We start from the raw sequence: 110,335 nt of genomic DNA, 5'->3' as shown, positions 1-110,335 counted from the left end.
GTGAAGGTCCAAGTGGATTCAGCACATCTGTAGACATCCAGGAAAGACATCAAAAAAGTTCCTCACCTGAGTTAAATGGTATCATTATCCAATAGGCAAGAACACAGTAAGGGATGAGATATCAATGCGACCAGAAAATTGCCTAGATGCATGTGTATGCAAATTGGTTGGAAAATGGTGTTCTGTGTCTATTATTTAGGGGGTGGAGGTAGAGAGTGTTTGGTGTTTTCTTTTTCAATTAATTAATTAACTTTACATATGTTTATAATCTATCTCTTCCACTGCCCCTCCCTTGAACAAAAACAAACACCCCCCCAAAGAAACTTTCATAAATATGCAAATGTACAAATTCTCACATTGACCATTCCCAAGAATGTCCTTTTCTTCATTTTAAATTAATCACCTCCCTAGCAGGAGGTGAGTTTCATCTTCAGTCTTTTGCACCCAGGGTTTATCATTGTATGTATCAGAGTTTGAAAGTCAAAGTTTTTTTCCTCTATAATGTTGGTGTCATTTTATAAATCATTCTTATTCTGCTCACTTCACTTTGTATCAGTTCACAGAGATCTTCTCTGCTTCCTCTGAAAGTGTCTATTTTGTCGTTTGTACCCCATCCATACATCCCGGTTTGTTTAACTATTTCCCAATAGGGGAACACTCCCTCAGTTTCTAATTTTTTGCCACCGTAAAAAGAACTACAGTAAATATTTTTGTAAATATTTTATTCTTTTCCTCTTTCTTTGATTTCTCTGGGGTTTAGGCCTACTAGTCATATGGCTAGGTCAAAGGGTTTGGTAATTATTTGGACATTATTCCTAAATGCATTCCAGAATGGCTAGACCGATTCACAGCTCCACTAAGCTTCTGTTCTAAACCTTAGCCTTCACTGTAACACATACAATTTTACTTCTATAAATATAAATTCCACATGCCGAGGGGTGCAGAATCTTCTGTACTTAAGCATATGTGTTGTTGTTTATTCATTTTTCAGTCATGTTTGACCCCTTTTGGGGTTTTCTTGGCCAAGATACTAGAGTGGTTTGCTATTATCTTCTCCAGCTCATTTCACAGATGAGGAAACTGAGGCTATTAAGCATACATGCCTGCATATAAAAAAATCATAGTGTGACATTTTTCCTTGTGCCCTCCAACATGGTAGAGCTATACTTGATGGCCTTAGTCATGACTTTGAACAAAACAGCCCCAAGACTGACAATGTTAGAAACCCACAACAGAGTGAGGAAGTCTCATCTTCCTGAGTTCAAATCTGGCCTCAGACGCTTACTAGCTGTGTGACCCTGGGCAAGTCACTTAATGATATTTACCTCAGTTTCCTCATCTGTAAAATGAGCTGGAGAAGGAAATGGCAAACCACTCTAGTATCTTGTCCCAGAAAACCCCAAAGGGGGTCAAGAAGAGTCAGAAAAGACTGAAATGACTCAACAGCAAGAACCACACAAGAGAGGGTTGCCTTCTTTATCCTGGCTGTCGTTTCACAGTATGGTTTACTTTGTTGTTCACGCTATGGGTGGCAACAGAACAAGGAAGGAAGGGAAAACTAAGAAAAAAGGAGAAGAAGGATTTCTCTGGTTCTGCTAATCCAAAATGGGAAGGAAGAACTGAAACAAGGACTGTTTCTTACCCTTCCTTCCGCTCACACCCTACCTGGGAGGAGAGAAACTGAGAAAGGGAAATAGTCAGTGGCCTCTTTATATTCCAGGTCCTAAAGTATATGTTTTACAGAGGGCCTCTGCAGCGCATGATTGTTAGGAATATTTTCTTTTTTTCTTCCTTCTTTCCTTCCTTTCTTTCTTTCTTTCTTCCTTCCTTCCTTCCTTCCTTCCTTTTTTTTTCCTTCTTTCTTTCTTTCTTTCTTTCTTTCTTTCTTCTTTCTTTCTTTCTTTCTTTCTTTCTTTCTTTCTTTCTTTCTTTCTTTCTTTCTTGGCAATTGGGGCTAAGTGACTTGCCCAGGGTCACACAGCTAGTAAATGTCAAGTGTTTGGCCTGAGGCCGCATTTGAAATCAGGTCCTCCTGACTTCAGGGCCCATGCTCTATCCACTGCACCACCTAGCTGCCCCCTGATATTTTCTTTTTTTTAAAAATTGGTTTAATTTTATTTTCATTTCTGAATGCTTTCTCTCCCCCACCCATTGAGAAGGTAAGAAAAATAGATCCCATTATAAATATGTATAGTCGTGCAAAACAAATTTCCACATTAGCCATGTCCCTCCCATACTAAAAAAAAAAAAGGCAAGAAAAAGAAAGAAATAGAAGACAATATGCTTCAGTCTCCACTCTGAGTCTGCCAGCTCTTTATCTGGAGGCGGATAGCATGTTTCTTCATAAATCCTTTGGCACTGTGGTTGGTTGTTGTGTTGATCAGAGTTGCTAAATCTTTGAAAGCTGATTATCTTTACAAAACTGTCATTACTATATACATTTTTCCCTTGTCCTACTTACTTCACTCAGTTTCCTTATCTATAAAATGGGATTATTAAAAAAGCACCTACCTCCCAGGATTCTGTGAAGCTTAAATGAGACAATAATTGTAAAGCTTAGCACAGTACCTGGATCATAGTAGAGCTTAATAAATGCTTGTTAGAATTAAAATTAAGTGCAATGGATGAGTAGCTCTGGCAGGCATATGTAGAACTTTAGAGAGGAGAAGGTCCAGGGAGAGCAGCTCTGGTGAGGGAAGCAACCTGAGGGCGCCATAAGAGGAAAAAAGAAATTGGTTTTTTAAAACCTGTTGATTTTTTAGCTGTATGGGTTTGGGTGTGTTTTGTTTTATTTTTTTCAGTTACGTGACAAATTCATTGATCTTTCTCTCTTTTGTTGATGAAAATGTTTAGAGATACGGATTTTCCCCTAAAGACTTTGGCAGCATCCCTCAAATATTGATATGTGGTATCATTACGACTAATGAAATTATCTATTATTTCAATGATGTATTTTTTTAACCTACCAGTTCTTTAGGATTAAGTTAGTTAGTCTAGATGGCAGATGAATGGCCAGTGGAAAGAACTGGCACCAGGAAAATCTAAATTCAAATTAAGCTTTGCATACTTAGTAGTTGTCACTTAACCTCTGTCTGCCTTTCTTTCCTAATCTATAGAATGGGGATAACAATAGCACCTATCTCCCAGGTAAAGATTGGTTGTAAAGACCAAATGAAATAATATTTATGTTATTGTTGTTTGTCCTTCCTTTTCCAAGACAACCAGTGACGTTGCAGGACGATGTCTTGATTTGCCTGTAAATTGGATTTAAGTGAGGTAGTTGCACAAAATCACCAGCCTCACTCTTTTTTCCAGTCATCGAAGTCCAGTGGCAAGACAAAAGTCAGGATGACTGGTCATGGTCTAGGACGCAGCTGATGACCTTGGCATCTTCAGGGTCTGACCAAGCTCTAGGTGCTCCACAGCGCCTGCTTCAGCCACTTTCATGGCTGGTGGAACAAATTGTTCTCATACCCTGATTCAGCCCTGAGAAATCTTCACATGCTTGAGGTAGACATCCCCATAATACTAATTAAGCATATAGCAAACTTTAAAGAGCTATACAAATGCTAGCTATTATTACTGTCTCCAATCTACAAAATGAGCTGGAGAAGGAAATGGCAAACCACTCCAATATCTTTGCCAAGAAAAGCCGAAATGGGGCCATGAAGAGTCAGACATGACTGAAAACAACTGAACACAATTTTTAATCCTTTCTTCAGTAGCTGTTCATTGAACATACTTTTATTGCATTGTGGTCATTAAGTGATGTGCCTAATATTTCTACTTTTCTGAATTTGTTTGTGACATTTTTACATCCTAATGCATGACTAAGACATAAGAAGTGACTTCATAAGCAAATTAGAGGAACCAAGGAAGAAATTACATAGTGATAAGAGTTTGTGACTAAACAAGGGATGAAGAGGATCACAAAAGAAAAAAGGGACAATTTTAATTACATGCATTAAAAAGGTTTTGCACAAACAAACCCGATGCATACAAGGGAAATAGTTAACTGGGGTGGAAACCTTTGCAGTAAGTTTCTCTAATAAAAGTGTCATTTCCAAAATATGTAAAGAATATGTACTATATAAAGAGCTGACTCAAATTTATAAAAATAAGAACCATTCCAATAGGTAAATGGTCAAAGGATATGAGCTACCTGTTATCAAAACAAGAAAAGCAAGCTCTCCAAAACTACATAAAAATGCTCCAAGCCACTAATAGTTAGAGAATTGTGCATCAAAACAACTCTGGGGTTCTACCTTACACCCATTGGATGGGCAAAGTTGGCTGAAAAATAAATGATCAATGTTGTAGGGGCTGCAGGAAAAGAGGAAGGTTAGTGTATCATTAGTGGAGCTGAGGGGTGTCCATCAGTTGGAGAATGGTGGAGCAACTTATGGTACATAAGTGTAATGGAATATTATTCTACCAGAAGAGATGATGAAAGAGATGGTTTCAGAGAAACTTGGGAAGACTTTTATAAACTGACGTAGGGTGAAGTGAATAAAACCAAGAGAACAATTTATTGAACACTGTAAAAACAAACAACTCAGAATGACTTAAGAACTCTAATCAATGTAATGACCAATCATGATTCCAGAGGACCAGGAATGAAGAATGCTATCCGTCCCTTTACAGAGAAGTAATGGATTCAAGGTGAAGAATGGGATATGTATATTCTTACATGGCCTATGTCAGAACTTGTTTTGCATGATTATGTTTATTTGTTAGAAGGGTTTAATTTTTCTTTTTTATAGTGGAGGGGATGGAAGTTGGGAGAGAGACAAAATAAATGTTTGTTAATTGTAAAAAAAATGTATTTAAAAAGAAAAGGGGAAAAAGTACATTGGGGCCCTAAATTGCCAGAGAAATGAGTTGCTTTGACCATGTGTGGCTCCCTACTAGTACAGTCTATGTGCCATATGAATCTATTCTTCCTGTGTCTGTATGTACTTGAGGGAGAGTGTAGCCCAGGCTAGGGGAATATATTATAGCTACTGTTCTCCTGTCACCTTGCTTTAAGTTAAATATGTCTAGTAGCTGACTATTAAAGTTAAGCTCCCCAGTGTGGTCTTGAAAATGATAGTTTTAAGAGTGTGTAGCCAGGGAGCAGCTAGGTGGCACAGTGGGTAAAGCACCAGCTATGAAGTCAGGAGGACCTCAGACCAAACACTTGACACTTAATAGCTGTGTGACCTTGGGCAAGTCACTTAACCCCAATTGCCTAAAACAAACAAACAAACAAACCGAAAAAGAGTGTGTAGCCGTAAAGTACTTTTCAACCTGGGTAGGAGTTGCCTGCCCACTCCTCTACCCAACCCTGATGGACCTGATCTTCAACCTTTGATGGCAAATTTGGGGGTGGAGTCAGACTATCGTCTACAGGGGACACTACATTAGTATAAAGAAAATGAATGTCAAATAGACGCAAGGAAGCCTTGAGGACGAAGATACTAGCAGCTGGGGACATGGAGCAGGAAAGGCTTCATGGAGAAGTTTATATGGGAACTGAGTCATAAATGAAAACAGAGATTTCAGGAGGCAAAATGTTTAAAACTAAAAGGAGCCTAAGAACATAGAATGGGAAGAATCTTAGAATATAGAATGTCAGAGCTGGGAGGGGCTTTAGAACATAGACCACTACAACACAGTACTAGAGGGAGAAGGTATCTTAGATACATGTCTAGCATGAGCATCTCATTTTCCATAAGATGATCCTGAGATTCAAAGAAAGTTCACGACTTCCTTAAGGTCCTACAGCTTATTGTCTGCACTAATGGCAGAATCGTGTCTAGAACCCAAGTCTCTTGGCTTCCAGTTTTTCTGCTGCACCATGACACCTCTCAGACAGGGATAGGGCCAGAACCTAGGATTACAACAGTATAAGGAACTCTCCAGGTAAGGAAAAATCCTCCACCAATGCAAGTCTCCACCATCTCTGCACTTTTTTTCCAATTACATATAAAAACAATTTTTAACACTCATTTAAAAGAATTTTTAGTTCCAAATTCTCTCTCTACCTCCCCTCCCCCTCCTTGAGAAGGCAAATATAACATGTATTAACAAGGTTATACATGTTCAGTCATGCAAAACATATTTCCATATTAGTGATGTTGCAAAAAAAAAAAAAAGTAGGCACAGACGTATCAGACATGGCAGAGAATCCTTGGGAGGAATGGAGTTGGAAACAGCAATAGCGATGGTCAGTAACTAGGACCCGGGCTCAGACACATAACACTCACTAGCTGTATGACCCCGGGCAAGTCACTTAACCCCCATTGCCTAGAGAAAGAAAGGAAAGAAAGGAAGGAAGGAAGGAAGGAAGGAAGGAAGGAAGGAAGGAAGGAAGGAAGGAAGGAAGGAAGGAAGGAAGGAATGGAGGGAGGGAGGGAGGGAGGGAGGGAGGGAGGGAGAGAGAGAGAGAGAGAGAGAGAGAGAGAGAGAGAGAAGGAAGGAAGGAAGGAAGGAAGGAAGGAAGGAAGGAAAGAAAGAAAAAGAAGAAGAAAGAAAGAAAGAAAGAAAGAAAGAAAGAAAGAAAGAAAGAAAGAAAGAAAGAAAGAAAGAAAGAAAGAGAGAAAGAAAGAGAGAAAGAAAGAGAGAAAGAAAGAAAGAAAGAAGAAAGAAAGAAAGAAAGAAAGAAAGAAAGAAAGAAAGAAAGAAAGAAAGAAAGAAAGAAAAGGGGAAAAAAAAGAATACAAATCATTCCCCAATTTACAAATAGTCAAAGGATATGAACAGGCAGTTTTCAGACGAAGAAATCAAAGCTATCTATGGGCATATGAAAAATGCTCTAAAACACTATTTTAGAAAAATGCAAATTAAAACAACTCTGAAATACCACCTCATACCTATCAGATTGATCACTATGACAGAAAAGAAAAATGACAAATTTTAGAGGGAATATGGGAAAATTGGGATAGTAAGGCATTGTTGCTGGAGTTGTGAACTGATCCAACCATTCTGGAGAGCAATTTGGAACTATGCCCAAAAGGCTATAACACTCTGCATATGCTTTGACCCAGCCATACCACTACAAGGTCTATATCCCAAAGAGATTAAAAAAGAGCAGTTAGCAGCTCTTTTTGTGATGGCAAATAATTAAAAATTGAGGGGATGCCCATCAGTTGGGGAATGGCTGAACAAGTTGTATACGATTGTGATGGAATACTGTTGTACTATAAGAAATGATGAGCAGGATGATTTCAGAAAAACTTGGACTTACATGAACTGATGCAAAGTGAAGTGAGCAGAACCAGAAGAACACTGTACACAGTAACAGCAATATTGTATGATGGTGAACTATCAACGACTTAGCTATTCTCAGCAATTCCAAAAGATTCATGATGAAGAATGTTATAGATCTCCAATGAAAGAACTGATGGAGTCGGATTGAAGCATACTGTTTTTTGCTTTATTTTGTTCATGGGTTGTTGTTGGGGTTTTTTTTGTTTGGTTGGTTGGTTGGTTAGTTTTTAGTCTGTGTTTTCTTTCACAACATGACTAATACGGAAATATGTTTTTCATGATTGAATATGTGTATAACCCATATCAAATTGCTTACCATGGAGAGGGAGAAAAAGAGGGAGAGAGAAAAATTGGAACTCAAAATTTTAAAAAGGAATGTTAAAAATTGTTTTTACATGTAATTGGGGGGAATTAAAATATTATTCTTTAAAAAGATGCCAATCTTCTGGAATCATGGTTGTTCATTTCATCGATCAGAGCTCATAAGTCTTTTACAGTTATTTTCCTTTTTGAAGTTGTAGTTATTGTATAAATTTCACTCTGCATCAATTTATATAAATCATTCCAGATTTCTCTGAATCCAACACAGTATCTTCCTTTTAAAATATTTTTTTTCTTTATACCTTTTCTTTTTCTATCACCTAAATTTCCCCCTGTATCCAGTCCCTTAAGTCTGGGATTATCTTGCCTTTGAGAATTGCTTTTTGCTTTGTTCAGTATCTTTTTTCTGAGTTTTGAATATTTACATTTTCTATTTGTTGTTTTATTAATCTGAGTATTTAATATTTTGTAAGTATTCTTTCATTTTAAGTTAATAATTTTGTTAGCATATAATTTAACAAAATAGTTTCCAGTTTTTTTCTTTCTTTTGCATTTGTTGTAGTCTCTTTTTAATTTTTTTAAATAATAGCAATTTGGTTTTAATTCCTGGTTTTTAACAGATTAGCTGACAGATTAATCTATTTTCTAAATTTAAATAAACTTGGATCTTAGTTTTATTTATCACTATAGTGGGGCAGGGGGAAAAGGGTTTCAATTTTATCTCCTTTTTTCAGAATACGTCTTTTTAAAAATTTCTATTTTTTGTGTTTACTTGGGATTTATTTGTTAGTTCTCTAGGTTTTTTTATATCATTCTCAATTGATTTATTCCCTCTCTCTTTATTGATAAAAAGGTTTAGAGATATAAATTTTGTCCTAAGTACTTCTTTGACTGCACCTCAAAAGTTTTGGTGTATTGTTTCATTGTTGTAATTGTTTTTTTTTTTATGAACTCATTTATTATTTCTATAATTTGTTTTTTGAACCACTAATTCTTTAGGATTAAACCATTTAGTATCCATTTAAATTTGAATGCTTTCTTCAAATGCCTTTTATTTATTATTTTTTTATTGCATTGTGATCAGTAAAGTATGTGTTTAGTATTTCTGATTTCCTGCCTTTGATTATGAGTTTTTTATGCCCCAACATATTATCAGCTTTTGGTAAACGTGCCATGCACAGCTGAGAAATAGGCATATTCTTTAAATTTTAATTATTAATTAGTTCTGTCTGATTCTTCGTGACCTCATTTGGGGTTTTCTTGGAAAAAATACTCTAGTAATTTATCATATCCTTCTTCAGCTCATTTTATACATGAGGAAACTGAGGCAAACAGGGGTAAGTAACTTGTTTAGGGTCACACCACTGGTAAGTGTCTGAGGCCAGATTTGAACTCAGGTTCTCAGAGTCAGCTCTCTACTCCCTGCACCACCTACCTGCCCTAGTCTTTAAATTACCATTCTATAATCACATGAGATTGATTATATCTAACTTTTCTAAAATTCTATTAAAGTCATTAATTTATATTTATTATATATAATATAATTACATAAAATATAGTTACATTATATATAATTATATTGGTTATATTATTTATGTAATATAAATATATTTATTTGTTATATGTTATATATAACTATGAACACAATAAAAATAATTACATTATTTATATTTCTATTAGATTTGTCTAATTCTGCAAGAGGCCTGTTTGGTCTCCAACTACTATAGTTTTGAAATCAATATTTTCCTGTAATTTAGTTAACTTTTCCTTAAGTACTTACATGCTATTTTGTTTGGTCTCTATATACTTAATATGATATATTTCATTATCTATGGTGCCTTAAGCATAATATATTTATTCTGCTTATTTCTTTGAACAGTGTCTACTTTTATGTTGCTTTGTTTGAGATCATAATTGCTATCCCTGCTTTTTAAAATTCACCTGAAGCATAGCAAATTTTGTGCCAGTCCCTAATTTTAACTCGATGTGAATCTTTGTATTTCTAGTATGTTCTTATAAACAAATATTAAAGATTCTGCGTTCTAATCCATTTTGCTACCCTGTTTCATTTTAAGGATGAATTCATTCCATTCCTGGTCATGACTTTAAATTGTGTGTTTTCCTCCATCATATTCTCTACTATTTCTTTTATTTTTCCCTCTCTCACTTTTTTGAAGGCAGAAGAAGGTATAAAAAAAGAAGGCATCTTATTCACGCTGTGTATTGTCTAGGATATTCTCATCTATGTGCCTTCTTTGATTTCTGCTTGGACAAATGGGTTTATTTGCAATTTGCTACATGTGTTCTATGTGTGGAATTGCCATTTGATGGGAAGATAGTTAAGTCTTGGATACATAGGGTTGGTACTCCTTCATTAAGGATTGGGAACTCAAATTGAACCTAAAAATTATTTCCCTTAAACTAACAATATTTAGGAATGAGTGTGAATAGATACAGTTCTAGCCCAGTATCCTTCCTGTCTGAGGAGAGCAGGATACTCAAACTCTGGCCCCAACTTCCTACTCCCCCTTCTCCTGACAAGAACCAAAATCTTCCTTGGAAAAGAGTGGGGGAGGAGACTCTAGAAATATTTGTTCATGACTCTCTGTGACCCGGGGGGAAACACATAACTAACTACATAGGCAATTCACACTGCACCCTGTTACAGTTTCAATGACCAGATTTAGTTCCAGAGAAAAGACACTTCTCAGAAGAGACATAGGATGCTCTATCTATGGAAATTAGATATGAACATAGATAAATATAGGTAAACACACACTGTCAGATGGAGACATTTAGTCAGCTGTATATTCCTCAAATTTTTCTTTGCTACAAGGGATTTAATTGAGGGAGGATATATTGGGGTATAGTTCTGTTGAAAAAAGTTATTAATTGAGGAAGGAGGAAAAGTCATCTCTTATAAGGAGTATATACTCTTCTTCATTTTCTGGTCCCTTCCTTTTTCATTGGATCTTAAATTTAGAGCTAAAAGGGACCCTAGAGGCCATTGGGACCAACCTTCTCAGTTTGTGGAAGAGGAAACTGAGTCACCGAGAGGTTAAATGATTTGCCCAGAGTCTTACAGTTAATAAGTTTCTGAGGTGGGATTTGAACCCTGGTTTTTCTGATTTCAAATCCAATTCTCTATCCACTACTCCACACCACCTGTAGGTCTAAGGTCATCAAAACTAAAGCAACTAGGCATATAAATGGATATTTCAGAAAAGAGAAGTAGAAACAGGCAACAGGAAGAAAAGCAACATCCTCTATTGTCTAAAAACAATAACAACAACAATTATGGAGAGAAATGTTAGTTTGATGTTTTCAGCATCGTAGAATCTGAATTGGAAGAGATCCTAAATGAGCACCTCACAGATTTATCGTCAGAAGGGATACCAGAGGTCATGCAGCCCAATCCCATCATTTTACAGATGAGGAAACTGAGGCCCAGAGAAGTGAAGTCACTTATCCAAAGTCACACAGGTCTTAAATGGCTGAGTTGTGTTAGATGATGCCATAGTGCAAAGAGCTCTGGGCCTGAAGTCAGGAAGATTCATCTCCCTGAACTCAAATCTAGCCTCAGACACTTACCACCTGTGTGACCCTGAGCAAGTCACTTCACCCTGTTTGCCTCAGTTTCCTCATCTGTAAAATGAGCTGGAGAAGAAAATAGCAAACCATTCCAGTATCTTTGCCAAGAAAACCCCAAATGGGGTCATGAAAAGTGGACAACAACCACCCTCACCCACAAATCCAGCTTTATTTCTCCTGCATTAGCTTCAGCAACACAGTTACAGGTGTTTTTCCTCTCTACGGAAGCACTTGCTTTTATGTGGACCCTGGAGATTAGAATGGGTGGGGATAGGCAGATTGTCCTCACTTCCACCAGCATGATTGGACCAGCTACTTAAAGTTTGCTCTTTGCTGGTGCCATGGGCATCCTTCTGCATTCATACTTCTAGCCCAGGCCTCTTGCCATCCCCAGACTCTTAGTTCCTGCTTGGGTTTCTTCTAGGCTTGACACAGGGTTTAAAGTATAGAGATCATTGGCATATTAATATTTTATGAACTGTCATATTAGCATATCAATATTTTATAGAGTTATCAAAATTGTCTCAGTTGCCCCCATCCTGTTATGGCTCACATTTCTTTATGTGACTCAAAGGAATGCAATTCTTATTAGGGATTAGAATATATTTAATGAATGGAACTGGAAAAGCAAAGCACTAATCTTCCAGTGATAATCCTGCTCATGCAAAGGTGTAGAATCTCATCCTCTGCTTAAGATTCCCTAGAGCAGTTTGAGTGACCTTTTATATATAAGGTAGGTGTGTGCCCATGTAGATTACACATTTCTACATGCCAGATGCAGCTTCAGGGAAAGCATTGATATTTCTGGAATCTTTTCTATTCCTCCTCAAGGGAGACATTGATTCCTGCCTGGAGGGAAGCATGAGAAGGGGCCACAAGGCCAGTCATTCTGTTTTTCTCAAAGTGAGAGAGGTACTAGACTAGAAATAGATATATTTTTTCCCCCTAAATATTAATGGTAAAAGTTCAAGCCACTTTCCAGGTCCCTGTCCTTAAAGAGACAGAGTAACCCCAAGCTTGATACCTTTCTACCAAATGCTAATTATACAAAGACCATCACTAATACTGAATAGCATGTAAACCCACTTATCTAAGCAGATGGCAAACAGAAATCAGAGAAGTGAAGCAGATTTGAATAATCCAGAAAACACATTGAGCGAATGAGCTCTCCCACTGGGAGAGAGATATCTCAGCTTCAGCCAAGGAGAGACCCCAATCTCAGCCAAAGGGAAATTTCCCACTGCCTCTAGGGAAGTAGGCTGAAAATGAGGGACATGCTGAGGGGTCAATTCCTCTACATATCTTCTGCTTCCCAAAGTCTTTTCTCTTTCTCCATAGGTATCTTCCTGAAAAGAGTCTGGAATCATGTATCTCTCTTAGAAAGCGGGCTTGAAGACTATCTCTCCTCTCCAAAGCTTTCACACCAACTCTGCCCCTAACAGCGACAAATCATCACTCTCTCTAAATCTGGAATCACATCTAAGCATCAGCACTTTATAAAGTATTAGGCTCAAAATGCTGGTTACATAAAGAAGCCCTTTCCAGCTTTCTTTTTGAAGTCATGTTCAAAGAAATCATCTCACCAGCATTCACTAGTGCCATGGTAATCAGGTCTTAATAGGATTCAAAATCAAGAAGCTCCATCTTAGACTTTTCCCAGGAGCAGCTGCAGCTCCTCATCTTCACCCCTGGAATCTCAGCTCAACACACCTCCAAGCAAAATTTCTACCTTCCTCTCTTTCTGGAATCCCCAGGCACGGCTCCAAAACAAGATTGAAGATCACCTGTTCTGACACATGGACAGCCAGAAGAGACAAGTAGATGGCTCAGTGGACAGAACACTGGACTTGGAGTCAAGAAAAACTGTGTTCAAATCCAACCTCAGACACTTATTAGCTGTGTGACCCTGGACTTAATTGCTGCCTGCCTGTTTCTTAATCTATAAAATTAGGATAATAATAATAACAGCACCTCCCTTCCAGGGTTGTGGTGAGGTCAAATGAGATATTTGTAAAGTGCTTTGCAAACTTTAAGGCACTATATAAATGTTAGCTATTATTGTTATTATTATTGTTGTTACTATTAGAGTAAGGGGAGGTAGGGAAAGCAGAAGACCCCCTTTTTCACAGGCAGAGCAGCAGATACCAGATGCCCCATGGCAGGCTTACCATTTACACCATGTCTCTCTTCAGGGCTCTGACGTAGTTGATAATATCATAAAGTCATAGATTTAGAGCTAGAATATACCTTAGTGGTGTCTGGGCCACATATTGACTTAGAAAACCACAAATTAACATTATCTATGTTGTATTGTATTTTTATTTATTTTGTTAAACATTTCCTAATTATATTTTAATCTGGTTCCCTGCTGAGGGGTTTGTGGGTGAGTTTGACACCTCTGATCTAGTCCAATCTCCTCCTTTTCTAGATGAGGAAACTGAAACACAGGGACATGAAATGATTTGTCTAAGGTCATAAGGCTTGTTAGTAGGACAACTCATTGATGTTCCAGTGAGTCTCTCTTTCCTATGGAATCCAACCCAGGATACTCAAGATTTGTAGTAACCAGTCACCTCTGGGAAGGTGCACATCCTATACTGAATAAGCAATCCCCTTCCCAGCAATTCACTGGTTTGGCTCTCCAAGTAGGAAATTGTAGGATAATTATGTAAGTTTTTCTTTTTTTCTCTGAAAAATGTTCTATAGCAGGAAATCCCTTTCTCTCACCAAAAGGTCTGATCCCAGAATGCTCATACTTGGAAACTTGAACTTGGACTGAGTGGGAATACCATGTCTACTTCTGCATGAAATCACTCATTCCCCTGAAACACAATCCCTTGAACTGAGAAAATTGATTCTCAGAACATCTAGTTTCTTGCCCAGGATCATTAGAAGATCTTGGAAATGGTGTTATTCCAGATGACACAGACATACTCAGTGAGACCAGGCAGGTAGGTAGCTGACATGAAGCTAAGACAGAGGTCACTGGAGTTGAAGAAGCCCAGAAACAATGAGGCCAGGGTATTAAAAAGTGTCATCAATGCAGTTAGAGAATTGAGGTCCTGAGGATGCTGACAGGCAGAGAACAGAATAGAAAAGGAAGAACGTCATCAAGGCAATAAAATCCTCAAGGAAGCTGAGGGGATGTTCTGGTTACAGGCACAGGGCAGAGATGAAGATCTGGTTACCACAAAGCAGGCAAATGAATATCTTTGCTTCAAAAGACCCACTCCGTGCAACTTTGGGTTTAAACAACTTCCTTTACATTGTCATTTCCAAGCAATTCAGTTCCCATCCCCCAGCATTTCCTCTCCTGATCTGGCACCAAAAAGATACAGAAAATAACAAGGGCTAGAACATAAGCTATTTTCAAAATACAGATTTTAAGAAAGGAAGGGAAAAGGCATGTATTAATGTGCCAAGAACTGTGTCAAGCACTTGACAAATATTATCTCATTTGATCTTAACAACAAACCTGAGAGGTAGGTGCTATTATTATCATGATTTTACAGTTGAGGAAACGGAAGTACACAAAGGTTTAGTAACTTACCCAAGGTCACATAACCAGTGTCTGAAACCAGATTTGAACTCCAATCTTTCTTACTCCATGCCCAGAACTCTATTCACTATACCACTTAGCAGCCTTTAAGGGAATGACTAGATAAAAGTTGCTAACTACAGAACAGTGAGACTCCAGGAGGAAAGGTGTGTGCTAAGGTTGGGGTGAACATAGAAGAGACTTCAGAAAGAGATGTGTATTGCAGAGGGGTGCAGGGGTTTGCAGAGAGGAGACTCCAGAAAAGAATGTGTGCAGCGGCCATAAAAGAGGCTACTGCCTCCATGGACCCCCTCCCCCACCTCCAAACTAAGGAATATGTGTTTCAGGTCAGTCAATCATTCAAGCAATATTCATTAAGTGACTACTATGTGCTAGATGAAGCAGTGGATAGCACCCCAGCCCTGGAATCAGGAAGACTTCTCTTCCTGAGCTCAAATCTGGCCTCAGACACTTACTAGCTGTACGACCCTGGGCAAGTCACCCAATCCTGTTTGCTCCAATTTCCTCATTCTGGAGAAGGAAATGGCAAACCACTCCAGTATCTTTGCCAAGAAAACCCTAAATGGGGTCACAGAGAGTCAGACACGACTGAAACAGCTCAACAAAAACGCATACTAAATACTGTTCTAAGCACTGGTACTCTCCTTTACTACTCCTGAGACTTACTGATCAACAGTTTTTTCACCTTCCACCCTAATCTCCACCTTTGCACCGAAGAGAATGGGAAGCAACTTAACAAGATAAGAGCAGATGCTTATGTAGCATTTTCAGGTTTTTCCCAAGCACTCTGCAATCCTCAGGGCGCCCCACACAAGCTTCATTGGCCCCATTTTACTGATGTAATGCCCTATGCCCATAGTCAGGGTCCTAGAAGCTAGTCTTAGTTCATTATCTTTTCAAAATGATCGCTTGTGGACCCCCTTTTTTCTCCCTGATTCTTTTTGACCTGGCAAAAATAAATGATGATGTGATATAATAAAATAAAAGGATATTGACCTTTAGTCGAAGGTCAAGTAAATAACAAGGAAATGAAACAAGCAGCTGATACTTCATTACCTAATTTCCCAAACTGCCTCCACCCAAGTTATAGTCCCAGGAAGGTCAGAGTCAATTTCTCTCTGCTCCCAGTCAGTTCTGTGTTGTCAACCCAACGCTGATAACACTCATAATGTGAAGGGGTGTCAATGATCTGCCAGCTAGACAGTAGAGGAAATTTTCGTACCTGGGATTCCAGGATGTCTTGGCAAAAGCAAAATGATGTGCTGGTGTGTCTTGCATGGGTCACTTTGCATATGGAAATGCTAACGCCTCTCTATCCAAAAGAGACTGAAGCATTAATGCCTAAAAGTCCTAACCCCAGAATGAATGAAGAAAAGCCAAGGGCTAGCCCCCTGAGGAGTGAGAGGAAGTCCAGAGGACTAATATCCTTTGATTCCAAACCCAATATTTCTTCTATGACATTGAGGCAACTTATCATAGAGGATAGGGCACTGAACTTGGAGACAGGGGAAGGGAACAAGGATTTATATAATGCCAACTGTATGCTGAATGCTTTTTTACAAAGATTATCTCATTTTGATCCTTACCCTAACCCTGTGAGGTAGAGATTGTTATTATCCTTTCTTTACAGTTGAGGAAACTGAGGCAAACAGAGGTTAAGTGATTTGCCCAGGATCACACAGCTAAAAAGTGTCTGAGGTCAAATTTGAACTCATGTCTTCTTGACTCCAGGTTCAACATGCTGTCCATTGTGCTACCAGCTATCTCTGGTATAGAAACAGGATACAAGGAGTTCAAATCCTGCCCTAGACAGTCACTAGTGATGGAATCCTGGGAAAGTTACCTAACCTGAGTTTCTTTATTTGTAAAATAAATAATACCACACTGGGTTGTGAAGAGCAAACTTCAAAGCTATATATAGATGTTGGCTGTTACTGTTATGATATACACCATACTGCTTCTCTGCAAACTCCATTTGGTTCATGGCAGCAACTTTTCTAGTTCCCTGGACTTAATGGAGCTGACAGGAAAAAACTCAAGACAGAGGGAACAAGTGGGAGCCGTGTGGCTGATCCCTTCTCTTCTGGGAGTTTTGCTATGAAATGAACCTTCTCGGGAGGGATAGCAATGTCCCTGTCAGGCTCACTGTCCTTAATTTTCTTTCCCATGTCTTCCCTGTTAGATAACATTTTGTTGTACAGGGAAAAGAGCACTGACATTGGAGTCTTGGGCTGAAATCATGACTTTCGTGCTTCCCAACAATATGACCTTGGGACACTCACTTAACCACTTGTGACCTCAGTTTCCTCATCTGTACAATGACAGAGTTGGAGTAGATGGTCTCTAAGATCCCTTGCAGCTCTGGATCTCTGAACGTCTTTGAGATGTGACCAAAGACTTTGTCCCTAGCCAGAAACTGAGGTTGGACTCACCTGAATCTGCCATACAGAGTTCTCATGGGCATTCAGAATAGGCTTTTCTTTTATTTGAGTCTGAACCTGAGATTCCATGGGTATGGGGAACTCCAGGTGGACAAACTCCCTCCTTTGATGCAGATTGGCAATTTATCTGTAACTTACAGTGTCTCACAGTACTGAGGCAGCAGCTAGGTGACGCCATGGTGCGCAGCCTTAGGAAGACTCATTTTCCTGAGTTCGAATCTGACCTCAGACACATACTAGATGTGTGACCCTGAGCAAGTCACTTCACCCTGTTTGCCTCAGTTTCATCACCTATAAAATGAGCTGGAGAAGGAAATGGCAAAGCGCTCCCGTATCTGTACCAGGAAAACCCCAAATGGGGTCATGAAGAGTCACATACGACTGAAACAACTGAACAACAGTAAGAGCACTGAGATGTTCAGTGGCTTGCCATGAAAACACTTAATATGTATCCTTGGCAAAACTTGAGCCAGGTCTAGGAAGACTCCAAGGCTGACCCTCTAGCCCCTCTGTCTCTTTGTGTTTCACTCCTTAACTTGTAGTTCTCTTTTCCCAGAACTCTAAGTCCTAGCCAAACTAGACCGCCCGTGTTCCTTAATACGTGCTTCCCCCACCCCCTGCATGCCAGTGGCTCCTGCTCCCATGATCCTGTTTAAAGGAGTTTGATCATGGGAATCCCCGAGGAGTCAGGTGAGGCCCCTGACCGACTTTATAATATTACGGAACGCCAACCCTTGTTTGAAGAGTTCCTCCCGAGAAGGCAGACACTTTGCCCTCACACAGCACTAAAAGGGCGCTAGGAATTCCTCTGATTGGTCCCTAATGAGTGGGGCCACCTACTCAGGTCACCAGTGATGGAATCCTGAGAGTCACTATATTTATGGCATACCTTATGGTCTATAAACATCTCATTCGCTTTTTTCCCCATCTTCTTCCATCTCCTCTCTTCCCCCCTCACATGTTCTCTCCCTTGGATTTCCAGACTGGAGTGCAGCATGTGTGAGTGGAGTATGGCCATCTTCCCTCTGCCTAGTAGCAAAAAAAAAAAAAAAAAGCTAATGAAAAGAGAAGCCTTTCAGGGTCAGCTATCTATGCTTGCCCAGGTATCCGAAGAGGAGAAGTCAGAGACCTTAAGTTCTTAAATGTCTTCTCCCTTTCTCTTTCCTTATTTTGAACAGAGATCCAGATGAGCATGAGTCACAGATTATTACTTCTGAGGCCAGATTCCAAAGCTTCTCTTCCAACCCACATTAGCACTGACAGGTTGGGTGCCCAGAGCAAGGCTAATGTTCCATCTCCCTCCTAGAGTCCTAGGGATACCCCTACAGGACTGTGGGATTCATGGGATTCTTCTAGTATCATCTTGAGCCCCCATCCAAGGTGTTCCCCTCAATTTCAATTGCCAGCAATATTTTTCTAACACCATTTGCCAGCGACAGTATCTCCCCGCTATCATTTTACTAGTTGATATCTCCTTGACACTGCTGAAAAACAATTAACCCCAATTAGCTTTTACAAAGGAATATTTACTGAAAATATGTAGTTATTGTTGTTCAGGTGTGTCCAACTCTTTGTGACCCCCATTTTAGAGTTTTCTTGCCCAAGATACTGGAGTGGTTTGCCATTTTCTTCTCTAGCCTGTTTTACAGATGAGGAAGCTGAGGCAAACAGAGTTAAGTGATACATAACCCTGATCGCACAGAGAGAGAGAGGGGAGAGAGAGAGAGAGAGAGAGAGAGAGAGAGAGAGAGAGAGAGAGAGAGAGAGAGAGAGACAGAGAGAGAGAGAGACAGAGAGACAGAGACAGAGACAGAGACAGAGACAGAGACAGAGACAGAGAATGTCTTTATGTAAGTTTGAGAGTTCTTGAGTTCAGGAGTTGAATACTGGGCCTTCTCAAGGGATATTTCTTCTTTGGAAAAGGAGGCCTGCCAGCGCAGGATCTCCCTATATTAAAGCAAGCCAAGCCACAGGGAGGCCAGAGATCTAGACTTTGTCAACCTCCTGTTACCTTCACTTGTTCAGTCAGGTCTGAAGTTATTGGGCAGTATTTGTTCAACAGTATCCCTGCCCGCCCAAAGCGTGTTTACTTTCCAGAGGGAGTCTACTGACCCATCGGAGTGCTTTATATTTTTGTATTTGTCATGGGTGATCATGAATGTTTTGATGGGAGAGCGTGGATAGGAATAAAGGCTATCCTACACCTAATACCCATAGTGTACACTGAGTGCCAGTAAAAATGCCCAGATCTTCAAAAACAGCAAGAAGACCAGTGACACCAGGTCATAGAATATAGGAGAAAACTGTGCCCCCAGAGGTTTTTCTACTGTGCCATAGTGACTTGCCAAGATCATCCAGATAGTAAATAGAAGTCAGAATTTGAACCCATGTCCAATCCAGTGTCCACCCACTCCAAATTCAGTGTACCACAATGCCTACCCAAGACTATGGGCCTGGAAACATTCCGTTAAACAGGATAATAAGAACAATATTCGTGGCCTTATAAACATGTTAGGTAGGTCTGCCACCCTCTGGCTCCCAAAGGTTATTCTCATCACTTTTTCCCCAGGGGAGAGAAATTAAAATTGTATCTGAAGACGCAAACCCTGGAAACAGGGTTTCCTTTTTTCAGTAACCGTGACTTGCAGAAAGCCTTAATGAGTCATTTCCTGCTCTTCCCATGCAGGCTTCCCATGATAGTGTAATGTAGTTGTGTGAGTGTGTGTGAAGGAATGAGATCATAAGATTAGGAGTCCTCCTTTACTAAAAGATGCTGGACCATTCTCAGCAATACAATGATCCAAGACAAAAAGCTATTTACCTCCAGAGAAAGAACTGCAGGAGAATGAATGCAGATCAAAGCCATACTTTTCTTTTACTTTCTTTCTTTTTCCTTTTTTTTGGGGGGTCTGTGTTTTCTTTTGCAGCATGACTAATATGGAAATATGTTTTACATGACTACCTATGTATAATCTATATCAAATTGCTTGCCTTCTCATAAAGGGAGAAAGGGGAAGAGGGAGGAGAGAATTCGGAACTTGAAATTTTTAAAAAATGAATGTTAAAAATTGTTATTAACATATAATTGGAAAAAATAAAATATAAAAATTGAAAGAAAAGGAAATGCTAGAGAAGACGCTGAGACCACTGTCCTAAAGGCTCAGTGAGGACCAAGGGTGGTTCCAAGGACACCTAGCCAGATCAAACCCAGATTAATGCCAGGATTTTCTCAAACCTAAGTGTAAGACAATGCTAAGTAAGTGTAAGTGGAAAAGCAGTCAACTTAGAGTCAAAGCACCTGGGTTCAAATCCCACCTCTGCTACTCATTTCCTGTATGACTTTGAGCAAGTCACTTTATCTCTATGTCCCAGGAACTCTCTGGATGCAACTCAGTTTCCCTATCTGTAAGATGAGGAGGTTGGCCCAAGTCATCCCTGAGGTCCCTTTCTGCACTGGCTCCTATGACCATTGGCTCTGCTTCTAACCAGACCCTTGCAGTCAGCAAGGTGAGCAACCCTTGTGGAGAAGGGGCTTGCCACGCCAGCAAACATTAACACCTGTTACCAAACAATTATCTGATCAGTAGTAGAAACAAGAGTTCTGGGAACCTCAGTGGCCCCCAGACCACTAGCCATACTTCCAGTTTGGTCCTGGAAGCGATCAGTCAGGGAACAACTGTCCCCACCACCTCCCCACTCATTCAATAAACACTTATTAAGCATCTACTATGTGCTGAGGGAGAGGCAAGAAGCAGCATCTGCCAAACCACTTTGACCGCCATCAAACCTTAGTGGAAATAGCCCAGGACCCTAAACCCAAGAACCCTGGTAAAAAGCAGTGCTCCCCAGACCACCAACCTTTTTTTTACAGAGAGACCCTTGAAACTATTGTTGAGAAGAGCAGCCTTTGGAGAGAAGGAGCCCACTCACCTAAAGAGATCAAAGAAGAGGAAAGGGAACCATATGTGAGAAAATACTTCGAGCAGTTCTTTTTAGAGCGACAAAGATCTGTAAACTAAGGAGGTATCTATCAATTAGAAAATGAAAGAACCAATCATGGTACAAGGATGTACTGGGACTACTAATGTGCTGTATGAGATGATGAAAAGGATAGTCTTAGAAAAGCTTTGGGAAACTTGTATGAACTAATGCAAAGTGAAGAATTCTAATAAATCAGGAGAACAATTCACAGAACAACATTATAAAGACAAACAAATTTGAAAGATTTAAGAACTTTGATCAGTGCAATGACCAACCAGAATTCCAGATTATGTACTATGCTACCCACCTCTGCACATAGAAACAGAATGACACATACATTTTTCAGATACAATCAATGAGGGAATTTGTTTTGACTGGCTTCTTATTTGTTACAAGGGGTTTTTTTTCCTTTTCAAATTGGAGGAGGGAAAGTGGAAGGGAGAGAAAACAAATACTTGTGAATTGAAAAAAAAAGTTAAAAAATAAAGGAGAATTGATCCATGATCACCACCATCAACACCAACTGCTACCAAGGGGCACATAAGCCTAAAAGCCCCTGGAACCTCAATGTCCCCCAGGCCACTAGCCCTGCTTTCCATTTGAGCTCAATGGCTGGCAACTTCCTCCCCTTGAAGGAAGCTAGGGAGGTCAGTATGCAGAGCAGAGGAAGGAGGAGTTCCAAGAATGGGAGTCAGCCAGAGAAAATTCTGGGAGCTGAGAGCTGAGTGATGAAGTGTCTTGTTCTTGGAACAGCGAGAAGGCCAGTGTTACCGGATCCAACAGTATGTGATGGGGAATAAGATGTTAGAAGACTAGAAAGAGGAAGAGGGAGGGGGGTCTAGGTTATGAAGGGCTTTGAATGACAAACAAATGGAAAAGCAGGACAGTCCCTACTCTCAAAGAGCTCACATTCTAATTGGGGGAGGCAACACATATAAGGCTTCAGTGGCAATCAGATGGTCCTTAGGGTGCAGCTGAAAAATAAACAGTAATTCATATTCTTTAATGTCATTTCCATTGACAAAATCACATCCATTTCTGACATTCAATCCTTTGACAGTGTCAAGCATGTGATAGTGAGGACTTTGGGTTTCTGTTTGTTTGTTAGTTTGTTTTTGTCTTCAGTAGCTGTGGCTACTGTGCAGAGAACATTGCCAGATTCTGTCTCTACAAGGACTGATTCCCTAGATTAGGGCTGTGGGGGTCAGCCTGGAAACAGGGCCAATGGCCTGAGGGGCACTGATATTCCCAGAGCTCTTGGGTGTAGGATTCTGGGCTGCAGCTGTCTCCTTTGGAGCATAAGAAGAGGAAGTGATTAAGGTGGTGGCAATTTGTCCCACCTGACACATGCCACCTCTTGTCCCTTCTTGGGTGCCTCAATGCTTTAGCAAGGGTGGTTTTTCTGTCCTGTGCATGGCAATTGGTATGGCTGATAGTGGGGTTGCTTGACCCCTTTTCCGCAGGGGTTGTTACTCTAAATGATGGCTTTGGCACCAGGTGGGTGGTGAGAGGGACACTGCTATTCCTAGGACTCATGGGCTTACCTGTCTGTGAGGACCAGTTGGCCAGCAATGATGAGGCCTCTTTAACAAAAAGGAGTTGATCCAAGACAGTTCCAAAAGATCCACCTCCAAAAAGAAAACTGATGAATTCTGAATATAGATTGAAGCATTTTTTTAAACTCTCTTCATTTTTCTTGGCTTTGTATGTTTGTGTATTTGTGTGTGTGTGTGTGTGTGTTTTCTTTTGCAACATGGCTAACAGAACTATGTTTTGTATGATTCCACATGTATAATTTATGTCATGTTGCTTGCCTTCTCAAAGGGTAGGAAAGGTGTGGGAGGGAGAGAATATGAAACTCAAAATTTTTTTAAATGAATGCTTAAAAATTTTTTACATGTAATTGAGAAATATTCAATAAAATAAAAATTTTTTTTTAAAAAAGAGGAGTTGAACATGTGTTGATTATCATCCCCTATAAAAGAGCAATAACACTTCCTCCTACCAGGAAGAAGCCACAGCAGCCAAAGCTCTGCACAGAAGTGAGTGAGCAGGGTGGCTAGAGAGAAAGAATGGGCCCAAGATAGAGTAGCAGTCAGGAAGGGAGCCTTGAGAAGTCTTCTAGCTGCAAAACAAGTCTTCCTCATGGTGGCACATGAGTCATCCAGGGAAGATTCCCTTCCCTACTGGCAGGTATGAAATTACACCCCTTTAGTTATTGGGGGAGGGGGAAGGTTAAGAAATGCTTGATTTTCTCCGTTGTTTACTTTTCTATTCTGTCTCTACTGAATGCTTTGCTATTCAATAGTAAAATAGGTGTTGTGAGTTGGCAAAGGATGATGGATAGAGAGCCAGCCTTGGAGCCAAGATGACTTGGCTTCGGGTACGTCTCTGACAAAACTGGCCGTATGACCTTGGACAAGTCACTTAATTGCTTAGTGCTCTAGGCTAGTGCTTATTAAACTGTGGGTGATGACCCCAACAGGGGTCTTGAGAAATTTGGCAATAGTAAAAGGTTTCTGAATGCGCAGCAACCAAAAATTAATTCAAAATCAAACGCTTAATGAATCCAAGGTGCTTCTGGTAGTGCTTGCCCGCGTTGCATCTCACAACTTCACTGCAGCCTTGGCTCTGAACACATGGCATGCACACTTTGCACTGCCCTCAGGCTACCCAACCAGCATTGCCGAAATGCGATGAGGGGCTCAGAGTGGAAAACCTTTAAGAAGCCCTGCTCTAGACAGGGCTAGATTCTCTACTAACCTAAGTCATAGAGCAGAAGCTGGTCTGAATTGGTAGAGGGAGTTTCTTTATCTGGGAGTTTCTGTAACAATGACATCACTGCCCCTATCCTTTTGCTCTTATTCAATTTAGGTTCTTTTCTGGTTGTTCCAAAGTCACGTGTGATTTTGCTTCTGGCAGAGAAGAGTCTTGGGGGCCACATTTTAGGAAGGACATTGATAAGCTGGAGTGCATCTAGAGGAATGGAACCACCAGGATGATGAGAGGATGGCTCATGCCATACAAGGGTGGGGTGAAAGAATTGGAGATAGTGTGAAGAAGGTAAGACATAGGAGGAAATTAAAGTAATTGAGGGGCTAACATGTTTTAAAGGGTCTACACCTTTTCTACTTTGAACAGCACTAGGACCAGTAGGTGGAAGTTGCAAGGAGGCAACTTTCAGTTTCAAAAAGCTGCCTAATAATTCCAAAAGCAGAGTTACCACCTCTGGACAAGTGAGTTCCCCTCAGCAGAATTCTTTAAGTAGATCCTTCATTTTATTAAATTTAATTTTATATTTTTAGGCAATTGGGGTTAAGTGACTTACTCAGGGTCACATAGTATCAAGTGTTTGGTCTGAGGCCAGATTTTAACTCAGGTCCTCCTGACTTCAGGGCTGGTGTTCTATGCACTGCACCATGTAGCTTCCCCCAAATCCTTCATTTTCAAAGACGACCAATGCTATCACAGGATGATGTCTTGACTTGCTCAAGAACTGGATTTCAGTGAGGCAGAGCTGCACAAAGTCATCAGCCTCACTCTCTCTCTTCCAGGGTCATTGAAGTCCAGTGGCAAGACAAAAGTCAAGATGACTGGCGATGGCCATGCAGTGGATGACCTTCGTGTCTTCAATGTCTGACCATAGCACCTGCTTCAGCTGCTCTTATGGCCATTGGAATAAGTTGTTCTCATCTTCCCATTCTGCTGCATGAAAGTCTTCACATGCTTTGGGTAGACACCCCCCTACTTCACCAATAGGGTTGAGGCCTGTCAGTTACCCTCAACCTAGTTTAGCCTGTCTGCCAAGACAGTTTTATCTGGGCATGGCTGCTTTCCATGCTACAACTTCTTGGAGCCACAGGTAAGAGTTGGGGGAATAAGATAGCCACCAAAGGTAGATGAGCAGCCCTGAAAAGAGCTAGGCAAGCCCTCACACCAGAAGCTCTAGTCTTCCCTGAACACCCATACACTCCTTAAACAGCTAGATAATCATTTGTCAGTGATATTGGAGAGGGCATTCCAGTTAAGATGCAGATTGTACTAGATGACTTTAGAAGTCCCTTCCAACCTTTAGATTCTGTGACCATTAGTGTGAACTGCAGGATGGATGATTAGAAGATAAGATATGAACGGAGAGTCAGTATCAGTGACTAGCAGGAAATAAAAGTGAACAGGTAAAGTGCGGATCAATTACAAAAAGTGCGTATTGTAAAACAAAGGAGTCTGGAATTGATGCTATAGCCCAAATTGCACCTCTGACCTTGACTGGCTGTTTAAACAGTAGCAAAGTACAGCGGAAGGTGCGCTGACTCTGTAGTCAAAGGACCTGGGTTCAAATCCCATCTCTGATACTACCTGTGTATTTAAAATCTATAATTTTATGATATACTGAGAAACAGAAAGTTCTTCATAAATGTTAGCTATTATAATCTCATTTGTCTCATCTTTTTTCAATGGATAGAAACGTTCAGATAGAAATGTTCTGAGGGTATTAATATTTTGTTATAGATAAAATATTTTATATATTAATGTTCAATGATAATTGAGCAGGTGGATAAAATAATACTTTTATAATCAAATAAGAGTATTGAAATATAAGCTCACCTTCTGTAGGCTCATTGAAAGTGTTTTCGTAAAAATTCCAGAAGTGGAACAAGGAACGTGACATATAGCTTGTATTGTTTCTACATGGTTTTAGCTCCTTCCACTAGGTCTCTGGATTTTGAAAGCGTCTCGTTCCATTTTGTTTGGAGATTATGAGTATTTGGCACGACAACATCTTTTTTAAATGTTCTTTCCTGTTTAGAAATTAACATTGTATCCAGGAAATTGTGGCAAATGGTTCTGTCTCTAATGACATTCAAGTTGCAATACGGTTTATTTAATTTTCACGGATATTTTGAGGTTTGTATTTATACTAGAGGACTTTGTTGGCTATAAATCTATCAAGGGTAGCAAACTTCTGGTGTATGATTCTAGTCATCTGATCATGTCTTTCTATGTATCTGATAAATGCGAAATTTTGGCAGTCTGCAATGATATAATTCACAGTTTCCACCCTCTCATTGCATAATCTGCTTTGATCAATAAGCCCGCTCTTCTTAAAAGATAATCCTTCTATAATTTCTAGTGGTAATAATCAGATTCTGAATTGTTATGAAAGACCCCTCCACGTCTAAAGACAAGCCCAGATGACCAACCCATCTGTTCTAGACTTCATTTTCTACATGTCATTGGCTCACTTCATGTGAATATCACCCATGGTGAGCTTCTTAATTCCACTCTTGTATCTCAGTGATTTCATAGGGTCCATCTGAAAAGAAACCACTTTCATCTACATTTGGCAAATCCAGTGGCATGTACATATTGCCAGGCTTCACTATTACTTTGTGAAGTGAGGTCTCTTTGTTCCAAAAATATTTCTATAAATTTTTAACCTGCTTATTGTGTCCTCTGAGAATAACCAATTAATTTCCTTTCCCGTTTTTGATGAGGAAGTATTAACCTTCCTATAACTACGTTGGAGTGGTAAGCCCTGAGATTTGTTATCATTGTATTGGTTTTTGTTTAGAATCCTTCTAGCTTTATTGCTGTTAATTTACTGGGGCATAACATAACACACATAAGGCTTATAGTGGATAATTATTAATTGTGCTAAGCGCGTTCTTCCCATTAAACTTTGATTTTATGTTGCCAGGCTGTCTCTCAATATACACAGTCTCAATTTCCTCTTTGACAGCCTTGTGCAAAGATATGTCTTGCCTAGAGAAGACAAAAGATATTTTAAACTATTGACTTCATCCACTGATTCAATTAAGCCTCCAGATGTACCTCAAAGCCTTTGGGTCCTATTTTTCGTTGGTACATATTAAAAAATTTTTTTGCTTATTGAGTCCAAATGACAAGTTGATATTAAAGTAAGTTTCTATGAGACGAAGAACTGCTTAATGTGCTTTTCAGTAAAAACTATGGTGTGACTTTTTTAGTAGAATCATATAACTCAAAGTCATCTATGTACATTAAGTGAGAACTATGATATTTTGATAAAATTTCTTCTTTGACTTAAAAGCCATACTTAGCTCTATTTAGGAGTGATGATAATGAGTTTAAGGCAAAGTAGAATTACAATGGGTTTAAACTGTCTCCCTAGAAATTGCCATATTTTATATCAATTGTTCTTAATAATACTGTTAGTGGTACATTTTAAATAGAGAACAGTTTTTCATATAGATATCAATACTGTAGAATTATACTTGGATCTGTTTTATGTATTTGCAATACATATGTAAGGCACTTTAATGCATTGCCTTTTCATATGAAGCAGTCTGGTGCTGAAAAGGACAGAAAAATTACATTTGCATGAAGAAAAATATTTAAATCAACTGGCAAAGGATGTGAGATATTTTTGCTTGCATCAATGAATACTTTGGTGCATGGAAGGAATAGGAAAAGAACTTTTGTTTAATAAAAACTGCTCAAATATATAAAGGAACACAGTTTTCATCTCCTTCATATGGATGTCATCTGTGGTACACTTTTTAAATAGAATATGAGCAATTTGGGGCAGAAAATGAGCTTTTGCATAACTAAAAAGGTTTAAATCATTTTGTAAAGGATGTAAGATGATGCCATTGTTATATGTGAACATTTTGGTAGTTGAAAGCAGCAGACAAATAACTTTCATTTATTAAAAACTTAAAATATAAGTGTGAGGAAAACACTGTTTTGAAAGACAGATTGTGGGAAAGGACTATTTGGGGATGCCAGAATGGCTGAATCTGTAGGGTATTGTGACCCCTCAGGTCACTGGCATGAAACTGTTTTAAAGTATAAAATGGAAAAACTCATAAAATTAAAAACCACATAACTTCTTGGAGGCTTTGGAATGATTAAATAATGTCTATTGATTTTATAGGGGAAATTTGGTGAGTCTTTATCTCATGAGCAAAACATCAACCACTGAATACCAGAAGGCTCTGATTTATTTCATTTAGAAAGGTGTGTGAAAGATGAAGAGGTAGAGAATAGAAAAAGTGACTATAGAATCATCAGAGTGCAAAAAATTCCATCTGAATCAGAGCTATACCAAGAAGAAACAAAGGAGCAGTCAGATGATAGAAAACTTAAGCTGTGAAATTTCTAATTGGCTAAAGAGAGATTAAATCTCACTGGATGAGAGCTTCAGGGTAAGCTATTGTCTTTCAGTGTTTGATAGAGGTGAAGCCTCTCAGAAGGACCTGTTGCTCGAAAGTTTGAGAGAAAAAAGCAGAAAGGGGAAAGACAAATTCTGCAACTGCTTTATTGTACAGAAAAAGATACTGAGATCTAATTGGAAGAGGCAGGATTCTGCTGAGTGAATACCTGGCTATGCATGTCTGTATTGGCCAGAGGTTCAACCTGAACTTCTTTTCTGTAAATTCTGTTTGCTATAAACTAATTGGATGACACAGATCCTTGTGGGCTTGTTTGTATTGCCCAGAGAGAGCCAGCTTGACGAATTTTGAGTTTTCTAGCTCAAACGGAACTGCTAGCTATATTAAGAACATAACACTTTCTCAGAATCATTTTAAGGGTGATTGAAGTTGAAAGAGATTGCAAAGGCTTTGTTGTTTTGAGAGCAGAAGCTTTGCTCAGCTAGAGAGCAATAAGAAATAGAAAGGGTACAGTTAACAGAGAAGTGATTTTGTGTGGTGTAGATGTTCCTGAATAAATGAATGACATCAAAGTCTATAGTCCAGAATTGTGTTACTCTAAGCATATACATTTTCCTCCATCATGTGCTTCCTTGACAGGTTTCTGTTTGTGCCCACCTTCCCCTGCAGATACTGACTGTATTGACGGGAGAGTGTGACCCAGATTTAAGGGTAGATTGTGACATATTTATTATTCCTTCATTTGCTTAAAAATATGGATATCTATGTCATTATTTATTTTGCCTAATAGCTGTGCAGTTATAATTAAGGTCTAAAAGTGTCATCATCGTGAGAGGCTGATTTGTGTAAATGGAAGCATGTTGGTAGGGGTTTGAGAACTAAAGTGGTAAGTAGGGGGAATCTATTCTCTCCACAAAAGAGTTATCCCCAAGACTGTGAGAGAATTTGAGTGTAATGGTGGTTCTTCTCTGGAAAATTAGACCTACCAATGTTAGGACAGGTTGGAATGAGCAAGCCAGCCCAGAAAGTAAATATATGTCCACAAGTCCTTAGGGAAGAACTGAATAGAAGATTTTGTGATGATCAATAGAGGCAGTTAGAATATTATGGTGCTTTCAGGTGGCTTGTTCAGTAACCAATAATGAGTTACTCTTTATACCCTCGAGACTTTTTGGCATACCCTTTTTCTTTCTCAACCAATATATTATTTTCCTGTAAATGTTTATAGATTTTTTTTTGAGAAATATGGGCTGGGAATATTTGTACAAAGTACATAAACATGCAATTGTCCTATATTTGGAAGAGTCACTGGTGTTCTTACTTTTTGGTGATAGATATATGATGCCTTTTATTAAGAAAAATGGTGGGGCAGCTAGGTGGTGCAGTGGATAGAGCACCAGTCAGCAGTACCTGAGTTCAAATCCAGCCTCAGACACTTAACATTCACTAGCTGTGTGACTCTGGGCAAGTCACTTAACCCCAATTGCCTCACCAAAAAAAAAAAAAAAGGAGTCAGCATGGTATTAGGGAGCAAGCTGCTCAAGTGTTTTGCTAGCATGAAGACCCTCAGCAAGGATGGGGGGGGGAGTTAGGGTGCTCTTTCACACAAGAGACCACTCTACCATCATCTATTTCAAGCTAATTCTTACAACCATTCCTGGCAGGGCTAGTCTGCAACATTAGGCAGCCTTCCCTATTTCTTAGATTCATATGAATAGTTTCATAACACTGGCTAGTCTGCTAACTCAGTCAGTGGAGTCATGAAAGCCCAGTTGGCCAACATTTTGGGATTTCTGCCAGGCCTTCATGGATATTATCATAGCAGTCTCAGGGCAGTCTGTAGCCTGTCTGGCATTCCCCCTACTTTGCTCTCCCATCCCCCAAACTCAGTGCATGAAAGAATAACATGTATTTATAATCATTAGCTTTATCAGCATATATATATATATATAATATATAAAACTATATCTAGAACAACAATTATAATAACAATGATAATGGTAATAATAGCTAACATTTACATTGCACTTTAAGATTTGCAAACACCTTGCATATGTTGTTTCATTTCACCCTCACAACAGCTCTGGGAGGTAGATGTTATTATTATCCCCATCTAACAGATGGGGAAACTGAGGCCAAGAAAAGTTAAGTGGCTTGCCCAGCGTCACACAGTGCCATACTTTTTGATTTCTAGATTGGAGATTTTGTCCAGAGCAGATGCTATGTGAAAATACAATAATTCATGGGGCCCAGGAGGACCCTGACAAGACCATCAATATCCTTTAGGAAACAGAAAGGTAAAAGAAAGAACCCTGACTGGGGGTGGGGGTGGAGGGGTGGCCCAGAAGGCTTGGCTTATGTCCAGTTTCTGCCACTAAATTGCTCTGTGATTGAGCAAGTCACTTGGCCTCTATTAAAAATAGTAAATATCCTATAACTCTTGAAAACTGTATCTTGAGAACTGAAAAGGGAAGGGGGGCTTGAAGGGAGGGAAGAAGTAGTAAAGGGGAAAGGGAAAGAAAAGGGAGGGGTCTGATAGAAGGGAGGGCAGATTGAGGGAGGCGGTGGTCAAAAGCAAAACTCTAGTGAGGAGGGAAAGGGAGAAAGGGAGAAAGAGCCTATATCAGATTGCATGCCATCTTAGAGAAGGAGGTGGGGAGAGAAGGGGAGAAAATTTAAAACTCAAAAGCTTATGGAAGTGAATGTTGAAAACTAAAAAATAAGTTAATAAAAAATGGTTAATATCCTTTGTGGGCAACATGATGTTGCAAAATGACTAAAGAACTTGGGATCTATAGATGCCGGTGCAAGTTTTAGCTTTCCCTGCCCCCATTTCTCCAGACAAACTTTTATAACAATTTCCAATTTCATGTCCCAAAGGAGCTCTTTTTCCCCACTCCAGCCTGTACCCCTCCCCCTAGCTCAATGTTTCTCCAAATTTTTTTATTATGAGGAATTCCTCTTAAATGTCAGTAAATTTAACAGATCTCTGTGTCCCACCCCTCCACCCCATGGTATAAATTGGATTAATGGTATCCACCCATTGAGAAGATTAATAACAAAAAGCCATTATGAATTAATTAAGCGGGTTTGTATTTGATCATTCTCAACAATAACTAAAGACATTTGAAAACAACATATCTGAGACTTAAGCTTTGTTCAGGCTACAAAAGATTTTTTTCTTTTTTTAGAACAAACCCCTGACTTCACTGGTGTTGGCAACTCCTTCAGAAAACATGGCTATCTCAATTCTAGCCAGCTTACCCTGTGAAATGTAGACTCTTAAGGAATTGCCTGGGGCTTTAAGAGTTTAAGTGACCTCCCCAGGGTCATGCAGCCCAGTATGTGGCAGAGGCAGAAGTGAAAAGGGATCTGTCTTCCTGATTCCACTCCAGTTGTCTATCCCCTCCACCAGGGGTGGGGAACCTGCAACCTCGAGGCCACATGTGGCCCTCTAGGTCCTCAAGTGCAGCCCTTTGACTGAATCCAAACTTCACAGAACAAATCCACATACTAAGTGTGTTGCCCGAAGAACCTATATTTGCTTCTTTATGGGTAATCAGGGTTGTGTACATGCTTCTACTTACTGCTGTTGTTTGTCCTTCCTCTTTGATCCTCTTCTAAGGATGACATATGCATTCAAGGGCCTCAGTCCCACCATTTGGAACCACTAATTGCTCAGTCTTGGACCCCATTCCCTCCAAAAAAAACAAACAGGAAACTGAGGAAGGAAGGAACAGATAGTTGCATGCTTACGGCTGTTAGTTTCTAAACTATGATAGAATTATTTGAGGGCTAATTCTAAGAAGACCAAGTTGTCACAGGACAGGAAATTCAGACTTCTTAGGAAGAAATGTCAAATTAATTATTCAAAAAGTTGAGCTGGGGGACAGTTAAGGTGCCCATGGGACCAAATCTCTATTTGACTGGCTGTACTATATACACCGACAAGAATTTCACTAGAAAAAGGGAGGATGGAGGGCAGCTAGGTGGCTCAGTGGATACAGCACTGGCCCTGAAGTCAGGAGGACCTGAGTTCAAATCTGGCCTCAGACCAAACACTTGACACTTACTAGCTGTGTGTGTGAGACCCTGGGCAAGTCACTTACCCCCAATTGCCCCAAAACAAAAAAAGAAAAAGAAAAAGAAAAAGGGAGGATGGATGAGGAGAGAGGAAGGGAGGTTGGAAGAATCACACCCTGAGACACACAGCGGTTTCTACCCTGCTAAAAGCAACACTGCTGGGGGAAAGACATTGTAACAGACATTTTCTCCAGGAAAGGAAGTACATCTGACGTGGTTTAGGGGTCCTGGGACCTACAATATGTCAAGGTACAGGGTGGCGTGGCCTAGAATGAATTCATACACTCAGTGGCAAAGGTTATTGTGATACCAATAGAAGTGGGTGAAGTTCCTCAAGGAAACTTGCAACACGATAGGAGTGATGCTAAAACTTATATGGAAAAGGGACAGAGAAAGGAATGTATGGGAAAATTCAGGGAGCCCACAGAGATAGCTTCATTGAAGGAACAAGATAGAAGGATTGCCAGAGCATGGTTCTTGGGCAGGCACCAGAGACAGGATCCTTGGACAGGCAACACCTATATATGTGCTGACAGCCTTTATCTGCAGAATTACAGGGTCAACTCTGTGTGTTCCTGTAACAAGAAAAGAATTTTCTCATGGGGGCCTTGCTGGGATTCTGGGTTGCTTCCAGAGACATGGCCTTTGCCTTTTGGGGTCTAGGTTCCACCACCCCATCATACCCAGTCAGATGTTTTCCCAGCCCTTGAAATTTTCTGGCCTGAGGCAAAGCCCCATTTTTTATTGTTTAGTCATGAATAAGTCTCTGTGACCCCATTTGGGATTTTCTTGGCAAAGATACTGGAATGGTTTGCTATTTCCTTCTCCAGCTCATTGTACAGATAAGGAAACTGAAACCAATAGGGTTATGTGACTTGCCCAGGGTCACCCAGTTAGTGTCTAAGGCCAACTTTGAGTTCATGAGGATGAGTCCTCCTGACACCAGGGCCAGCACTCCATTCGCTGAAGCACCTAGCTGCTCCTATGCTGCCACATGTACAACTCTGTCCACTTCAGTTATTTTCCAGCAGTCACATTGCCCCATCTAGTAAGAAATTTATTTTCTATCTGAACAAGAAACAAGGTTGTGAGAAAGGTCCCCCAGAGTTAGCCAGTAGTCCTTGGTTTTTGGTATGGTTTGTAGTATTATGAGTGATTAAAGGGGATGAAGTTTTGGTCATCGTTAAGCACTCATCATGCTATAAACCATACATAGGAACTTAGGAGAGGCTTTCCTTAAAACAAAACAAACAAACAAACAAAAACAAAACCCAAGCACTACTGGCTGACTCTGGGTGACCTTTCTCACAGTCTTGTTTCTTGGTGTGGAGATGCATCATACAGGCAGACAGCCAACAGCATAAACAGTCACGTGCTCAGAAGCGTCTCCTATCGGTGGACGTAGTGAGGACATGGGGCTACCAAATGTCCTGAATACAAAAACAGAGGATTTTGGATGGGCTGTTTCAACTTTTAGCCAAGTAGCTAGAGCATGGGCTACTTCCACGGTGTTCCCTCTATCTAAGTTAGCCACCTCCAGTCCTGGGGGCTCCATGCTCTAAGTCAGGAGGGCCATTTGCAGCCCAACATTCTTCTGACATGACCAGAATCCCTTTTCTTCTCTAAGTAACACAAATCCACCTTCCCTCCGTTCCACCTCCCAAATCTCCCATTGAAAAAGAAGGAAAAATTAAACCCTCCTAACAAATATGCAATTTATAAGTTCCCATATTAGCCATAACCCAACAATACATGGTTCAATTTGCACTTTGAGCCTGTCACCTCTCTATCTGGAGATGGACAGCATGTTTCATCGTGAATGCTCTGAAATCATGTTTGGTCCTTGTATTGATCAGAATTCTTCAGTCTTTCAAAGTTGTTTAACTTCACAGAGCTATTTTTTTTATAAGTTGTTCTGCTCATTTCTATGTATCAGTTCATACAAGTCTTCCCAGGTTTCTCTGAAATTCATCATTTCTTCATCATTTCTTATAGCACAATGATGTTCCATTTCATTGATATACCAAAGCTTGTTCAGCTGGTCCCCAAATGATGGGCATCCCCTAAGTTTCCAGTTCTTCACCATTACAAAAAGAGCTGCTATAAGTATTTTTGTACATATGGGTTTCTTGATTTCTTTGGGGGTAGGCAACTCCTAGTGGTATCACTGGGTGAAAGAGTATATACAAGTTAGTAATTTCAGAGGTCTGTGTGCCTAGAATGCTCTCCCTCTTCACCTCTGCCTCCTACTTTCCCTAGTTTCCTCAAGATTCATCTCAAAGCCCACTTTCTGCAGGAGGCCCTTTTCAGTCCCTCCCTTCCCCTTTCAGACGACCTTCATATCCATTGTATATACAGGTTTTGTGTGTGTGTGTGTGCATTTGTTTACATGTTGTCTACCCCATTAGAATATACATTCCTTAAGATTAGCGACTCTTTCTTTTGTCTTTCTTTCTATGCTATGAAAAATACTCTACCGGCTTTCTGAGTAGTAGAGGGTTTTAAGTATCTACATTTAGATTCACTATATTTTGAAGAAATCTACAGCAATATCATGATCAGGTCATCCAGAATCACTAATGTCAAAGACAATGTCTACAGCTACTGGGATCATGAGAGAAAGACAACATGCCCAGTGTACATAAGAGGGCAAAGGATAAGAATAGTTTTCAGAGGAAGTATAAATTATCATTAATTAACCTTGCAGGAAAAAATGCTCTGAATAAATAATTATAAGAGAAATGCAAATTAAAACAACTTTGATGTTTCACTTTATACCTAGCAAATTCTCAAAGCTGAAAAAAAAATGGAAATAGTGCTAGAAGGGCTACGGGTCAGGCAGATCAGGTAAACTAATATATTTCTGGTGGAGCTGGCCATTCTGGAAAACAATTTGGACAATGACTAAGCTGTTCATACCCTTTGATCTAGCAATTCCACTCCCAGTAGCATAGATACCACAAGGAACTCAGAGTCAAAAAGAGTCTCCCATATGTATCAAAAATAGCCATAGTAACACTTTTGGGGGTGGTAAAAATCAGGAAACAAAGTTCCCATCCATTGAGCAATGGTTTAACAAAGTATTACATATGAACAGCAAACTACTGTGCCCTAAGAAATGATGAATGTCAAGTCAGAGAAACTTGGGAAGACTTACGTGAACTGATGCAGAGCAAAGTTAGCAGAACCAGAACGACTTACACAATGACTACAATGATAGAAATAAAAACAACAAAAAAAGGCTACTGAGAACAGAATAAATGCAACAGCCAATATTGAATCTTGAGGTCAGATAACTGTGGATGCCAAATGTAGCAGACATACACAGTTACTATATGGAGCTCCTTGAGAGCAGAGACCGTGTTTTTGCCTTTCATTGTCTCCCCAGCACTCATCACAACACATTAGTCAATAAACACTTATTAAGTGCCTACTATGTATTAGGCACTATGCTAAGCAGTGTAGAGACAAATAAAAGTAAAAGATAGCCCTGGCTCTCAAGGAGCTCAAAGTTTAATGGGAAAGATAATGTGCTAACAATAAATTGGAAATTATGAACAGAGGAAAGGCACTAGCAGTTAGGGGGAATCAGGCAAATAATAATAGTAATAGCTAGCATTTGTATAGCATTTTGAGATTTGTGAAGTACTTTAGGTAGGTAGTCTTAGTTGATCCTCACAACAGGCCCAGGAGGTAGATATTATTATCTTCATTTTGCAGTTGAGGAAGCTAAGGCTCAGAAAGAGTAAGTAAATTGTGGAAGATCACCCAGGCAGTTAGGTGGTGCAACAGATAGAGTGCTGGACATAGAGTCAAGAAAACCTGAGTTCAAATCCAACCCCAGATACTTACTAGCTGTGTGACACTGGACAAGCCACTTAACCCTGTTTGCCTCAGTTTCCTCATCTGTAAAATGAGCTGGAGAAGGAAATGGCCAACTATCCCATTATCTCTGCCAAGAAAATCCCAAATGGGGTCACAAAGAGTCAGACATGACTGAAAAACAACTGAACTAGGATCGCCCTAGAGAGCGTATGAGGTAGGATTCAAACTCAGGTCTTCCCGACTCCATATCCAGCTCCTGACCCGCTAAGACACCTATTAAGTAAACACTTCACAAATGCTTGCTGATTGGTGATGACGTCAGTCTGTTTTGACTGATTGAATTATTTTAGTGCAGGGGAGGGTAGGAGGGCCATCAGTATAAAGGAAAATGATTGTGACGTAAACAGAAATACAAATAATAAAAAATGCTGTAAAAAGAAGAAAGGTAGTTGGGGGTCGCATTCCAAGCTCAAAGAAAAAGCAAGCTTTTTTGGTTTGGGCTGAGGTGGGACAAGGGCATTCTGGATGGCAGCAGCCCTTTTTATCAGCAGATCTCTAGTTGGATGTATGCTGGTGTGGGTGACTTCTTTAAGGTCAGGCCCGCTGGAGGACAGATTCTCCTTGAGCTAATGCAAGAAGAGGGCAGGAAGTTACCAGGCTGGCAGTTATTATTCAACAAACATAACAAGGAGCCTTTAGGAACTGAGGCAATTAAAAGAAAGGAAATGAGGATGATCCAATCTTTGCCCTTTGGGAGTTATTTAATCTCTAATCTTATACTTTACTATCATTTATGAGAATTTGGAAAAGGAAATGGTGATTGCCATGGGCCAGCATGGGTTCATAAAGGGCAAATCGTGCCAGACCAACCCATCTGTGACATTCCATCCCTATCTCTGTACCTTTGCCCGAGTGCTTCCCGATCCCAGGAGGCTCCTCCTTCCTCACCTCCACCTCATAGAATCCACAGCTCCCTCCAACACATGGCTCAAATGTTACCACTCTGGGCCCAAACACTGACCAAGTCAGGCTTGGCCTGGGACCTTTGAGAGCCAGAGTGATTTGGGTGTAAGTCGTCCTGGTCTATATCTGTCCACTGGACCCAGACAACTCCAGAGGAGAAAGTGAGGCTGGTGACTCTGCCCAGGCCTCCCTCACTTCAATCCAATTCACTTGCAAGTCATGGCATCATCTGCCTAATGTCGTGGTCCTCTTCGAGAACACAGGACAAGCAGCAAATGCCACCTCTTATACTCTGCTGGTCCTGATCCCCTCTAGTTCCTTCACTCTTGAACCTATGTGGTATACAGACTTAGGGTTTACTTCCTTGTGTATGTGCTATAATCTTATAATAGAATAGAAGTTTCTTGAGGGCAGGCACTTAATGCATATATCAAATTATGCCCCCTCCTTTTTTTTAAATCAACAAACAAGTATTTTTTAAATGTCTACCATGGCCCATACACTGTGGATAGAGGCACAAAGAATGATATAATCCCTACTCTCAAAAAGCTTACATTCTAATTAATGGAAGACCAGTCCATGTACAAATATACAGGAATAGGGACTGGACCTGTGATTTAATTTATGAGAAGAACTCCCTAGATAAGGAAATATGTTCAACTGATACAGCTTGGTGCTTTCTCTGTATCTCATGGTCTAAGAGCACCGAGAGTCAAAGTGACTTGACCAAGGTAACATATCTAGTCTGTATCAGAGACAGGACTTGAATCCAGGTCTTCCAATATAACATACTTCCTTCCTATATTGTAAGTATACACAGGATAAATATAACAAGGCTAATATGAAATAGATGGGCAGCTAGGCGATGCAGTAAATAGAGTGCCACATCTGGAGTCAGGAGGACCTAAGTTCAAATCTGGCCTCAGACACTTACTAGCTGTACGCCAAGAAAACCCCAAATGGGGTCACAAAGAGTAGGACACGACTGAAAATGACTGAACAGCAACAAATATGAAATTGAGAGGGAACTAGCTATTAGTGGGATCAGGAAAGACTTCCTGTAGAAAGCAATGGTAAGCAGCATCTCGAAGAAAGAGGAATTCCACGAGGCAGGGCTGAGGAAGGAAAGTACTCCAGACCTAAAGGACAGAGGCTGCAAAGGTCTGGAGATGGGAGATGGACAGTTGCTATCTATGATCCCATGACCTGGGTTCAAAGCCTTCCTCTGAAATTCCACACTGGGAATTCCTTAGACTGGTGGAATCCCAGTATAGACCAAAAAAATGTCTACATGGGTTCTTGAAGGCTATGCCAGCCATCTACAAACTCTAGAAGGTCCTACTGAGCAGAAAAGGCTTCCAGGGATGAAGCCAAGTCAAGTCAACAAGCATTTATTATGTGTCCAAGGACCAGTGAGTCTCATTATCAGGTTGCCGCTAGGGTGGCTGCCTTGAGTTTCAGCAGTCACTTAACAAGTCATAGGTTGCCTACCTTGATGAAATTGCAGATCTTTGAAGTATCAAAGAATGTCTAGATATGAGGGGTAGCTCATAACTGAGGTGAGTTTTGAAATATCTTCAAAACGCTTCATTTCAAAAACAGGAACGAAAATGCTGTCAGTTTCAGATTGCAGAACCTACCAAGGTCAAGTCCTATGCCTTAGAGCAGCAGGAAGTCAGAGGTGTTGGCCAACCCTTAGCACTGAGGTCTGTGATAGGACAAGGGCCTGTCTTCTTCCAGAGCTGAGAGCACTCGTACCAAAAATAATGGTCCTCTTTGAGAACGAAGGACAAACAACAGCAGTGACAGCAACAACCAAAAATAAAGCAGTGAGAATCGCTTAGGATATCTGCCAAGGGAGCCCATTCCACCTTGGGGAAGCACTGCTTACCAGGATAGGTCTGCTTACCGGGATAGGTTTCCTATTACTTGGGCTATATTTGTTCTGCGTAGCTTCCACCTATTCGTCAGAGAGCCCTTCATGCTCTGAGATTCTTAGAAATGGTGAACTAAGGCTTGGCTTGGTGAGTAGGCAGGTGCCATTCATGTGCCCTCCTACCAGGGGATCACTTTGCCAGGATTCAAAACTAGGCAACATTCAGAAATATTCCTGAGGGCATATGATCTATGTTTTATATTTAAAGTTTTCTACAAAAAATTAAAAGTTGGCACCAGCCCTAGAGTCAGGAGGACTTGAGTTCCAATCCAGCCTCAGACATTTACTAGTTGTGTGACCCTGGGCAAGTCACTTAACCCTAATTGCCTCCAGCAAAAAAAAAAAAAAAGGAAGAAAGAAAAATTAAAAGTTACCTTTTTTTTTACTCCTCCCAAGGTAATTAAATTCAACAAGCATTTATTAAGTACTTACTGTGTATCAAGCACTTTGCTAGGTTCTGGGCATACTAACTAGCTAGCATTTAAATACAGCCTATGATGTGCCAGGCACTGTGCTAAGAACTTTATCAATATTGCCTCATTTTATCCTCACAGCAACCCTGGGAGCAAGTGCTGTTTTTATTCCCATCTTCCTGTTGAAAAAATTAAGACAAACAGAGGTGAAGTGACTTGCCCAGGGTCACACAGCTAGTAAATGTCTGGGGGCTAGATTTGAATTCAGATCTTCCAGACCCGAGGCCCAGTGCTTTATCCACTGAGCCACCTAGCTGCCTTTGAAGATAAAATAGTCACTGCTATAAAGAAATGTCCATTGTGCTGGGGGAAACAACACATAGTGGGGAGTACAAGCATACCATAGTGTCCCTTTTAGGGGAGCAGATGTAGTTGTAACAGATGCTGTCTCCACAGAGTTCTTGTAGGGGGAGGGTAGTTCCAGTGTAGAACAGCAATAACTGGGACCAAGGAAAATAAGGACAAGTATTGCCCTTTGGGGATAGTAAGGGGCCCCTGACTTATCACCAGTCATTCCCCTTAAAGCTCGCCCAGCCCAAGCTCTCCTCTATTATATCTAGGAGTATGTGTGTGCGCACATATGTAGGCTGTGTGTCTGTATATGTAGGTGTGTGCATATATGTAGGAGTGTGCATGTATATATGTAGGGGGGTGTGTGCATATATGTAGGTGTATATGTTTATGTAGGTGTGTGCATATGTGTGCATATATATGTCTATCGTGTGTGTGTTCCAAAAGTCTTAAAGCAATTTTAAGCTTTACTAGAGACTTTTGAGACACCCTAGAACTATCTATCTATATCTAACTATATCTACATATATAATATCTGAATGTGAATGTGTATAGTATATAAAATGTATGTATGTATGTACATATGTATGTTGAGTCAAGGCAACAAGCATTTATTAAGGACCTACCACATGCCACATTCATTAAAGACCTACTATAGCTAGGTGGTGCAATGGATAGAGTGCTTGGCTTGGAGTCAGGAAGACTCATCTTCCTGAGTTCAAATCTGGCCTCAGACACTTACTAGCTACATGGCCCTGGGCAAGTCACTTAACCCCATTTGTCTCAGTTTCTGCATCTGTAAAATGAGCTGGAAAAGAAAATGACAAACTACTCCATTGTCTTTGCCAAGAAAACTCCAAATGGGAGGTCACAAAGAGTCAGACACGACTAAAAAATGACTGAACAACTAAGCATACTACAAGCCAAGCTCTATGCTAAATAAAAGAGTCCTTGCTCCCAAAGGGCTCACAGTCTAGAGGGAGAAAAAACATTCAAATAACACATAGGATAAACTGGAAATAATCTAAAAGGAAAATAATCTTTCATTGTTGTTTAGTCATTTTTCGGTCATGTCTAATTCTTTGTCCTTTTTGGGGATTTTCTTGGCAAAGATACTGGAGTGGTTTGCCATTTCCTTTTCCGGCTCATTTTATAGATGAGGAAACTGAGGCAAACAAGGTGAAGTGACTTGTCCAGGATCACGCAGGGTCACACACAGTGTCTGAGGCTGAATTTAAACTCAGGTCTTCCTGACTCCAAGCCCAGCATTCTAACCACTGTACCATATATGTGTTTGTGTGTCTGTGTACATATTTTTATATTCATTTATGCATGTATTTATGTATACACACCCATATGTATATATGTGTAAAGACATGTGTACATAGGCATATAATACAGCTATATTTGTATGTGTGTATATATATATGTATATACATTTGTAGAAAGTATGGCATCTATTTACAGACACTCCTGTCAATGGGAAATTTGTGTTTGCCCAGGGATCTGCTGATCGTACATCTCTCTTGATTGTACATCTCTCTTGATTGTGGGAAATCCAAATAGGTCAGTGTTTAGTCCTGCAAATTGCACCCCCAATAGCTTCGACTCATGCTAAAGCAGGAATAATATCACTTGTCTCTTTAAGGAGCCTCTTTAAGGCTTTTTCCCACATCTCTGCCCAGTGCTATCATTAATCACACTAGACAAGATGCATGACTGGTTTTTTTTTGTTTATAACTGACCACTAAACACACAAGATAATAAAAGATTGATTGCTCATTTTCATCTGCAGGGACTGGGGGGAGAGGGGCAGGAAGTTCAAATGTCTGTGTCTCTAGTCTATTGCTTCCCTAACTGGGCAGAAAATAGGCTGGGGACTGGTAGAGAGCATCATGTCAGTTCCAATGACCACCATCCACCAGTAGTAATCCATGAAAGTCTCAGAGTAAGGGGGGCTAGGAAGCAGCTGAATGAATAGAGGAGTAAGTGAAGGTCAAGAGTCAAGGCAGACAACAAGGTTGTGAACCTGGGTGACTAGAATGTGTTCTCCAAAGCAACAGGGAAGTTAGGCAGAGAGGTAGATTTGGGAAGGAAGATGATGAGTTCCATTTGTGACAGGTGAAGTTTGGGCTGCCTACTGGATTTCCAATGGGCACTTGGTGATGGGAGACTGGAGCTCCAGAGAGAGATAAGGAATGAATATATAGATTTGAGTCATCTTCCTAAGGAATGAGAAATTTCAGAAGCCACCTAGTCCCAACCCCCTCATATTACAGATAAAAAACTAAGATCTGGGGAGCACAAGACACTTGATCACATAGTTAGTGTATCTGCTGGCAGTATGAGCTTTCAGTCCACAGGCTGTCCCTGAATGCTCCCCCTCCCCGCTGAATAAAGGAGAGATGCACCATCCCCTTCCCACCATCTGACTTTCTTAAATCTACTTCCAACTGTACCAGTCTGATCATTCGCCACTTAATTCAGTTATTTCCCTTGGTCTCGGGGAATTTCACAAATCCTATGTCAGGAGCTGGGGCAGCCGGGTGGCACAGCGCATAGAGAACCAGGCCTGGAGTCAGGAAGATTCATCTTCCTGAGTTCAAATCTGGCCTTAGACACTTACTAGCTGTGTGACCCCTGGGAAAGTCACTTAATTTCATTTGCCTCAGTTTTGTTATTTGTAAAATGAGCTGGAGAAGGAAATGGCAAGCCGCTGCAGTATCTTTACCAAGAAAACTCCAAGTGGCGTCACAACTGGATACAACGGAAACAACCGAACATGTCAGGAGCTCTCTTTTACTTTGTTCTGTTTTACTGACTATAATAAGTATCCTACTCAACTCTAGAATCACACTGCTACTTGGGTTATATGGCCACATCCAGTGCATTCTCAACCAACAGATTGGGCAAGAATCATAAACCAAATAGCAAAGTATTGAATTCAAAGAGAATAGAAAAAAAAATTAGCAGGGAAAATTCAAGTGTAACCCAAGTTCTAGTGAAGTCTAGGACAGTTTTCTGAAACTGTGCTCAAAGAAAGGCAGATCTCCTCATGAGCTGTAAGAGGCTACATAGCTCTGTCAATGGAGAAGCGACCTCTGGAGATAATTAGAGACACTCTAAGAGTCTTCCCTCCCTGACTGATTCTTTTGTGAAGAAGCAAAGTAGGCCATTTTTTGCCTCAGTTCTTACCTAGCCTTTAACTACTAAAAGGTTTGCCTCAGACAAACAGACCTGGGAAAGACTTCAGCTTAAAAAGGCTAAGGTCTCCCACTGCATCCTGGGCCATTGCCAGTCGTCCCGACCTATGTCTTGCACTGAACTCTGATGACTCTGGAGGAGAGGTGGGGCTGATGACTTTGCACAGCTCTTCCTCATTTACATACAATTCACTTGTAAGTCAAGCCGTGGACCTCCTGATATCATGGGTCCTAGAATGAAAGACAACAAGAGGCCTTTGAGAGAGGAGGTTGAGGGGTTGAGGGAAGAAAGTACAGACTTAAATGCAAAGAGCCACAGACGAGTAGGGATCTGGCCCCCAACATTTCTCTTGATTTCTAGTGCTTGCAACCTGAGAGATTGCTAAGAACAAATTCCCTCTTGGTAAGACTGTTCTTTCTCCTTTGGAGATGAGTTTTATCTCACTGCCCAAAGGTCTGTCTACTCCCATGTATTATTTTGCCTAGTCTAATCTATATACAATTATCCCTTCCACATCACGGAGGTTGGGGGCATGGCACGGCACTCCCATGATCTGGAAAATCCATGTAAAATTTTTTGGCCCTCCCTTCATATCAGAGAAGAAGTCTGAATTTTTTCTTTTTCTTTTTTGGGGTGTTCACAGTACGTTATTATAAAATTCGAGTTGATGTTATACAATACCATACATATGTTTTATGCACTTCTGAGTTTCTAAACTTTTTCTGTGTTGTCTGCTGGCCCTCAAGTATTGTCTGCGGCTTCTGCAAAACTCCCCGAAAAAGTCCCATTTAATTTCTTATGCTGACCTGAGATATATTGAAACTAAGATAAGGTAAGTCTCGATTTGGAAGAGATAACTGTAATGTCCCAGATTTCTATTTACTTCTTACTTCTATGAAGCAGCTAATAACTATTTGTGAGAGTCTTTTGTGTAAACAGTGTTTAGTGAGAGGTAGCTAGGCTGGTGATAGTAAGCTAATTATTACCTTTCCCTTGAGAATGGTTGGGGAGAGTGGCATTCATCCTGAACCCCTTGTGATACCCCTAGAAGGTGTGGAAGATAGGTATAATTCTAACCCAATATTCCTCTTGGAGACAGACAATAAAAGAGGAAGCACAAAACTATAGCCCTCTTCCTCCCCACAATGCAGAAAGCAGATTCTCCACATTGGAGATGAGGAGGGTCAAATGCTAGACCCCAAATCCCAAACAAGTATCTGTGACACATGTGAGCTGAGGCATTACTGATAGCTGAAGTATATAGCAGGTACTTAATAAATGTTGATCAATTGATCTATTTCCCTTCTCTCAGGGCTAAGTGTGCTTTTTTTTGTGGGGGGGGAAGCAATCAGGGTTAAGTGACTCACCAGGGTCACACAGCTAGTAAGTGTCTAAGGCTGGATTTGAACTCAGGTCCTCCTAACTCTAGGGCTGGTACTCTATCTGCTGTGCCACCTAGCTTCCCCCATAAGCCTCCCAGGATGAGATAAGGCTGATTCACATTTTTCTTGTTGGGAAAGGTGTGAGGTGTCCCAGAGACCTTGTGTATGGGGGGGGCGGGGTGAGGAAAAAAAGCTTCAGGGGGCAAGATCCTTAAATTCACACCTCCACCTCCATATGACAAGAAAGTGTAGAAGCTGGTAGATTACACTTCTCTGGGACTTTCTCTAGATTTTGACACCATGTGGCATCTCCCCCCAGACAAATCTGGAATTGGGTCCTGCTCATCTAGGGGATTTGTAGGAAGGTTCTTGGACCCACCTACCTCTCTTAGTCCAGTCTTGGAAAAGTGTGGAAGAGGTGGAATGGAAGCATGAGGGTTAACCTGTTCTTCTGTCAGTGTTCTCTTCTATGACATTTATGCAAGAAAAGGCTATCTCATCGAGGAATAATTCAGTTGCACAAGCTTCCCTGCTCTTGCCTTGGTCATGTTGGTCTAATGCTCATAAACCTGAGGGAGGAGTTCGTGACTCCTGTTGCTATTTCCCTCAACAGTACCTAACAATTCCAGAAAGGAGAGAAGGAATAATAACGAAAACTGACATTTACATAGTACTTTAAAATTTCTAAAATGATTTGCATGCCTTCTCTCCCTTGAATCTCAAAACAACTCTGTGATCTAATTACTATGATTATTGTTATCCCCATTTTACAGATGAGGTAACTGAGGCTCCAGAAGATTCATTCTAGAAGAGGATCAATGACATCACAAGAGGGATGTCTTGACTTGCATGTGAATTGGACATGATTGGGACACAGCTGGGCAAAATCATCAGCCTGACTGTCTCCTCCAGAGTCATCAAAGTCCAGCAGAAAGACAAAGGTCAAAACAACTGGCGATGGCCCAGGATGCAGAGGGTGACCTTGGCCTTTCTAAATGAAGGTCTTTCCCAGGTCTCAGTTTGTCCAAGACCACACCCATTCAATGATTGACAGCTGGAATGGCTCAATTTACCATCCCAAAGATATCAGTCTGGGAAGGGAAGACCCTCAGAGTTTCTGGCCATGAACAGAAAACAATTGCTATTCTGAGATGGGATTAGAACCCAGGTCTTCCTGCCTCTAACTCCACTACTTTATCCATTCCAATACAGTGTCTTGTAGCATACGAGACCCCTTACAAGGTTGTTCTGAGGATTAAATGATATAACATGTAATATGCTATATAAATGTCAGCCACTGTTATTATAATATAGATAAGTTTATATAATGAGGCAACCTGGCATAGCAGATAGAATGATGAACTTTCAGTTAGGAAGACCTGAATTTGAATCTGGCTTCAGACACTTACTTAACTATGTGACCTTGGGCAAGTCATTTAACCTCTGTTTGCCTCAGTTTTTTCATCTGTAAAATGGAGATAATAATAGCACCCACCTCACAGGGTTGTTGTGAGGATCCAGTGAGATAGTATATATAAAATGATTTGCCAAAACTAGAGAGCTATAGAAATATAAATTGTTATAATGCCACTTCGCTAGCTCTCCTGCCTAAGCTCTTCTGCCTCTCTCCTTTGGCTTCTGATTTTCCTCAACTTTGCCATGGTGCCCGTGTTGCTATCTCACTCTAGATCTTCCCCCTACCAAGCCACCCTGAAGGGTATGGGGTCTGAACCCCTAAAAGGAAAAGACCATGTCTTTGGGATCTGGACCCCTAAAAGGAAAAGCCCTGGACTTTCCCATGCAGCCCACATCCCTTGCACCACCCCAGTCCACCTTGACTATTTAATTAGCTTACTTGACACTCCTTAATCCCACCCAAGCCCCTTTCTCTTTTCCCTCTGGACCAACCCAGGCTACTTGCCACTCCTGGATCCCATCCAGATCTTCCCACACAGTCTTTCTACATAAAAGTATTGATCTTGCCCCCATTAAATTGCTCAGATTCTTAAAATCTGGCCTGCTTATATTGGTGTCACAAATAAACTCGCTACTTCGACTGGAAGGCTTGAGTGGTCGAATTCTTTCGAGGCAGACCCATGCCCTATACCCTTGAATTTCAGGGTTCCCAGCACCCCAGACCACGACAACCCCTTTCTCTCTTTGGTGAGCTCTTCCCACCATCTTGGGGAGGGGCCCAGCCCGGCCACCCTTCATTCCTATGGGGGCTATGCTTCTGACTTTTCTGGACTTCCACTCAGTTCCCGGCCCCCACCTCCTACGGGCCCTTTTCCACATTCTTTGGTGTGTTGTCTACCTTCCATTGGAATATAAGCTCCTTGAGGGCAGGAACTATCTCTTTTTGCTTTGATTCATTTCCCCAGCACTTAACACAGTGTCTGGCATACAGTACTCCCTTGCCCCTGTGCCCTGCCATGCCTCATCCCCATGAACACTGACAGGCTAGGCCTTGAAAATTGACTAAGCTGTGAACTGACAGAGATATGGAATCAGGCCTTCCAGTTACATGAGCAAAATTGCAGAGACAGGAAATCATAAGACAAATGAATAATTCATTTTGGGGCATAGAACAGGTTAAGGAGAATCCTATGAGATAAGACTAGAAATATAGGGTGGTACCATGTTGTAGGGGACCATGAATGCCAAACTAAGTCTTTTGGTCTTGACCATATAAATAGGGGATGAGGGAAAAGGAGCAACAGACAAGGTTTTTGAGGAATAAAGTGGTAAGATCAGACCTTGGCAATAAGATGATTAATCTGTTGGCCATGTGCAGAATTGGAAGGGACAGTGCTGGAGAGTCAGAGAGACCTATTTAGGAGGCCTAGCCACAATCTAGGAGAAAGCAAGTTAGGGCCTGAATGTGGGTATGTCCTGTAAGGCTAGTGAGAGACTCGTGTCCCACTTTTGTCCCTGAGCAGACCAAGGACAAAAGGCATTCTTCTCTTCTGGGTGATGGAGTCAACTCTCTTCCCAGTAGACAGTTGTACTTTGCTGAGAGTTTGGCTATAACACACCCCCATGGGCCTCTATGGATTCCAAGGATCCCTCGTGACTTTGGAAGGGTCAAATGCAAAATGGGGATTCCTCTGACCCCCAAAAAGACAACTGTTCTGTTCAATTCCATCCCAGCCCCACACCCACATTCTTAAACACATACACATACACTTATAGAACTAGGGATGGGGAAGGGGCTAATCAATTGGGGAACAAGGGCTCAGGTGCTTTCCTAGAGAGGACCCCCCCTTAATCATCATCAACTTTAGACCTGACCATTTCGGTCAGTCTCCAAAATTCCAGACTGTGCCAGCTGGCCAGCCTAAGCACACAGCTGAGCTCTCCCTTCTTGGATGGATAAGTATCCATAAGGAAAAAGTGATTCCTGTTTTGCTTATCAAAAATATATTTATTTAACATCCAATGCTTACACGACACAGGGCAAAGAAGCAGGGTTCAAAGTAGCAGCAGTACTGAGGACGGTCACAAACCTCTGGAACTCCAGCAGGCAGCCCATTTTCCACATGAGTTTGCTGACATAGGCTGGATGCTGACCATTTAGGGGACCTCCTCTTCTTGTCCCCAACCAGCTCTGTCCTGCCTAAGCACACAACTCCACGGCATAGGATTATAGATTTAGAGCTGGAAAGAACCTTCCAGATGTCATCAAATCCAATGTTCTTATTTTAGAAAAGAGTCTCAGAGAGGCAGAGCATCTTTCCCAGGATCACACAGCTAGCAGATGTCAGAGGCAGAATTCAAACTCAGGCCGCCTTCAAGTCCAGTGCTCTCTATGTAGCCTCCTCAGGGCTTAAACTGCGAGGCCCTTCAGAAGAGGGATTGTTCTGTCCTTTGTATCCATATCCTCAATGAGCAGCACAGTATCTGGCACATGGGACATTCTTAAATGCTTGCTGATTGATTGATTATGATTATTATCCCAGAGGCCATGCTGGAACCAGCTCTAATGGGCTGGCTGGCAGACTGTTAAATTTTCTATGAGAGCATTTATAAGTCAGAAAGCAGGGTTTGACTTATGGTTTGGTTGATTCTCTCAACTTAAAGTGATGGGGAAAATGTTAATAATGAACATTACACTTAAAAATGTGTCATGCATGCATTTTTCTTCCAAAGAGCCAGTTGTTAAACATTTACCAGTACATCCTTGCCAAAAGCTCCCTTTGCATCTCTGGTTCATAAAGCAGGGAGAGCACAGAATTTAAGAGTTGAAAGGGATGTCAAGGACCATCTACTCTAAACCAACGACCATACTCTAAACTACTCTAAACTAAGCGCTAGGGCCAGCGAATCACTAAAGTTTATGTAACTGTTACCAAGGTTTTTTTGTGGCTGATAGGCCCCATAAGAATCATCTAAACTAACCCCTTCATTTTTATAGATAAGGCAAGTGAGGCCCAGAGGCGTAGATTTGCCCAAGGTTATACGGACAGAACTGGAGTTGTGACAAAGATGTGACAAAGTGGAAAAAGCCCCAGTTTTAGAATAAAAAAGACCTGGTTTAGAATCCCAGCTCTACTGCTCAGTACCTGTGTGACCATGGGCAAGTCATTTCCCCTCACTGGGGATCCATTTCCTCTCCAAAGGTCTAAATCCAGCCCTACATCTAGGACCAGGTCCTCTGGCTCTAAACTCAGTGCTCTTTCCCTACATTTGGGGAAATCTCACTTGGTTATTATCTGCATACATCTGCCAACTGAATTCAAGAGTGCAATGCCCACCCTACTCCCCCATCCTCCAAACCACACAGCGTTCAGTGTCTGGACGTGGCCCAGGCAGTGAGGTAGATGGGAAGCCATGCTTTGGAGCAATGGCTTCAGAAGCTGTCCCCTGATATAGAAGTATCACACACACACACACACACACACACACACACACACACACACACACACCACAGACTTTGTTCAAGGTCTAGCTGAGGCTGCAGCTGTCCATTTGTTTTGAACTGGACTTTTATGTGTGGGCTTTGAAGGGTCAATCCATCTCAGTGGAAGAGAAGGATGGATTTCTAGTTTCCAGTTGCCATATCTGTACCCTCCCTGCCATGCTTGCTCTTGAAACAAGGATTCTGGAAAGGCCTCCACTGCAGCACCCGGGAAGGAGTCAATGTCACTCACGTCAGGAGTAGGCTGAGGGGTCAGTTCACTCTTTTGTTGCTTTACATGACTATCTTCCTCCGTTGCCTTATTGTGGCATGCAGGTGAAACCTGTTTCTTCATACATTGGCTGGTTGTATCAAACTGGAAAGACTTTGAGTGTAGACTCTCCATGAACTGATTATACATCTGTCAAGTCAGAAGTAGCCTGGCTAAGGTTGGAAAGGCACATTACCGTAGTGTTGGGCACCGGATGTTGAACGTTTGAGCCCACAGCATGTCTATACAAGTGTGGAAGGGACTGCAAACTGAGGGGGTAGGAATACCCAGGCAGATAACTTCACAGATCTTTGGAAGTCTAGAAGCATTGAAGTGTGTTCCCACCGGACTTTATGACTTACAAAGTGCTTTCATAGATGTTGTCTCACTTCTGTCTGATGCTCAAAAAACAAATAATAAAAAAACAACCCAACCCCGTAAGGCAGACAGGGCAGGTCTTATTATCTGCGTTTACAGAAGAAGGGACAAAGGTTAAGTGATTTGCCCAAAGTCACACACAAAAAGGTAAAGATGAGACTGGAACATGGATGAAACTGAATTCAAAGTCTATTATTCTGGCCACTATACACCTGATAAATTCTCAGCAACTGCTGAGTAGACTCCTTCTACCTCCAGGACACTGTGCCAGGCTCTATGGGCTTACAGACTCACACACACAGAGCTCTCCAAATCTATGATTTTGTGGCCATAGAGTTCACGTGGTCCAATTCTTTTCCTCATCAGAGTTTGTTAGCTGGGGAGGTTGAGTGACAGTCCCTCCCTGTGAGAAATGTGATTCAGGCCTCCAATGAGGGCAACATAAAGCAGTCAATTCATCATCTTCCCCATCACTAAGGGAAAAATTTCCACTGGGGAAGATTCTCAATCCCTCCTTTTGTCCCGTGGGCTCCATACATCCAATCAAATTAGCCCTTCATAGAACCATATTTTATGGGAGCTGTCACCCTGAGGATTATGGGATACTTCCATTGAGATGTTGAGGATTCACAGGGAATAATACAGTCATTGAATGGGGGAGGAATCAGACGGCTGGGGTTCTGGGTCCAGCCTTGACTCTGGCATTGTCTCACAGAATGGGAGTCTTAGAGTCACAGATTTAGTAGCCCCAGAGATCATCTTGTGTAAGTCCCTCATTTTCCAGAGGAGAAGACTAAGGCCTAGAGAGGTTAATTGACTTGCCCAGAATTGTGAAGACCATAAATAGAAAAGCCGGGATTTGAACCCTGGTCCTGTGGCAGCAAATCCAGTGTTATTTTCCCTACAGCAGTGGTTTCCAAATTTTTTGCTAGATGAACACACAACAAAATGTATTGCAAACCCCCACAGTAATGTTATGTAATAATTATAATATCCTGTGATAATTTACTGGGTTTTGTTGTTGTTGTTCAGTCGTGTCCAACTCTTTGTGACCCCATTTGGGTCACAAAAATATTGGAGTGGCTTGCCATTTTCTTCTCCAGCTCATTTTACAGATGAGGAAACTGAGGCAGAAGGGGTTAAGTGACTTGCCCAAGGTCACACAGCCAGTAAGAAACTCAGGTCTTCCTGACTCCAGGTCTGGCACTCTATTCAGCACCATCATACTGAACCCCCAAGGGGCTTGTGAACCACTAAATGGGAACCACCACACTAGTGCATGCCGATTCTCTAACATGATCCTGGAAGCTGAGGAGAGTAGGGTTTCCTGAGAGCAGGCGTATTTTTCTAAGGGAAGACAGAGCAGCCTGTTCAGGCAAGATTTGGATCTTCTCAGCCTGGTTTGGAGAAGTTATCTCACCTCTGCTCAGACTTGACCTGTAGATGTCCAGAGAAATAAGGCAGAGGGTACTTTCTGGGCTCAGGTGGAGGGCCTTCTCTTTCCTTTCTAGATCCCAGCAAAACCCCTGCAGGGCAATGGTTCTTGACTCTGGGTCAGGGGAGCCACGGCCTAATTGTTCGTGGGATTGATGGGGTAGTTGTTGAGGGGCACGACCACTTCCACACCTGTGTCTGTGGTGACCCGGGAGCATTTGCGACTCCCTCTCATGCTCTGTAACCTCTCTGAGAGGTGTTTTCGGAATTTCTTGGTGAGGAAGCAGTAGATGATGGGGTCCAAGACACAGTTGATGCTCATGAGGCAGAGGGTAACCTGGTGGACATCATTGATGGACTGATGGATGCGATGGTTTTCCTTAAAACCCATCTTCAGCTCCGCCAGGGTCCAGGGCAACTGGACGATGTGGTGGGGCACGAAGCAGATGAAGAAGACAGCCATTACGGTGCAGACCATCCAGAGGGCTTTGTGTTTAACGTTAGCCTTGTTCTGGGGCTGGAGGGGCTGAGCCAACAAGGTCCGGATAATAATCACATTGCAGACCAGAATGACAAGGAATACGATGAAGAAGCAAAAGACAATGACAACATGGATGATGAGGATGGGCACACTTCCCTCTTGATAATGTTCAAAGCAGCGGGTTACATTTCCCCCATCGGTCTTCAAGGAAACAACGTTGGTGGAATCCATGAAGAGGAAATATAAGGCACACCCCACAATCACCACCCAGATGATCAAGGAAAGGATGATGCCCCGGCGGCGTGTGGTGGATTGGGCCGCTTTGATGGGGTCTGTCACAGCCTGGAAGCGGTTGTAAGTAATGACCCCAAGAAAGGCAACAGAACAATACGTATTGATGAAGAAGAGACAGCCTGCCACATTGCAGAGGAATTTGGGGAGGATCCAGTTGCCAAGATTAAAATAATAGACAATCCACAAGGGCAGAGTAACCAAGAAGAGCAGGTCAGCCACCGTCAGGTTGACCATGAAGATCTTGATCTCATTTAATTTCTTGGCGGGATTGAGGCTGATAAACACCCACAGCACATAACCATTGGAGATGACGCCCAGCACAAAGACGATACCATAGACAACGGGGAAGAGAGTGTATCTGAAGTCGGAATCTATCCGGGAGTTCTCTTCATCCATCATTCTGAACAGGAAAGAGGCAGCTGACCAACACTTTTCTGGGCCTAAAAGATGACAGATAATTTCTTATTAAGGATAGTATAAGAAGTTAAAAGTTCACATTCTGGATTCTTTTAAATATGTGTATATAGATAAAGATATACACACCTGCATACGTGTGTATTATATATGCGGGCAGCTAAGTGACACAATGGATAGAAAATGGGCATGGATTCAAGAAGACTCATCTTCCTGAGTTCACATCCAGCCTCAGACACTTACTAGCTGTGTGACCCTGGGTAAGTCACTTCACCCTGTTTGCCTCAATTCCTCACCTGTAAAATGAGCTGGAGAAGGAAATGGCAAACCAGTCCAGTATCTTTGCTAAGAAAACCCCAAATGGGGTCATGAAGAGTCTGACATGACTGAAAAATGACTCAACAACATCAAATATATATTATATTATATAAATACTTATATTTATATTATAAATGTTATATATATATAACATTTATTACATATAAGACATACAATATATCTCATACATTATATATATAACATATAACATTGTATATATGTATATATACATATATGCACTTATAGCTACATATACATATATATATATACACACATAAAGCCACATACATATCTTTGACGCCAGGGAAGACTCAATGGGTAAGGGAAGTGAAGGAAATGTATTCACAAGGGAAAATGGTTGGAAAAAAAAAAGATCTGTAAAAAAAATTTTTTTAATTTTTTAAACTTAAATAAAAAAAGAAATGCTGGGGAGATGATGCTGAAATGTTGATGTCACAAGGACAGATGATTTCTCAGAAAAAGAAGAGTGAATGCTGTCTAAAGAGACCCACATGACTGAATGGGGAATTCTTTAACAACGTAACACAATACATTTTTTATCAGTCACCTAAAAAAATTTAGATTTTTATCAGTCATCTAAAAAAGGCTAAAGTATGAGGACTGATAAAAGGCCATCAAGATTTGGCAGTCGAGAGATCAGTGGAGACATGGGAGAGAGTTCAGTTTCAACTGAATGCTAAGGTCAGAAGCCAGATTCCACAGGGGAATGGCAACACAGCTTTAAGGGACTCCTGAACCCCCACCAATGAGCTTATCTTCAATAGTCAGTCAGTTGACACAATCATCTCAAAGCAAAGGCATTCACTGAATGAGGAATCCCCGGGACACACTATTCCACAAACGTACTCGGGATCAGTGGGAAGAGTGAGCATACACATCACACATCACAGAGAGATCCACACCCAGGAAATGGATGTGGCCAGGGCAACATCTTCTCCTACTGCTCTCTCTGATCCCATTTCCTGGGTGAGACAAAAATTTTCTTCTCTCACTCCTCTCCTTTAACCTCTCTAATCTCTTTCCCCTCCTCATTCACTCTGCCTTCCCATTATGAGAAAGAAAAGAAAAGATAGGAGCAGTCAGGTAGGCAAGCCCACCATTTGGGACAATGGGTAGTTAAGATGCCTATGTATCAGGAAAACATCTTTTTGTTTCATTCCCAGGCATCAACCAGCCTCAAAGGTACACAAGAAGTCCTAACTTTGGGTTGAGGAGCAAGAAGAAAAATACAATGGGGAAATGACATTTCCTAGCAAGAAACTAAGGCCCAGAAAGATGAGGTTACTTGTCCCCAGTCACATAGATAGTAAAAGAAATGGGGCAAGAACTCCGATCTGCTGACTCAGGACCGGGCTCTTGCCATAACCTCGAGTTTGTCTCCTTTTTTACCTCTGATAGAACTAACTCTTCAGAGGGGGACTCCCACAAAGGGCACTGACTTCCCTCCTTGGAGGAACTAGGCAAGGAAACTGGAAGGGGGTGAAGAGGGAAGCATGAATCAGTGGTGACTCGGTCCCTGGGAAAGCACTGGGGAAGGAAGAGGAGGCAGAGGCAAGGGTGTGGTACACATCTTGTTTTGAAGAAGTTGGCAATTTTGCAAATTCTCCCTTCTCTAAAAGTCACTTTCTTATGTTTCATCTTCTAGTAAAAAACTAGCAACCTGATCCTCCCTGGCAACTGGCCCTGGCTGCTCTTTCTTCTAAGTGTGAATACAATCCAATATGTCCTACTAGCCTCTGTTCTAGAGCTCCTTCCTGCCCTGCAATCCTATACAAGATGCACACAAGCACACACACACACACACACACACACACACACACACACACACCCCACCCTGCCACGTACCTTATACACACAAAAACTACCCCACCATGCACACATACATACACACATACCACCCTGCCACGTACCTTATACACACAAAAACTACCCCACCATGCACACATACACACACACCACCCTGCCATACAAAAACCACCCCACTATGCACACACACACACACACACCACCCCACTATGCACACACATACACACACACCCCATCCCGCCATGCACAGACATACATACACACACTACCCCACTATGCACACACACACACCCCACCGTTATGCACACACATACACACACCCCACCCCACCATGCACACACATACATGCACACACTACCCCACCATGCACATATACACACACATATACCGCCCTGCCATGCACCATATACACACAAAAACCACCCCACCATGCGCGCACACACACACCACCCCGCTATACACACACATACACACATACCCCACCCCACCATGCACATACATACATACACACACTACCCCACCATGCATACATACACACACACCACCCTGCCATGTACCATATACACACAAAAACCACCCTACCATGCACATGCACACACACCACACCACCATGCATGCACGCACACCACCCTGCCATGCATACACATACACACTACCCCACCATGTATGCGCGCACACACACACACCACACACACACACACACACACACACACCCACCCTGCCATGTACACACACGCATCCTGTCACATATGCCCCCAACCAACCTCTGTACTAAGTGATGGACATTTGCTGCCTAACTTCTGTACATACCCACAAACTCAACCTGCCATGTGGCAATATTACGCATGGCACAGACTGGCAAAGCTGGAAGGGAACTTAAAGCAAAGCATTTTAGAGCTGGAAGTGGCCTTAGAACATAGCATGACAGAACTGTGAGAACCCTTATAACATAACATGTCAGAGTTGGGAGGCTCCTTAGAACGCAGACTATCAGAGCTGGGAAAATCTTCAGAGTACAGAATGTCAGAGCTGGAAGGTTCCTTAGAACACAGGGGATGTCAGAACTAAAAATAACTGTAAAATGCATCAAGCTAGATCTAACTTAGAATCTTGGATTTTTCAAAAGTCCATTTGGCATTTTTCAAATCACAATGGAAGAGGCATGTGCCTTTGTTAATCTGGACAAGACCAGAAAGTTTTATGGGCCAGTAAGTTGAATATGAGTCTACGGTGTGATATAGCAGCTAAAAAAGTGAATTCTTTATTAGGTTGCATTAAAATCCAGGACTACAAAGGATCCCTCTGACCTCTTGTTTTGCTCCCCCTGGAGTCCTATGCTCCTTACTGGCCACTACATCTAGGTTTTTGTGGTTTTTTTTTTTTTTAGGCAATTGGGGTTAAGTGACTTGCCCAGGGTCACACAGCTAGTAAGTGTCAAGTGTTTGGTCTGAGGCCGGATTTGAACTCAGGTCCTCCTGACTTCAGGACCCAGTGCTCTATCCACTGTGCCACCTAGCTGCCTTGCTACTACATCTAGGAAGGAAAGAGCTGAGCTGAGGCAGAAGAGACTAAGGATGAGGATGATCTTGGCTAACCTTTCTGAGCATGTTAGGGTTTGGAAAGCACTCTGCATAGGTTATCTGACTTTTCAGATCAGAAAATACAAAAATGGTAGTGGAGGGACATTGGGAAGACAAGACACTCAGATACACTGGGAGTAGAGCTGAGAGTTTGTCTAGCTGTTCTGGAAATTAATTTACAAGTGAGAAGTTAGGAAATTGGTCTTACCTTTTGGCCCTCCAATCTCACTTCTAGGCATGTATCCCAGAGAGGTCAAATACATAAAGGAGCAGGGGTGGCCAAAATATTCACACCAGTACTTTTTGGGGACAATAAAAATAATATATTTGTGTCTTCCTGACTCCAGGCCATTTGCAGGATTCAGAGAACTATGAGAAAACTTATTTAAAGTAACACAGAGAGAAGAAAGCACAACTAGAAGAACAGTATTTACAATGATTACAATAATGCAAATTAAAATGACCCCAAAAGGCACATGAACTCAGGTTAAAAAAAATGACCAATTCTAATTCTAGAAGGCTCCTCTAGAGTCAGGAAGCACCAGAGTTGGAATCCTGCTTTAGACATTGCCTACATGTAGGACCCTGGGCAAGTCACTCAATCTCAGTCTGCCTCAGTGTCCCCAACTGTAAAATGGAGATAATTAATAGCACCTGCCTCCCAGGATTTTTGTGAGGCTCAAATGAAATAATACACGTGAAATATCTCGAAAACCTTAAAGGGCTAAATAAATGCAAGCTATTTGTTATTATCATCATGGGATCATGGTTATAGGACTAGAAGAGACCTCAGAGGCAGTCAAACACAAGCCCCCTTGTTACAGATGAGACAAGTGAGCTGCAAAGACCCAAGTCACACAGGTCATTAGCATTAAAGGGAGGATTTAAACCCAAGTTAAGAACTCTGAACCCTCTCCAGTTAGTCGATTTCCTTCCTAAAATGGGTGCCTGGAACACAACATAAAACTGCAGATGTGGGCCGAGCAGGGCAGGGCAGGGCTGTTCATTCCCTGCTGTCCCAGTGACTGTGGTTTTCAGTCATCTGAGATCATACTAGTCATTTTCATGTCCATCTCCCACCGTCATTTCTGTCTTTCACTGGCTCCTGAGCTCACAGTCCACCCAGGGGAAGCTGCAGCCTCAAGGCCACATGTGGCCTTCTAGGTCCCTGGGCTCGGCCTTCTGAGAGTCCAAGTTTTACAGAACAAATCCTTTTATGAAGGGGATTTGTTCAGTGAAGTTTGGATTCAGTCAAAGGCTGTACCCACCCCTGCTCCAGACCTTTTCCTTATAGATCTGTCTGGCCTCTCCCAACCTATGCATGTGCGCTTGACTTTTCTAAACTCCAATGCAGACTGACATTTATCCCTATTAAAGTTAATCTTATTAAATTTGACCCATTTGTTGTAGTCTGATCAGGATTCCCCTGCCTGGGTTCTGGCTGTCATCCAATATGCTGGTACATTCCCCTGCCTCATGTCATCTTCCGATTCAACAAGCATGCCCCATCTCTCCTCCAGCACTACAAAGGATCCCTCTGACCTCTCGTTTTGCTCCCCTTGGAGTCCTGCGCTCCTTACTGGCCACTACATCTCAGAAGGAGAGAGCTGAGCTGAGCCAGAAGAGACTTTTCAGATGAGAAAAGACAAAAAATGGTAGTGGAGGACAAGGGGAAGACAAGAAACTCAGTATTTATAGCAGCTCTTTTTGTGGTGGCAAAGAATTGGAAATTGAGAGGATGCCCATCAATTGGGGAACGGCTGAACAAGTTGTGGTATATGAATATAATGGAATAATGTTGTGCTATAAGCAATGATGAACAGGCAGACTTCAGAAAAACCTGGAAAGACCTGTATGGCCTGATGCTGAGTGAAATGAGCAGAACCAGGAGAACATTGTACACAATAACAGCCACGTTGTGTGATGACTAACTTTGATAGACTTAACCCTCCTCAGCAATACAAGGATCTAAGACATCTCCAAAGGCCTCATGATGGAAAATGCTATCCACATATGAAGAAAGAACTATGGAGTTTGAATGCAGATCCAAGCATACTATTTGCTATTTTTTTCCTTCTGATGTGTTTTGTTTCCTCTTTCTGGTGGTTCCTCCTATTGGTTCTAATTCTTACTTACAACATGACTAATGTGAGAATATGTTTAATGTGAATGTATATGTATAGCCTATATCAGATTTCATGCTGTCTTGGGGAGGGAGGTGGGGAGGGAGGGAGAGAAAAAAATTTAAAACTCAAAAGCCTATGGAAGTAATTGTTGATAATTCAAAATAAATTAATTTAAAAAAAAAAAAAAGAAACTCAGATACGCTGGGATTTAGCTGTTCTGGAAATTAATAAACTCCTTGAAGAATCCAAGGATGGGGCATAGAGAAATGCCCCCCCCCGCAAAGATCATAGCTCTAGCTGGAGAGGACCTTGGAGGTTATGTAATCTAACTCCCCATATTACAGTCAAGGAAACTGAGGTTCAGAGAGGTAGAGTCACTTGCCTAAGCTTACAAAGGTAGTAAGTCAGGATTTGAATCCAGACCCTCTAACTCCTGAACCAGCCTTCTTTCCACTGTACCAGGTTGTCTGTGTCATCTGAGGTTACCAGGATTGAACCCCAGGTCCTCCTACTTCAAATTACGCATTCTAGGTGGTATAGGGAATAGAATACTAGCCTTGGAATCAGGAAGACCTGAGTTCAAATCCAACCTTAGACCTTACAGAACTCCTGGACTTGATGAGAATCTCATCATCATGCAACAAGATCCCATCAGTCCTGAAACTCACTCCTCTCTGCACGCTCTGCCCCTGGGGCAGCCTGGAGCAGGCTGATGATGGACCATGGAGAGCTCCTCCCAGGTCTTCCATCTAAGGAGGTTGCCCAGGGCAACCATCTCAGCATTTACATCCTTATGCTACCATCCAAGTATCTCTCCTTCCCTCTCCCCGACTTTTCAGCTCCCTTCCTCATTAGACTGTAAGCTCCTCAAGGGCAGGGACTGTCTTTCTTTGTATCCCCAGTACTTAGCATAGTGCCTGGCACACTGCAGGTGCTTAATAAATGTTTCTTATTGACTGACTACTAGTTATGTGACCCTGGGCAAGTCACTTAACCTCTGTCTGCCTCAGTTTCCTCAACCATAAAATGGAAATAATAATAGCACCTACTTCCCACGGTTATTGTGAGATCAGCTAAGTTAATAGTTATAAAGCACCCGGCACACAATAGGAGCTTAATGAATGATTATTTCCTTCCTTCCTTCCATTGTACTAGGCTGCCTCCATTGCCTCTTCCTTGAAGGAACAGTATTGTTTATCCTTTGGGTAACCAAGCATAGAAGCCAGGATTCAGGGTTATAATAACAATCTCCTCTCTAAACATCCCTTTACAATTCTGCCAAGTTGAAAAGGCTTTGCTCACAGGCCTAGCAACTGAGTCGTCCAAGGACCATCTCAGCCAAGTACAGCACCAGAGTACTGGCCACCAGGCAATGATATTTTTGGCCACAGCTACTACTAAATGGAAGGGCTGCAATCTGCATCAGCGGAGGGTATACCTGCATTCAAGAAAGCAGGGATCTATTAAAGTGCTCTTACATATAAGGTAGCTAGGTGGTTTAGTGAATAGAGCACTGACCCGAGACACAGGAAGTCCTGAGTTCAAATCTGGCCTCTGTCACTTACTAGCTATGTGACCCTGGCAAGTCAATAAACCTTGGTCTGCCTTAGTTTCCCCATCTATAAAATGGGATTAATAACAGCACCTACCTCCCAGGGTGGTCATGAGGGTTAAATGAGATACTATTGTAAAGTACTTTGCAAATCTTAAAGTGCAATATAAATACTAGCTATTGTTATTAATTCTTCAGAAAAAAAGACCCAAGCTGTCAGACAACCCAGTAAATTTCTGAGAACCAACCTCCTCAGCAGGATTTATGAGAGAAATTTTATCCTGTGTTTCTATGGCACTTTTATTTCCAAATTCCTTTCCTGTCTCACCTCCTACCATCCCTAGAAGGGGAGGGTAGTGTTCCTTAGTGGTCAGGGTCCCAGATCTGGAGCTGGGAAAAACCTGAGTTCAAATCCTGTTTCCAACACTTCTCAGCTGCATGAGCATGGGCAAGTCACAAGCTCTCCAAACATTACCTTCCTAATTTGTAAAATGGGGACCATAACATCTAGAATACCTTCCTCACAGGGTTAGTGCAAGGTGTGAATGAGGTAACGTCTGTAAACTGCTTTAAAGACCTTATATAAATGCACACACTTCTTATTTTAGGGGTAGTGCCCTGTTGAGGCTATGAAGAGCCTGGATTTCTCCTTCTGGGGTACAGGGATTGCTGACTGATGAGATGTTCAGCCATAGCAACGGCTGGGCAGAAGCCCTTTGGGAAAGTTGTCCTATGATAGGTAGGAGGATACTCAGGGACTTCCCTCAGGAGGGACTATTCTCCATGTCTTATAGAGGAGAAAAGTGAGGCCCAGATTAGGTCATTCATTCATTCAACATACACATGATAGATATCTATTGTGTGCTGAGGGCAGCTCAGGGCATTGTGAGGGAGAGAAAAACATAAAAGGTCTCTGCTGTCACAGTATTTACAGTAGTAGACGCAGTATTATACAGCTTACAATTTACTGTGTTTGCAACTGACGATCTACAATGTTGGCAATTTTCAGTTTACAACGAGAGACAAGTCATGGGGAAGAGGGATAAGGTCTGGACCTGTGATTTCACTGATCTAGGGAAGTCCCAGATGAGGAAATTCTCTCTTCCAATGCAGGTAGGCAACCTTCTTTCTAACATGTATTCTCAGAGAGTTGTCCAGAGTCAGCCATGTGGCTTAGCAGCCCTTTCCTTTCCCAGAAGCCTCTCACCAGCAAGAAAGACAGAGATACTAAAGAATATGTATGTTCCCACAGTCTCTTGTCTTCCCTCCTCCTCTGTCCATGTGCATCAGAGGCAGGTCTCAAACCTAGGTCTTCCTGGGTCCAAGGGACACTCTCCATCTCCTATGCCCACCTCTCACACAGATCAAACAGAATAAACTCAAACTTTAAAAGCAATAAAACTCAATAAGTGCATTTGTCAAATGCAATAAAGATTAGAATACAAGCCACCAAAAAACAGAGTGAATGTGGTAACATTGTGGAGAAAAAGCATGGACCCAAAGATGGATCGGTAGAGGTGGGAGGTCCCTTAGTGTTATACGTCACACACATTTTCAGATTTTTTTTCAATGTATTGATCAGTTATGTTGATTTTTCCTCTTTTTTTCCTTTTTTCTTCTTTTTTTTTGTCTTTGAAAGAAATACTATTTCTTTCTGGGAAGACGAGAAGGGATCCAAAAGGAAATTTCAGTGATGCCCAAAAAAAAAAGGGGGGACATCAACAAAAACTTATTTTTGTCACAGGAAACACATGTACAAAAGAGGAACACAAGCTTCTCTGAGATCATGAGAGGGAGGTCAGGCCTAACAGGGGAGAGAGGGAATCAGGGGAGGGTGCCTGAGCTCTAGTGTGAAGGACTGATTGGCAAGCCAGGAAAAGGCCCAGCTAGAAGGGTGGGGCATCTCAGCAGGAAAAGGGAACAGGGGTGAGGTGGGGTGTGCAGCCTGAGGGAGGTGAGGACTTTCCCCATTTGTAGGGGAGCCAGGGGGAAAGACTGAGCTCTTGAAGACCCTCTAAGTGGCCTGCCAGTGGGGGGCACATGGCCAACCCAGCAGCTGAGAGTTAGCAAAGCCCCAGATGCCTTGCCTCCCGGGCCCACAGGAGCTCTCTGCTGTGGTGGGTCCTGGCCCAATGCCAGTAGTCACTTTAAACAGAGCTGGGCAGGGAAGGGCAGCCCGCAGCACTCAGCTTAACACAGGAGGCTTTCCCTGATGGACCACACACACCAAGCTCTCAGCCCTCAGTCCACCCCTTGTCAGGGCCTCCATAAATATTAATGGAGAATGAGAATAATGTACACATCACTCTGCAGCAGCAGCAACAGGGAAGCAAACGCTGCTACCTTCTTCCTACTCTCCATCCCCAGCTTTTCCTTTCTTTCTCTTACAAATGGGATGGACAGCAGGATGATGATTCCGAAGTACAGAGGTAGAGAAACCTATTGCAACCATCTCCAGAGTTGACTGGGGAACCCCATGACTTCCACTGCAGCCCTGAAGAGGGGCAGACCTGCCCAAAAAAGGTTTGAGCTGGATGCGGGCCAACTTGGGTAAGTGGAGAGTTCCCCATCACTGGAGGTATGCAAGGGAAAGCTGGATGAGCAAAGGTTGGGTATGTTGCACAGGGGATCACGCACAGCCGTGTTGCATAATCAATCTGATCCAACAGCTTGAACTAGAAAATCTTCAAGGTCCCTCCTGAGGTTTAATGATTCCAAAACATTTGTGGGAAGGCCCAGGGTCTGCTGGAAGCAGATGGAAGAACCGGGATCATAGGATCATAGAACCTAGAGCTGGAAGAGATCTTAAGCGCTGTCTAGTTCAACCCTTCTGCCCATTTAATAGATGGGCAAATTGAGGACCAGCAAGGTCAACTGAGTTGCTCCAAGTCATATGGGTCCAATTAGAGGAGGGATTTGAATTCAGATGCCAGAGCTAGTGGGTAGAAAGGCCATCGTGTAGAAAAGTCCCAGCCTTAGACAGGGATTGCAAACTTTTCTACGAGGAGGAGGAGACAGCAATGGGGAGGGACATGCCTCCAGACCTTTATTCCTCCCTTGGACCAATCAGCTCTAGAGACATTCAGATCCCCTCCAGAGAGGCAGGCGAAGGTGTTTAATGAGGCATGTAGGCAGAAAGGGAGGGAGGCAAGGAGGCAGCCCCCCTCAACGGAGAAAGTGGCCTCGGAATCAGGAGGCCTGCCTTCCAGTTTTGTTAACTGTGTGATCTTGGCCAAGTTACCTTACCACTCTGTGCCTTGGTTTGTCCCTCTGCATAATGGGGATAATAGTCCTAGTACCTCCCTCCCAAGGCTGTAAGGAAAGAGCTTTGTAACCAGGAAATAGCTGGAGAGATATGAGATGCCAGAGGCAAGGGCAGACAGACCAGCTGCTGTGAATTCAAGGATGGCCCAGCTAAACGGTTCCTGGATTAGTCAGACTTCCTGCTATTAAAGGGCCTCAGAATCCGAGGCCAAAGGGATACTCTATGAACCATTCTATCTTATCTCATTAGCCGTTTCCAGGTCTCTTCCTGACAGTAGCTCCCTATCAGCGTGGTTCACTCATCTCCTTGTGCCTGAAGGGCATGAGAAACTGGGAGGGTGGGGCCCTAAGCCAAGAGGGTGGGGTGGGGGGAACCCCCTGGGAAGGTGCTCTTCATCACAAGGGTCTTGAATTTGGGGGTCGGGCAACCTTGGTAACTCTGCCCTGTGACCATGGTCAGGTCCCTTTTCTTCTCCTGGCATTAGTTATGAGAAGGGAGCCCAGAGTCCATCTAATCCAGGGGTTTTCAGCCTCAGGTTCATGGACCTGGTTTGATGTTTTGTTTTGTTTTTTTACTATTATCTTAATATAACTGGTTTCCTTTGTTATCTGATGTACCTTATTTTATGGATTTAAAAACCGTTATTCTGAGAAGAGGCCCCGAGGCTTTACCTCTGCCAAAGGGGTCATGAAACAGACCTCCAGGTTTGGTCCAAACCCCATTTTAACAAAGAGAGAGAAATAACTCGTCCAAGGTCACACAGATAGCACATATGAAGTAGAGAAGTGAGATTCAAACCCAGCTCCTTGGATTCAAAATCCAGTGAGCTAGGGGCAGCTAGGTGGCACAGTGGATAGAGCACCAGCCCTGAAGTCAGGAGGACCTGAGTTCAAATCTAGCCTCAGACCAAACACTTGACACTTACTAGCTGTGTGACCCTGGGTAAGTCACTTAACCCTAATTGTCTTAAAAAAAAAAAAACAGCGAGGCCTTCCAAGCTAATACCATCTGCACTAGAAAGCTTACAGTATGGTCCTGAGGAAAGTGTTTTGGAAACAAAAATTGGTGTTGTTGTTGTTCAGTTGGGTTCCACTCTTCCTGACCCCATTTGGGGTTTTCTTGGCAGAGATACTAGAGTGGTTTGCCACTTTCTTCTCCAGCTCATTTTACAGATGAGGAAACTGAGGCAGACAGGGTTAAGTGACTTGCGCAGGGTCACAGAACTAGCAAGTATCTGAGGTCAGATTTCAACTCAGGAAGATGAGTTCTCCTGACTTCAGGCCCAGGGCTCTGACACAACGGGACTCTAAAAAATTACCAGGTCCAATGCTGACCACTGAAAATATGGCAGGGGTTGGACTAGATGAATTCTAAGGGTCCTGCCTGCTCCAAATCTAGGACCCTGGGACCTTATCTACAGACAGGCGGGGGACCCACGGGGCAGCATGGTACATGTTCTTTCAGACCTGATAGCTTTGTTGGTGGGTTTTGCTTCACCATTTTCCTTTGTTATAAAAAAAGATTCAATATGGCAGAAGGGAGGCATATCAGGAAATGACTATAGTATTTTTTTAAAAATCAATAAAACATTTTTTTTAAAAGTACTTTGCAAACTCTAAATCAATAAAAAAAGATGAATTCATTATTATTATCCTCCACAACCACACCCTCCTCCCCCTTCATCCCAGCATCTCCTAGTACTCTGGGACACCCAACCCAGTGGCCTTTCATGTACACCCTGTTCCAGGACCATCGAGTCACCGATCGAGAGCCAGAAAGGGCCTTGGAGGTCATCTAGTCCAACTCTCTCATTGTTATAGATGAGGCAACTAAGACCCAAATTGATTAGGTGACTTGCTCAAGGTCACTCAGGTAGTAAATGTCAGAGGTAGGATTTGAACCCAGGTCCTTTGACTCCAAAGATTCTCTTTCCACTGTACCACAGTGCCTGGGTAGACCAGCCATTTTCAGTCCCCATATTTAACAAAGGAACGTTTAGAAGAAATTCCTTTGTATTGTAAAAGACTCCACCTTGGCATGGGTCCCCAGATATGGCCACAATGCTTGGCTATAGCCACTTCAGGGTCCCTGACAAGGAATCGGATAGGGTTTGGCAGATGGTGTTATGAATGATCTACACTACTTTGCACACTGTCCAAACTGGACCCTGAGGGAAAGCGCTGAGAGGTGGGCCTAGGAAGCATTGTCCCTCCCCTCTAGTGAAGTCTGACCCAGCTAATTGGGGTTCCCTCACTAGAAGCCTTTGTCATGGGGGAGAGTAGGGGCACAGGACTCAGAGGAGTGGGGAAACCTGCCTCTTCCCCTGACTCTGGAAAAGAAAGAAGCCTTTTTCCCTAGCCAGTCTCAGGGGTAAGGAATGTTCGATCTGATCTGGGTGGGAAATGGAGGTAGGTCCACGGGAGAGAATCAGTGCTTTCTACAGAGAAGAGCCTTGGACGTAGAGCTGAAAGAAGGCCAGGGGGAAGGGGAGAGACAGAAAGGGTTGTCCCGCCTGGGCTTCAATGCTCTGAACCTCAGCTTTCCCCTCTGTAAAACAGGGATAATGATACTGCCTCACCGATGTGTCATGAGGAAGGTACCTTGTAACCTGTTACTAGAAATGTGAGCCGGTAGAATTGTTACCATGGAGAGGAGCAGCAGGAAGAGAATCAGAAATGATAAGACCGCTTTCATTCGGGCTCTTGAGAGCTCTGAAAAAATCACTGATGGCTATTACCAAGTGTCCCCAGACCCAGGACCGGACCCTGTGACATACCTCTGCACTCTCCCAAAGACAGCACAGAGCACAGACTTTCAGTCCATTCTCCATTCCACATGTTGGCTTAGATCTGTCTGACTGTAGTCTAAGGCCCTTCCCAGCTCTGACATTCCACATTCGAAGGCCACTTCCAGGGCTGATAAGGGATGATTTTCTGAGTACACACCCAAACCTCCTGGACCAGCCTCTGTCCATCTCTACCTCCCTTCTAGGACACTAGGGCTCAGCATTCTCCTCTCCAAAGTCAGTCCAATAAGGAGCTACTACCTCCCCTTTGGGACGTCTGAATGAGCCGGGGAAAGGACGGAGGAGTCAGATCTGCTTCATGACCTCTGTTCTCTTTTTTCTAACATCATTCTTCACCGACAGTCCAATGCTCAAATTGTGAAAGCCCCCCACCCCAAAGCAAACCTTCCTGAAAGAGTTCCCTTCTGATCTGCTAATAGGTGGAGAGCTTGGCCTGAAACAGGAAGCTCGAAGTTCAAATCACGCCTCACACAACTTCGATGGAAGGGGGAAGGAGGCAGAAAGCCTGGAACTGAGGATACATATTCACCTTAGTAGTTCTAGCCTTCTTGCTAGTGAGAGGCTCCCCAGGAAGGAAAGGATCTCCAAGCCACAAAGCTGTGTGATCCTGGGAAAGTTACTGAACTCTGCCTCAGTTTCCTCAACTATAAAATGGCTTCCAGGGTTGTTGTGAGGATCAAATGAGATGATGTTTATAAAGAGCTTTGCAAACTGTAAAGGGCTATATAAATGCTAGTTATTATTATTACTCTTATCTTAAAAACCAGAGTTTCCAGGTAGGAAGGAGCCCAGGCTGGGATGATGGAGAATGTTGGGGATGGAGGGGAAGGACAGGGGAGAGGAAACTGGGGAGGCACATACTCCTTAGCAGCTCTTGCTTTCTTGCTGGTGACAGGCTCCCCAAGAAGGAAAGTACCACAAAAGCCACAAATATCCCACACAACCTTATCTGCCTCCAGCCTGCACCGTTCGGGCTCTGCTTCTCGGGAGCCCTGAGAATCTCCTCCTTCCCAGCTCTTTCCTTTTCACCCCCATTGCACCGAGGCTAGCAATTCATCAAACTGTCCACCACGCCAGCAGAATGAGCCCCAGCCCATTTGTCATGGGAGCAGCCACATCGATTCCTGCAGCTCTTACCATCACTCTCTGGGACTGAGTCAAATTGGTGCTCCAGACCTATCTATCTTGGACTAAGGCACTAAGGACCCCAGGTCCAGCAGGAATGGAAATATTGTTTCTCCAAGAAGCCAAAGTACTAAAGGCCTATGGTTGGTCTTGAGGGAGGATTCTAACTCTGCTTGACTTTGGGCAAGTCATTTCTTCCTCCTGGGCCTCAGTTTCTTTCTGTTTTGTTTTGTTTGAGACACAGTCTGGGTTAAGTGACTTGCCCAAGGTCACACAGCCAGTAAGAAAGCGTCAAGTATCCAAGGCCACATTTTAACTCGGGTCCTCCTGACTCCTGGGCCAACGCTTTATCCACTGTGCCACCTAACTACCCCAGTTGCTTTCTTTAAAACAAAGAGGTTGGCCCTTTAAGGTCCCTTCCAGTTCTGATATTCTGTGTTAATAATAATAGTAGCTAACATGTATAGAGTGCTTTAAGGTTTGCAAAACACTTTATAACCAGTAGCTCATTTGATCTTCAAAGCAACCTGGTGGTTTAGATGTTATTATGATTCCCATTTTATAGATGAGGAAAACTGAGGCTCAGAAAGGTTAGGTGATTTGCCCAAAGCCACACTGCTAGTGTCTGACACAGGATTCAAATACAGGTCTTCCTGTTGCAAGTCCCAGCACCCTCCCCAGTATACCACATTGCCTCCGTAACCTATGTTATAAGATTCCTTCCAGTTTTAACATTCAGTGTTCTAAGGTCCCTCCAGGTCTAACATTCTGTGTTCTAAAGTTCCTTCCAGGTATGTCATTCTGTGTTCTATGGTTTCTTCTAGCTCTGACATTCTGTGTTCCAAAATCCCTTTTAGATCTGACATCCTATGTTCCAAGGGTTCTTCCAGCTCTAGCACTATCTGGTTTTAAGGCCACTGATGCAAGCCTCCTGGGCAAAGGGGGGACTATCTCTTTCTAACAAAACCTCTGAAATGTAGCTCAACATCTTCCCAGGTCATGGGGCTCAGTTCACTGCTCCTCCCTCCCTTCTGTGAGGTCACCAGAACAGCTAAAAAGGCTATTCCTGAGAGCCCTACTCTTCCTGGATGGGTGTGGGTGAGAAGGTTTTCATGCGCTGCTTCAGTTTGGAGAACACTTAGCTTCCCAGATTCAAAAAGCAGGGGGACCTTCCAAGAAACCATTTTGTAAACTGGACGGATCTTTTGAAATTGTCTGGGCCAGGCCACCCTAAGGCCAGAAGGAAGGCGGGATATGCCCAAGGTCTACCAAGTTTGGTGGCTGAGCTGGAAGCAGACCCTCCGTTCTCCTGGGGTCTGGGACTCTTTTCACCACATCCCACCCAGTGTGTGCTGTGCTTTCTTTCCCCTGCTGGAGGATCACTTCCTCAAAAGCAGGGGGTTGAGTGTCTTTCTCCACCCCCACCCCACCCCCACTCCCAGTGCTAAATTAGAACTCGGGAGGTTTCTAAGAAGAGCTCCTGAAAGCTAAGCTATCATCAGCATTGTACCAGTGACCAGGCTGTGATCCATGTCAGTCCAACCACTGAGCAAGCTTCCTGTGGAAGGGAGAATGAACAGAGGCACAGTGCTGGCTGAACCCATCCCTGACCTAGATTCCGCGTTCAGCTAGCTGCTCTGTCTCTCAGCCAAGGCCATCTGTCCTCTGGGGCAGGGTCTCAAGGGACGATGAGATTCTATCAATCAATTAAGTTTATTCAGGCCCTACTATGTGCCAGGCACTGTTCAGCCCGGGAACCAGGACCCCTGGTCTCTGCCACTGAGTAACCCTAATTAGGTAAGCCATCTCCCGGAGCTCCCTATGCAAAGTGAAGGATTGAACTGGGTGATCTGAGGCCCATCCCTTTCAGATGTAACATTCTTAGGGGTTCTTGGCGGGCTCTGCGGGCTTGGGACTCTCTAGTGGTGGCTCCTGCCGATGGGGCCAACGCCCCAACGCAAAAGAGTTGGAGCTCGTGGCAAAGGAAGGGGTGGGGGACATAGAGTGGGTGAGAGGCGATGACTGCAGCAGAGAATCCTAGGAAAAGGCAGCCTGGGGAAGCTGCTGGTATCTGGTGGAGCTCAAGAGTTCTTACTCTGCCTTTTACCCAGACCCTCTATCATATCTGCCCCCAGCCATTATATATAGTTATATATATAATATATATGTATATATAGTTCCTAGAGCTTCTGCAGCCCTGTGTCCTCTATTGAGCCAGACTGGTACTACTATTCCCAGGGAGATGCCACGTAGGAATTCAGGGCAAGGACATTAGGGTAGCTAAGACTCACTGCCCAGCAGTTCCTACCTCCCTCCATCTGCTCTCCACCTTCCCCTCACCCCAGCCCACCCCTTTGGTTCTCAGCAGAGATCCAGAGTCACACTCAGCACCAATCTGACCCACCAAGACCCAAGAGATGAGGTCCTCCTGGAGGAGCCTTGTCATTCAGGGTTCTTTCTAAGGATGGCTCTGGATATTGCTATTGATCTGAGGTGGGCACCACGTCAGAGGCAGTGAGACGAAGGTCATGCCGCCTCCTGCCAGCCTGAGGGGTCTGGAGTTATCCCAGCCTCCCTTCCTTCTCCCCTTCCAATCTCAAAACCCAATCAAGTTCCCTCTTACCTGCACGTTACTGTCCCAGACCAGGAGTAGACTCAGGTTCCCGGTGTCCTATCAGTCAGCCAGCTGCGGCCCCAGCCCAGGCTTAGACTCAGGCTGGAAACTGTAGAAATGAGGAAACAGAGTGTACCATGACCAAGTCACCCCCAGTGAGGAAACACCGTGACCCCAGAGAGCCTCCACACAGATGGCTGAGCTGTCAGCCCATGGCTGGCTCCACCACAGACAGCTTCCCTAGCCTAGCGCAAGAGCAGAAATGTCAAGGAGACCAGAACATTAGGAAGGGGGTGGGGAGAAGGGAGACAGAGAGAGAGAGAGAGAAAAGAGAGGAGAGAGGCAGATAGGTAGACAGAAAAGAAAGCCAGGAGAGAAACCAAGACAAGGTGGGGAGGTGGAGAGAAAGTGAAAAAGGGAGAAAAGGAGGGAGACAGAGAAGAGATAGGAGACAGGGAAAGGAGAGGACAGAGAGAGAAATGAGAGGAAGGAAGAAATAGAAGGGGAAAGGAACAACTTAGAGAAGAAGGAGAGGGGGAGAGATGAGAGAGAAAAGAAGGGACACCAGGCAGAGCAGAGAGATACAGTAGCCATAAAGGAGAAAGAAATGAAAGGGAGAAAAAGCCCAAGTTGGGCGAGGTGCCCCAGGAGATAAGGTGGAGCTTAGCCCATGGTATCCATGAGGGTGGGGACAGGGGAATGTTTGGGGGAGTTCATTTTCCAGTCTTAGGAGTAGGAAAGAGCTCCAAGCACCTTGTTTTTTCCAGGTTTCCCTTCCAGGAGCAAGGCAGCAAAGCTAGAGAAGATAAATTCTAGAAGGCTGGCTTCCTGCCTGGTCCAACCCCTCAGCAATGGAAGGTCTCCCACTACACATTTGGGCATTGCACTCATGGAATCTTGACCCAGACTCTCCCCTCTCTCCCTCCTTCTTCGTCCACTGCTACCCTCCCCCCCAGGCCCAAAAAAAAAAAAAAAAACCAACTTTGACGGCTTTCCTCTCTCAGAGTGAGTGTCTGCTCAGGCAGTACAAACACCCTTTACGGAACAGGAAGAGAAATCTGCTGTCAACACAAAATCTAGCACCGAGCTTAATTCAGCAAGCGGTGTCAGATTGTACATGGCTTTGAACTCTCCCTACCTGGGACTTGATGAACACTGAAGGGTCCATGCCCCCGCCCTCAGCCTCGTGCTAGCACCTGAAGAAGCGGGCAGGGGAAATGCTCTCTGGCTGTCTTCAATGCCATGGCTCTGGGCAGCTTACCAGTCCCTACCTGCTTCACTGCTCCTCCCTGTCTTGCCACCCCAGGCCCAAACTCCTAAGGTCTTCAGCCGCCTTTCCTTCCTTCAGTCTCTCCTTCAGGTTCTCCCAATCTTTCCCTAATCGTGCCCTGAGGGTAGGAATTGTGTCTTCTAGAGGAAAGAACTCTGAACCAGGCAAGATTCTAGTCTATGTCTAGTCTTGGCTATGCTACTCACTGCATGACCTCCCACCAGGGGTGGGGAGCCTGCACATGTGGCCCTCTAGGTCCTCAAGTGCGGCACTTTGACTAATCCAAACTTTACAGAATAAATCCCCTTCGCAAAAGGATTTGTTCTGTAAAACTTGGACTCAGTGAAAAGGCTGCACCCGAGGACCTAGAAGGCCACATGTGGCCTCGAGGCCACGGATTCCACCTGCCTCAAACAAATCACTTGAATTCCTTGGGCTTCACTTTCACCCCCATTTTACAAATGAAGAAATTATTTTATCTACCTAACAGGAGGGTCCTGATATATACCCCTGAGGGCTCCTACTTGCCCAACACCAAGCACCCTAAAGATGTTACATCTGACGACACCATCCCTAGGCTCACTTGTGGGACCCTCCTACCCTTAATCCTGTTCCTCAAAACTATTGTTGCGTCACACAACTAATAAGTGTCTGAGGCAGGATTTGAACTCATGTCTTCCTGACTCCAAGGCTAGCCTCCTATATGCAATTTACCATATGATGCTTCTCAGAACAACCACTAATGCTAATAACAATCACTTGCATTTCTAAGAGCACTTTAAGCATCATAAAAGCATTTCTCTAAAAGCTAGATAGCACAAATATTACCCTTGCTTTCCAAACTAGGAAGTTGAGACTCAGAAAAGCAAAATAATTTGCCCAAGGTTACAAAGTGTCATAACCAGGATTCAACCCAGGGCCCCTGGCTCCCAATTCCAAGTCCAACTCTCTTTCAATGACACCATGGTGTTCACATTTCTTGTGTAGCAGTGCTAATGGGATGGTGTGGTAATCAGGGTTGTTCAGCCACTTCTATTTACCCCTCACTCTACTACAAACTCATTGCCCAGATTTTTTTCCCCAGAATAAATGCACCACAGAAGGAGACAATATCAAGGGACCTATGATTCTCTGTATCTTTGTGTTGGCTCAGAGCCCCCAGCAGGTGATGCTTAAGGCACAACATCTCAGTGTTAGATCTGTCTTCCCTTAGTGACTTCCTTCCAACTGCACTCCCAGTAAGTACAGCCAAAATAGCAACTGTCAGAGGTCACCACAGTTTGTAAAGACAAAATAAATATTGAAAACAAAGAAGGATAAGCAAACTCTCTCTCTCCTACCCTTATCAGCACCAGGGGAAAAGGCTTCTAGCTCCCGTGAAGAAGGAGAAAAAGAGATGCAGGATTACCTCCTTCCAGTCTGTAGTTGGGGTAGGGAAGGAAATTCAATAGCACTTTTCTTGTCTACATACCTAATCTACCCAGGGAGCCTCATGCACAGAGACCTGGTCCCTTTCTTCACACCCAGGGCTTCTGCCTGCTCTTCCACTCCCTCCACTCCATATGGCTTTCCTTTCTCTAGCTTCCTCCCTTTCTAGAAAGCTTACCTTTCTCCAGTTTCTCCAATCAGGAGCTAGATTCCTCTTCCAGTCTGTCTCCTGGACTCAGTGACTTAACCTTCAATCGACTGAGCCATTTCCCTTCTGATTCATTCAGGGGACTCATTTATACCTCAAAAAGAGATCACTCCTACTCACTGAATATCTTGCCACTGGACCCAGATGGCTCTGGAGGAGAACGTGAGGCTGGTGACTTCGCACAACCCTGCTTCACTTCACTCCAGTTCACTGTGATGTCACGGCATCACCTCCCTGATGTCACAGTCCTCTTTGAGAATGTAGCAGCAGCCATCCCTTGCGGTCTTCTCTTTTCTGTTATTGGGTGGCAGGTTCTCAAAGACCACTCCCTTAGACGAAAGCAGTTTCCTTTACTCATCGGGGCACTTCACTTTCTTCAGAACAACCCTGTGAGCTATGTATTGTTATCTCCATTTTAAGAGGAGGAAACTGAGAATCATCAAGGGTTAGCGACTTGCCCAGAGCTTCACCCAACTAGTAATTAAGGATTCCACCCAGGCCTTCCATTCCAAGGCCAATGAGTGCTCGTTCCCCTACCTACACCCCAAAAGCAAAACAAGAAAGGTATCAAAGACTCTTTGGGGAGCTCCATTTGAGATCAAAGTGAGGGACCTTCCATGCCTCAAGACTGTTAGAAGGGAAGAGGGAGCTTGGACCACCACCCAGGAGGTCTGATCGGCCCTTAGGGAACCTTCAGGGCTCCAATCCATTTCAGGGTGAACCCCAATTTCTATCAGTGGCATAACCTAGGACAAAGAGAGGACCCTCTGACTTTCATCAAGAGAATTCCATGCTAAGTTGATGGCGTTTGCCTAATAGATGCTGAGAGGTTAGGGCAGGGGTGGGAAACGCAGAGCCTAGAGGCCACGCGTCACCCTTTAGGTCCTCAAGTGGAGCCTTATGACTTATTCCAAACTTCACAGAACAAATCTCTTTAATAAAAGGATTTGTTCTGTAAAACTTGGACTCAGTCAAAAGGGTACACCTGAGGACCTAGAAGGCCACATGTGGCCTCGAGGCCACAGGTTCCCCACTCTTGGGTTAGTGTCTCGGCAGCCAAACCAAATGCCCTCCCTTCTCTTCCCTCCTTCCTTACTTCTCTCCTTCCTTTTCTCCTTCTTTGTTCTACTCTTCCCCCTTCCCCATAAACTTGCCACTAGAGATCCATAATTCATTTAATCATTGGTGTTGGCCATTTAGGATGCTTCCAGTTTTATGAAATTCCCCATAATGCTATCAGGAAGATCTCTGAATGCACAGATTTTTTTTTTTTAACAATTATCTAAGGCTATTCCTACAAGAGGAATCAATGGGTCAAAAGACATAATTATTTTGGTAACCTTTACTCCATTTTGCTAGACGGCTCTCCAGAAAGCTGCTACCAGTGGACAGTTCCAGAAGCAACAAGTGATTTGTTTTGCCACTGCCCTTTCATGGCTTTTCATGATTTTTTTTGCCATCGGATGCGTCTGAAATAGGATCACAAAGTGGTTTTGATTTTATTATTTGTTTTCATTATTACTGAGGTTGAACATTTTTTCAAATAAGTTGCGTTTCCTCTTGACTATCCTACCCATTGTGAACGTGGTGTTATCACTGTCTTTTTTTTTTTAACAATTCCTTATATATTTTAAATGTCAAGTTAGCTTTCACATTTGCCATGTCTCCCAATCTACTGTTCTTTGTATGTAGTTTTTACTTGTACAGGTTGGTTTTTTTAAATTTTAATACAATCTAGAGCATCTATCTTGTCCAAATATAGTGCTCTTTGCATGATAAAACAGTAGATTAATTTGACTGGGGTTGATATAATGTTACAGGCTGGGTGGTGAAGAATAAGGATGGTAAGAGAGGTTGGGAGCTTACAGAGTAGTTCATGAAAACCAGGTTAGATAATAAATGAAAAACCAGAAGTTCTTGAAGGGTGGGAGGTAAGGGAAGGAAGGAATAAAAGCAAAGAATACAGAATGTCAAAACTAGAAGAGACCTTAGAACACAGAAAGTCAGAGCCAGGAGTGACCTTAGAACATAAAATGACAGAGCAGGGAGGGCCCTTAGAACACAGAATGTCAGAGATGGGAGGGAGGGTGGAGATCTAGTCTGATCACCTGATTTGGCAGGAGGGCCCCAGACCAAGATTACAACCTAGATCCCAAAGCTCCTAATCCAATTATCTTTGAGGAAATCTATCTATGCAGCCCAGACAGACCTTGGGAAAACCTGGGATGGTGTCTGCCCTGCCCTGGCTTCCCAGGAAGCCCAGGCTCAGTTCTCTCTACTCCTCCTGCTCCCACCTAATCATCTGGTCATGCTGGATCAGAAGGCCGGGAGGAAGATCCTAGCACTGTTCATTAAAAGGACAGGAGACATTCCCTGACTAGGGGAACAAGCTGGTTTACAGCAAAATGTAGAAAACTCACTTGAGCTCCAGACTCATATCAGGGATTTCTCCATTCTTTTCCCACCCCAAAGCAAGTCACAATTGTGATGTTCATAGGATCATAGACTTATAGACATAAACTGGACAGAACCACAGAGGTAGTGTCAAAGGCAGCATCTGAACCCAGGTCCCCTGTTTTTCAGACATCTCAAACTTAACATGTCTAAAACTCATTCTCTCTCCCTTCTTCCCAATGTCCCTGATAATGTCAAGGGGACTGCCACCTTCCCACTCAATCAGGTTGACAATCTAGGTGTCATCCCTCACTCCTCACTCTCTCATCCCCCATTCCCAATCTCTTGTCAAGTTGTGTCATTTCTACTTTCGTGAAGCAGCTAAGTGGTGATGCAGTGGGTAGAGCATAGGGCCAGGAGTCAGGAAGACCCGAGTTCAAATCCAGCCTGAGAAGCTTACTAGCTGTGTGACCCTGGACAAGTCATTTAACCCTGTCTGCCTCAGTTTCCTCATCTGTAAAATGAGTCAAAGAAGTAAATGGCAAACCACTGCAGTATCTTTGCCAAGAAAACCCAAAATGGGGTCATCACTTCACGACCTAGCCTATTGCAATGGGTTGCTGGTTGGTGTCTGTTTCCTTTCTCTCTCCAATCCATGCTCCACTCAGCTGTCACTGATCTTCCTAGAGCACAGTTCTGACACATCACCTCACCCTCACCTCATTCAATAAACTCCAAGGCTCCCTATTGCCTTCAGGAGCAAACATAAAACCCTTCGTTTAGATTCTAAAGCTCTTCAAAACCTTCCCCCCCCTTCCTATCTTTCCAATCTTCATATGGTCCAGGGACAATGACCTCACTATTCCTCACACAAGCCCCTCCATCTCCTGACTTCAAGTGAACTCACTGACTGTCCCCCATGCCTGAAACATTCTCCCTCCTCCTCCTGTTTCCCTCTCCTCCTGCCTCTTTTCTCCGTCTCTTCTCTCCCTCCTGGCTTCCCTGGCTTCCTTTAAATCTCGAACACTCACCTTCTTCAAGAGGCTTTTTCCAGTCCTCCTTAATCACAATGCCTTCCTTTTGAGACTACCCTCAATTTACCTTGTACATGTCTTATTTGTACACAGTTGCTTGCATACTGCCTCCCTCATTAGACTGTGGGCTCCCTGAAGGCAGGGACTGTTTCTTTGTCTTTCTTTGTATCCACAGTGCTTAGCACAGTGCCTGGCACGAAGAAGGCATTTAATACTAGATGGCTCACTCCAGAACAATGTTCTTTTCACTGTAAAATACAGTCTCCCTAGTTCCAAGACTTCTAGGTGGATAAGAAAACTTGAGTTCTAATTTGGCCTCAGATACATTAGCAGTGTGACTCTGGGCAAGTCACTTCCCTTATCTATAAAATGGGGATAGCAGCATCTGCTTCACAGGTAGCTTGTTAGGATCCAATGTATTAACATATGTAAAGCATTCTGCAGCCCTTACAGAGGTATAAAGTATAATACACACACACACACACGCTATTTTTTTTTTCTTCCTACTCCCAAATCCCATCCTGGGTGCCAGGTATATTGACAGCATTTCCCCCTTATTCCAAGTAGGAAAACAGGAGTACTATGGAGGAACCCCTGAAAACTAGACATCCAATGCTTCACAAAACAGGCCTACCCTAGCTAGAGAATCAGCCCCAGACCCCAGAAATTCCTTCTCTCACTCATTTATTCATTTGCAGAAAAGTTTACTGATTCATCATGTTAGATTTCTTGGTCCGGATCTGTGAATTCACAGATGTTGGGAAGTTGCTAGTGTGGGAATTTCCTAGAGATACGTGCAGATTGCCACATTTTTTGTAATTTCTAACCTTATATAAAGGTTACTTTACTTTTACTGGCGGGGCACTGAGAGATTGGGCCCAGGGTTGAGGTACTTTACATAAGTGATCCTCACACTCACACTCCTGTACTAGTGGTATTACTAGCACAGGAATCCTCTCCATCTTACAGATGACAAAACTGAGACTGACTTTAAAGACTTGCCCAAGGACATACAGCTATTAGGATTCAGAACCCAGCTGTTCCTGATTTCAAGTCCAGCACATCTTTGGCTTTCCTAAGGGCAAGGGAAGGGCAGGGGGGCATGTGTAGTCCCTCAAACGCTTCCTTCCTACCAAGCAGCTAAACCTCAGAAACAGACCCTCCCTGCCATCTCCACCGATGATAAATATCCCCCAGGAAGCAGCTGAGGATCAGCAGCTGTAGTTTCACTGCATGGGCACGTTTAGCATGAAGCTAAACAAAGAAAAGGCAGAACAAAGCCCAGACAGCTACAGGGCGTGCTGCTCTACCTCTGGTAGGTGGATGGCTGGGAGGGGGTACGGGCCTCGGAGACCGACCTTTCACTTTCTGATGGTCAGGCCTTCTCAGATCATTTAGTATGTCTGACCACCTCTTTCCTGCCTGGAAGCAAAGTGACAATTTCCACTCTCCCAACCCATTCCTGTCTCAATGTGAAATTTCCAGCCCCTGAAAACAATGGTACGCATGCCTTCCCTTGTGCCAATGGGAAAGTCTAATGAACAAATCTTAGCTGTATCTCAGACTGCCCATTTTTTCATGCCCATGACAAGAGAGACTTGGAGCTACTGGCCTGTACTAATAGTTCATTATGACTCCCTCTCGCTGTATCCCAAATAGTTTGAGCATTAGGTAGTTGGTCCACAGCACCAGGCAGTCATGCCACCCTGGAGTTTGAGAACCACTGGTCTCAGGTATGACTGGGTACACGACTTACCATCTTTCGTCAAGAGACAGAGGGCAGGGCTGGGATTAAAGCAGGATAAAGCAGAGTGCTATAACAGAAAGGAAACTGAGAAGCCAGAGTCCTGCCACTTGCCTCACTGTGTGTGATCTTGGACAAGATCACTTCCTGCTTTGTGCCTCGGTTTCCCCCTCTGTAAACGAAGGGATTGAGCCAGCCATAATACGGTATAATTTAAGGCTCTTCGCACTAAGTAATTTACAGGAAACCTATGAATTCCACTTTCTGCCTTTCCAAGAAGACTAGAAACCTCCCCAACTCTTTTCCAGCACATTTTGGACACTGACACACAGCGCCACCAGTCCTGTATTCCACCCACTTGTACCAATGATGCAAACCTGTCCTTTTTAGCCAAAACAGACACGCAGGTGGACACTCTGTGCTCCTCACTCTTAGCCCTCGAGTGCACAGAAAATACAGTCAACAGACATCTTAACAGAGTTGGAGAGGAAAAAGACACACACACAACACACACACACAGATCCAGAGGGAGGCAGAGACATCATAAAAGACATAAATACACCTTTCCAGGTAGCAATGGTCGCCCAAACTGCCTCCTCAAATATGAACATGGAGCCAACCCCACTTCCCTTTTTCTCACCTCAACAGCCCCATCAGCAGCTGACAAGCCTGTCCCTCAGGCATGCCCAGGGACACTGCTCTGTCCACAGGCAGCTCCAGCCTTCCGTACCCAAGTGACCAAGAATGGGTGGGGCTAATTAACTTTTCCTCCCTCTCACGTTTCCCTAGCTAATGGCAGGAGAGTGACAAAGAGGAAGGAAGACGCAAGATTGTTGAGGTCCGCCCAGCCACCAGGGTCTACTCAAGACGCAAAGGTCAGCTATTCACAGCCTCTGCCGACTACAAGGTGGAACCAACACTGGGAGTCACAGCAATCCTATTTTTCATCTCAACGAAGAGCTGAAGAATACCAACATTACTCTAATTTTCTAATCGTTCCCCAGTGCAAAATCCCCCGACACTTAGGTGATCTGCCACCCTGGAAGACAAAGGTACCATACCCCAAGCTGGCTCAGAGCAGGTACGGACAGGCCAGAGAGAGAAAGGCCTTCGAAATAATGGCTGAGAGAGAATGCACCAGTAGTTTTGGTAGAAAAATTTATTATACATACAGAATAGCCACTAACTAAAGGTAAACACGCTAGGACAGAGTTGTGCTAGATGGAAGATGGCCGCAAGCTCTTTGGAAATCAAACAGGTGATGGTGGCTCTGGTCTCGACACGACATCAGCCACTCAGGGGCAAGGGCTGGTTCTGAGCACAGACGGCAGGAGCTGGGGGTGACACGAGCACTCCAATCAGACACTGCTTCCTTCCCCATCCAACACAAGACACGCAGGCTGGGCTTCAGCTGGACGCTTGCCTAGGAATGGGCATTTGAAGGAAGGGATGACTTCCCTAAAGGCAGACTTCTCCTAAGTCACCCAACACCATTTTAAGCAACTGGTTTAATGAGATGATTTCCACACACTCTACATGAAGTTCATAAAGGTCACAATTCAGTGAAGTACAAAACATTAAATTACAAACAGCAACAGAGGTGGGCGTTGCCCTCCCCCTCCCACACCCTCGACAGTGGCGGGGGACCGAGCCGGGCTGCTATTAAATCAGGCTCCTTGTTTCCATGTACAAAAGAATTATTCTGATCAATATTAAATTATACTGAAAACCAATGGACTAAAAAGCCAAGACTATTCTATGTGGGGGATGAGTCCTTCAAAGTAGGAAGGGGAAAGAGCAGAGGGAGGGAAAGGCTCTGTTGCTGCAGCCCCTGACATCACTCTCGCTGCTCCATTTTTACTTTGGGTGGCCTCAGGAAGGTCCGATTTTTCTTCTCCTTTTTTCCCTTTGTGTTTGCCTGGAAATTTCGCCAACTGTCCACACGCCCATCTCGACTTTCCTGAGTACAAAGAGTTTTAGAATCAGATGGCTGTCAGCAAAAGGAAGAGCTTTACCTGTGGGTTCGATGACTCCAATCTAAGGGACTAGGGGTCCTCCTCTAGCCGTCCATCTGTCAGGTTTCACAGAGAGGAAAAAAGAAGACAGACAGACAGACAGACACACACACACACACACACACACACACACACACACACACACACACACACACACCCCCACTCCCACCAAGGTGGTGCAGTGGATAGAGCACCGGCCCTGGAGTCAGGAGGACCTGAGTTCCAAGCCGGCCACAGACACTTAACACTTACTAGCTGCGTGACCCTGGGCAAGTCACTTAAACCCATTGCCTAGCCCCCCCCCAAAAAAAAGAAGAAGCAGCCATGCCCCCAAGGCCCGGCCATTCACAGGCGTATAACCAAGAGCCCAAGATAGCCCAGCTACAGCCTTCCCAGACCAAGAGGCTTAACCCTGTCTCCCAAAAAACAGAAGATATAAGTGGAATGGAGGACAAGTGAGTTGTGTTAGAAAAGACCTGCTGAACTACAGGTGGCAATAAGGTTGTTTTGGCTAGGTGCCCTGCTCCCAATCAGGAGCTTGAAGAAGCCCTTATCCTCCTCTAGAATCCTTGGAAGGGCTTTAGAATCTAGGGCACACCCTGAACATCTCAAAGTGCAATCTGCTGCAAGTTACGCAAGTATGTATGCAAGTCCCAAGTTATGCCTCTGTCTGCCATGCTGTACCTGAGACCAGGAACATGCCCGGCTCCCACCAGCCCTTCACCTCTGAGCCTATTTCTGCATATATGGAATGAGGAGAGCACTTACCCTCCCGCCATCCTCACGGGAATACTGAGGGGAAATTGCTTTGTAAGCATGAAAGCCACTAAGAAAATAGGAGTTGCTGTGCCCCCAGCTCCTCTCAGCACCATCTGCCACCATTTCTATTGCCGTCTTTAGAAAACCACCTTCATCTTGACCATTTGTCCAATGTGCTATGACATGCTGTTATCTTGCCCTGGTGACCCACACTACCAGAAATGACAGTTTTAGAAGGGGGTGTGAGGACAAAAAGTATTCACAGTACACCTAGCATGTCTCATACTATGCTAGAAGTCTGCCCTTGCCAATGACGACCTTATCCATCTTGTTGGGGAGACAAGACTGACACATGGGAAAAAGCCACATGAGACAATATACAAAATATATGGGACAGACATGAACATGAACACAAACATGAACAAAGGAGAATCAGTACAACTGCCCTGGTGTGACCACTTGAGATGGGCCTTGAACCACAGTATGGTTTGGATACACAAACACAGGGGATGAGCACATTTCTGGTTCAGCGGCCCAGCCCGAGAAGCCTCCAGCGTGGGCTGTCTCAGAACCTGGCTGGGGATGAGAGGGGGACAATATGATTTTCCCCATGTCTGCCTGCAGGCAAGCTACTGCTGGCCAGTTTTCCCAGGTGGGGGTGGGGGGTGGGGGTGGGCACTTTTGCACACAGAACATCAGAGCCTGAAATGTTAGAAATGTGAAAGACTTTAAAGGTGACCTATGCCAAACTTCTTGTCGTTTCATAAAGGCCAGACCCCTTCAGACCAGCTTCCAGTCAGGTGGTCAAGGCCAGGAAGGCTGAGACAATGTCTTTGGGCTCCACCACAGTGGAGGGGGAAATGGAAGAGGGACCTGAGAAGTGGGGACGGGGCCCCCATCACACCTCAGTAGCCCACCCCTCTTCTCTCTGGGGAGTCTGGTACTTTGGTACCCAAAGTTCGTGCAGAAGACAGTCTGTGCCTCTGCGGAACAGGAAGAGGACCTCCCCTCCAGAGTCACCCCAAGGGAGGCTCCTTTGTCTACTCATCTTTTCCACGAATAACTAAAGCACAGGGCAGATAGGATTATGACCAAAAATCAAGTACAAAAGTCTTATGGGAGGCAAAGAGGAAGCAAAATTCACTTCTAATGGGGTAGGGGTGGGGGGGGAAGGTATCAAGATCCAGGAAAAGCCTCCAAAAGGAGGCATTTTATTTGTCTTCTAAATTCAGTAGAATACCAGAAATACATTAAGAACTGGGAGACTGGCTACTAATCTTCCCTTGACCAATTAACCCTGTGACCCCAGATGAGTCATTTAACTCAAGAGCTAACACAGTAAAAAAAATTATAGTAGAAAAGCTGGGCTAGGAGGCAGGCAATGTGGAGAGTAGGCCCAGCTCTGCCATGCCTTGCTATGGTGCCCTGGACTCGTCTGTTCTGTGCACCAGGGCTGCCTGGGGAAGTCCTCTGGCCCCACATGATCCACCTGAGTTTTACCTCAAAGTTTTTCTGCCATTCTCTTTCTCTCTTTGCTTTTTCTTGTGCTTCAATCTCTTCTTCTCTTTGTCGCTTCCTAGAAGGAAAGCCAAAACATGATGCTTGGAACACAAATAGAAGTGAAAGCAGAGTTAAACACAGGCCTCAGAGCAGAAATAATGGAGACTCCCAGGCACACAAAAAAGAACCGCCATGATTCTCCAGCCACGCTGGGCAGGCCTGACGCCCACAGCATTTCTCCCATGATGATAAATCAAATTAACACCATCCTGATTCAAGGGTTCCCAAAATGCTCAAATATCATTCCTCTTCTCCTTGTCATGATAAGGCAAGGAGGGGCAATCGTCCCCCTTGTAAGCAGAAGGGAAAAGCAGGGAACAGATTAATTCCAGAGCACAGAGGAGGTCAGAACCTCGATCTGTCTACTGTTGACAACTAGCTGACATGTCTCTGGCCTGAAATGAGCCTATTTCACTGGACACTGTGGCCCAGACTAAGAAACTGCATCACCACATGTCGGCAAACACAGAACACCACCAAGCTCTGATGATTTTAAAGAAAAATGGAACTTTGGAAGAAAGCAACTGAGAAAAGTATCATTTATTTAGCTGTAGAACACACTGACCAAAGGAGCCAGATGCTGATTCCATAGCTTCCATTCCAGGCTGCAGAAAGAAAGTGCAGCAGAGGCTTTGGAAAGACTGCTTACATGGCTCTCACAAGGCGTAGGTTTGGATACCTGATGCCCTGGCTGACTCTGGGCAGTCATTTTGACCTTCTGAGGCTAAAGCGCCTCATTTGTAAAATAAGAACACTACATGTGTATCTTCATGCTGGCAGCTCTAGCCAAGCTTCACTTTCATCAATCACACACTCCAAGGCCTACCATGATAATGGTCATGAAAGAAGAATAAACAAAGTTATGGGAGCTCAGAGGAAGGAAGATCAAGGAAAACTTTCAAGAGGAAAGGACAATTAAGATAGGCCATGAAGGATAAAATTCAATTCAACAATTATTAATCATCTACTATCAACCAAAAAAATGTAGCACCTGCTACGTGCCAGGCACTGTGCTAAGTGCTTTACAACAACCTTGGGAGGCACGTACTAAAGGGACTCATTTAGTGACAGGGTCACACAGCCAGAGCTGAATGTGAGCCCAGGGCTCTGATCCCAAACCCAATGTTCTTTTTTTTTTTTTTTTTGGTGAGACAATTGGGATTAAGTGACTTGCTCAGGGTCATACAGCTAGTGAGTATCACATGTCTGAGGCCGGATTTGAACTCAGGTCCAGGGCCAGTGCTCTATCCACTGCACCACCTACACACCTACACACCCCCCTCCCCATACACACCACACACTAGGGGTAGAACAGCAACACAAATAACTACCCTGAGCAGAATGGTACAAACACAAGAACCTGAAGGAGAGATCTCTTTCCACTAGAAGTACTGGAGGTATCTAGATCTTTTGAGGAGGGAAAGATTTCCATAGGTAGAGATGAGGGCAATCTGCCTAAGCATGAACTGGTAGGAGAGAGGAGCAAAAGCAAAAAAGATGGAGGGCTGGAATACAGTCTGTGTGAGCAGAACTAGACAGGGTTAGGAGATGGACTACAATAGGCCGTGAATGCCTGGGAAAATGAGGTTATCAAGGAAGCAATGAGTGAAGGTTTTAAAAAACTGAAGTGATCAGTGGGGTTCCTTTCATGGGTTTTAAGAGGGCAGCTAGGAGGTACCATAGTGCACAGAGCCCTGGGCCTGGAGTCAGGAGGACCCAAACTCAAATTTGGCCTCAGACATCTACTAGCTGTGTAACCCTGGGCAGGTTACTTAACCTCTCTCTCTGCCTTGGTCTCCTCAACTGTAAAACAGAGATAATAATAGTACCTTCCTCCTGAAGAGGGTGTGTGTCCAAACGGCCCTAGCTGTCTCTGCGGCTTCTCCACCCACCCACCCCCACCGCAACAGGCATGCTCCATTTTACCCAGAAGCTGGATAGAGGGTGGTGCCCTGATCATTCAAATCTCTATAAAAACAGTGTCTTACATGTAACAAAACTTAATAACTGTTTGTTGAATTGACTCCAGCAATAATTCTGACCTGACTGTCACACCAGTCTGGTTACACTGCTGGCGTAACTACTGATTGGTGAAAGGTATCAACACACAATAAAAGTCACCAAAAAAAAAAAAAAATCTCACTCTTTGACCCAAACAAACCCACTGCTAGAAATATGCAGGAATCATTAAGAAGAACAAAGAACCTAAAACACAAAAGTATTCGTGGTATTAGCTCCGTCACAGTGAAGATACAGGATCAGAATCCATGCCCCATCACTGTGGAATAGCTGAATCAAATAATGGTGGATTGGTACAATGGCCTGTGACTGTCCTCAGAGACCACTAGGGGGACCCAGAGTGCACAGAGCCCTGGTCCTGGAGACAGGAAGACCCGAGATCAGATCAAGTATCCAACACTTACTAGCTATACGACCCTGGCAAGTCACTGAACCTGTCTGCCTCAGTTTCCTCAACTGTAAAACGTGGATAATAATAGCACCTACTCCCAGGGTTGTTGAGAGGATCAAATGAGATAATACCTTTAAGAGCTTAGCACAAGGCCTGACATACAGTAGGCAATTAATAAATATTTACTCCTCTCCTCCCTTATAAAAAATAAAGAATACCCAGAGATATGGAAAGACTAACACAAAATAAAGTGCGGCATGTCAACATTATAAGAACACACAGTGATAGAGACCTTTGCTTAAGGACAACAAAACTTTCTACACCCACAGAAAGATTCAGATGAGAATCCAGACCTAATAAATCATCACTTTGTTCATTTGAAAAAAATTACATGGGCAGAACTTATTTATTAGGAAATACATAACAAACCAATACAACGGAACCTAGCTTTCCAGACGGGGTTTAACCGGATGCCGTCAATCTTACCTTTCATGCATTTCTTTAGCTTCTCTCTCTTTCCTCTTAATCTCCAATTCAGCAAAAAGCTTCATTGTCTGTTTGTAAACTGCCTGTTTGAACTGTAAGAAAATAAGAACGTGACAGAGAACTCAGCTACTGGATGAAATCCAAGGGAAACGCAGATTAAATAAAAGGGGGAAATTTTAAACAAAGCAAAGTCTTTCTGATGCTGGTTCCCCTAGAAAGCCTGGAGGTGCCAGGGAGGCACCCAACCTTCCTGCTCAGACACAGGGCACTCAGGAGAAAGAACAGAACCTTCCTCCTACACACTTGGGGCCCACAGGGAAGCACTCAGCTTCCAAAAAGCCTAAGGAGTTTCGCAGATAAATGCATCTTCACATCATCAGGTAAGGGGTTCTCAATGACATTATAAACAGAGAATGAGAAAAACCCAGAGAGGTCAGGGGAAAAGCCTGGTCCACAATCATTCATTTCACAAGAACTGATAGGCATGGGACACTATGGTAAACCTAGGGCATAGGGCAAACCTGTCCTAAGGGAGCGTACCATCCAACAGGGAAGAGGAGGTGTATAATGACACAGAAAACCTAGCAACATCACCCAATCAGAGCCAGAAGGTGAACACCAGGCTCTGTACTCCCAGGGTGCTGACCACGACACCACATCCATGGGATAATGTAGCTACACAAACAACTAATACTGGCAGACTGGAGCAGGGAAACCACTGCCTTGTCTCCCCCTTCAATTTCTCCCATCTATTGTCTGTCAAGAGCAGAGATTGTATACTTAGTGAATCCAAAAATCAGACAGCAACATACAGAGAAAATGGAAAGGGGGGAAGGGGGCACTTCTCCAAAACACTGACTCTATCTAGGCCAGAACAGTGTAATGGTAAGAGGGCTAGACCAGGTCTTACCCCCACCACAGCCAATCACAGCACTGGCAGGACTTGACAATTCTAACTTTGGAAAAATGTACACTTTTTTCTGAAACTCACCAATTCAGGGTCATCTTCTTCCACATTTGTAGGCTTCCCCTCTTTCTTTAGCTGTTTCTTTCGCTCTTTCACCTAAAAATAGGGGTCTTGTTAAAAAAGGCCAAAAGCGGCTGACACGAGTCACAGGACAGAATGAAGGAAAGGGGAGGGTGTCTTTCTCCTTCCAGACCAGCCCATGTAGGGACAGCAAAGGAACAGCCCTCAACACTGCAGAGCCCACTGTCCCAGAGCCCATCAGTAACATGAAACAGGTAATTGCCACGTCACTGCCGGGTCCCCCAACCCCCTTTTTCAGAGGGCAGCAGGGATTCAGACAGAGAAAAGCATTAGGTGCAGATCCCTCCGGGCACTCGCAACAACTGGAAGCAGTGATACTATGGAAGTCCCAACAATCAACTGTCTGTATGAAAACAGCGTTGGGCTTTAAAGCCTTCTCAAACCAACATCAAGCAAAACGCTATTCCTGCTACTTCTTCCCCTAAAAGGGAGAGCCTGAAACCAAAACAAACCTTCAGCTCCAAGCCAAGTCAATGCACTCATCCCCTCAAGAATGCTATTATCTACCAAAAACCAGCCAGCCAGCAGACATCAGCAACGGTGCCCCCTAGTGGTCACAAGATGGAAGTGTTGCACACTCCCATTCAAGTACCCCAACAGGAGGGAACCCACTTGCTATGAATGTGCTGGCTGCCCAAAGATATTTCTATCAGTCTATAGGATGCCAGTCACAAGGGCCGGTAAGGGAAAGGTTTTCTCACTGCCTGATTCCCTACAAGGTACAGAGTAGGAAAATCCCTTTTCAAGAATATTAATTGCCATGAAAGTTACTTCTCCTGGGTACCTACCACTGCCTACATGGACCTGTTTACTCACACATAAAAAGGCTCAACTAAGGTTCTGCCAGAAAGAGATCATATCCGTCTGAACTCTTTCAAAGTATGACATCTAAAATAAAAGGTCTCGGTCATTTCTGACACATGGAACATCCCCTAGCAGATAAAAAACTACACAAATCAGAGCATTTCCCACTATTCAAAGGAGTCAAGGAAAAAATCCTCAACATCACTCATGAATGTCTCAATGCAGACAACTTAATGCTGCTATATAACAACAACATACCAGCTGTCCTTAAGTCCCAGCTCCAATCCCTGAACAAGCTGGCCACTGAAGGAGATCTGACCCACAGCGGAGGATACCTCCCCATATGATCTTGCAGGATGGGTTGATATATGGGGGAAGGGTGTGGTAGAAGGCTGCTGGCATCAGAGAAGGTGGGTGAGTTAGAACAGTTATAGCCATCCCTCTCCCTCTGCTCCAGCATGGCATCAGACAGCCTATGATGCAGAGCAGCTGTTCATAACCATGGCTATCGGAAGGAAAAGATAAACGTAGTGGTCTTGGCATCTGCTGATGTTTGCTCCCCACCTCAGCTGCCCCTGTCTCCTGTACACACGGCCCATCAGGCCACCAGAACCCCAGGACACTCACGGTGTGCTCCACGTACTCTTTTCCTGCTTGAATGACGTCCAGGGCCCTCTTCTTCTGCTCCTGATCCAGGAGCAGCTTGTAGGCTTTGTCAACAGCTAGTGTAAAATAGTGTAAAATTAAAAGGTTTGCTAACATCCTCTGAAGTCTCAGCGGTCACAAAGTCTGGACGACTTCTATGGCCAGAAGCAAATCTACTTTCATGGTTTATCTGAGTGTTGTTAAATGAAATGAAGAACATGCAAATATCACCCTGCCTTCCCAGAATTCCTCAGGCAATGAAATACAAACATAAGGCAGAAAGCTACAAATCTGGAAGAGCCATCATAACGCCGACACCCCCAGAAGAGATAATGCAGCAGCAGGGCAGCAGCAACAGCCCCAGATCCAGGCCCAGGCCCTCTAAAGCCTAGCCCAAGGTACCCGACTTCCTCAAGGCTCAAGTTTCCCATCAGTAAAACAGCGGTGACAATGACACAAAGACAGATCTTGAAACAAAAGGCCTTATGCCAATGCCGTGAAATATTCTCACTTGTGGAAGAAGGTTATTTCTATCTTGCATCATTAAGCTTCTAAAGTTTCAAAACTGCATAGGAACACAACTTGGAAAAGGACGGCTTCCCAGGCAGTGCCTCAGAAAGGATTTGAACTGAATTAACCAATGAAAACTGTAGATGGTAAAACCCAAATGAAAAAGGTTTGGGTGGGGATCACAAACTCATCACACCCAATCTGTATGAAGCCTGTACCCTCCGACCGAGTCAGGCTGCCTGCTCAATCAGACAGCCCCACGGAGGGATGGAGGGTCAAGCGTGTCCAGGCCACCAGGCTTTAAAATCCCTGTCTGAGCTTGTTGCTTCCTGCTGACCATCTGCTGCCTCCACCTCAGGGGTGCAAAAGCATGCGGGCAGATGACTAGGCCAAGCTCGCCTACCTTCCTTCTTCCCTAGTGATGGTGGGGCTGGCAGCCCTGTGCACACCAGCACAGTATCCTAAGCCAAGCGCTTCAGTCAAGTGGGATGGGTTTGGAGCAGGTCAGGGCTCTTTTTGCCTGTCTCTGTTTTAGAAAAGCAGAGAGGCCCACACAATGGTGGAGTGGAAGGATACTGGCTGTAAAGGGGAGATGGGGGGCCTGAGGGAGACAGCTCTTGTGTTTAGTGACTGTGACCTCGGGCAAGTCCACAAAGTTCTGAATCAGCTTCCTCATGATTAAGATGATGTTGTGAGCATTAGGTGAGACAATGGAGGTGAGGAGACAGTGACTGGACCTGAGATATGATTGGGACAGGTGGGGAAATGCCCTGTATGAGGCACATCAGCTCCATGTGAGCAGAGTCTCAGTGACTGCAGCCCTGATCTGGAAGTAACAGCCAGGGTCACACAATCCCTGTCGGTCAGAGGTGGGACTTGGACCCTGGGAGGCTCCTGGCTCAGAGGCCACCTGTCTACCCACTGAACTATGTTGTCTCAAAGGAGGTAAGTGTTACATAAATGCAAGGTATAATTATTTTTTGGCATAGGGCTTATGGGCTTGGGAAATGAGAAGCAAAGATAAAGATCTAGATCTTAAAGATCGAGGGTCAGAACTGGGGGTTGAGTTCTGATACTTCCTAGGTATGAGACCTTTGAGCCTAAGTTTGCTGATCTGTAAAATGGGTCCATAATACTTGTAATACCCAGCTACCTGACCGATTACGAGGAAAGGGCTTTGTAAACAGCAAACACTAAAAGTAAGGCCCCTCTGACAACAGCCACCTTCTACCTCTGAAGATGATGGCATCCTGAGGAACAATGAGGGGAGAAAACCGGGAGAAGTCAGAGGAGACAAAAAGACCCACGGGAAATCTGGTCTGAAGCGGTGCAGGTGAACAAAGGAACCGCCTGTCGTGAGTACTACCAGTACAGCAAGCGCCACTGCCCGCCGTGCGAGGCAATGCTGGGCCTGTGACTGATGGGTAAAGATCTCACTCTGCTGCCCAGGACGGGGGGGGGGGCCCACAAATACCTTCAAAAGCCTTCTGGGCTCTCTCTGCATCATCTTGGTTCTTGTCAGGATGCACCAATATAGATAACTACAACAACAAGGGGAAGAGGTCACTAAATTCAGCCAGACACTCGCCAAGCCTCCCCGCCAGCATGCCCCTGAACCAGGGCGCTCGGACCCCCAAGGCCCAGGACGGGAAACCCCTCCAAAACAGAGCCCTGCATTCGTATCTCAGTCCTGCCCCTGACCAGGCCTGCGGCCTGCTCGCAGCCTCAGTTTCTTTGTGAAATAGTGTGACTAGCTCTTGCACTAGCCATCTGACAGGCTGCCAAGGGAACCAAACGCTCTCAGAGACCGTCAAGGTCTGTCCATGTCACCCCCCTACACAGGAGACAGGGAGCCACTAGAATTTACTGCATTTACTGGAGTGGCAGAGACAGACCCGGGTCTCGGGAAAATCACTGACAAACAGGAGGATGGAGCACAGTGGGCAAAAACAAGGCAAGGAGACCAATCAGTGAGCTGCTTCAAATGTCCCAGTAGGAGGTAACATGGGCCTGAACATGGTGACTTTGTGGGTGGGCAGGGGGCCGCACACCAAATATATGTGGAGTTAGAAATGGCAAGGTTTGTCACGTGATGAGATGGCCAAGTGAGGAGTCAAGAATGACACCAGGATTTGAGAACCTAGGTGACTGGGAAGACTGCGGTGTCACCAATAGGAACCAGTAACAGGGAAGTTCAGTGAAGGATACTGGGAGGGGGGAGATACTAAGCACTATTTTGCACATGTTTAGTATGAGAAGCCTATGGCACATCTAGCTTGAGTGTTCACTAGGTGGTTGGTAATGGGGAACTAGAGCTAAGAAGAGAATGCTATATAAAGATTAGCTATCTCTCCTGTTATCTTGAGTAAAGACTTGAGTGTGCGCCTTTTAAATTGAAAGAAACTGTCAACATTTTAAAATAAAAACAGCAATTAAGAAATGAAATGGTCAGGCAAAAAGAAGTCCACGTTGGGACAGAGTCAAGATGGTGGAGAAAAGGCAGCGACTCACCTGAACTCTCCTCAAAACCCCTCCGAATACCTTTAAATAATGCCATAAATTCCTATAGCAGCAGAATCCACAAAAGGATGGAGTGAAATAATTTTCCAGCCGAAGAAAACTTAGAAGGTCAGCAGGAAAGGTCTATCCCACCTTGATGAAGATGGAGCACAGTCCACTGCAGGCCACGCCAGCACAATCCCAGTCCCAGCAAATCAGGGCTGACTGATTTGGGAGTTGGGAGTGACTGAATCCGCAGCAGCAATGGCAACAGCTGCTTCACAGCTCTCTACCCACAGACAGTAAGGGAGTTGAACAACTGGTCAGAAGGAGATTATAGGGAACTCTTTGCTAACACTGTTGCTTTGCCCATATTCAGATCCAAGTTGCAATCCTGGGTGGCAGTCCCAGGGTGAGAAGGAGCACTGGCATAGCAGGGCTTGTGGCCACAGTGGAGGGGGAACCCTCCTCATAGTGCCAAGGCAGAAAAGAGTACTTGTGGTCACCCATAGACCACAGCACAGACCAGGAAAGCAGCAAAAACACCTTTCCTTAGACCATCCCGCCTTGGAAGAACTGAAAACTTAGAAGTATCTCTGCAAACAGCTGCACAAAACCTCTAAAGCTTGGGTGAGTACACCCTCAACTTGGGAAGCAGAACCTACTTTAAAAAAAAAGTTAAAAATCAAGAAATAGGCTGGGAAAATGAACAAACAACCGAAAAAAATTCTAACCATAGGAAATTACTATGGTAACATAGAAGATCAAAACACATACTCAGAAGAAGTAAACAAAGTCAAAGTTCCTACATCCAAGCCTTCAAGAAAAATATGAATTAGTCTTAGGCCCTAGAAAAGGGATTTTGAAAATCAAGAGAGATGGAGGAAAAATTGGGAAGAAAAATGAGAGTGATGCAAGAAAATCAAGAAAAATTAGTCACCACCTTGGTAAAGGAGACACAGACACAGATACACAGATATATATACACACACACACACACATACACACACACACACCCCACACACACAAACAAAACTGAACAAAAAAACAGACTGGACCAAATGGCAAAAGAGGGACAAAAAAAGAATGACTTAAAAAAGCAAAATTGGCCAAATGAAAAAAGAGGCACAAAAAATCACTGAAGAAAAAACTCCTTAAAAAGTAGAACTGGAGCCAAGATGGCAGAGTAAAAAGGTAGTCGCTCTCACCCTCCCCTATCAACCTTTGAAAACCCAGAAAATATCACCCCAGAAAAAAAAATAAAACCGTGGAACAGGTGAACTAGAAGAAAGATGGGGAACAGAAGTGCAGCAGCCCAGCAAACAGGTCTCCCAATGCCTCAGCAAAAATAATAGAAGCAGCACTACAAAGGGTCCCAGGCAGATAAGCACCCTGCAGCATTCATCTGAAAGGAGCTGAAGAAAGCAACCTAAAGTCTTCCTAAAGTCCAAGCCTTGCTGATTCTAGCCCAACATCAGGTAAGCTGTCAGAACCTCCAACTGTCAACTAGGAAGAGACCCTGAAGCCCAGGTAGTAGAGCAGGCAAACACCAACACCTGGACCTCTGAGTGCCTCAGTGAGGGTGGGGACCGGTGGAAACCAGCTCAGAAAACTACCAGGTGTCTTGGCACTCTACCGCAAAGGAATCTCCCAGTGCGTCAGCACAAATGAGGGAGACAGCACTGCAAGGGGCCCCAGGCAGATAAACACCCTTACTGAGACACTATTAACATTTTCCTTCTTTCAAGATTTTCATTTCCCTAGATTTTAGCTTGCCATAGGGTAGTCAGCAAGTTAATCTTAATGGCATGCCCATTAATCTTAACCAGTACTTAAAACCAGCACTGGTTCTGACAATGAATCTCTCCCCTATCTTTCTGACCTAGGACTTCAATCATCTGACCCCCTCCCATGGGCTAACCTCCTTGGGGAGGGGGGGCCTACATTTCAGCTTATGCTGCTTTTGCGCCAAATAAAACTGTTTACTATGGAAAGAAAAAGTCCAAATTTAATAAAGTGCTGGGTTTGTAAACAAGAATAGAATGGACCATTTAAGAAGGAAAACACACAGACACACAAAATGGCAAATAATTGAGTAGGCTCCGAGGAAAAAGTCTGGCTTAATCATAAAATGAATGAGTCAGCAACACATTAAAAAAGCAAGAATAAAGCCTGGAACATGACATCTAAAAGCTGGGAAATGCAGGGTGCTAGTCAGGCCTTTCTGAAAGTACTGGATGCACTTAGGAAGAAGTTGGAAAGTGTCCAGAGGAGAAAATGTGTTAAACAGATTGAAAAATGGATTTACAAAAAGAAGTTAGATGGAAGGAGATTATACAATCTAAAGAAGACAATAATGAGGTAAATTCAACCAACCAGGAGGTGTGGGATTTTTGTAAAATGATCTGAAAATCCATACCTGTGAGAGCAACTGTGCATGAGAATGAGTGAGCAAAAACACATGTTTAAGTAAAAGAAGGACTAGATAGCTTTCGATAAGGTGCTTTGGGGAAGGGCTTCAGGAAAGGATATGGATATTATGCATATACACATATTAATATCTGTATTACAAAGGAAATATTTACACATGTATATGTATATATTATAGATGTAGGAAATATTTGTGTGTATGTATATATGTATGTATGTATACATACCTTACACTGGTAAAGAAAACAAGCAAGTGGGAGGGTTAAGAAAGGGAGAGAACCTGGAGGGGGATAAACCATCACATTTGATATATGGGAGCATATTTTAAAAAACCTTCTTAGTAACACTGGAAGTATTAAGAAACAATGTTTCTCCGGACTTAAAAAACTCTTCCCAGACTTCTCCCTTCAGGAAACAGCTTTCCTCAGAGAACTGGATTAAAGAAGTGTTTGGCACTAGGACCCACCAAAGGGAAGTGCTCTTTATTCCAATGAAAGGGAACCACCTTTGTTGCCTCCTAATCAGTAAAGATCCCCAATACTGACCTCCCACTGATGCTTTCAGGAGAGAAGTCCAGGAGGGAATGGTATGGAGACTTGATTGCCCAATTATTCTGGAACATTAACCCAACCTGTACTTTTACATATTGGGATTATTCTTCTTCAGTATTCCTCTAAATGTTACCTAAAATTGTCTTGGGGCAGTCACATCAGAGGTACGGGAGACCAGGCCAGTTTAAACATCTCTCTCTCCCAGCTAGAAATGCTCAGATTTCAGATTACTCTTAAATAAAATTGTTTCTGGAAGATGTGAGTCTAAAACATACAGTATAATATATAAATTTTTTTCAACAGATACACTCCCACTTTGAAGTTCTACCACAAGGAAACCTTGAATCCTCTGTGGCTCTAATAACTTCAGTGTAAACCTTTCAGCTGAAGGGGTGAAGCAAGGCTCATCAAGGGCTATGAACATCACTGCAGCACTGATGAGGCTTTACATCTTGACTTTACAAAGGCTCACACGCCTCTGAAAGGATGCATCCCTAAGCTCATCACTACAGACAGGGCTGTGCCACGCATCTGGCTTAATCACAAGTCTAGACCTCAGGTGCCACTAACAGCAGGTAAATGGTGGCTTACCTGCCTGAACCGCTTCTTGATTTCTTCATCTGTCACTTCCGGGTCTATCTGGAGAACCTATAAGCACCAACAATGATCAGGTTAAAGCAACAAAAAGATGTCCGAAAATAAGAAGCCCATTACCACGTGGTTTCTCTAAGCAAACTGATCAGCGGGGGCACCTGCCCAGGCTGCAGCTATCCTTTCTCCTAGGTCGTTTCTATGGCTCTCCAGTGGCTTATTTTACCAGGAAAAGGCACTCATCTTGCACACAAGAGCTTGGCTTCCAACCCCCTCGATGTTACTCTTTTCCCCTCCTCCATCAATGCAGAAAAATTCTTCTGCTCCACTGATGTTTAAGCAGCCCTGTAAATGGAGAGATGTGTTCCTACGCATTACTCAGATCCCAACTCCCACCCCAACCTAACAACACTGACCAGGCCAAAAGCTAGGACTGCACCTCAAGGCTTCACTTGAGCAGTGAAGACAGCAGCAGTTGTGGCCAGGTGTCTAACCAGCACACTGGTCTGGTCATCCCAAACCAAAGGCCCAGATAGTGCAAATCCCGACCTCATGAACTTTAGTTTCCTTAGTTTTCCTCAGACCAGTAATTTTGTGAGGATCAGAAAATGTCCACCAAGCTGGGTGATGATCAGCATCACCAATGTGATGATGTTTTCTAAGGGGTCAAGACTGAAACAAGGAAGATTTCTGTTGTGCAGCCCAAGCTGGTTACCTCATCTTCCAGACCAGGAAATGGCACTGGATGACAAAGGATCAGAAGCAAGGGTGGCACTCGGGTGGAGGACTGGCAGATTTCATGTGGAAGATCGCAGGACCACAGGTACAGAGCCAGATGGCACCTCAGAGATCATCAGTCCAAGCCCCTCTCTTTACAGATAAGAAAACTGAGGCCAAGGGGCAGCTAGGTGATAGAGCACCAGCCCTGGATTCAGGAGGACCTGAGTTCAAATCCAGCCTCAGACACCTAATACTTACTAGCTGTGTGACCCTGGGCAAGTCACTTAACCCCACTGCCCAGCCAAAAAAAAAAAAAAGAAAAGAAAAGAAAAGAAAACTGAGGCCAAGACAAGATAAAGGACTGGCCCAAAGCCAAACAGGTTGTAAGAGATAGACTTGAGGTTTTCATCCAGGTGATCTGACTCCAAATCCAGTGTTCTCTCCACTACACCAGTATACTTTAGGCCTATGAGAGAGGATTGGGTTTTTTTTGGGGGAAAAAAGGAAGTCACATGAGGAATGAGTATGAGAAGGTAAAGAAATTATGGTTATGGAACGAGGAAAGGAAAAGAATAAAAATGAGCCAAACTTCACCAGTTCCAACAGAGGCCTTAGGCAACAAATGGCTACCACTGACAAGTACTGGCATATGCTGACACTCCAGCTCCTGACAAGTCTCCCTCCAAGAGGAGGGGTGCTGCGGGCCAAGGAACATAGAAAGGGTGGGGGAATGCATCATCACCACAGTCAAAGCAACTAGATGGCTACAATGGGTCCATGTCCTAAACATAGTCTGGGATGAAAGACAAAAAACAAAGCACTTCAAAGAATAACATATTTAAAGAAGGTAAGGACCTCTGACAGAGGAAGGCAGCGGCAAACACATCAGTTCAAAAAGTGTGGGTGTGCCAGATCATTGGAGCAGTATCTCCTGAGTCAAGAGCTGAGTGAAGGAATGAAGATGCCGGCGAGCTACAGAGGGCCTAGACCTACAAAAAGATGTGAAATACAATTAGTGCTCTGGGGAAATCAGCACAACCAAAATCAACTAACAAGCTGGAAAACTCAGCGACCACGATGCCAATGAAAAAATGACTAACATAAAGACAAGCTGTGAAGAGCTGAAAACTCAATGGCGGTCCCCAATATTGACACGTAACTTCTACCAATCAGCAGAAAGGTGTGATGTTGCTAAGGCAGAAGCTTGTATCCATTATCTGATGAGGTCACTCTCTCTAGTGTTTTTACTGAACCATTTTCCTTACTACAAAGGAGAGTTAATTTGGAGATATGTTGTGTTAGATTCTGAGAAATGACTGATGTAAAAAAAATCAATAAAACACTTTTTAAAAGTTTTTTTTAAAGAATTAATGATTATGGCAATCATCTCCAGAGACAATGAGGTATAATGGAAAGGGTATTGAGTCTTGAAGACCTGGATTCATGTCTCAGCTCTGACACTAGCTGTGTGATTATGAGCAAAGCCTCTGGATTATTTCTGAATTTTAGTTTTCTAATACATAAAACAGGAATACTACTTTTAGTATCTACCTACCACAGCTGCTGCAGAGAAAGTACTTTGTAAACCACAAAGGGCTATATAAATGAAGTACAATGTAACATTACCAAGGCAAATTAGAATCCCTCTAGTCACAAAAAAGGGACTCCCAAGAAAAAAGGATTCTCTAGTAACATGAAAATTTAAGGCCAAAGAAAAGATACTTTGATATTCAGCAAGATGATCACAGGAGAATAAGCAGTAGATTTCCACTGAGGGTCTCCAAGACCAGACTGAAAGACTACTTGTTTTGTTGTGTTAAATTTTTTTTCAATCTGCAAAAATTTGCCTTCTCACCCTCCCACCTAGCCCCCTACTAAAAAAGAAAGAAAAACAAAACTCCTGTCACAAACATGTATAGTCAAACAAATTTCCACATTAGCCATATCTTTTAAAATAGTCTCCCTGTGAACTAAATCTGTCACCACTCCATCAGGAGGTGGGTAGCATGTTTCATCATTACTCCTCTAGATTCATGGCCAGTCATTATACTGATTAGAATTTCTAAGTCTTTCAAAACTGTCTTTACAATATTACCATCAATGTATATAAACTGTTCTGGTTCAACCAGCTCATTTCTTACTACAGAAATTCTTACAAGTCTCCCCAGGTTCCTCTGAAACCATATCCATCATTTCTTATAGTACAATTGTATAGTACATTTATAAACAAGAACTTCTTCAACCATTCCCAACTGATGGCCACACCCTTAGTTTCCAACTCTCTGTAACCTCAAAAAGAGCTATAAATGTATGTGTGTGTCTGTGTGTATGTGCGCGCGCGTGTGTGTACATCCTTAAGAGCTTGTTTTGTTTAGAACTATTCCTGACCTTACTCTTCTCTCCTTATTCCCCTTTCTCCCTCCTGTATCCCAGTTTAATGAAATATATTAGCACCCAAATATGTATGTATTCTTCCCTCCTCTGACCAGATAAGATGAGTGAGGTTCAAATGTCAGCCACTCCCCTACCCCTTCCTCCTTGTTTGTACAGACTTCTCCATTTATGCATCCCAATTAAGTGAGATAATTTCCCCTCACCTTCCTCTCCCTTTCCTCATCCCCCTTGTGCATTCCTCTTCCCCTCCCTTTCTATTCTTTTAAGATCATCAAAACTAACAGAATCACTCCTAGGCTCTCTCTCTGTAAGCCCTAATGATAATAGGGTTCAGAGGGGACACATGTATAATCTCCTCATATTGGAATGTAAACAGTTTATCCTTGTTTTAATTCTTTCATTGTTCATTCATGTTTAGCTTTTTATGTTTCTCTTAACTCCTATATTTACACTTCAAAGTTCCTACACAACTCTAGTCTTTTCATCAGAAATGTGTAGAAACCCTCTATTTCATGAAAAGGTCTATTTTTTCCCCTGTAGGACTATATTCAGTTTTGCTGGGTAAGTTATGCTTGGTTGTAAGTCTATATAAACTTTGCCTTTTGGAATACCATATTCCGTGCTCTTTGCTCCTTCACAGCAGTGTCTGCTAAATCACATGTGATCCTGACTGCGGCTCCTCCATACTTGCATCCTTTCTTTCTGAATGCTTGAAGTATTTTTTCTTTGACCTGAAAGCTCTGGATTTCGCTATGATGTTTCTGGCAGTTTTCATTTTGGGGTTTCTTTCAGAAGGTGATGAGTGGATTCTTTCTATGCTATTTTGCCCTCTGGTTCTAAAAGATCTGGCCAGTTTTCTTTTATAATTTCTTGGAATATGATGTCTAGGCTGTTTTGGGGGGGTAGAGGGGGTCATGCGTTCTAGTAGTCCAATAATCCTTAAATTTTCTCTCCTTGATCTATTTTCCAGGTCAGTTGTTTTTGCTATGTATGAAATACCTTATATTTTCTTCTATTTTTTTGTATTAATATTTCTGGTTATATCATGGAATCATTAACTTCCATATGTTCCATTCTAATTTTCAGGTAGTTTGTTGCTTAGGCACCATTTGGTACCTCTTGTACTAAGCTGTTGATTCCCTTTCCAATTCTTTCTTCTATAGCTCTCATTTCTTTTCCAATTTTTTCCTCTAAACTCTCATTTCATTTACAAAAACATTTTAAACTTTTTTCATCTCTTCCATGAATTCTAGTTGAATTTGCGCCCCAGCTGTATTTTTCTTCAAGACTGTGCTTGTAAATGTTTTGGAGTCATTTTCTTCTTCTGGGTTCAAGTCTTAAGCATCCTCATCAGCATAAGTTTTTTATCGTAGGATCCTTTTTTTTTGTTTGCCCATTCTCCCAGACTACTTCTTAACTTTGGACTCGATATTAAGGCTGGCATTTCTGGAAGGGATGCCTGGGCTGGTCTCTCGGTTACTTTCTTTAGGTATGAAGTATTATGTTATTCCAGAATCTCAGGGACAGTTTAAGCTGGGGTTATGAAAGCTTTCAGTGCTCCCAAAGTGGTCTGATCCAGGGCAAGTCTAATCACTTCCCCTTAGATCTAAGATCGGCAATTTCCTAACCTGGGTTTAGGTCTGAGCAACACGCCTGTGGGCTTACCTCATTTGGAGTTCCAGTAGACTGCTGCTGGATTCAGCCAATACCAGATATCTGGAAAGCACTGTTGGTTGAGAGTGATGGAACTGTAGGATTCCCTTTGGCCTGGGATTCCTGCCCTGGTTATTCCTCCGCAGGCCTCAGACAGGGCTGGGGACCGGATCTTAGACCCCGCTCTAGTCCTGGGATCTGAGCCACACAGCTGCTGACTGCTTCTGAACTTGCTCCTTGCTCATGATACAGCCTAGGGCCCGCAACCCTGGAATGCCACCCTGGCAGGAAGGTCCTCTCCTCAATCCACCCTGGATCTGTGACCCGGACCTGGGAAGCGAACAGTAAAGCCGCCAGTTGGCACCTGTTCCTGCACCCTACACCAGGGAAGGGCCCTCCATGCTGAATCCGAGACCTCGTCTTGCCCTGGCGCACAGCCTCTCCCTGTGGTGGGTGCTCTGCATGGGGTGATCCTGGCTGAACTGTGCCACTGGTCTCCAGAGACCTGTCAATCTGTCTCCTCCCTAGGCTGACTTGAGCTGGAAAAATGGTTCACTGTGATTATTTCCCCCTAGGTTTCCCAATCAGGATTCAGTCTGGTGCACTTTTTAAATGCACCTGGAAAAGCTGGGGGCCATATGAGCTCGCTCCCTGTCTTTTTTCCTGATATTCCAACATCTTGAGGCAGCTAGGTGAAGCAGTGGATAGAGCACCAGGCCTGGAGTCTGAAAGACTCACCTTCTGGAGGTCAAATCTGGCCTCAGGCACTTACTGTGTGATCCTGGGCAAGTCACTTCACCCTGGTTGCCTCAGTTTCCTCATCTGTAAAATGAGCTGGAGGAGGAAACAGAAAAATACTCCAATATCTCTGTCCCAAAGGAGTCACAAAGAATCAGACACAACCAAAATGAGTGAATGACACCACCACCACCATCTTGGCTCTGCTCCTCCACTTTGTAAACTTTAAAGTCTGGATGACTATTTGTTGACAGTGAAATGCAAAGGGTCCTGGTGAGGTCTAAGTTGGATCAGATCACATCTTGGGTCCCTTCCAATTCTAATTATATGATTCTGTGTGATTCTGTAAAATTCTGAAACTTGAGGGCTCATGTCTAAAGATGAACAGGATGAAATCCAAGATATATAAACTCATGATAATTCAATTTCAATTCAATTCAAGCCAATGAACATTTTTAAAGCACCTATGATCCCAACCAGGAAAAAGTCAACCTTTAAGATTAGACTGGAAAAAGCAAACTTGGCAAAGATGGCAAAAGATGGGACAGCCAATGATAGAGCATTCACGGAAACCTAAGTACACAAATGCACTTTTAGTGGAACTGTGAAGTGGTAAATCCATTCTAGAAAGCAAATAAAGTAATGTAAATGTAAATAAAGTAACTAAAATGTTCGCATCTTTTGACTCAGGGATTATACTACTAGGAATGGAGGTCTTTGATTTAAAAAAAAAAAGCTCTATGTATACCAAAACATTTACAGCAGAACTTTTTGTGGCATCAAAGAATCAGAAACAATTGACTGGAGAATAGCTAAACAAACTTAGTACATGAATGTAATGGAACATTACTCTACTGTAAGAAGGACAAACATGATAAATACAGAGAAGCATGAAAAGACTCATAAGAACTGATGAAAAGTAAAGTAAGCAGAGCCAGAGTAACAATATATACAATGATTACCACAACATAAATGGAAAGAACCATCACAAAATAATCAAAATTAAATGTAAAATTATAAAGAACAAGCTTGGCCCCAAAGAAGAAAAATAAGACACCTTCCCCAACTCCTCCTTTGCAAGTGGTGGGGTACATGTAAAATGTTAAATATTTTTCAATGTACTGAGTGCCTTAACTGAACTTTTTTGTCATCTTCCTTTCTTTTTTCCTTTTAAAAAATTCTGTTATAAGGGATGGCTGTCCAGGAGGGGGAGGAATACAGAGACAAATCTAAGTGACATAAAGATTAACATATTAATAATAATCTACTTTAAAAAAGAAACATTTTTAAAATTACAAGAATATATCACTAACTATAATAATATAGAGAAACCAATTCTAAATAACTGTCATGACCAATCTTAATTCCAAAAAAGAATAATATACCTCATTCCTTCTGGTAGAGAAATGGGGCAGGAAGGGGTGGTGGGAAGAGAATATGGATGTGGAACATTGTATACATGGTCAGTTTTGCTTCACTGTTTTGCACTATCATAAGGGAAGTTATATCTGGAAATGACTAGTGTAAAAACAAAAAGGCATCAAACTTTTTTTTTAAAGGTTGTATCAGAAGAGCTATGGTTTCAAGAAACATCCAATAAGGGAAGAAACCCAGCATAAGGAAAAAGAGCGCTGCACTGGAAGTCAGAGGACTCGGTATCAGAGATGTAAACAGAAATTGTTTCTAACTCTGAATAAATTCCTTCCCTACTGACAGCCTCAGCTCCTTCAGCTTTCACACCTCAACTTTATACTTCCCCTCAGCTCCCTGCCCAGAGACCTCGGTACCCTAACATTTCCACAATTCTATGAAGTGCAGAATGATAATAAAGGGAATATAGTTTTACAGGATGTCTTCAATGTCTTGTGTTGTCTGAGGTCAGGGATATCTCAAGTCAAATATCTGAGTCCCTCTAATGTGTGGCACACCCCAGTAAGCACTGTACAAAGATTAAAGGAATCCCATGCTTTGTATACAAAGGGAAAACGACTATCCAACCCTATCTAGGCTATATGTTCTATGTTTTCCCAACAGCAGTGAATAATGGGCCTCTCTAGATTTTGCAGCAGCAAATTTTTAATGCGCACCCACGTGTAAGTTTAGACCACACAAATCCTCTGGCCCAGTCTCTGCCTGCATTTTAAGGATTCTTGGTCCAAGCTACGGACTGTGGTTGATACAGTCTGTAGGTAGGGGTCACAATGAAGGCGAGTGGCCTTGACTTCATGAGCCCCTAACAATCTGCTTAAAATGCAGAAAATATCTTTTCTCTCTTCCCCTTTCCACCAAACTCCTAGAAAAATTAACCTATGGCTGCTGACTGTCTTACCACCCATCACTCATTATAACCCCAACCTAGGAGATGGAAGGAACTTCAGCCCCCATGTAGAATAAGCCATACCTAAAACGAATCCCATTTATAACATGCCTGAGATGTTGTCATCCGGCCTTTGCTTGGAGAGTTCTAGCAAAGGGGAGCCCACTACTCCATGAGGAAGTCCAATACGCTTTTGGATAACTCTTAAGAGCTTTACATCTACCCTGAATCTGCCTCTTTGCAAACTTCCATTCATTGGTTCTCACTGTCCTCTAGGGCCAAACAGAATAAGTCCTGTACTTCTCACTACCTAACAGACCTTCAGATATTTGAAGACAGCTATTATGTCTCACCCCCCCGACCCAAAGTCTTCCCTTCTCTAAGCTAAACAGCCCCAGTTCCTTCAACCGAACTTACTACAGCAGAATCTCAAGACACTACCACCATGTTAGTTGCTGTCCACTTACCACCATCTCTAAATGTAGCACCCAGAATGGAAAGCAATGCTCCAGCCCTGGTATACACAAGGCAGACGACAGCAAGGCTATCACTGCTCTTACTCAAGCGCTCAGCAAATCTGTAACTTTGCTGGTGTGGGTACTCCTTCCCATGATGCCAGTAGTAACCCAGCCATGCCTGTGACCCTCATCTAGATTCTCCTTTTACTTATACAGTCTATTACACCACACTGTATCTCCAGGGTTATACTGGGCATACCACTAACTTTATCACAGCTGACCTGACTCTTAATACTTAGTAGCCCTGCAGCAATGAAGAAGTCACTTTAACTCTCTGACCTCCAAGATCCTCATCTATAAAGTACATCGATTTGCAGTCTAGATATTATTATTGTAAAAGATTAAAATATATATATTTCACCTATGAATTTAGCCAAGGAAGTTTCTTTCCCTTATTCCAGGTGAAACAAAGAGAAAAAAGATTATATTTTAACATCAAAAAATTAGACTGAAGACTGACCTGGCTTGGATCATCTTATTTCAGGCAGCCTAAGATCTCAACCCCTTGTAATCCAGCTTTCCTCCCCACCACTGGACAGAAACAATTCTCTCCAAAGTCACTAATGACCATCACATCAAATAGTTTCCTTCCTGCCCCCATCCTCCTCAGCATACGACACAATGAATTTCTGCTCCATCCCCTGACCCCTTCTTGGCACCTTTCTTATCATCTGGCTCCAATAATATTGTTGCCTTATGATTCTCGACTTACTTCCCTTTATCCATTCCTGGATCTTCACCTTTCTCCTAAACCTTAAACATGGATGTTCCCCGAGGTTCTCCTCCAGATCTGTTCTTCCCTCTCTATGATCTCTCCCTGTATATAAATATCAGCTATAGTTCTTTTCATTAAATTTATAGATAGCATAAAAACTGTATGACAGTACCCCTTGAGGATTTCATCTCCCCCAACAATTTCAATTATCATCTTCATGTAGGTAATTACAGGAAAAAACATTAATCATTACTAATAATACAATTTATACCCCACCCCTCCCCAATAAAAATATAACATGAGAACCACAGAAGCAGCTCTTCTAAAACATATTTTAAAATCTAACCAGTTTATAAATTGATATTAATTTTTTTTTAATAAACAGAACAATGAAGACACCAGGGCAGTATCTCAATTGCAAGATGACTACAATTATCTCTTCCACATCACAGGGGATAGGGGTATAACACCCCTGCAATCTGGAAAATCCACGTAAAATTTTTTGGTCCTCTCTTTGTACCAGTGAAGAAATCTGAATTATTATGGTATTAAAAGATAAAATACATTGATATTCTATAATACCATACATATGCTTTATGCATTTCTGAGTTTCTAAACTTTTTCTGTGTCATCTGCTTCACCGTGTCATCTGCACTTTCCGCAAAACCCTCAAAAAATTATTGTAATTAATTTCTTATGACGACCTGCAGTACATTGAAACTGCAATGGAGAAAATTGTGATGCGGAAGGGATAACTGTACACTGAAAGTTCTGGTTGATGAAAAATAGTAGCATATACTAAAAGAAAGGAACCAGGAATTTCAGAGTATGGCCTTCAACCAAACCATCTAAGTTGAATGACAAGTATCTCCTGCTCTAATACCACCCACTCTCGAAGCAAGTCCAGTTAGGTTTCCAAAACTCCACTTATAAAATAAATCATCCATGTGCTCTTCTGTGAAAGTGCTTGATGTGAGGTGGTGACAAAAAAACAGGCCAGGACTACTCCAACATTTAGAAGACAAACTCACCTCAAATGGGTTCAAATTAAAATAAGATGATCCAGGCCGGGTCAGTCTTTCAATCTGATTTTTTGATGTTAAAACGGAATCTCTTTTTTCTATTTGTTTCACCTGGAATAAAGGAAAGAAATTTCATTAGCTAAATTCAATAGGTGAAACATATTTTAATCAATAATATCTAGACTGCAAATCAATGTTTATCAAAAGCCCTTTCCTCACAACACAGTAGCTTAAATATGATTATTGATACTTTATAGATGAGGATCTTGAAGGTCAAAGAGTTGAAGTGACCTCCCTCTAGCCATAGGGCTAAGTATCAGAGTCAGGTCAACTATCATAAAGTTAGTGATGTGACTAGTATATCCCTGGAGAGCCGATGTGGTATAATACATTATGTACTAAAGACACAGCGACATTACTACTAAGCCTATACCCCAATAAAGAAAAAAGGAAAGTATCCTCTGTACAAAAATAGTTATTAGCTGCTCTTCTTGTTGGAGCAAATGAAAAATGAAATGAAAAAAGGAGGAGGGAGGTGCCCATTAATTGAAGAATTGCCAAACAAAGTATAGTATACAAATGTAATGGAATATTATTTAAATATAAGAAATTATGACAGATGATTTCAGAGAAATATGCTAAGATGTGCACAACAATGAACAGTGAAGTAAGCAGAACCAGGAGAACAATTTATATAGTAATTACACTGTTAAAAAAAAGCAATTTTCGAAGACTTAAGAACTGCTCAATGCAATGATCAATCACAAGTCCAGAGGATTTGTGCAAAAGCATAGGAGAAGCAGCTCCTGAGAGAAGGTGATGGACAGGAGACATACAGTTTTTGGTAAACATGCATGATTATTTGCTTAACTATGCTTATCTGTTACAAGGATTGGTTTTCTTTTTTTTCCTCACTGGACAGAGGGTTGGCATGGGAGGATAGGGAACTAGCAATGGTGATGCCAAAAAGGAAAAAATAAGAGAGAAGTTCACTGATGCACAGAAGAGCAGCAAATTTAGAAGGAAACAGACAAGCAGGATAATTTTGAAATGAACATGATGAATTTATCATTAACTATCATTTAAGAAGCAAAATCACAGAAATTACACCAGGAGCCAGTGTTTGTAACTGAGGAAGCAAACCTCTATGATATCAGAGCTAGGGAGGCAAAGAGGGCTGTGAAACGAGGCCTGAGTAGTAACCTGAGGCATGGTAAATAAGTAGCTGAACAGAGTTATAAAAACACTGACTGCGGTGGGGCTTTGAAAACAATCACTCGCACTTGTTTAGTCTGTTTCCTTTTCTGTAAAATGGGGATAATGCTATACAACACAGCCAACCTCACAGAAATGTTGACAATATTCACTCGAAAATAGAAGTGTACAAGTTAGTACAGTGTTGAGAATTCTGTTCTCTGAAATATGGAACTGCATTTCTAGGAGAATCCTTAACCTTCATAAGATAACTGGCACTAAAAAAATAAAATGTTTCATTCATTCTGAAAAGACTGAGGCTCTGACTAAGGAACCCTGAATTTTTCTTCTTTTAGGCAAAGAAAAAATTCAAAAAACTTACAGTCATTTGGCATTAAGTTCCCTCCACAGTGAAATGAGGGGATGGGGCCAAATAGTATCTTTCAGATCCAAAACTGTGATATTGTGTTGGCCGACTGCACATCCCCACCCCCAACTGAAAACAGCTACAAAACAGGGAGCTATAACATAATCTGTAATATGTAGCGAAGACAAAGGAGTAGAGATAAAATTCTTCTCCCAAACCCCTATATCCAACAACCTCTCCAAATCTGGTGTATGGCTGGGGTTCTTAACTTCTTTCATGTCTGGACCCTTGGGGCAGACTGGTGAAGCCTGTGCCCCCTCCCTTCTCAGAATAAAGTAAATGCATAAAATTAATAAGAAGAGAAAGGAAGACAATTTTGTTGAAATAGTCATCAAAATATTAAAGAAAAAGTTCATGGACACCAGGTTTCTAAGAACATCTGGAGTGGGAGATACAGCTCTGACCCACTCAGGAAGAAATGGGTTTGAATTCCACTCCAGACATTTATGAAAAATTCAACCCTGGGCAAATCACTTTACCTCTTAAGCTTCAGTTTCTTCATCTGTAAAATTCAGAGCAACTGAGAAAGTCAAATGAGATCAACCAATCAACATAAATTGCTCTACCACGTGCCAGGCACCGTGCTAAAGGCTGGGAACATAAAGACATGCTTGACACAGTCCTTGCCCTCAAGAAACTGACATTCTACCATTAGGACAAGCCTGGAGATTTCATGGCCACTAGTGTCTGCTATTATTATTCCTTATTCCTCTGTCAAAACAAGGTGAATGTGGATGCTACAGAGGGCCTGTGGCAAACCCAAGGGCCTCAGCCTGAGGCGCTGCTCCCCAACCTCCAGCCCCCAATCCCTGCTTTCAGGCGGAAGGGGTTGAGGGGCTCCCTGAGGTCCAGGGGAAGTGGAGGGACCAGGTAGGAGCTGCACCCCACAGCAAAAGGAGAAAAAGGGAGCAGACGGGTGGGTGGGGGGCAGCATGAGGGAGGGGAACAGCAAGAGAGAAAAAGGGGGCAAAAGAGAATGAACAGCAACATAAGGAAGGGGGACAGCAGGAGGGAAAGAGGGGGACAACAGCTGGGAGAAAGCGAGCGGGGCAGGAAAAGGAGGGGGCAACAGAAGGCAGAGAGCAGCAGCATGAGGAGGGGATCGCAGGAGGGAAGAAGGGGGAGACAAGAGGAGGAAGGGAGTGGGGCAACAAGAGGCGGGGAGACCAGAAGGAGGAAGAAGGGGGAGGGAGGGAGCAGAGACCCAGAGACACAAGAGTTGGGGAAAAAACCCGAGGGAGCAGAGGGACACTCTGGGGTAGGAGAGAGCCGAGAAGGGCGGGGGGGGCGAGGAAGGGGAGAGGGCTCCTGCGAGAGAGGGGGGCGCCGGGGTAGAGGGGGGTAACCGGGGAGGGGAGGGGGGCGGGCCCAAGGTCCAGGAAGGAGGCGGCGACGACAGGCCCAGCACGGCCAGCCTACCCCGAGAGGGCCTCGGGTCCTCGCTGGAGGCCAGGACCGTCACTGCCGCCACGGGCCAGGCTCCAGCGCAGCCATCGTCGCCGCCGGGGCCGCTGCCTGACTCACCTCGCTGTAGAAGGTCATAAACGCCTCTTCGGTGCTGCCGCCGCCGCCGCCCGAGGCCCCACTTTCCCCTGAAGCCGCCATTTTCCCGAAACCAGCCACCACGTGACCTCCAAGGCCTCAGACGCCGACACACGTGACAGCGGCCTAGCGTCGACTCAGGCTCCGCCCCCCGGCGCTCCGGGAGTCCTCTTAAAGGGCTAGTGCACACTGCTAGTAGTCTACTTTTCTCAGTGCCTAGGCAGGGCTCGATAGAGAGCCTGCCGGCTCCTGGGTTTTGGACTGGCAGCGTGGATCCAAAACGCCAGCAAAGCTCTCGTGGCACAAAGCTGACCTAGGAGCTGAACAGTCGGTGGATCTGATAATAACAAAAACACTACAGTCTGTCCTTTATTTGTATCCTTAACACAACCCCCATATACGTGTGTGTGTGTGTGTGTGTGTATGTGTGTATACATGTAATGCCACTGGCAGGGTTAAGTAAAACTTACATCTATGTCAATGACACTCAGAAAATACTGTGTAATCTAGCTAGCCTGTTAGCTTCTTAGTCCCTACTAAGGGCCTGTAAGTGATGTATGGTACCTGAAGTCAAAAAGACCTGACTTCAAATTCTAATTTAGCTACTTATTAGCTTGTGACTCTGAAAAAGGTACTTAACTTCTCTCTGCTTCTGTTTCTTCAAATGTAAAATGGGGAAAATAACAGCACCTGCCTTTCCGAGTTGTGAGACTCAAATGAGATAATATTCGTAAAGAGCTGTGCAAAATACAAATTACTGCATAAATGTCAACTATGAGTATTATCTGATTGTAACTTCACTAATGTGAAAATATGTATCATGGGTTTGTAAATGTAAAGCCCATATCAGATTGTGTGTCATCTTGGGGAGGGTGGGGGGGAGGAAGGGGGAGAAAAATTTTCAACTCAAAAGCGTATGGAAGTGATTGTTGATAAATCAAAATAAATTAATAAAATTTAAAAAAATAAAAATCAATATTTATTAAGTTATTGTGAGGAACAAATGAGATAACATGTAAAGTGCTTTGCAGATCTTAAAAGTGTTATAGAGATGCTAGCTGTTATTATTACTGAGAGGAAATGTTGCTATAGTGAAGTCTGAAAGTCCTGAGTGTGAATCCCACTTCAGACACTTACTTAGTAGCTAAGTGACCCTGGATTAAGTCACTTAACCTGTCCTGGCATTTACTTAACCCATCTCTAAAAGGAGAAACACCTGTAGTACTTAACACATGGAGAGCTAGGTAGCAAAGTAGAAGCAATGCTAGATCTGAAATCAGAGGACACATCTTCCTGAGTTCAAATCTGGCCTCAGATGCTTATTAGATGTGTGACCCTGGGCAAGTCACTTAACCCTGTTTGCCTTAGTTGCTCATCTGTAAAATTAGCTGGAGAAGGAAATGACAAACCACCCCAGGATTTGCCAAGAAAGTCCCAAATGGGGTCACAAAGAGTGGGACACAACTAAGCAACATACTTACCTCATAGAATTATTGAGAGGCTCAAATGAACTGAGGGATATAATGTGTCTGCAAAATTTTAATTGCTATACAAACCAGATATTATTATTATTACCTGACTTACATGTATTAAGTGCCTACCATGTTCAAGGACCTAGGCTAGATTCTGGGGATGCTAAGAGGAACATAAAGGTTTCTGAAGTCTTCCCTGTTGTACCACACCTCCACCTCTACCCCCATTTTTCCACCGATCTCATACAGTGCTTTTGTTGTTGTTCTTTTAATTTAATTTGTTTATTTTTAGTTTTCAACATTCACTTCCATAAGATGTTTAGTTTTAAATTTTCTCCCCCTCCCATTCTTCTCCCCCAACGGCGTACAATCCAACATCAGATCTACATAGACATCATGTTAAGCATATTTTCCCATTAGTCATGAAGTAAAGAACACTTAGAACAAATGGGAGGAACCATGAGAATGAAGCAATAAAACAAAACAACAAAGGAAATGGAGAGCAAAGTGTATGCTTCCATCTGCATTCAGACTCCATATTTCTTTCTCTGGGTGTGGATAGAAATTTCCATCATGAATCGTTCGGAGTTGTCTTAGATTCTTTCGTCACTGTGAAGAGCCAAGTCTATCAAAGTCATTCATCCCATGATGTTGCTGTTACTGTATACAATGTTCTCCTGGTTCTACCCATTTCACTCTGCATCAGTTCATGTAAGTCTTTCCAAGTTTTTTTGAAGTCTGCCTGCTCATCATTTCTTTTTTCTTTTTTGCTTTTTTTTTATTAATTTATTTATTTTTAGTGTTCAACAATCACTTCCATAAGCTTTTGAGTTTTAAATTTTCTCCTCCTCCCTCCCCACCTCCCTTCCCAAGACAGGAATCTGCTACAAGCTCTACATATACATTCCTATTAAACATTTTCACATTGGTCATGTTGTAAAGAAGAATTAGAACCAATAGGAGGAACCACCAGAAAGAGGAAACAAAACTCAACAGAAGAAAAAAAATAGCAAATAGTATGCTTTGATCTGCATTCAAACTCCATAGTTCTTTCTCTCAATGTGGATAGCATTTTCCATCATGAGACTTTTGGAGATGTCTTAAATCCTTACATTGCTGAGAAGAGCTAAATCTAATGAAGTTAGTCATTGCACAACATGGCTGTTACTGTGTACAACATTCTCCTGGTTCTGCTCACTTCACTTAGCATCAGTCCATATAAGTCTTTCCAGCTTTCTCTGAAGTCTGTCTGCTCATCATTTCTTACAGCACAATAGTATTCCATTACATTCATGTACCACAACTTGCTCAGCCATTCCCCAATTGATGGGCATCCCCTCAATTTCCAGTTCTTTGCCACCACAGAAAGAGCTGCTATGAATATTTTTGTACATGTGGGT

At 43.1% G+C, this 110,335-nt stretch overlaps 2 protein-coding genes across 5 annotated transcripts; both read right to left on the bottom strand.

The window, feature by feature from the left end:
• Nucleotides 1–47,858: 47,858 nt before the first annotated feature.
• Nucleotides 47,859–78,646, bottom strand: PTAFR (platelet activating factor receptor). 4 transcript variants are annotated; one of them, XM_078145539.1, is made up of 5 exons: nt 78,556–78,646; nt 74,084–74,212; nt 72,864–73,072; nt 69,847–69,946; nt 47,859–52,650 (listed from the first exon to the last, which is right to left on the bottom strand). In XM_078145539.1, exon 5 carries the CDS (start codon nt 52,607–52,609, stop codon nt 51,572–51,574), a length of 1,038 nt encoding a protein of 345 aa, XP_078001665.1. In that variant the 5' UTR covers nt 52,610–52,650; nt 69,847–69,946; nt 72,864–73,072; nt 74,084–74,212; nt 78,556–78,646; the 3' UTR covers nt 47,859–51,571. The 4 variants fall into 4 exon arrangements, with proteins under 4 accessions (XP_078001665.1, XP_020838959.1, XP_020838958.1 ...); XM_020983300.2 differs by lacking the exons at nt 72,864–73,072; nt 74,084–74,212 and having other exon boundaries at nt 78,556–78,626; XM_020983299.2 differs by lacking the exons at nt 72,864–73,072; nt 74,084–74,212; nt 78,556–78,646 and adding an exon at nt 72,714–72,790.
• A 410-nt stretch (nt 78,647–79,056) lies between these two features.
• Nucleotides 79,057–107,563, bottom strand: DNAJC8 (DnaJ heat shock protein family (Hsp40) member C8). Its single transcript, XM_020983302.2, has 9 exons — nt 107,446–107,563; nt 104,310–104,411; nt 94,224–94,280; nt 89,627–89,693; nt 87,625–87,719; nt 86,137–86,208; nt 85,146–85,237; nt 82,190–82,265; nt 79,057–79,875 (listed from the first exon to the last, which is right to left on the bottom strand). Exons 1-9 carry the CDS (start codon nt 107,524–107,526, stop codon nt 79,753–79,755), a joined length of 765 nt encoding a protein of 254 aa, XP_020838961.1. The 5' UTR covers nt 107,527–107,563; the 3' UTR covers nt 79,057–79,752.
• Between the last annotated feature and the right edge of the window lie 2,772 nt (nt 107,564–110,335).

This window comes from Phascolarctos cinereus, unplaced genomic scaffold, assembly GCF_003287225.1.
Source record: "Phascolarctos cinereus isolate Bilbo 61053 unplaced genomic scaffold, phaCin_HiC Scaffold_726;HRSCAF=1367, whole genome shotgun sequence".
NCBI classification, from domain to species: Eukaryota; Metazoa; Chordata; class Mammalia; order Diprotodontia; family Phascolarctidae; genus Phascolarctos; species Phascolarctos cinereus.
Note: the sequence above shows the minus strand (reverse complement) of the source record. Positions and strands in the feature narration are given on the sequence as shown.

Coding starts and splice junctions, on each gene's coding strand:
- PTAFR (XM_078145539.1), bottom strand. CDS start 52,609: ATGATGGATGAAGAGAACTCCCGGATAGATTCCGACTTCAGATACACT.
- DNAJC8 (XM_020983302.2), bottom strand. CDS start 107,526: ATGGCGGCTTCAGGGGAAAGTGGGGCCTCGGGCGGCGGCGGCGGCAGC. Junction 86,209..87,624: donor AAGAGTACGTGGAGCACACC/GTGAGTGTCCTG, acceptor CCCTATTTTTAG/GTGAAAGAGCGAAAGAAACA. Junction 85,238..86,136: donor AAGAAGATGACCCTGAATTG/GTGAGTTTCAGA, acceptor ATTTTCTTACAG/TTCAAACAGGCAGTTTACAA.